This window comes from Rattus norvegicus, chromosome 19 (genome assembly GCF_021556685.1).
Source record: "Rattus norvegicus strain SHRSP/BbbUtx chromosome 19, alternate assembly SHRSP_T2T, whole genome shotgun sequence".
Lineage (NCBI taxonomy): Eukaryota > Metazoa > Chordata > Mammalia > Rodentia > Muridae > Rattus > Rattus norvegicus.
The window spans coordinates 26,477,957-26,621,426 of record NC_141552.1 but is presented as its reverse complement, the minus strand read 5'-3'; the positions used below and the strand labels follow the sequence as shown (position 1 = coordinate 26,621,426).

The following is a 143,470-nucleotide window of genomic DNA, read 5'->3' as shown; positions in this document are numbered from 1 at the left end:
GCTGAGGGTGAAGCCTAGCCTATCACTCTCCCAGACACCGAGTGCAGATGCCTGGGTTCCTATAGAATGGCAGTTCTTACCGTTCCTAATGCTAATACAAATAAACTTTTGGAAATTTTCAAAAAAAAAAAAAAGGCATCCTCAGTGGATCTCAGTTCTCCCACTACTCTATAGAGATCAAGAGATGTAAGCAGCCAGGTGTTCCCTATGCCGGACATCACGTGCTTACATGTACCACGGAGATGGCTTCTCCAGGATTATTATCAGCTGAACAGGGTACAGCTTGGTTTCAGGACCCTCACCCCTGTGGCTTCAGAACTCAGATGATAAATTCACCATCCACAAAACTTGAGTGATTGGAGACACTCAGATGTCCTACCCTGATACTCTAAGGCAACAACTTTGGATTTAAAACACATTTCCAGGGAGGATATGTTCAACAGACTTATCAGTGTCCCTATGTGAAATACCAAATGCCCCAGAAGTGCGAATAGGTTACAGGCTGAATCTTGGTCTACACGTTCCAAATAGTTTTGGTATTGTAGAAAAATTTTTGTAACATACAACCTCTAATATATAAAGCAAACGATGACCCTGCCAGTTAGAAGAAATCGGAGAAGGTCTAAGAACATAAGGTTATTGCCTGGAGCACAATCTCTCCCTGTTACTACTGTCAGATACCCACTGTATTTAAAGAAGCAATGATAGTGAAATACATTGCTGCCCTGTCTAAACTCAGAAAAGGTGGACCGTCCATGACTACTGATGGTGTATTTATATCAATGTAACAGAGCAAATGAACTGAAAAGTAAAGACCAGAAGTTCACAGTATAATAGCATTGGCCTTACCATATTCTCCCAGTGGAGATGGGGAAACTAAAGTTCTGAAATCCTTGACTTTAAGGAATTGTGATATTCATGGAAATCAATTCCTTTTCAGATGCTCCAGTTGCTGTGGCCCATTGCTAGAAAGGTCAGCTTAAGCCTGCAGCCACCCTGGCAGGAAGCTCAAAATACACTGCCCAGAACTTACTCCACATTCCCCAGAAGTGCTGTGTTTGTCCATCATTACTTTGAGACGAAAGGCCAGACTCCTTCACTCTAGTCTCTCCAGAATCGACGTTCCCCCTCCCAAAACGCTTGCGAAGACGGGAAAACATGTCTTAGCTTGTAACTGCCAGACTCAGACTGAGAGAAACTAGGGCACTGGTCGTCACTACAACACTGGTGACATCACAGAGGATGCCAGAACTCTCTAGGAGACAATAGAATGTCCAAGAAGGGACAGCTGATGTCACGGGGAGCAGACTTTGCCTCCTGCTAATGTTCTCCCTGTACTGAGCATAAGCAGAGGTGCCCTTTCCAGGAGACTTTCCTGGGGAGAGCCACTGAGCACCTCCTGCTTCCAAAGCCAAATTTTCCTCAAGGCTTGATTATAAAAACCTTAGTAATTCCTATGCATCTAAATGAATGTTTCCTTCCATATCTTGCCCCAAAATGTCTCATCCTAACTCAAATTGTCCTCATTCACCAATGTTAGCCATTAAACCTTCCTGAGATTTCACACCAGATTGAATATGCAGTCAAAAGTTCTCCTGTCTCATTCTGTACAGGTGCTTTAAATCACATCAAGAAATAGTCTGCATGGTAGGTTATAACATGGGTGTGTATTAGGGGAACACTCATGAAGTCATGTGCTTAGCAATCGACAATTGCCAGAAAATTCCTTAGGAGAAAGAGTTGAAGTCTTTAAGGTGCTAGGAAAAGTGTGGAGACCAGTTGGCAGAGGAAAATGCAATATTGGAGACACCAGTGAAGGGAACCTCATGCTGCTTGTGGGGTTCTGCTCTCTGCACCAATGTCGCTAAAGGAGCACTGATCACAGGCCTGAGTAAGATGTACCATGAGCTTCTATCAGAAAAATAAAATAAACAAGAGATATAGAGGGTGCACAGAAATGTCTAAAATGAGGCTATAAACATCATTAAGTGGATAGAGCAAGGTCCCAGCACCTGTACACTGGGAAATGGCCACCACACCAAACACAAAAGTAGTAACACATTTATCATAGTAAAACACATTTATAATAGTAAAAAATGAATACTTTATAGAATGCACCCACTAACACTGATTGATCACATCCGTAGTTCAAATTTTGGGGGCAAATTCATGGCCTTAACTACCTTTGTCTCAACTTATATAGCAAAAAATAAGAAAGAACGAGAAAAGACAAAGTCAAAACTAAAAGCTCAAGCTTCTCATATGAGGATTGCAGGAAGTGTTATATGGGAGTCAGTTCTGATTAGGCCATTTTAGATAGAACAGTGCATAGTGACCCTTAATGTGATGGGCCCTATATAAAGCTTTTTGCAATATTGGAATTTTAACAAACCTCATCCAGTATGTACGGAAGAGGCAAAGATGTGATCACCATGTCCTTACTCTGTATCAGGTTATTTTTCTGCATCCTTGATTGTCAGGCATAGAACAGCAACAATCTGAAATAGCTGGTAGACATGGAAAAACATGGCTAAAACTATAGTTGTGGGTTACACACCTCAACTGTGAAAGGCTAATGCTGTGTGCAGAGTCCTTGGAGGCCACTCTTTTAAGCCTAATTATTTCAAACTGAAAGGAGGTTTATCTGAGCTCAAGGTGATCCTGGCCAGCCAGGTAGAGGGCAACATGTGATACTTGAGACCCTGTTTTAAACCAGCACAGAAATCCACACTTCATTCAAAGCATCATCTACGAATTCTCGATTATTTACCATTCTCTCCCTACCAGTCGTTCTGTTTGGAATGGTAGAAAACAACTGGAACTGATCTTTCTATTTTAAGGACCTTGATCTCTCTTTTTTTAGGTGCACATTAAGAGTGCATACAAATGGACATCACCATCTGAACATCTTAGTATTATCTACTCTGTATATATAGCATAATACTGTGCCTATGACAGTCTTAAGCTTCCTTGAGTGTAGTTGCCCCATCAAGAAGTGTGAAGTTCTGAGTTCAAACCCCAGTGATGCTTTAAAGGGACTAGAAGAAAGCCATCAGAGATACTCCACTTCTTTGTCCTTAGATTAAATCAAGTTGACACAATGTGAACCTGGTGGGCTATTTAACCATGCATCTTTCTCCCAACCCCACTTCCACGAGTTCAGTCCATGGCAGAATTCATCCCCCACCATCCTAAATATTTCTTTATATATTTCTACAAGAGCCAGGTTTCTTTTTTTTTAATAGAATTAGTTGTAGGCAATCAACTGCTGCCCTATGTGAGAAATGATTAGTATCTATTGCAACTTACCACAGTGTATTTGTGTATACAAGTACATTATTGGAAATCCAGCATTACTGAGGGATTGGAAACCAGTGCTGTGGCCTTGCCTTTCTGTGCCTCTTCCTGGCTCACAGGCAGCTGGGGGCAGACCTTGAGTTCCTCTTCAGGGACAGAGTGATGTTGAATGGGCACTGAGCAGGCAGAGAAACACAGCTGAGGCAGCTCCTTTCAGTTATTAAACACATCATCTCCTTCCGATCTTAAGGGCTATTGCTGAGGTCTTGCCCCCATACCTACCTTAATAGCAGTGAATTTGTTACACAGCAGCCAGCTCTTTCCTATTGCTCTGTAATACGCCTCCACATCATGGATGCCAAGAAAAACACTAACAAAGAACAAAAAACTCTGACGTTGAACTGTGTGGTGCTGGTCACATACCCTGTTATGTTCTGTATGTTATGAGGTTTGTTAATCTTAACAAGTTCCCCAAGTGTATTCTTCACATAGGACCCAATAGATTCAAGGAAAATAGGAACAATTATGTGTAAAATGGCCTGAGTCAGGGCCCACAGACCGAAGCATTTCCAACACTTGTGCACCAGCCCATGTGGATTTTGCAATGAGCGGGGCCTAGCAATGTCCAGTACACAGTTGTGAGCTGTTGCTCTGGTTGAACTGTATTGGTGTGTGCATTAATAAACTACACCTATTTAAATGAATTCAGTGTCCTGTGGTTTGAATCCAGACCCCTTGACACCAGGTCTTCCCTTCTGCAGCACTCGGGAAAAAGGCTAAGTTTAGGAAAGGTGACCTCTTGTCATAAGTTATGTGACAAGAGGGATGGTGAATGATCCCTTGTGATAAGAATCAAGGTTTCCTCTGTGGTATTTAGGTCTATACTGGCCCTGTGCAACAGCTTCAAGAACCCATTTCTGATTTTCCTTGGGATTCCCGTGATGATGCACTCAGACAGGATTGGAAACAACCAAAACGGTGGTCAGACTTGATTTATAAAATGTAGGTAACATTGCAAACTTATGTTGTAGGATATTTGATCATATTGTCATCCCCAATATTGTGTTATTTACTTAGAAAAATACCTTCTGGCTGTGTAGTTCAGTACTAGCACCAATATTTAACCCTAGAGCTATTTTTGTTTGTTTGTTTGTTTTTTGTTTTTGTTTTTGGATGAACAAGTACTTTCCTATTTTGTGGCCCAGCCCTATCTCTTACTTCTTTGCACAGTCATAGAGAGACCTCAAACATATACTCAGACAAAGCCAGGGGAGTGTATAAAAGGGCCTAAGGCAATACCACATAATGACATTGAAAGTGGGCTCTCTTCTTCATGCACGCCTCCAGCTCTCCTGACATCTACATGAATTATAACTCCTAATGCAGTGTAAATGATGTCTGCGCTATTGCTGAAGGAATCATGAGAATAACAACTGTAAACATTCCACCATGGATAGAATTTGTGGAAAGAGGCAACTGGCAGCCAATGAGAGGGCTCTTCAGTTAAAGGGGCTTGCTGTCAAGTCTGATGAGCTTGACTCAATCCCCAGGACCCACGTGGTAAAAAGGAGAGAACCAAGGGACAAGCTGTCCTCTGGCTTCCACTCATGTGCTTACATGTATGTGAGTATATATGTATATGTCTGTATGTACGTGTGGATATGAATGTGTGTATGCATGTATGTGTATACGTGTATATGTATATTTGTGTATATGTCTGTCTATATGTGTGTATAGGTGTATTTGTATGTGTGTATATGTATTGTATGTGTGTGTATGTGTGTATGTATATGTGTATGTGTGTATGCATGTATGTGTGTATGTGTGTACGTGTGTGTATGTATGTGTGTATGCATGTAGGTGTGTATATATCTGTGCATGAGCATGAATGTGTATAGTCATGTATATGCATGTGTTTTCAGGTACGTGTATTCGTGTTTATGTACGAATGTATGTGTGTATATGTATGTATGGACACACAAACACACACAATGTTAAAACATAAAAAGCTCCTTGGAGTATTCACCGTGCCTGGATAAGTGGTGACCATGTGGGGGAAACACATGTCCATGTAAGCACACCTGTTCACGTGCACTGAGCAATGCCCAGCCTGGTCTTGAGCTCACTACCTGCCCAACGATGAGTTTCTGCCCACCTGGTCTTCTCAGAGCCAGGCGACGATTGTTCCTGCCATTCCAGTTCTGTTCCAGTTTCTCATGCCACAAACCTTCTAGCTTGAATCGCACCTACTGACGCAGGAACCTAACAGCCTCCAACCCAGTGAAGTAAGTAAACTTCTTCCTGACATCCTCAGGCTTGGTGTCCCCCATGAGTCACAGGGAGGAAGGATGGCATGCACCAAGGAGAAGGGCCATGGGCAAGGAAGACAGGATCATAAGTCAGTCATCCCTGACACCAGCAAAGTGTGTGCTTCAGAGCTGGCTCTGCTCACTCTTGTCCCAGTGGCAGGACTTAAGAGTGGTGCATACCTGTCACCCAGCGCTCAGAGACGTCTGAGGCATGAGAACCAGGAGTTCATGGCCATCGTAACTAATGGTGAGATCTAAGCCAGCCTGGGCTGCATGAGACTCAGTCTCAAAGCAGGCAAGGAGGAACTTGCTATATTTGAGCAAGGAAGCTGCCATCCTCCTGGGTTCTAAACATTCACTGCAATACAGAAAGATGCTAGGGCTAGTGTGGCAGAAAGTAGGAGACAGAGAAGCCAGGTTAACCCTCACTAATCTTCTCATGCTGTGTGAGCTATGAGTAGATGGTGCCCTATACACTGTGGACAGGATGGTCTCTCAGACAGTTCAGAAAGCCATGGAGGACTCCAGCAATTCTCCACTTGGGTGTCACTTGAGTCTTATATGTGTGTGTTTACAAGCCAAAACATAAAATCCATAGGTGACTGTGTGAATTCAACATGGCCCAGCCATGTGCTGGAATATTATTCAGCCTTACATAGGATTCAGATTCTGACCCTTGAACAGGAATGAGAATGGTAGCCATTCTCCTAAGTCAGACCTCCAGGCAGTGCAAAGACAAACTAACACTGTATGACACCACTGAGGGCTGCAGTGTCACCAGTTATATAAAGACAGAAAGCAGGAAGGTTTACAGAGCCCCAGGGGTGACATGGAGGGGGGAGGTTGGAGGGTAGGTGTGTAAGTGGGACTGAGCCTCAGAGGAATCAGACAGGGCTGCAGAATATGCATGTGGTTGCCTCCCATACCTGTGGGTGCTGCCTCCTCAGAAAGGCAAATACAGCAAAAGAAAGGACCAGAGGGGACAGGCTCTGACCTCCTGTAGACACACACAAATGACGTGACAGAATGTGCACACTGCTGCCTTGCTGCAGGAGCAGTTGAGCTTCCAGAAGGGTTGAAAGAGGCTGGAAGGGCTGAGCATGGCACTGAGTTCAAGGACATAGCTTTAGGTCCTGGGGAACCTACGGTGCCCAGGCCCCATCCTGCTGATACTGAGGGACACAGCTGACATTCAGGGTGATGGCTGGGCTGGGCTGGGGAATAGGTGTCCACTCTCACCTGCTCCAGCTTGAAGATGTGCTGGGTGAAGTAGGACTGCAACTACTTGTTGGATTCATTGATGCAAATCTGCTGGAAGCTATTCTGTTCAAAGTCCTCAAATCTGAAAATGGCCAAGACACCAATGGGCAAGCACTGGGAGACAAGGTTTTGATATAGCCGGGGCCTCCTGGGAAGACTAGCCGTCCTGAGAGGAGTTGCAGAAGAGGGGATGTCTTTTCCTGACCTGTTTGGTACCCAGTGTTTTTTACCAAGGGTTCCTTTATTACTTCTTGATGGAACCAGGCCTGCACATATCCAGGAAGCATTGGGGTGGAACCTAGGCTTGGTGCCCACATGCTGGCATCGCTGAGGGTGAAGCCTAGCCTATCACACTTCCAGCAATGAGTGCAGATGCCTGGGTTCCTATATAATGGCGGTTCTTACCGTTCCTAAAATTGTGACTCTTTATTTCAGTTCCTCATGTCGTTGTCATCCCAACATAAACTTATTGGAGAGCTACTTCATAAGTGTCACTTTGTTACTGTGAGTAACTGTAATGTAAATGTCTGGTGTGCAGGAGCGCTGATGTAGAACCCACAGATTGTGAGCAGCTGCTGTAGAGGATGAGAGTCCCCTGCCAGCCCTGGTGTTTGCAGAGATCCCGTGGGTTCCTAGTCTCCATGGCTTTCCCAAGGACAGGGTTTATTCTTGGCCGTCTCAGGGCCTGGGACCTCACAGAAACAGCCTCTCCCATGTCCTTCCTGTTGAGAGTGTGGTTGGTCCTCAGCACAGTCCAGTCAAACAAGGCGCGGTATAGACACTTGGCCAGGGGTCTCCTGCAGTTATGGCCTCTGGACAGAGGGGTTTCTTACCTGGGGTGGGGCAACCGTGCCAGGTACAGGCAGTGATGCTCAGAGTCAAGACCTAGTTTTGTCTTATTTTCATAGACAAAGTTGCCCAGGCTGGCCTCAAACTTGCCGTGTAGCCAAGGATAATTAAACAACTGATCCTACTGCCTCTACCCCCCATGGCCTGGCATTGCAGATGAGTGTCACCAGAGCTGGCTTGTCACAGCTGCTATACGGCTCTAAGTCAGGGGCCTCATGTGCAGGAGTTTTATGACTGTGCCATCCCAACCCCGCAACCAGGGTTTTCACCTTTCTCCTGCTGAAGTCTGCTTAATCCTACCCTGGCCCCAGGACACAGCAGCTGTGGGAGACTCAAAGTCTGGGGCTTCAGCACAGCATGGGTACACAACATGGCATGCAGCCTACACGGCTGTGAAAAAGCCAAGGAAGTGCTTCTCAGCTCACCCCCTGTAGGAGTGTCTAGCGCATCCTTCTCTCCATGGACGCAGACATCTGCTTCCAACTGCCCGACATGTCCCTCTGGTTTTGACTTTCCTGGATGCCATGTCAATGCCACCACACAGAGTGCTGCCTCTACTGGGGACACTCACACAACCTCTCTGGGGGACATCTGAGCCAAGCAGGGATTGGGTGCACTGCAGAGAGGTCAAGTCATGTCGTGAAGTACCTTGTCCCACAAAGGCTCACTGTTCAGGGAGTTGACTGGAAAAGTAAGCTTATGCCCCTGGGCAGGGTCCCCATAGGGAGTGTCCTACACCCTGCCATCAGGTCTATTCCTGGTGCCATGCAAATTCAATTTGCAAGACCCAATGCTCTGGAAATGTCAAGAGCTAACGGAAATGTACCAGGAAGTGCACACCACAGCAAAGGGAGAGGATGGCACAGAGACCTATGCTATGGGTTAAAGGGCCCGGAAAGGCCACCTTGAGCACAGGGGTCAGTCACCTCTTTCACAAACAAGGCAAAGGTCAATGCTCTCAGCTCTGGGAGCCTAAAGGGCTCTGTGGCTCCTAAGCCCTGCAGCTGCAGCCAGAAGCAGCACTGAACAGGATGTAAATGCTGAGTATGGCGATGTCAATAAAACTTTATTTACAAAACCAAATTGGTGGTAGTGGTGGTGGTGGTGGTGGTGGTGGTGGTGGTGGTGATGGTGGTGGTGGTGTCGGCGGACTGGTTCATTTCAAAGCATGCTGGAGTGGCATGGCCACTGAGCATCGGGAAACACAGAAAGGAATGTGACCGGACGCAGGGCTCCCAACACCCTAGATGTCGACCTATGGCACTGGAACAGGGTCCCTGAAGGTAAGTCTGGACAGTCAGATAAGGTAAGTACAATTTATTACAAGGAAATGGGACAAGATAAATCTTCTCTTCATCTCGCTATGCTTAAGCATCTTTAAGAGTGCAGGGAATTCATGTCTATCAGTCTGGTTTAGAAAAGTGTTTAGAGACAGCAAGAGTACACTCCATGGTTCCCTTACGAGGGTTCCAGGGATTCTGATATCTGGGTCAAAGTGAAAGTTAAGGAGAAAAAGGCTGTCAGGCAGGGCAAAAAGATTCCAATTTCTGGTCTCTTTGGGCTGTAATTTTTACTGTGTTCAAGGCCATGAATGCAGACAGGGTAATAACGAATACAGAACAAGAAGCTAGAGCTTCATTAAGACAAAACGAAAGTAAAAGTTTTGCCCTCTGCACCACTGCCTGAAGCAGGTTTTTCTAAGTCTTTTCCCGAGGATGGCATGTTGACCATTAGATTCAGAAGATGATAATGACGAATTCACCTGCTTTTTCTTTTCCTATAATTAGGCCAGCATCGATTCAAGGTGTGGCCCAACCGACTTATTATAAAGGATGATACTGGTTGGTTGAAAAAGGTAGTAGCTTTCTATGAACCATATATTAAGTTTTTATGTATATTAAAATTAACATTGGAAAGAACAATGGTAGGAGAGGTAGCTGGAGGACAACTGCTGCAAATGCTTGCTTTTGAAAATGCTAATTAAGGGTACAGGAGAGCATTATTACCTATAAAGGAGGCTGGGGATATTAATGCTTATATGAAGGCATGCAAGGGTATCTTTTCTGAAAATGGAAAGATGCATATTTGGCACGTATTGATCCAGATAGAGTTATTAAATTATATGTTTAAATACTCTTGAATATCCTACAGGCACTTTCGCTCAGGATGAGTTGCCTTTAGAATGGGTTTATATTAAATAAAACTTTAACCAAACATTAACAATTAATGAGGAACAAATTTCTTTAATTATTCAGCAAGGCATACAAAGACCTGTTACTCTGTGGGGATATGATTGTGCTGCTATTGTTTTCCCATTAAGCAAAGATAAAGGGGAATATTTAATGCAGATGTCTGAGGTTTTTCAATTAGCCATGATTTCTTACACTGGAAATGTTGAATTTCATCCTCTCCATAGTAAATTGTGGGATTGCTTTAAAAAACAAAAAAAATTTGATAAATACACTAATTTCTGTTGATCCATTACCATCAGCCCTTACTGTGTTTACAGATGGCTCTAAGACCAAGATGGCTTATTGGACCAAAGATTAATTTTGGGGACAAGAATCTTCTTTTGGGTCAGTACAACAAAATGAATTATTAGCGGTAATTAATGTATTCCAGGATTTTACTCATGATGTAAAAATATTATAGCTGAGTCCGCTTATGTTGTAGGAGTAGTACAGAATATTGCGACTGCTGTTGTTTCTACATCTAAGCCTATATTAAATGTTATTCTCACATATTAAAGGACTATTGTTATTATGAAACTCTAGAATATTCATTACACATACTAGATCACATTCAAAATTTCCAGAATCTTTAACACTTGGCAATCATATGGTAGATCAATTAGTGGCATTTGCTACCCCAGAAGAACACAGTCATAATCATGCCAATACAGGATATTTACATATTAAATATAAGATTCCCTATTCTCAAGCCAAACAAATTATTGCTAATTGCCTATATGTCAGTCTTCACGTATAAAATGTATTCCATCTCAAATTAATCCCAGAAGGATGCAACTTAATACATCGTGTCAGATCGATATAACCCATATTTCTGAGTTTGGTCGCCTTTCACATATAGATGTAAGCATAGATAATTTTTCAAAATTTGTGTGGGCTACACCATTGCCAGGAGTACGCACTGCTCATGTTATACAGCATCTATTGGAAACTTTTGCTGTTATGGGACTGCCTTCTAAAATTAAAATTGATAATGGACGACATATATTTCTTATCAATATAAACAATTTTGTCAACGATATCATATTGTACATATTACTGGTACAGAACACAATACACAAGGACAAGCTTTTGTTGAAAGAATTCACCATATCCTGAAATGACAAATTATAAAATTAAAAAGGGGGAAAAGAGATGGCCTTATGCAACCTGAATGGAGTTTGCAGACCAGTCCCAGGGCTATATTGGCACAAGCATTATACGTTATTAATTTTCTTAATTTACCACAAGGTGAAGTTATATCAAGAGCCAATAGACACTTTGTTGAACTTCCCCCAAGAAGGCATGGAAAAGACAGTATGGATAAAAATTGCCCGGGATGCTGAATGGCAGGAAAGGACATCATTGTATATAGGGGAGAGGGTTTTGTCTCATTACAGGATGGGAGACTATTCTGGTTGCCCGGGAGATGGATCCAAGCACAGAATAATAAGAACTGCTCCCTACCCTCAAAGGAATCCAGTTAAACCAGCTACATTTTCTCCTGATGGATGTTCTCAGGAGATGAGGAGGTGTCCTCCATTACTGAGGCCCTGGCTTCTCTTAGTGTCCACAAACAACAATGGATAAGGATCCGTGCAGTGACAACCCTATTACCTATGTGGGGTCAGGTGAAGCGATTAAGCACTGAAAGGAATAATTTTGTCTCCTTCAGGAAAGTCCTTTACAGCTGAGCACTTATTCTTAGCAATGTGTGTTTTACTCATGGTTTCTTCTGCTGCGGACAATGCCAGTTATCGGGCTTATATTGCTTATCATGATGAAATCCTACTACTTTTCTGTTAGTAAATATATGGATAATGACACAGAATGATTGGAAGTTAATTCAAGCCTATTTAGAGGGTAATGAAAGTGCTTCAAAAGTAATTAATGCCTTGAAATATGATGTTCGAATGTCTTTTGGTAAACAGCTAGAAGATATGGAATAGCGAAATTATTGGCTGATCAATTGACAGGATTAGATCCCAAGGCTTGGCTTCAAAGGATTTTCCATAGCATGGGAGGAGCTAGTTTTGCCATAATCTTATGTACATTATGTATTATGTTGCTTTATTTTTACATGACTAAACCCCTACAAGGACCTTTAGCTATGTTATGTAAAGTGTTACTTTAAAACAAAAGAAAAAAGAAGGAATTGTTAAGACATAGAGATGCAGCTCCCAGGCAGGGTCAAGAAAGGCCTGGTGACAGATTCAAGTAGGGGCTGGAATGCCGCCCTGGAGAAGAAAATGTTTTTCTCACTTGGCCTTAAATTATGTTCTGCTGTGTCCCGTTTTGTGGAAGTGGTTCTAACGCTCTCTTGGTAATGGTGAGTATATTTTGATTATAATAAGAGAGGTTATTTGTTATATGAATATTTTTAGAAGAAGCTTTCGTTTATTCGTCTTTCTTTGTTTAATCTTCCCTCATTGTTCCTGGTATCCTGGGAATAATGATCTTATGGTATCTTGACACAATGAAAATTGTAGTAATGCATATTCTTAGCTTAATAAGGATTAATAAAGCTTACAACTGCGTGCAGTTTCTTATGCCTTTGCTCTGCACCCCCTGTGTCCTGGGGGTATGCGACCATACCCAGGGCCCCAACTCACTACACATTGACAATGGGTCACCGCACAAAACACAGAAGCATCTACCTTAGTCAAAAATGGACATTTTATTGAATGCACACACTAACACTGATTGATCACATCCATAGCTAAGATACTAGGGGCAGATCCGTGGCCCAAAATACATTCTTCTAAACCTATGAAGCGAAAGAAAGAAAGAAAGAAAGAAAGAAAGAAAGAAAGAAAGAAAGAAAGAAAGAAAGAAAGGAAGGAAGGAAGGAAGGAAGGAAGGAAGAAGAAAAAACACAAAAAACTTAAGCTTCTCATAGGAACTTCGCAGGAAGTGTTGTCTGGCGGTCAGTTCTGATTAGGCCATTTTAGATGAAACAGTGCATAGTGACCCTTAATGTGATGGGCCCTATATAAAGCTTTTTGCAATATTGGAATTTTAACAAACCTCATCCAGAACATACAGCAGAGGCAAGGATGTGATCACCATGTCCTTGCTCTCTATCAGGTTATTTTTATGTGTCCTTGATTGTCAGGCATAGAACAGCAACAATCTGAAATAGCTGGTAGACATGGAACAAAGTGGCTAAAACTATAGTTGTGGGTTACACACCTCAACTGTCAAAGGCTAATGTTGTCCTCAGAGACCTCGGAGGCCCCTCTTGTAAGATTATCTATTGGAAAGTGGAAGCAGGTTTATCTGAGTTCAAAGTGAACAGGGCCAGCCAGGGAGAGGGCAACATGGGATACTTGAGACCCTGTCTAAAACCAGCACAAAAACCAACCCTTCATTCAAAGCATCATCTATTAATTCTTTATTATTTACCACTTTCTCCCTACCAGCCTTTCAGTCTGGAATGGTAGAAAAGGACTGGGAATGTTCCTTCTATTCTAAGGACCTTGATCTCTCTTTCCTTAGGTCCACATTAAGAACACATGCAAATGGATATCACCATCTGAACAACTTAGTATCATCTACTCAGTATATCTAGCCTAATACTGTGCTGTGACAATCTCAAGCTTCCCTGAGTTTCGCTGAACTAGCAAGAAGTATGAAGTACTGAGGCCACACCCCAGTGATCCTTTCAAGGGGTTAGAAGAAAACCATGAGAGATGCTCCACTTCTTTGTCCTTAGATTAAATCACATTGACACAATGTGGGTGGACTATTTAACCAGACATGTTTCTCCCAACCCCACCTTTCTGAGTTCAGACCATGGCAGAATTCATGCCCCACCACCCTAGATATTGAGTTTTGTGATATGTAATTATTATTTAAACCTATGTATTAAATTTTGTCATTTTGTTAATTTTTGTGGTTTTCCCAGTCTTCTTCGATTAACTTTCCTAGTTTTATTAATTTATCCCCTGTGTTCTCTGGTATTTTGTCCTTCCCTTCAAACTAAAGTATTCCTTTTAGGATCCTCTACAGAGCTGTCTTACTGGTTACTCATATTTTGTTAAATTTATTTTTAGTATGCATTCGTCAGCACAGTAGCTGGGCAGCTGCCTGCCCTCCATGGTATCAGATCTACTTTCCAAACAATAACGCTCAACTCTTACAGGCTGTGTAGCATCTTGACTGTTTTTGTTCCACTTGGACAGCCCTCAGGACCAGGCTCTCCTCTCCCTTAACCATGGCTGCTGTCCTCTTCCTCTCTTCTCTCCATCACACATGTTCTTCCTTTATTCTCTGGCAGCTTCTTCTTCCTTCTTCCCTCCTCATGATCCTCTCTAGCAAAGCCCTCAAAGCTCCCCTCCCCCATCTCTCTGCTGTGCAGCTGTTGGCTGTTGGCTTCTTTATAATCACAGTTAACTGGGAACAGGGTCAGTTATTTGGGGTTAACCAGTCCTGAGTTCCACAAATTAGCATTAAAATACAAGCAGAATTAGGCCAATCCACTACAGGGATTTTTGTTTGTTTGTTTGGTTGGTTTGGTTTAATTTTCATTTACCTTTTTACTTGTTATTTTATTTTTGGCTATTTTTTATTAATCGGTTATTTTATTTATTTACATTTCAACTGTTGTCCTGCTTTCCAGACTCCCCTCATCAAACCTTACATCCCGTTTCTGCTCAGCTTTGCCTATGTGACAGTGCTCCTGTACCCACACATATCCATCCCCACCTCACATCTCTAGGATCTGCCTTTGGTGGGGCTCCAGGCCTCACCTTGAACCATAGAGCATCCTTGCATACAGTTTGGCTGGCAGTTTGGCCCCTGGGAGCTTGGGGATTAGGGAAAGAAGATCTGTTCAGATATTAAAGCCAATGTTTGCTGCATTCTCTTCTTTTTCTGGTTATAGGTGAAATTATGTTTGTGTGCTTCTCTTTTTTTAAATTATTGAGAGAAGATTAATTTCTTGGTTTTTCTTGGGTATAGTTTAGTTCATTGTCTTGGAGTTTTCCTCCTATTAGCCTCTGTTGTGCTTTCTTACAGAAAAGAATTCTTTAAATTTGGTTTTGTCATGAAATATCCTGGTTCCTCCTTTTATGGTGATTGATGATTATGCTGGATATAGGAGCCTGTGTCTGTATTACATCTGCCCAAGATTTTCTGACTTTTAGAATCTCTGTTGAGAAGTCTGGTGTAATTCAGATACGTCTCAATTTATTTGTTACTAGATATTTATACCTTACCCCTTTTAATGTTCTTTCTTGATCTGTGCATTTAGCGTTTTAATTATTATGTGAATGGAGGAATTTTTCTGGTACAAGTAGTTTGATGTTCTGTAGGCTTGTTGTACCTTTATTGCCTTTTCTTTCTTTACCTTATGAAAGTTTGCTGCTATGATTTGTTGAAGGTGTTTACTGGATCTATGAACTAGAAATCTTAATTCTCTTCTCTATCTATTATCCTTAGGTTTCAACATTTAATTGTGTCCTGAAATTCATGGATGTTTTGGATTCAGTAAACCATACATGTTTATCTGAGATGGGTGTTTTGTGCTTTGTGGGATGACCTCCTTGACCCCAGGCTGCATGAAGAATCTCAGCTGACAATGGGGACATAAATCATGAGTTTGTGTAGCAAGACCCAGGCCTCTTCCAGGTTCTTAGATATTAACTGAGAACCTCAAATACAGTAGTAATGTGATAGTGTGGTGTGAATCTAGTTACTCTTCTCTATTTTGATATAGATGACTCTTTTTGTGTCATGGTCAGCTTATAATGACTAGAAGACCTAAGCTTGAGAATAACCAAAGACTACATTGCTTCTCTAGCAGCTGAGCTTTTAAAAGCCCTGGTGTGACAGCAACTTTTGGTGGACATTCTGGATTATTCCTTCTGTACTTTAACTCTCTGTGTCACTTCCACCATGAGTAAGTTAGTTCAATTCCATAAATTGAAAATCCATCACCTGGAAGAAATACTCTTTTTTTTAAAGATTTATTTATTTATTTATCATATACAAGTACACCGTGACTGTCTTCAGACACACCAGAAGAGGGCATCAGATCTCATTACAGATGGTTGTGAGCCACCATGTGGTTGCTGGGATTTGAACTTAGGACCTCTGGAAGAGCTGTCAGTGCTCTTAACCACTAAGCCATCTCTTTAGCCCAAGAAATACTTTCTGAATATGATCTGAGATTGGCCATGGAAAAAGGGTAGCTTGAACTGTCCCACCTAGGTTCTGGGCCTGCACAGGCCTGCTCTCCAAAAGAAACCTGTGTTCACAGCTGTTGGCTGGCTAAGAAAGATTTCACGAGACGTGATACACAGCCCTCGGACTTCTGCTCCAGTCATCTGCACAATTTTTCCCGGACGATATCCTCATACCTCCAGCAGGCGGGTGATGAAGCTGTCCACTCTCAGCTCCCCTTCAGCCATCTTGTGGGCACCAGACTCTCCTCCCTGCAGCCGGAACAAAGGCTTCTCCATGGTGGCTGCAGCAGCAGTGGTGGTTTGGCATTCTCACCTAGGAGGCCCTATGCCTTTCTACCCCAGTTCCAACTCACCTCAGGCCCGGGCCTTCCCCCCATCCACTTCCCACGGAGCAGGGAGAGCAGCACCCACTAGAAATAAAAGGGAAGCCCTTGGTCCTGCCAAGAGTGAATCCCAGTGAAGGGGCTTGTTGGGGGGGGAGGGTGGTAATGGTGGGAGGATGAGGAGGGGAACACCCATATAGAAGGGGAGGGGGAGGTGTTAGGGGGATGTTTGCCTGGAAACCCAGAAAGGTAATAACAATTGAAATGTAAATAAGATATACCCAATTTAATAAAGATGGAGAAAAAAATAGAAAGAAAAGGCACACATTTAAAACAGAAGAATATGGACCCTAATTTTAAACCACAGCTCTGTCAATTTACTATACCTTAAGGAAGCTCAGAAAAGCAGGACAAACAATTAATATTTTCTCGGTTTAAGTAAATAATAATGTCCGTTTCTTGCTATTGTGGAGGGAATTAAATAGATAATATGTAATCATGGAAGTTTTGAAGTACCATCCATTTTTCTGTTCATTAAATCAATCTTACTCATTTCATTGATGAAATATGTATGTTTTCCGTTTCACAGTTATATGTATAATAAAACCAGTATAAAAACCTTCAGAATATTCAGTTATTATAGATATTTGTCATTTCTTACAGAGGGCAACTATGATTGACTACACCCAATTCTATAAAAAACAAAACTCAGGAAACCTGGCCCTTGGCAGCAATGAATCAAGAAATATCTCGGATGGTGGGGCATGAATTCTGCCAAGCAATGACCTCAGATAGGTGGGGTTGTGAGGAAGATGTGTGGTGGAATAGCACACTAGATTCACGTTGTATCATCTTGATTTAATCGAAGGACAAAGAAGTGCAGTATCTCTGATGGCTTTCTTCTAACCCCTTGAAAGGTTCACTGGGGATTGACCATAGAACTTCATTCTTCTTGCTGGGGCAGCAACACTCAGGGAAGCTTGAGATTGCCATAGGCACAGTATTAGGCTAGAAATGCTGAGTAGGTAATATTAAGTTATTTAGATGGTGATACCCATTTCATTTGTTCTTAACGTGGACCTAAGGAAAGACAGATCGAGGTCCTTAGAATACAAAGATCATTTCCAGTTCTTTTCTACCTTTCCTGAATGAAAGACTGGTTGGCAGAGAATGGTAAAAATTCAAGAATTGGTAGATGATGCTTTGAATGGAGGGTGGGTTTCAGTGCTGGTTTTAGACAGGTTCTCAATTACCCCATCTTGTTCTCTACGTTGCTCGTCAGGTTCACTTTGAGCTCAAATAAAGCTGCTTCCACTCTCCAACAGGTAGTCTTACAAAGGGGCCTCCAAGGACTGTGAGGACAGCATTAGCCAATGAGAGCTGAGGTGTGTAACCCACAACTATAGCTTTATCTGAAAGACCCTCAGACAGAGGAGACTCTCGCTCCAGTCCTGAGGACAATCACCACCCCATGAACACACAGGACTCAGTCTTGATGTAAAAACAAGAGGTTTACTTTGGGATACCAATGCACTGGGGCTCGACACGGTCCTCACGCAGGAGGGATGTGAGGAGCCTCAAACAACAGAAATATACAGCTTAAAATGTCAGTTAAGATTACACAGTTTCCTTAGCTCAGCTATTTCGTGCCAAGGATAACTAGGCAGATGTTTCTCGTCCTGGAATTCCTGGGATAAGGCCGTAACCACATCAATGCAGCTATTTCAGTATGAAGGACGTCTGACTTGATATATGTTTTCTTATCCTGGGGTTTCCAGGACAAGGACCAAGGATATCTGTCTTGGCAGGTGTTTCTCTTCTGGAGTTCCCAGGACAAGGCTATAGCTATGTCAGCCTATAGCACAGCTGCATTCAGTACCAAGGACATCTCACTTCTATAGTGGTCAGTCAGCTTCCCAGAGATGTTTCCTGTCTTCTAATTGCCCTGCAGTAAATATGTTCTGTACCCTCTGTTCTTATGGTCCGGCAGCTTCCTAGAGAGTGGGTGGGAATGTGCTTTCTTTACTTTCTGGTCTATTGTCTAATGTGTAGGGGCTAAGCGAGGGCCAGCTTAAAAGATTCTCATTCGTAAGATATGGCTGTACTGATATCAAACGGGGATCTTTCATATCCACTTTCTTCCAAGTCTACCAGCCATCTCAGATTGTTGCTGTAATATGCCTGACAATCAAGGACATAGAAAAATAACTTGATACACAGCAAGGACATTGTGATCATATCCTGTGTTGTTATGTATGTTCTAGATGAGGTTGGTTAAAATGACAATATTGCACAAAGCTTTATATAGGACCCATCAAATTAAGGTTCACTATGCACTGTCATAGCTAAAATGGCCTGGTCAGAAGTGACCACTGGATCACTCTTCTGTAACTTCACATGAAAGGCTTGTGCTTTTTGTGTTTTTTTATTTTTCTGTTTTTTCTAATTTATTTATTTATTTATTTATTTATTTATTTATTTATTTATTGTTTTATATGTTGTCAGGAATATAGTTCAAGTCATGGATCTGCCCCCAAAATCTGAGCTTTGCTACCAATACTGTAAACAGTATTAGTGTATGCATTCAATAAAATAACTTGTTTTTTTTTTTAGTAGGATAGATGCGTTTGTGTTTTGTGGGGTGATCCATGAAACAGGAGTGAAGATGCTTGTTTCTTACTCTGTCCACTGAGTTATGTCTCTAGGCTTGTCCAACTCCTTTGGCTGTACCACCCCCCACACACACACATTGCTGACTATTTTATTTTTCAGATGAAATCAGACGTTATAGCTTAGAGAGGCCTGTAAGCAATCCTGCTTTTGTAACTTAGGTGCAGAGAGGAGAGCCCCACACTCAGCCTGAGGGTGCATTCACTGGTGGATCCAATATTTCAGTTTCCTCTGCTAACAGATCACCACATTGTTGCCAGGACCATAATGAATGCAATTCTTTCTCCTAAGGAATCCGGTGGCAACTGTTAAATGTTAAGCACAAAGCTTCAGGTTGTACCTATAATACACACCCACATCGCAACCTACCCTACAGGCTATTTCTGGGTGTGATTTCATGCACCTGCACATGATGAGACAGGAGACCTCTTTGGCTACTTATAGTAACTGGTGTGATTTCTCAGTAATCTTTAATGGGTAATATTGCTGACTGAGGAGAATTTGAGGTAGGATGAAACATTTCTGTGCAGGGATTGGGGAGGAAGCACTCATTTAGATATATAGCAATGACTTAGGTTTTTCCAATCAAGCCTAGAGCCAAATTTGGCTTTGGAAGCATGTGGTGCTCAGTGGCTATGCCACAGGGAAGTCTCCTGAAAAGGGCACATCAGCTTTTGCTCAGTACAGGGAGAACATTAGCAGGGAGGCAAAGTCTGTTCTCCGTGACATCAGCAGTCCCTTCGTGGACATTCTATTGTCTCCTAGAGAGACCTTGGAATCCCTGTGATGTCACCAGTATCGTTGTGACAACCAATTCCCTACTTTTTCTCTTAGTGTCCAAAGGATATATCCACAGACATGTTTGCCCGTCTTCTCAGGCGCTTTGGGAGAGTTGATGTTGATAGAGAAGAGTCTAGAGTGAAGCAAACGAAACCTAAAGGTAATGATGGACACAGGACATGGGGAATGTGGAGTAAGTTCTGGGCAGTGTATGTTGAGCTTCCTCTCAGGGGTGAGTGTGGGGGCCTTCAGCTGGCCTTTATAGCAATGGGCCACAACCACTGGAACATCTCCACAGATATTGAATTCCATGATTATCACAATTCCTGAAAGTCAAGGTTTTCACATTATTAGTTTCTCCATAACCACATGGAGGATATGGCAATGCCTATGCTATTATTGGGTGAACTTCTAGTCTTTACTTTTACAGTGCATTCGGTATGTTAAATTGATATAATAACACCATAAGTAGTCATGGAGGGTATAACTTTTCTGAATTAAACAGGGCATCAATGTACTTCACTTTCATTGCTTCTTTAAATTCAGTGACTATCTGACAGTAGTAAGAGGGAGAGAACTGTGCTCCTGGCATGACCTTATATTCTTAGAACTCCTGTGACTACCTCTGGCTGACGGGGCCAATCTTACCTTCATATATTAGAGGTTCTGTGTGGCAGATATTTTTCTACAGTAGCCAAACTATATGGAGCAGGTAGAGAAAGAGCCTGTAACCTATTGGCACTTCTGGGGCATTTGTCATTTCAGTAGGGGGAATTAATAAATCTGTTGACCATGTCCTCCCCCTACATGACTTTTTAATGCAAAGTTATTGGACTAGAGTAACAGTGTAGGATATCTGAGTATCCCTGATCAATCAATTCATTGTGGATGCTGAATTGATGATCTGACTTCTGAAACCAGAGGGGTGAGGGTCCTGAAACCAGGTTGTAGCCTGCGTACCTGATAATAATCCTGGAGAAGGCATCTCTCTGGTACTTGTAAGCCTGTGTGGGCGGGCATAGGGAACACCTGGCTGCTTACATCTCTTGGTCTCTATATAGTAGTGGGGGAACTGTGATCCACTTAGGATGCCTCTTACACATAGACCAAACTCCTTGCAGTGACACTGGCTTCCAAGCATGTTCTCCTGTTTGGACCTCACTCTGGTCTGTGTATGCTCTATGCATTCACCCCATGCGGGTTCACTTGTGTTCTTCTACCTACAGCGGCCTGCAGACAGACGTCATCCCCTGAAAATGTCCTAAACAAGGTGCAGGCCAACGAGGAAGAGGAGAGACTGAATAGAGAACTGGAGCTAACTACCAAGGAGAGAAATGAGCTGACAGATCGCCTCCTTTATGTGACAGGTGGATCCATGAGCAAGAGGTATGCATTGCTCCAAACAAACGACCTTGTTCTAAACCTCATCTCCCATAGATAGGAGATTCAGAACCTGACCCTTACTGAGGAGTGAGATTGAAAATGGACTCTCTGATTCTGCCTGTTGAAAATCTGAACTTGCAATCTGAGTGAAGATTTCAGGGATAAAGTCACTGGAGCATGAGTTCCCAGTGTACAATTGGAAAGCCCTTGACAGGTGGTAGTTTTGCAAGGTTCTGGGTGCTGTGAGTTTGTGGAGAGTGTTTGTGCTTGCTAGGAAGGTGACTGAACGCTATCATCTCCTGGCAGCAGCCTTAGGTGACAGGTCCCACAGTGTTCATATCAATGCTTAAGTAGAAGGCCTGAGGCTCTGGCCTGCTCCTTCTTGTCTCTGTGCGTTACACTCTGAGACAGTAATGGTGCATGCATTTCTACTGATTCTCATTGTGCTCTTTCCATATTTGTCTCTCTTTCTCATTCTCTGAGTCTGTTTACTTTTCTTTTCTTTTTCTTTTTTTTTTTTTTTTGGTTCTTTTTTTCGGAGCTGGAGACCTTACTTTTCTTTTCTTGTGGGTGTGCCCCAGCTTGTGTGTCTGTGTGTGCACAGCTCTGCATGCATGTGCACAACCTTTATATGTTTCTCTATCCCTCCACCTTTGGAATTTAGGGGTCTGTTTTTTTTTTTTGGTTCTTTTTTTCGGAGCTGGGGACCGAACCCAGGGCCTTGCGCTTCCTAGGTAAGCGCTCTACCACTGAGCTAAATCCCCAGCCCCAGGGGTCTGTTTTTTGACCTCAGGATTTACCTTTATAATAGTTTCATGGAGGTGTAAGTGCTTTATTTTGGAAGCCCCACTTTCAACAGCACAGTTCTTTGCCTGTGTAGTCACATTTGTCTATACATTTGTATGCCTTGGGCAGATTATAAGTTTGTGGCAATATCTGGTCTCATCTCCAGAATTATGTGTACTGTCTGCCTCTAGAATATTAGTTATTCGGCTTGTAGCATTCCACTTGTCAAAACAGGAAAAATGAAATCAGAGGTTTCTGGATGTGTGTGTGTGTGTGTGTGTGTGTGTGTGTGTGTGTGTGTGTGTGTGTGGTTGGGTAAGCTCTGTGGCCTAGGCTCTTGACAGCATAACAGGTTTGAATGCAGATCCAGCCCTCCTGATTGAAAAAAGTGAGCCAGGGAACCCTTTATCTGGGTGCTTAGTTTCTGTTGTCCTGGGCACACAATTCCAAGTTTCTGAAGCTGAAGAAGATCCAAATATGTAGAATTCAGAAAGTGTCCTTCCAGGGCTGGGGTAGTACAGGACACAGCCTGAGTTCATATAATCCTAAACCTTGATGTTCATTGGGTTCTATCTTCCTGGGGCCAGCCCCTACTTCAGGCCAAATCCATTTTATGAAAACTTGAAGATAAAGGAGAAAGAGGTCATGTCATTACTGCACAACTTAGACACAAAGAACATTGAACATCGTGAGAAATTTCAGGAGCTCAAGAAGGAGATTAACTTCTATCGGTAAGTACTGGTCAAAAGGGCCCATCACTTGTGGAATATCCATTGCTGCCTCTCTTTGTTCTGGACTGGAGAGCCTGCAGCTCTGGGTCCATGTCTTCTGCTGTTTAAATATCACTGTGCCGTGGGTCTTTTGGACTCAGTTTCAGTTCCATAAGAGACTGTGACTTCTCAGCACAGTGTCTATGCATCTTTAGAAGGCTCTGGATAGAACTATACTGATTCAGGCATCAGAGTGTTATTAGGCCGACCTGGGCCTCTGGGGTCATACCAGGTTTAACAAAGCTCAATGTGTGGACCACATGGTTAGCATGACCTCCCTTGGTTCTACTGTCCTCTTGTGGTTGTTTACTGCCTACTAATTGATGTTGCCCCGATGCATTGGGCTTTCATGGATAGTTGTAGATTCCTTGTTCTTTTGGAGAGACATGGACTGTTAGGTGCTTGGGTCACAGAAACAATTTATTCTTCCCTGGATTGGCCGTTTGCTGTTTGTGGAGCAGCCTTACATGTATGGAGATGTATTCTATGAAGTCTTTATGGGTATCTGGGTCCTGGTGGAGTTTGTGGGATTTGGCAGTTGGAATGGGAGGAAGAGGTTTCAGGATCTTACTATGCAGAGTGTGTTTCCAGCAACCTGCACAGCCGGCTCCTGATGGACCAGGCATGTATGAAGAAGAAGTTGGTCACATTGAAGCAGGAGTGCAAGGAGTTACAGCGATATTTGTTTGAGTTGAACCCGAATGATGAAGACGAACAGGAGAAGACCAGCAACCTCCAGACCCAGCAAAATGTGGTAGGAACAAGCAGCTGAGTCAGATTAACAAAGTCTGATACCACTTGCCTATTGGATACATCTTTGCTTCCCCTATCACCTTTCTAATCTCCCCACACCCAGTCAGTCACCCACCTCATGTGATAGAGTTATTCATTGCTCTGTCTATGCACAAGTATTCTGGGATGTTAACCACTCTTCAGAAACTGAATTATGGGCAATTATACTTCTCTGCCCTTTTTGAAACTGCAGTCCAGAAATGGTGACAGAGGAATAACATATCACATGACTGCATCTCCCTGTCATAGATTGGATGCTATGAAGAGTTTTGAACGAGTTCTTGGTCGTGTGACAAAGGTCATACAGGGGTCATGTGATGGTTGGAAGCACCTTGTAGGGATAAGAACCAAGTGCAAATGGCAAATGAGTCCTGGTCATTGGCTTTGATCTGGGTATCATGTGGCCTTCTCCTTTCTTCCTGCACCCCAATTAGGTCTCTCCCCATTTCCCCATTCTTGGTTTGCACTGGTAGAGTCTGAGGAGCAGCTTGTTCTCCCACAGGACTGTGAGGGTTGCTGGTGATGTTCCCAGCCTGCAGAGATATCAGCAATGATTTCAGTGAAAAGATCAGTGCTGTCTGTCCAATGCATCTGAAGGGACAGAAGGCAGCAACTTGACAGCTGGTATGCGTGTCCCCACCAAATCAGTGTCTTAATAGCTGCCTTCTCCTCCCAGGTCTCAGAAACTGCAGGAGACATGGAATAGGACGGATCCCAGGAAGACAGCTCCCTGAATAGTGAGTTTCTCTGTCAGGAGTCCCCTGCTGACGACAATCCTCAACAGTCAAAGACTTTTTGTGGGTGAATATTCTTCTTCTCAGTTAATTTCCTCAATGTTTAGACCCTAAATTTATGTATCCGTATGTCAGCCTGTCTCATTGAGGTCTTTCTCCTCTCTCATACCGACAACACCATTTGAGAGACATCTGAGGGGACTGCCTTGACATCTCGTGTCCTAGAGGAGAAACAGGACTACAACTGTGTTTCTAAATGTTCATTAAGAAAATGCTGTTAAGAAATGTTTTTGGTTATGATATTCATTGAAGTTTTCTTTTTGTTATTTCATAGTTATATATTCTTACTGTTTTTCATTTTTTATACCATTTTAGTTGTTCATTTTATGCCTGTTTTTTGTAAATTGTATTCCTTATGAATAAAAATTGATTTGTAACTCTTGACTCTTAAGACCATCTTATTCAAGGGTCCTTTCCCCTTCTGTAGACTTAGAACTGACAGCTGGATATGGATCTTTGCATGGTCCAGGGAGCATGGGTAAATAGGGAATTCAAAGCCACCAAGGGGTACACAGGGTGATAGTGTCTTTTGTGTGGATAATGCGACTTTTTTATGGACACACACTTTATGATGTAATCACTGCCATACTGTATCCATGCTGTCATGTGTTCTGATCATCCTAGTCTATATTAGTCTACAACACACATTCCTTATTGACTGTGTGCACCAGATATTGAGTAACACACACTCATGCCTGTAGAGCTGCAGAAAAAATGACAACTTTCACAAAGGAATATAGAATAATCCTAATCGAGAACCATGTGCCTCAGTTTTTCTTACAATACAGCATTAGTATTAAACCACAAAGATAATGACCATCAATGTCATTTTGGGAAATAGGTTTTTATAGGTGCTGTTTCACTTGATCATTCATATGCTGTGTTTTTTATTGTTGCTGATTATATTTATTTTTATCATTTAACTGAATGGATCTTTTTTTTTCAAATGTATGTCTGGGCCACTCCTGAGTGCATTTCCCTCATGATCCAGAAGAGGGAATAGCACTCCCCATTGTAGATGATTGTTCGGGACCATGTGGTTCTTCTGAGAGAGCAGCAGATGCTCTAACCTGTGAGTCATCACCACAGGTCCTGTAGGTAGCTTTTGTCCTTCCAGGGCATGTGCTGTACTAGGTGGACACGATCACCTTCAATTAAGGAGAGAGATCTCAGGAGATGTGTATGTATAGGTGGTTGAGCGGTGCCTGCTCAATGTGGTAGCATGCTAGGCATCCACACCGGGCTCTGGTGCCTCCACTGCTCATTGTGCATTCAGGATCATCCTCCAGCATCACTCAGTTTCAATTCCAAACAGATCTTTCACTTACTATCAATGATTATATACATTAAGCACATCTGATAAAATACAGAAGAGACTAGACTCCTTCTACAGGCCAATTTGGCATCATGAATTCTTTTGATAGAAAGCAAGATAATTATCTTAATCTATGCAGGTCAGGGAGGACCTCAAGAGCATCCATAGTGAATGCAGACTGCAGCTGTGACCACATGTTTCTTTTGCAGAGCACGTCTGTGCCAGCCCAGAGCTTAGGTGGGACAGTTCATGTTTCACCTTTTACATGGAAATCTGTGATTGTATTGAGAAAGTATATGTTCCACGTGACTCATTTCCAATTTATGAAATTAAACTGACTTACTGTGAGTGGAGGTGACTCAGAGAGATAAAGTGAAGAAGAATAATCCAGTATGTCTGCACACAGATGGTGTCTCATTAGGGCTTTTCAATGCTCAGCAGCTGGAGAAGCAAGGGAGAGGCATTGGTGACTCTCAAGCTTAGGTCCTCTAGTCATTATAAGCTGAGCATGACACAAAAAGGGTCATAGGTATCACACTAGAATCTAGTAACTAGATTTAACCAACCTATCACATTAATGCTGTGTTTGGTGGTATTTTTTGCCCTCAGTACCTGGAAGAGGCTTGGGGTTTTCTAATCCTACTCATAATTTATTAATCTTCCCAACACTATGGGCTTTGTTCTGTAAATGCTAACAGCGCCATCCAATACCTAGGATATTTTCTACTGACATGTGTGACATGAGACAAAACAGTCCCTGTCATCCCTCACCTGAATAAACTTCCTTAGAGGACAGTGTAGTTGGAGGGTCCTTCTTTCCTCTCCAAGATCGAGAAACATTTCCAGTCTTCAGACAAGTGTGTCAGCCATTGTCCACTGACTGTCCTGAGATGTCCACATTGTCAGCTGAGTGAGGGCAGGGCAGGGCAGGGTAGGGCAGAGCAGGGCATTGTGGCAGGGCAGGGTAGGGCAGGGCATTGGGGCAGGGCAGGGCAGGGCAGGGCAGGGGATTGGGGCAGGACAGGGCTGGGCAGGGGATTGGGGCAGAGTCCATGAGATGTCAGTAGGCAACAGGCCAGCTGGGGCTAGTGTGGGTACAGGGCTTCTAGTGTGGGTGTGAGAGGAGGAAATTAGGAATGGTCAGATTCTGATGCAGCATATAGGCGGGAAGGAGCTTAGACCATCTCAGTGCCATATAGGGACATTGTAGACACTGATGGGCACTGTGGGGATGGTAGGGTCCCATATAGTGCTCTCTGCAGGTGTCAGGAGAGCATACAGTGGCTCTATCAGACTTATGACAATCAGGCAGGCACTGGGTGCAAGTGAGAATCATGGGAAAAGCCCTGTGTGCAGCCTGGTTTTGGGACATTCCCAGGTGCCCCATGGACTGCAAATTAAAGGCAAAGGACACAGGGAAGCCAGCAATTCCCATGCACAGGACATAAATACCTGTAGATCTTTCTAGAATTTCCATAGACTATCTGTCACTAGTTTTCATTATAGAAGGCACCAACATTCTGCCCTCTACTTCAACTTGGTGAGACAGCTATTCTAACTCCAGCAGGAAGGCCTCAGGGAAGACAGTAAGAACTCGCAGGTGACCCCTTTTACTATTGAAACAGGGTCTTCCTATGGAGCCTAGATTGGCCATAGGGTCCTAATGCTCCTGACTCACAGTGACTAGAATTCCAATCCACCCTCAAGAGCAGTTGATTCATCGCTAGATCAGACTAAGGACATGTGAGGCCCCAGGGTGCTGGGATTACCAGGGTCCTAGTAAGTTTCTCCAGCCTAAATTACAACCCGAGTCAGTGCTGCTATTTGGGACACCGCCTGATGCCCAGTGTCATCACACCTTGGAACTCTTTGTCAAACATAAGCTGTTATGGGAATGAAGTAGCCACACAATAAACACTGGTCTGGACACTCCTAGGTCAAGAATCCCATGTTGGAAATGCCTTGGACCGCAAAATTTTAAATTCTAGATCCTTCTGGCTTTTAGAAGATTTATAAATACAAAAAAAGAAAGATGGGCATAGTAATTTAAGCCTGTGAGCCCAGTCATGGGAAACTGAGTCAGGGTGATGGAAGACTGTAAGTTCCAGGGCAACCTGTGTTTCAAGAAAAAAAAAGGCATGGTGAAGATTCCACTCAAGTGGAAACCAAAAGGGTTTCACATGGGCCCTGCCATCCCCTGGTCAGCACTCCCATCGTCACAGCCACAGGGAGACACTGGGGAACATTTCCCACTGTCTCTCTTTGGGATGCAGTCCATCCCATGATTCTATGTGAGGAATCCCCCAAAGGTTGCATCATGTGAGGAACCTAGAAATTTCCAGGATTGGGAGAATTTAGGAGTTTATAATTAGGGATGATCTATAGCTGTGGCAAAGCCTTTTCCCAGCACATGGCAGCCCTAGGTTTGGCCCCAACAGTTGAAAAAGAATCTCCCCAAAATAATTCAAACAAAATGTCATGTAGCCTGCACCCTGACCAGTCTCCTCAAAAGTGCACAGGGACCTGGCTCCACATTTAGGACCCAGCATGACCTCTGTGACCTGTGAGAAGGGATCTAATATGGGAATTAGTACAGTATGACTTATCCTTCTGGATACCTAGGTGACAATCACCACCTGACCCCTGAACACCCATCTACCTGGAGGGGCTTAGCACTCATGTCACCAAGAAAGCCCAGATCCTAGGGCCAGCATGGGCAGGTGCTGAAGAAAGTTTGTCTCATGAACATCAGTTGCTGCTCCTGACCTGACTCTATCCTCAGGAGACAATGTCACACCAGAAAGTGTGGGTGTCAACGGCTCTTCCCAGGCCAAGGCTGGGATACTGCTTAAGTTCCACAATGCACAGCAGTGCTCACTCTAGAGCTAAATATTCTACAGCTAAAAGGGGTGGGTGCTCTGCTGGCCACGCCCCTCCCCAGCAGTGTTTAGTGCACTCAGAGTGGTGCTTCAGATGTGAGGGACTTCTTGAGGCTACTCCCGTGGAGAACGGCAGATTCATCAGAACGGGGTACAGGGTGAGTTCAGAGCACAGCTGGGAGGAATTTAGGGGTGCCAAGCCATGACTAAGACCAGATCCTGGGCTGACAGGCAATTGAGCTGGAGAACTGGCATCCAAAGTGTGACTGCCTGAATTCCTCTTAGACCAAAAGCCCTGGATCTGAGCTACTTTGGTGCGTGCTCCTAAGTGGGGTCCCAGACACAGCTCAGAATTGGGGCTGTGCATGGACTTTGGTGCTGGCAGCAGGTGGCTTAGCCATAAAGTGCCGAGCTTTCCCATCTGTGCCCACTCAAACTCCTCTGTTTCATTTTAGGTGTGTTTGGTATAGTTTTGAGACAGGGTATCTTGTAGCAGCCCAACTCGCTTTGAGCAACACTGTAACATAAAAATAACCTGGAATTCAAGATCCTCCAACCCCTCTGTCCCAAGTCCTGGAATTAAGACCTCCAGCTGTGACCATTTTACTGCAGCATAGGATCCATCTGTATTAGAGTGAGCTTTGGAAATACTGGAGCTCCGACTGTTCCTTAGAATTCAGGTTTCCTTAATTCTTAGCAGGAGTTTTGTGATGATGCTGATGAGAGAGTCAGGAGTTACACTGGGAGAGGTAACAGTCCTGGCAGCCCTGAGTGCTCAGTGAAAGTCAAGACAGAAGCCTGCTGATTAGCACCTGAGTGAAAGTGGGAGGATTCAGAGTTCAAGAACAGACTCAGCTACATACCTAAGACCATATTGCAACATTTTTGTTTCATTTTTGGCTTGTTTTCTTTGAGACAAGGTGTTAATTTATAGCCCTGGCTGTCCTGGACCACACATTGCCTCTGCCTCCCAATCCATGGAATTAAAGGCATGTGCCAACATGCACTGCCACTAGATAATTTTTAATTAAACATGGTGGCACAATCCAGTAATCCCAGTGCTTAAGAGGCCGAGGCAGGCAGATATCTGGTTTCCTGACAAGTCTGATCTACAGAGAGCATGTCAGAATAGCCAGGGCCAAACAGAGAAACCCTGTCTCAAAAAATAAACAACAAAATGTATTTTTTTAAAGAAAAGAAGAACGATTTATCAGAGAATTAGAGGCAGAGATTCAAAAGGTATTGGGCACTTCAGAGTGTAGCTTCTGAGATGAAACTGGACACCATGGGGTTAGGGAGGGAATTCTCATCTTGGACTGGTAGACAGAGGGTGGCTTCAGGGATGGAAGGCTCAGTCAGTCATTAGTCAGGATTCTCAATCAAGAGGATGTTGTAAGATCCAAAATGTGTGAACAGTGTTGTGCATGAGACCAGAAGGGCCCGCCTTCCAATACAAAACAGCTAATGAAGGGTAATCATAAGCATATGTCTGGAGGTCCACAAGAGGTTAATGTCCACCTTAGTGTGGATTATTCAGAACACAGGTGGAGAGAAATAGAAGAGCTGATGGTGGCTGAGGCAGGAGAGGAGTTCAGGTGTGAATTTGAGCCAGTAAAGGAGCTTGTAGGTCGGGCAGAGCAATGAGAGGTCTAACAGCATAGCTGTTGAGATCCTTCAGATTAATTTGTCTTAAGAGCCTCATGCCATAGCCAAGGACAGGAGTAGATCTGACTATTGGGTGGCTGGGCTCACATAGCCCAACAGGTTTGGCCTTGCATCTGTGAGATTCCAAGTCTCTACCTTTACACACAGCCATGGAGAAGGTGTAGCAGTGAAGGTGCAGATGGCTTTGCAATGCTTGGCTTATGGTGTTGAGTACTTCATGCTCCACAGAGCTAGGGAATGTCCTAGAAGCCAGGGAGGCTGAGCCATGAGGAAGACAGGTCTCCAAGAGAGAGAAATGATAACCAAAGTCACTAAGAACTTCCTGAATCACAGTGTCTGTTAACCATATATTTTATTTACTTATTTTATGTGCCTGAATGTTTCACCTAATAAATGCTTGTGCACCATGTGGTATGTGTGGTGCCTGTGAAGTCCAGACTGATTCCCAAGAATTGCAATTACAGGTTAATAGGAGCCACCATGTGGCCACTGGGAACTGAACCTTGGTCTTCTGCTCTTAGCCACTAAACCAACCATCTCTTCAGCACCACCCCCCAATTGTATAGTCATTAAGATTTAACCATTTGGCCTTCAGTATTTGAATTAATACAGATGTGACAAGAGTTATAGTTAACATGGTGGTTCAGGTATAGACAGGCAGGCATCTCATTGTATACAAAATATGAATCCTTCCTTCCTTCCTTTCTTTCTTTCACTTCTTTCTTCCTTCCTTCCTTTCTTTCTTTCACTTCTTTCTTTGTTTTACTCTTGGAGACAGTGTTGTTTTTTGTGTAGCTGACCTGGAACTAGCTCTGTGTAGGAAGCTGGCCTATAATTCACAGAGCTCTGTCTGCCTCTGCCTCCCAAGTGTTAGGATCAAAGGCGTACACCACCACCACCACACATCCTTCTGTTTTAAAGGAAAAATGTAGCCCTACATGGCAGCACGAGTTTAGTCCCAGTATAGACATTTTCCTAGGCCTCAGGCGCTCTAGAGTCCATGAAGGGCTTGCCGCATTCCCCTTTAGCCCTGGCTAACTATGAGAGCTGCACACCCATGGGTGTTTGCTTCACAAGAGTCTGGAGGATGAGGGTCACAGGCTGATGTAACTGTGTAGAGCAAAGGATGCCTGGTGAAGGTCAAGTGGGTATCACAGCTCAGCAGGTAAAGGCTCTGCCACCAAGCCTCATGGCCTCAGTTTGATCATCTGGTGAAAGCAGAGAACTGAGTCCACATTGTGTCCTCTGCTCTCCATGTGCACATCATGGCACAGGAACACCACAGACTACATAAAATGTAAAATGCTAAAATGCTGAGAGAAGAGGCCTATGGTAGGCGCCTCCTACACCTGAGACTTCCAACGACGAAAAGCAGGGGGTAGAGAGTGAGGATGCAGAGTGCACACAGGTCAGGACAAGGCCATGTTCCTGAAGCCTCCATATGTGGTTAGCAGGCTCTGGGGCACCATGAGGGAAATCAGGAGCTTCTGCACTTTGTAGAACTACAGGGTTCCATGTTACCTCACATGCCCACGTTTTGCCCCCTGCTGCAGGGAGAAGCCAACACCAGAAGCCTCCAGCTCCCAGCCCTGCTTTTGCCATGTAGCTTTATCCAGAAGAGCTTGGAAGTCCCTGGACCTGGAGTCTCAGGTGGTTGTGAGCCACCTGACCCTGGTGCTGGAGACTGAACTCAAGTCTTCTGCAAGAGCAGCAAAGACCCGTGCGCTGCCTGGCCCAGCCTGGGCTGTGAAATGGGATTTATTTTCATCTGAACAAGCCCAACAACAGTTTAGGTCCCTAGAAGCCACATAAACCTGGATACAGTAGTGTCTGTCATCCAGCCCTTACCACAGGGAGATAGGAGCCTAAAGTGGACAGTCTCTAGGATTAGGGGGAAGGGCTAGCCTAGCATACATAGCCATGGATGAGAGGTAGAAGGTGAGGACCTGTGCTCAGGTTGTCCCTGACCTTTACACAAGCACATGAGTACCTGTACTCACAGAAACGCCATACAGACATACGTGAGTAAAGAAATAAAACAAACAACATTGAAAATACAATATACTGGGGGCTGGAGGGATGGCTCAGTGGTTAAGACCACTGACGGCTATCCCAGAGGATCTGAGTTCAATTCCCAAAAACCATGCTGTGTCTCAAAATCATTTCTAATCTCATCTACTACCTTCTACTGTCTGAAAACAGGGACAGTGTACTCATATGGATTAAATAAATAGTTTTTTTAAAACCTTTTCTAAAAAAAAAAAAAAAAAACCCTCTTCTGTGACACAGGATCATTGTGTGATTCCAGATGTCGCTAAGTCAGTAAAGTCCTATTGCTACGTGGTCACCAGTTGGGTCAGCCTTGGTAGTAGAGTGGCACAGTTGAAAAGATGCTGGTCACAGTGACCAGGCAGCCTAGAAAGCTAACCATGTGCAGAGAAGGCTGTGCTGTGTCCTAGTCCTCTACCCCACACTGCCACCTCATCCCTACGAATAGAGCAAAAAGAACAGATGAGGAATGTTCCAGGATTCTTTCCTCTTTGATTGCCTTACTAACCTAGCCCTGTGCTACATGTAACCTTGTCACATCCTCTGTCCCATCCCTAAGCCCTCATACCTGTCAGATAAGACAGGGATCTTGCTTTGGGGGGAAGCTCTGGTCTCTCTCTGTCCTAAGAGGCTCTGAGCCATCGCTGAAAGAGTCCTCTGAGGATTGAGGGAAGTCCATAGCCAGTGCTCTGACTTCCAGGAAGGTTCGAGGAAGGTGGTCCTCTTCCTGTGGTGCCTCTAGTAGGAGCAGCCCACACTTAGGCCCAGCTCCCACTATCAGGAAAGACAGGTGGCTCTGGTCTTTGCACAGCTCCAGCGGAATGAACAGTGCATCTCTCCTCTCTCTCTTGCAGGAAGTCTCAGCCTCTGGTGCAGGTGATGTTCCCAAGGCAAAGGAAAGGAAAGTACAAAGTGAGGGTTCCCAGGATCCTTTTTAAAAATGTCTGCATTGTCTTCATTAATGTTTCTGTTTAATTTTTTATTCCATGTGTATTGATCTCATTGTAGGGTTGTGCATGCCAAAGCATGAGTGTTGAAGGTAGAGGAAAAAGCAATGGGAGTCACTTTATCCTACCGTGCGGGGTCCCAGGCTCTGAACCAGGTCGTTGAGCTCGGCTACAAAGAGCTTTCAAACTGAATTTCCTGCTGGCTCTGATTTCAGGGAGAGCGTCTCATAGAGCCCAGACTGGCCAGTAAACTACTGATCCTCCTGCCTCAAGTATTGCCATCTAGTTCATGAAAGGTTGAGTTATTGACATGAGGAACTGGGGATGGGCAGAGGTGCATGACTGAGGCTATCTCTGCTCAGTGGCATGCCTTTGGGGACTGATAGTTTTCATCACTGAGGTGTCATTTGACTGCACAGGTCCTCTGGAGAGATGGAGTCTCTTTTGCCAGGGCATCAGGCTCTCAAGAGAGGCCTTGAAGGTGGAGGTCTGGAGGCCAGGCCTGCATTCCTCTTCAGAAGCTGCATTGCCCACTCTGGACAGTGCTATAGCACAGGGTCACATATCCAGTTCCACCCTGAGAGCTGGTGATAAAGAATGTCCATCCTGGGACTAAACTCGTGCTGCCATGTAGGGCTACATTCTTCCTTTAAAACAGAAGGATAAGCAGTGGTGGTGGCACATACCTTTGATCCTAACACTTTGGTGGCAGAGGCAGACAGATCTCTGTGAATTCTAGGCCAGCTTCCTCTACAGAGCCAGTTCCAGATCAGCTACACAAAAGAAACCCTGTCTCCAAGATTAAAACAGAGAAAGAGAAAGAAAGAAAGGAAGAAAGAAAGGAAGGAAGGAAGGAAGGAAGGAAGGGAGGGAGGGAGAGAGAGAGAGAGAGAGAGAGAGAGAGAGAGAGAGAGAGAGAGAGAGAGAGAGAAAGAAAAGAAAGAGAGAAAGAGAGAAAGAAAGATGTCACTGACACTGGGCGGCTGAAGGCTCTTGCTGCCTTCAGTTTGTTGTCCTATTAACCTGGTAGCTTCATTTCTTGAGAAGCTTGGGCGCATGAGGTGTAGAGGAACAAGGTCCAGCTGAGAGGAGGGATCTAGAGTGTTCCGTGGTTGGCAAACAGGCTCTGAGATCTGGCCTGTGCACTCAGGCCAGTGTGCCTGTTTGTCTTAGCTCCAGGCTCAAGAGGCTTGAATTGACCCAGGATCAGAATACCACAAGTGGCCTGTGTTTTCCGAGCTTTCTCATGGTTGCAAGCTCTGGGTAGCCTCACGTGTACTTTTCCATCATTCCCTGAGCTCTAGGTGACTCGGATGAATCATGGAGAGATCTCTAAACCTATGCCAGCACAGCAGTGGCATCATGGCAGTATCCTGTAGGGTTCCAGGACTGGATCTTTTTTTTTCCTTTCTCTGCTGATATAAGGAATAAGACATCGTATAAAACAGTGCCAATCCTTCCTAGAGCTGAAGCCCAGAACACACAAGACTCCCCCAGGGATGGGCCCATCTTAGAAGGTGTGGGATATTTTGTGGCTTAGGTTGTTTCACGGTGAGTGAGAAGTGTCTAAGACACACACATGTAGCTGCTTGGGAGCTGGAGAGGCCATAGGACCCCCTAGATCTGATTCTGCAGATGACTGTGAACATCCATGTGCTGGGATCTGAACTCTGGTCCTCAATCACTGAGCCATCCCACTGGCCCCTGGCTGTCCCTTCCTAGAATGTTTCTGTATTTCCTCCTACTTGATGCCTTGATGCTGGCTCCTAGCCCAATGGCCTATATACAAGATGAATTCTATAAATGTCTTATAAACACTAAGTATCCTGTGAAGGGTACTAGTGCCCTGTTCATAGCAGGAATGCTGAGGAATCCAGTCTGCAACAAAGAGAAGGCCGGGTGCTTTTCCTGTCATTCAGCATGAAGGGCCAGTCATGTTTTCATTGTAGCGTCCTGGTTATGCTCTGGGTCTTCCTGGTGCAGCAGTCCTGTTCTGTGACAAATGATGTGTCTCCTGCAGGAGGAAGAGTGGTCGAGTCACAGTACCTGCAATATGACAAGAAAACGAAAAAGGTGATGAAGTCCTTGACTCCAAGAGCCACTGGGAGTGGGTGAGGTGGAGGGCAAGTAGGGAGACAGTGGAATCCTGGAGGACACTGTTGGGGCCTTTACCAGGTGCCACTGTTACATCCCGGCTTGGACACAGGGATGAGTCTGGGTATCTAGCATCAGCATATATCAGTCTCCATGGTCTACGGCCCCTGCACCTCCTCACTGCTCCTCTGGCTTTGAAGACCTCAATTTTGCCAAGCCTTTTCTTCAGGACCATCCCCTGGATCATCCAGGTGGCTCCTAAGAGACAGGCACTGACAGCAGACATTTGGTATGGATCACAGGCGAAATTGTCATGGGGCTTTGTGCCATCCTACCCAGAATGCTGTGAAAGGCCCCACTTTGGTGGTGTTCACTTCTGGAATGCCCTGTGTGATAGTTTCAGCTGTGAATAACAAGGCTAGCAGTTTCTACTGCTGCCCACACAGGCCTCCAGCTCCCTGAAAGCTTCAGTGCTCACCTAGAAGGAAGCACATTCAGGACAGGGAGTGCCCTGAGGAGCTCAGTCAGCTTCCTGGTCATCCCTGCAGGGACACCTCACCCCTGCAGGGTGTGGTCATCCCTGCAGTGACACCTCACCCCTGCAGTGTGTGGTCATCCCTGCAGTGACACCTCACCCCTGCAGTGTGTGGTCATCCCCGCAATGACACCTCACCCCTGCAGTGTGTGGTCATCCCTGCAGTGATACCTCACCCCTGCAGTGTGTGGTCATCCCTGCAGTGATACCTCACCCCTGCAGTGTGTGGTCATCCGTGCAGTGACACCTCACCCCTGCAGTGTGTGGTCATCCCCACAGTATTGCCTCACCCCTGCAGTGTGTGGTCATCCCTGCAGTGACACCTCACCCCTGCAGTGTGTGGTCACCCTGCAGTGACACCTCACCCCTGCAGTGTGTGGTCACCCCTGCAGTGATACCTCACCCCTGCAATGTGTGGTCATCCACCCCTGCAGTGTGTGGTCATCCCTGCAGTGACGCCTCACCCCTGCAGTGTGTGGTCACCCCTGCAGTGATACCTCACCCCTGCAATGTGTGGTCATCCACCCCTGCAGTGTGTTGTCATCCCTGCAGTGATGCCTCACCCCTGCAGTGTGTGGTCATCCGTGCAGTGATGCCTCACCCCTGCAGTGTGTGGTCATCCCCACAGTATTGCCTCACCCCTGCAGTGTGTGGTCATCCCTGCAGTGACACCTCACCCTGCAGTGTGTGGTCATCCCTGCAGTGACACCTCACCCCTGCAGTGTGTGGTCATCCCCGCAGTGACACCTCACCCCTGCAGTGTGTGGTCACCCCTGCAGTGATACCTCACCCCTGCAATGTGTGGTCATCCACCCCTGCAGTGTGTGGTCATCCCTGCAGTGACGCCTCACCCCTGCAGTGTGTGGTCACCCCTGCAGTGATACCTCACCCCTGCAATGTGTGGTCATCCACCCCTGCAGTGTGTTGTCATCCCTGCAGTGATGCCTCACCCCTGCAATGTGTGGTCATCCCTGCAGTGACACCTCACCCCTGCAGTGTGTGGTCATCCCCGCAGTGACACCTCACCCCTGCAGTGTGTGGTCACCCCTGCAGTGATACCTCACCCCTGCAATGTGTGGTCATCCACCCCTGCAGTGTGTGGTCATCCCTGCAGTGACGCCTCACCCCTGCAGTGTGTTGTCATCCCTGCAGTGATGCCTCACCCCTGCAGTGTGTGGTCATCCCTGTAGTGACACCTCACCCCTGCAGTGTGTGGTCATCCCTGCAGTGATGCCTCACCCCTGCAATGTGTGGTCATCCACCCCTGCAGTGTGTAGTCATCCCTGCAGTGACACCTCACCCCTGTAGTGTGTGGTCATCCCTGCAGTGACACCTCACCCCTGCAGTGCAGGCGTTCGTTCCTGTGGCCTTCAGGTTCCAGATTATCTGTTAAACTCAGTTTATAATCAGAATGTTTTATTTTCAGCCTCTGCCTGGACTGTACCCCAAGAAGAGTAGCGGGGTCCAAGGGTTTCTGGGGCATCACTTGGTGACCAAGCCTTAATGAAGGGATTCCCACATCACCCTGCAGGCAGATTCCCATAGTCATCCCTAGTCCATTTAAGCTGCTGCTGAAGATGCCACAGCGACCCCGTGTGTTCAGAGGTGATGTTTTCGTTCAGGAACCTGATGCTGAGTCTTCTCCTAACCCAGCAGGCGGTCCCTGCATCAGGCTGGTTTTTTGAGTTTCTGAGTTGTCCTGATAACACCTGCTGTGTTCTCCTGGGGCAGAATGGATCTCAGAAGGTCTGGGCCAGTCTCACTGGTTGAGAATTCTTGCAAAGCCTCATCTCCAATTCCTGAGTGAAGGTGTAGGGTAGGAGAACGCCTAGATTTGAAATTCAGTGTTTTCAGATTTCAGGATTGGATGAGGGGTACTCAGCATGTGCATGTGTCCATGTCTCTGTATGCATGCACATGCAGGCCAGGGATGGACACCAGCAACCTTCCTCAGTCACCCTATGCCTCTCACACAAACAAGCTCTCACACAGAAGCTGTGGCTCACAGATGAGGCTGGTCAGGCTTAGAGTCCCAGAGATTCTTCTGCTGTGCTTCAAAACTTTGAATGTGTGTGCGTGTGTGTGTGTGTGTGTGTGTGTGTGTGTGTGTGTGTGTGTGTGTGTGTGTGTGAGGGAGAGAGAGAGAGAGAGAGAGAGAGAGAGAGAGAGAGAGAGAGAGAGAGATTCTACCAGCTTGTACAACCACGCATGCACATATGGATGCCAGAGGGAAATATCCGGTGTCTTCCTTTTCGAACAGGGTCCTAATCAACTATCAGGTCTCTATATCTTAATATGTAGCAGGGGTCCCAGCGTGAGCATAGCCAGGGCATACACATGCTTGCTGTCAGGCAGGCAAGAGGCAGAGATCTTGTTCTATTCTTCATGGTTAATGCTCTCAGTGCCCTTGAGGGCCTGGCTGACACCTGCCTGGAGACTGCTGGATCTGATGCTGGCCTAGACAGCCAGGGCTATTGATGATGGATGCCCAAAGTGGCCCTCATTCTTGGCAAACTTCTCTCTTCTAGTCTGAATGTGCTTGGGTGTTTAATGCAAGGACTGGGTTTTAGTTTTCCTCTTCCATCCTGCTGCCTCCTTGTTTTCTCCAGCGGGTCACCTGCCCTAGTGAGGAAAGAGAAGTGTGTGAACCACAGCACCACCCTCCCATGCTTCTGCTTGCTGGTCTGTGGTATCTGTTGATGGAGACCCGTTCCTGTGGCGGTCCCGTTGCTGTTTGTGAGTTTTGAGGATTTACGTCAGTGTAGTAATGTGCACAGTCATCCTGGGAAACCCCACAGGAAGTTGGTCCCCAGGTTTCAGCACACAGAAGCACAGGCCAGAAGAGATGCCCAGGTGTTGAAGGAGGTCCAGTAGATGTGCTGTTAGTTTCCTGTGTCTGATGCATGATTGTCCCTTGCTTAATAAAATGTATACACAAAACTCTTTAAGTGTCCCACTGACCTCTGAGAAAGAACATCAATGGGAAGATGGCTTTGAACTCTTAACTCCCTGTTCCTGTCCTCATAACAGGTTTCTGTAGCAGCCAAAGGAGAGAAGCCACCTGAGGGAAGGAAGTCCAAGACAGTGCCTAGGAGCAGAAGTAGGGTCTGGCTGTAGAGGGGACAAGTGGCTGGGTATAGGGACTCTAGGATCAGAAAAGAGGCTGTCTGGCATCTCCCAGAGCAGTGAACACAGCCACGCATAGTCATGCTCAAAGGCCAGTCTGATCCACACAGTCCCTCACTTCCCAGGTGATTATAGATTGTGTCAGGTAGCAGTTGAAAACTGGCCATCAGGGCATGATTCAAGTGTTTATTAAGGTATCATGGCATCAAGGGTTTATGAGGGAATAGCCATATGTACACAGAACGACTTGCAGATCCAGAGAGCAGGGAGGGAATAGCCAGGAACTCCTGCTTGCTGCTGCCTTAGGGGTTCTACAGAAATCCCAGTGGCACTTGGGAAGTGGAGGCAATATCAATTAGGGATTGTGGCCACATGGGGAGATTGAGACCAGCCATGTGCTGTGGCATCAGAACACTGACCAGCGATGACAAAATGGAACATAAAACACTGGTTGCTCAGCTTTGATACTGCTGACTGCTGACGTGGCCAGGGGCCATCCGGTTCACCAAAGGCTCAGCCAACAGTTGTCTCTCCACTCAACAAAAGTCAAAGAGTGGCCCAGCTCCACAACCAAATGTGTGCCCACATTGCAATGGCTCCGGTACTGTTTCACCTCAGCTGCGGAGATCTCAGGATCCATGAGTGTCCAGCACGCACACACCCTAAAGAGACAGTCTTAGGGGTCTTAGGCAGCACTGAGGGTGGTGAGCCTCTGCCTCACGGCTCAATGGCCCTGACCTTGGCATTGTTTGGGCACAAGAGAGCAAAGTGCTGGGGACAGACAACCTGCAGTCTACCATGCTGGAAGGGCATGACTAACACTGATCGATCACATTCATGTGACTACTGAAGCTTTTCCTGCTCTCTGTAGTGGTGACCTTACAGAAACCATGCACACACGGTTTAGACTGTATTAAAGTAGCCACCATTTCAGGGTTCCCTGCAAGGTGCCATAGGACAGTAGTAGCATGAGTCTGCATGTATCTCGACAGTTTTCACTAGGGACCAAACACACATACACACACACACACACACACACACATACACACACACACACACACACACACACACACACACACACTTACTGACATGGTGCACATTCTTTGCACACAGAAGAAAGTGAGTAGTAGTGAAAATACACCAATCATGGAATTGATGGAGGGAGCTGTGGGGAAGCTGGGGCTTAGAGTTACTTAAAGGCCCTATGCAGGCTCTCCTTTTGTTGGAGGAGAAACTTCAACTGCAATGTGGTTCTTTATTTTCTTTCTCTAAAGCACAGAAGGCTAGGGTGGATCACAGGGCTTTGAGCATGTTCGGCAAGTACAGTCACACTGAATTAAATACTAGCGCTGGAACCCTATTAATCTTCTACAGAATTATAGAGCAGCCTGGATGAAGACTCTCAGCTGAAAATGTGGACATCTCAAGACAGGCACTGGACAATGGCTGTCAGACTTGACTGAAGACTGGAAATGTTTTGCTATCTCACAGGAAAAGAAGGCCCCTCCCACTACACTGTACTCTAAGGACATTTTATTCAGGATAGGATGACATGAACTATTGTCTCATGTCACAGATGTCAGCACAAAGTATCCAAGGTATTGTATGCCAATGGTAGGTAGCATTAACAGAACAAAGCACACAGTGTCATGAAGACATAAATTATGAGTTTGTGTAGCAAGACCCAGGCCTCTGCCAGATTCTTAGATAGCAACTGAGAACCTCAAATACGGTAGTGATGTGATAGTGTGGGGGTGAATCTAGTTACAACTAGTTTCTATTGTGACACAGATGACTCTTTTTGTGTCATGTTCAGCTTATAATGAATGACTAGACCTAAGCATGAGAGTAACCAAATACTACATTGCTTCTCTAGCTGCTGAGCTTTTAAAAGCCCTGGGGTGACAGCAAGCTTTTGTGGACATACTGGATTGGTTCTTCTGTACTTTAACTCTCTGAGTCACCTCCACTCTCAGCAAGTTAGATCAATTCCACAAATTGGAAATCAGTCACCTGGAAAAAATACATTCTCAATACGATCCCAGATTGGCCATGGAAAAAGGGTAGCTTGAACTGTCCCACCTAGGTTGGGCTTGCACAGGCTTGCTCTCCAAAAGAAACCTGTGTTCACAGCTGCAGGCTACATTCACTATGGATGCTCTTGAGGTTCCTTCCTAAACTGCTTAGATTACAATAATTTTCTTGCTAACAATCAAAAAACTGATTATGCCAACCTGGCCTACAAGAAGCTAGTTTCTATTCTGTATTTTATCAGATGTGCAGAATACATATGGTCATCATTGATAACAGGTGAAAGATCTGCTCTAATATGGACACTAAGTGATGCTGGAGGACGATCCTGACCCACAATGAGCAGTGGGAACACCAGAGCCCTGTAGGGATGCCTGGCAACCTAACACGTTGAGCACGCACGGCTCAGTAAGTTCCCTGTGAACACACATCTCCTGAGATCTCTCTATTTAATCATAGGTGATCCTGTCCACCTAATACAGCACCTCATGTGGAATAACAAAAGCCACCTGCAGGAGCTGTGGTGATGACTCACAGGGTAGAGCATCTGCTGCTCTCTCAGAAGAACCACATGGACCCTAACAATTGGGTAAAGTGTGTCAGTGATTACATCATAAAGTGTGTGTCCGAGGAACAGCCACATTATCCTCACAAAAGACACTGTCACACTGACTACCCCTTGGTGACTTTGAATTCACTTATTAGCCCAGGATCCATGGAACATGCAGAGATCCATCTGTAGCTGTCAGTTCTAAGTCCACAGGAGGGGACAGAACCCTTGAGTAAGAATGATGGTCTTAAGAGTCAAGAGATAGAATTCAATTTTTATTCATAACAAATACATTTTTACAACAAAACAGGATTAAAATGAATAAAAATATTTAAAAATATTTGAAAGTAAAAATAGTAACAAGAACATATAAATATGAAACAACAAAAAGAAAACTTCAATTAAAATCATAACAAAAATATTTCTAAAAGCATATTCTTAACGAACATTTAGAAGCACAGACGTATTGCTGTTTCTCCTCTAGCACACATAATGAAAGGCAGTCCCCCAAGTTGTCTCTCAAGTGCTGTTTTCTGAGAAGAAAGTAAGACTTCAATCAGTCAGGCTGGCTTAGTGGTATATAAATTTAGGGTCTCTAAGTAATGACAAATTAACTCAGAGGATGAATACTCATCCAAAAAATGTTGTTACCATTCAGGATGTTGGTCATCAGGGACTCCTGAGAAAGCAACTTATTCTTCAGGAAGCTCTCTTACTGGGGTGTGTCCAATTCCAGCTCTCTTGCACTTTCTGAGACCTGGGAGAGGAAGGCAGTTTTTCAGACACTGATTTGGTGGGGAAATGCAATCCAGCTGTCAGAATGCTGCCTTCTACCGCCTCAGTTCTATTGGACAGTCGACATGGACATTTTAAGTGATATCATTGTTGCTAACTCTGTGGGCAGGGCAAAATCTCCAGAAAGCCTCACAGTAATGTGGGCTGCCAATATGGGACCCAGACTTATACCAGTGCAAACCAAGAACAGGGCAATGGCAAGAGAACTCATCAGGTTGCAGGAAGAAAGGAGATGTCCATATGTCACCAAGGTTAAAGCCAATGACAAGTACTAATTTGACATTTGCACTTGGTTCTTATCCCAAAGGTGCTTCCTACACAAGAGATCACATGACCACAGAGTGTCATTTGTCAAAGAACCAAGAAACTGTTCAAAACTCTACATAGGATCCAATGTATCACATGGATATGCAATAATAAGATATGTTATTCATCTGTCACCATTTCTAGACTGCAGCTTCAAAAAGAGCAGCAAAATATGCTTGCACAATAATTCAGTTTCTGAAAAGTGGTTAACTTCCCAGAATACTTGTGCATAGGCAGAGCAATGAACAATTCCATTACATGAGGTGGTTGGCTGGTTGTGAGTGTAAATTAGAAAGGTGGTAAGAGAAGCAAAGATGTATCAATGTGGCAAATTTTATCAGATATTGTTAAGCTAACACGTCCCTACCTGATAATGCTGGTTCTGGCCGTTGATGGTCTTTATCTTTCTTGTTGAAGTCAACCAAATATTTCTGGTTCAGTGCACAATCAAGATGTACCTCCTTGCTCTCCTGCTTCAGTGGGACCAACTTCTTCCTACATGTGTTCTCCATCAGGAGCTGGCTGAGCAGGTTTCTGGAAATACAGTCTGCATAGTAAGATCATGCTGGCCCTTTCTCCCTTTCCTACTCCCAAGTCCCACTAACTCTACCAGGTCCCACATACCCATGAAGACTTAATAAAATGCATCTTGATACATATAAGGCTGCTGCACAAACCATAAAGAGTTAATTCTGGGAAGAATAAATTGTTTGCTTGGCCTGACACCAATTAGTGTCCACACCTCTGAGAAAGAACATGGATCTACAACTATCCATGAAAGCCCAATGCATGGGGGCAACATCAATTAGTACTGGGCCAACACCCTCAAAAGAGGTCAGTAGAACCAAGAGAAGGTCATGCTAACCATGTGGTCCACGCACTGAGTTTTGTAAAACCTGGTGTGACACCATAGGTCCAGGTCAGCCTAATAAACTTCTGCTGACTTCAATCAATACTGTTCTCTCTAGAGCCTTTTGAAGATGCCTAGACAATCCTGGGATGAGTAACAGTCTTTTATGGAACTGAAAACTGAGTCCTAATGACCCTGGAACACTGATGGGTAAATAGCACAAGAGATAGAACCAGAGCTGAAGACCGTCCTATCCAGAACAAAGAAAGTCAGAAATGGCCATTCCACAAGTGATAGCCTTTCTGACCAGGACTTACCTAGAGAAGGTAATCTCCTTCTTCAGCTTATGGTTGTTCTCATGGACCTCAGTGTTCTCCATCTCTAAGTTGTGCAGAATTGACATGACCGCCTCCTCCATTCTCTCCAGGTCTTCATAATATGGATTTGGCCTGAAGTGTGGCCTGGCCCGAAATGATAGAATACAATGAACATCGGCATTTAGGAATATATGAACTCAGGGTGGGTCCTATATTACCCCAGGCTGCTGCCTGGATCTTCCAGCACTCAGTCCCCTGCCTAGCAAGTACAGAGACTCACCATAAACTCACTGCAATTACAATCTTGCAAAGCCACCAGCTGTCAAGGGCTTTGCAAATGCACACTGGGCACTCACTATCCCTGACTTTATCCCTGAATTCTTCATTCAGACCACAAGTTCTGCTTTTAAATAAATGGAAGCAGATGAGTCCATTTTCAATCTCACTCCTCAGGAAGGGTCAGGTTCTGAATCTCCACTATACGGGAGGTGAGGTTTAGCACAGGGTGGTTAGAAAGGCACAGCTTTCTAGAACCCAAAACCTTAATAGGATAAGAAGGTGACCTTGCAGACCCAGGAATAAAACAAGAGCATTTGGTGCAATTCATACCTGTTCTTCATGGATCTGTCTGTCAGAAACCTCAGGCGATCTCTCAGGTCATTTCTCTCCTCGGTAATGAGCTGCAGCTCTTTAATCAGCCTCTCCTTTTCCTTCTTGGCCTGATTCTCGCTTAGTTCAGTGCCAGGGGATGATGTTTCTCGCCCAGCGTCTGTAGGTAGAAGAACACAAGTGAACCTGCATGGGGAGAATGCATAGAGTGTTCATAGACCTCAGTGAGGCCTAAACAGGAGAAAAAGCCAGGAACCCAGTGTCACTGCTAGGCGATTGGTCTATGCTTAAGAGACCTCCTCAGGGGATCTCAGTTCTCCCACTACTCCATAGAGACCAAGAGACATAAGCAGCCAGGTGTTCCCTATGCCGGACATCACGTGCTTACATGTACCACGGAGATGGCTTCTCCAGGATTATTATCAGCTGAACAGGGTACAGCTTGGTTTCAGGACCCTCACTCCTGTGGCTTCAGAACTCAGATGATAAATTCACCATCCACAAAACTTGAGTGATTGGAGACACTCAGATGTCCTACCCTGATACTCTAAGCCAACAACTTTGGATTTAAAACGCATTTCCAGGGAGGATATGTTCAACAGACTTATCAGTGTCCCTATGTGAAATACCAAATGCCCCAGAATTGCGAATAGGTTACAGGCTGAATCTTGGTCTACACGTTCAAAATAGTTTTGGTATTGTAGAAAAATTTTTGTAACATACAACCTCTAATATATAAGGCAAACGATGACCCTGACAGTTAGAAGAAATCAGAGAAGGTCTAAGAACATAAGGTTATTGCCTGGAGCACAATCTCTCCCTGTTACTACTGTCAGATACCCACTGTATTTAAAGAAGCAATGATAGTGAAATACATTGCTGCTGCCCTGTCTAAACTCAGAAAAGGTGGACCCTCCATGACTACTGATGGTGTTATTATATCAATGTAACAGAACAAATGAACTGAAAAGTAAAGACCAGAAGTTCACAGTATAATAGCATTGTCCTTACCATATCCTCCCAGTGGGGATGGGGAAACTAAAGTTCTGAAATCCTTGACTTTAAGGAATTGTGATATTCATGGAAATTCAATTCCTTTTCAGATGCTCCAGTTGTTGTGGCCCATTGCTAGAAAGGTCAGCTTAAGCCTGCAGCCACCCTGGCAGGATGCTCAAAATATACTGCCCAGAACTTACTCCACATTCCCCAGAAGTGCTGTCTTTGTCCATCATTACTTTGAGAAGAAAAGCCAGACTCCTTCACTCTAGTCTCTCCAGAATCGACGTTCCCCCTCCCAAAACGCTTGCGAAGACGGGAAAACATGTCTTAGCTTGTAACCGCCAGACTCAGACTGAGAGAAACTAGGGCACTGGTTGTCACTACAACACTGGTGACATCACAGAGGATGCCAGAACTCTCTAGGAGACAATAGAATGTCCAAGAAGGGACAGCTGATGTCATGGGGAGCAGACTTTGCCTCCCTGCTAATGTTCTCCCTGTACTGAGCATAAGCAGAGGTGCCCTTTCCAGGAGACTTTCCTGGGGCAGAGCCACTGAGCATCTCCTGCTTCCAAAGCCAAATTTTCCTCAAGGCTTGATTACAAAAAACCTTAGTAATTCCTATGCATCTAAATGAATGTTTCCTGTCAAATCTTGCCCAAAAAAATGTCTCACTAACTCAAATTGTCCACATTCACCAATGTTAGCCATTAAAACTTCCTGAGATTTCATACCAGCTTGAATATGCAGTCAAAAGTTCTCCTGTCTCATTCTGTACAGGTGCTTTATATCACATCAAGAAATAGTCTGCATGGTAGGTTATAACATGGGTGTGTATTAGGGGAACACTCATGAAGTCATGTGCTTAGCAATTGACAATTGCCAATAAATTCCTTAGGAGAAAGAGTTGAAGTCTTTATGGTGCTAGGAAAAGTGTGGAGCCCAGTTGCCAGAGGAAAATGCAATATTGGAGACTCCAGTGAAGGGAACCTCATGCTGCTTGTGGGGTTCTGCTATTTGCACCAATGTCGCCAAAGGAGCACTGCTCACAGGCCTGAGTAAGATATACCATGAGCTTTTATCGGAAAAATAAAATACACAAGAGATATAGGGGGTGCACAGAAACATCTAATATGAGGCTATAAACATCATTAAGTGGATAGAGCAAGGTCCCAGCACCTGTACACTGGGAAATGGCCACCCCACCAAACACAAAAGCATCTATCATAGTAAAAAATGAATACTTTATAGAATGCACCCACTAACACTGATTGATCACATCCGTAGTTCAAATTTTGGGGGCAAATTCATGGCCTTAACTATCTTTGTCTCAACTTATATAGTAAAAAATAAGAAAGAACGAGAAAAGAAAAAGTCAAAACTAAAAGCTCAAGCTTCTCATATGAGGATTGCAGGAAGTGTTATATGGGAGTCAGTTCTGATTAGGCCATTTTAGATAGAACAGTGCATAGTGACCCTTAATGTGATGGGCCCTATATAAAGCTTTTTGCAATATTGGAATTTTAACAAACCTCATCCAGAACGTACGGAAGAGGCACCATGAGATCACCATGTGATCACCATTCCTTACTCTGTATCAGGTTATTTTTCTGCATCCTTGATTGTCAGGCATATAACAGCAACAATCTGAAATAGCTGGTAGACATGGAAAAACATGGCTAAAACTATAGTTGTGGGTTACACACCTTAACTGTGAAAGGCTAATGCTGTCTGCACTGTCCTTGGAGGCCACTCTTATAAGCCTATTTATTGCAAAGTGAAAGGAGGTTTATCTGAGCTCAAAGTGATCCTGGCCAGCCAGGTAGAGGGCAACATGTGATACTTGAGACCCTGTTTTAAACCAGCACAGAAATCCACACTTCATTCAAAGCATCATCTACGAATTCTCGATTATTTACCATTCTCTCCCTACCAGTCGTTCTGTTTGGAATGGTAGAAAACAACTGGAACTGATCTTTCTATTTTAAGGACCTTGATCTCTCTTTTTTTAGGTCCACATTAAGAGTGCATACAAATGGACATCACCATCTGAACATCTTAGTATTATCTACTCTGTATATATAGCATAATACTGTGCCTATGACAGTCTCAAGCTTCCTTGAGTGTAGTTGCCCCATCAAGAAGTGTGAAGTTCTGAGTTCAAACCCCAGTGATGCTTTAAAGGGACTGGAAGGAAGCCATCAGAGATACTCCACTTCTTTGTCCTTAGATTAAATCAAGTTGACACAATGTGAACCTGGTGGGCTATTTAACCCTGCATCTTTTTCCCAACCCCTCTTTTCTGAGTTCAGTCCATGGCAGAATTCATCCCCCACCATCCTAGATATTTCTTTGTATATTTCTACAAGAGCCAGGTTTCTTTTTTTTAATAGAATTAGTTGTAGTCAATCAACTGCTGCCCTATGTGAGAAATGATTAGTATCTATTGCAACTTACCACACTGTATTTGTGTATACAAGTACCTTATTGGAAATCCAGCATTACTGAGGGATTGGAAACCATTGCTGTGGCCTTGCCTTTCTGTGCCTAGTCCTGGCTCACAGGCAGCAGGGGGCAGACCTTGAGTTCCTCTTCAGGGACAGAGTGATGGTGAATGGGCACTGAGCAGGCAGAGAAACACAGCTGAGGCAGCTCCTTTCAGTTATCAAACACATCATCTCCTTCCCATCTTAAGGGCTACTGCTGAGGTCTTGCCCCAATACCTACCTTAATAGCAGTGAATTTGTTACAGCAGCCAGCTCTTTCCTATTGTTCTGTAATACGCCTCCACATCATGGATGCCAAGAAAAACACTAACAAAGAACAAAAAACTCTGATGTTGAACTGTGTGGTGCTGGTCACATACCCTGTTATGTTCTGTATGTTATGAGGTTTGTTAATCTTAACAAGTTCCCCAAGTGTATTCTTCACATAGGACCCAATAGATTCAAGGAAAATTGGAACAATTATGTGTAAAATGGCCTGAGTCAGGGCCCATAGACCGAAGCATTTCCAACACTTGTGCATGAGCCCATGTGGATTTTGCAATGAGCTGGGCCTAGCAATGTCCAGTACACAGTTGTGAGCTGTTGCTCTGGTTGAACTGTATTGGTGTGTGCATTCAATGAACTACACCTATTTAAATGAATTCAGTGTCCTGTGGTTTGAATCCAGACCCCTTGACACCAGATCTTCCCTTCTGCAGCACTCGGGAAAAGGCTAAGTTTAGGAAAGGTGACGTCTTGTCATAAGTTATGTGACAAGAGGGATGGTGAATGATCCCTTGTGATAAGAATCAAGGTTTCCTCTGTGGTATTTAGGTCTATACTGGCCCTGTGCAACAGCTTCAAGAACCCATTTCTGATTTTCCTTGGCATTCCCGTGATGATGCACTCAGACATGATTGGAAACAACCAAAACGGTGGTCAGACTTGATTTATAAAATGTAGGTAACATTGCAAACTCATGTTGTAGGATATTTGATCATATTGTCATCCCCAATATTGTGTTATTTACTTAGAAAAATACCTTCTGGCTGTGTAGTTCAGTACTAGCACCAATATTTAACCCTAGAGCTATTTTTGTTTGTTTGTTTGTTTGTTTTTTTGTTTTTGTTTTTGGATGAACAAGTACTTTCCTATTTTGTGGCCCAGCCCTAGCCCTTACTTCTTTGCACAGTCATAGAGAGACCTCAAACATATACTCAGACAAGGCCACGGGAGTGTATAAAAGGGCCTAAGGCAATACCACATAATGACATTGAAAGTGGGCTCTCTTCTTGATCCACGCCTCCAGCTCTCCTGACATCTACATGAATTATAACTCCTAATGCAGTGTAAATGATGTCTGCGCTATTGCTGAAGGAATCATGAGAATAACAACTGTAAACATTCCACCATGGATAGAATTTGTGGAAAGAGGTGACTGGCAGCCAACAAGAGGGCTCTACAGTTAAAGGGGCTTGCTGTCAAGTCTGATGAGCTTGACTCAATCCCCAGGACCCACGTGGTAAAAGGGAGAGAACCAAGGGCCAAGCTGTCCTCTGGCTTTCACTCATGTGCTTACATGTATGTGAGAATGTATGTATATGTCTGTATGTACGTGTGGATATGAATGTGTGTATGCATGTATGTGTATACGTGTATATGTATATGTGTGTATATGTCTGTCTATATGTGTGTATAGGTGTATTTGTATGTGTGTATATGTATTGTATGTGTGTATATGTGTGTATGTATATGTGTATGTGTGTATGTATGTATGTGTGTATGTGTGTATATGTGTGTATGTATATGTGTATGTGTGTATGCATGTATGTGTGTATGTGTGTGTATGTGTGTGTATGTGTGTATGCATGTAGGTGTGTATATATGTGTGTGTGAGCATGAATGTGTATAGTCATGTATATGCATGTGTTTTCATGTACGTGTATTCGTGTATATGTACGAATGTATGTGTGTATATGTATGTATGGACACACAAACACACACAATGTTAAAACATAAAAAGCTCCTTGGAGTATTCACCGTGCCTGGATAAGTGGTGACCATGTGGGGGAAACACATGTCCATGTAAGCACACCTGTTCACATGCGCTGAGCAATGCCCAGCCTGGACTTGAGCTCACTACCTGCCCAACGATGAGTTTCTGCCCACCTGGTCTTCTCAGAGCCAGGTGACAATTGTTCCTGCCATTCCAGTTCTGTTCCAGTTTCTCATGCCACAAACCTTCTAGCTTGAATCTCACCTACTGACGCAGGAACCTAACAGCCTCCAACCCAGTGAAGTAAGTAAACTTCTTCCTGACATCCTCAGGCTTGGTGTCCCCATGAGTCACAGGGAGGAAGGATGGCATGCACCAAGGAGAAGGGCCATGGCCAAGGAAGACAGGATCATAAGTCAGTCATCACTGACACCAGCACAGTGTGTGCTTCAGAGCTGGCTCTGCTCACTCTTGTCCCAGTGGCAGGACTTAAGAGTGGTGCATACCTGTCACCCAGCACTCAGAGACATCTGAGGCATGAGAACCAGGAGTTCATGGCCATCTTAACTAATGGTGAGATCAAACCCAGCCTGGGCTGCATGAGACTCAGTCTCAAAGCAGGCAAGGAGGAACTTGGTATATTTGAGCAAGGAAGCTGGAATCCTCCTGGGTTCTAAACATTCACTGCAATACAGAAAGATGCTAGGGCTAGTGTGGCAGAAAGTAGGAGACAGTGAAGCCAGGTTAACCCTCCCTAATCTCCTCATGCTGTGTGAGCAATGAGTAGATGGTGCCCTATACACTGTGGACAGGATGGTCTCTCAGACGGTTCAGAAAGCCATGGAGGACTCCAGCAATTCTCCACTTGGGTGTCACTTGAGTCTTATATGTGTGTGTTTACAAGCCAAAATATAAGATCCATAGGTGACTGTGTAAATTCAACATGGCACAGCCATGTGCTGGAATATTATTCAGCCTTACATAGGATTCAGATTCTGACCCTTGAACAGGAATGAGAATGGTAGCCATTCTCCTAAGTCAGACCTCCAGGCAGTGCAAAGACAAACTAACACTGTATGACACCACTGAGGGCTGCAGTGTCACCAGTTATATAAAGACAGAAAGCAGGAAGGTCTACAGAGCTCCAGGGGTGACATGGAGTGGGGAGGTTGGAGAGTAGGTGTGTAAGTGGGACTGAGCCTCAGAGGAGTCAGACATGGCTGCAGAATATGCATGTGGCTGCCTCCCATACCTGTGAGTCCTGCCTCCTCAGAAAGGCAAATACAGCAAAAGAAAGGAACAGAGGGGACAGGCTCTGACCACCTGTAGACACACACAAATGACGTGACAGAATGTGCACACTGATGCCTTGCTGCAGGAGCAGTTGAGCATCCAGAAGGGTTGAAAGAGGCTGGAAGGGCTGAGCATGGCACTTAGTTCAAGGACATAGCTTTAGGTCCTGGGGAACCTATGGTGCCCAGGCCCCATCCTGCTGATACTGAGGGACATCGCTGACATTCAGGGTGATGGCCGGGCTGTGCTGGGGAATAGGTGTCCACTCTCACCTGCCTCAGCTTGAAGATGCGCTGGGTGAAGTAGGACTGCAACTACTTGTTGGATTCATTGATGCAAATCTGCTGGAAGCTATTCTGTTCAAAGTCCTCAAATCTGAATATGGCCAAGACACCAATGGGCAAGCACTGGGAGACAAGGTTTGGTTATAGCCGGGGCCTCCTGGAAAGACTAGCCCTCCTGAGAGGAGTTGCAGCAGAGGGGGTGTGTTTTCCTGACCTGTTTGGTACCCAGTGTTTTTTACCAAGGGTTCCTTTATTACTTCTTGATGGAACCAGGCCTGCACATATCCAGTAAGCATTGGGGTGGAAACTAGGCTTGGTGCCCACATGCTGGCATCACTGAGGGTGAAGTCTAGCCTATCACAATTCCAGACACCGAGTGCAGATGCCTGGGTTCCTATAGAATAGCGGTTCTTACCCTTCCTAATCCTGTGTCTCTTTATTTCAGTTCCTCATGTTGTCATCCCAACATAAACTTATTGGAGAGCTACTTCATGAGTGTAACTTTGTTACTGTGAGGAATTGTAATGTAAATGTCTGGTGTGCAGGAGCTCTGATACAGAACCCACAGATTGAGAGCAGCTGCTGTAGAGGATCAGAGTCCCATGCCAGCCCTGGTGTTTGCAGAGATCCCCCGGGTTCCTAGTCTCCATGGCTTTCCCAAGGACAGGGTTTATTCTTGGCCGTCTCAGGGCCCGGGACCTCACAGAAACAGCCTCTCCCATGTCCTTCCTGTTGAGGAGAGCGTGGTTGGTCCTCAGCACAGACCAGTCAAACAGGGCGCTGTATAGACACTTGGCCAGGGGTCTCCTGCAGTTATGGCCTCTGGACAGAGGAGTTTCTTACCTGGGGTGGGGCAACCATGCCAGGTATAGGCAGTGATGCTCAGAGTCAAGACCTAGTTTTGTCTTATTTTCATAGACAAAGTTGCCCAGGCTGGCCTCGAACTTGCCATGTAGCCAAGGATAATTAAACAACTGATCCTACTGCCTCTACCCCCCATGGGCTGAGATTGCAGGTGAGTGTCACCAGAGCTGGCTTGTCACAGCTGCTATACGGCTCTAAGTCAGGGGCCTCATGTGCAGGAGTGTTATGACTGTGCAATCCCCACCCCGCAACCAGGGTTTTCACCTTTCTCCTGCTGAAGTCTGCTTAATCCTACCCTGGCCCCAGGACAAAGCAGCTGTGGGAGAATCAAAGCCTGGGGCTTCAGCACAGCATGGGTACACAGCATGGCATGCAGCCTACATGGCTGTGAAAAAGCCAAGGAAGTGCTTCTCAGCATACCCCCTGTCCATCCTTCTCCCCATGGACATCTGCTTCCAAGTCATGTCCCTCTGGTTTTGACTTTCCTGGATGCCATGGCAATGCTACCACACAGAATGCTGCCTCTACTGGGGACACTCGCTTACACAACCTCTCTGGGGGACATCTGAGCCAAACAGGGATTGGGTGCACTGCAGAGAGTCATGACTGTAAGTCATGTCAAGAAGTACTTTGTTCCACAAAGGCTCACTGTCTAGGGAGTTGACTGGAAAAGTAAGCTTATTCCCTTGGGCAGGGTCCCTATAGGGAGCGTCCCACACCCTGCTATCAGGTCTATTCCTGGTGCCATTCAAATACAATTTGCAAGCCGCAATGCTCTGGAAATGTCAAGAGCTAACAGAAATGTACCAAGAAGTGCATACCACAGCAAAGGGAGAGGATGGCACAGAGACCCATGCTATGCGTTAAGTGGCATGGGAAGGCCACCTCGAGCACAGGGGTCAGTCACCTCTTTCACAAACAAGGCAAATGGTCAATGCTCTCAGCTCTGTGGCTCCTAAGCCCTGCAGCTGCAGCCAGAAGCAGCACTGAACAGGATGTAAATGCTGAGTATGGCAATGTCAATAACACTTTATTTACAAAACCAAATTGGTGGTGGGGGTGGTGGTGGTGGTGGTGGCGGACTGGTTCATTTCAAAGCATGCTGGAGTCGCATGGCCACTGAGCATCGGGAAACACAGAAAGGAATGCGACCGGACACAGGGCTCCCAACACACTAGACGTTGACCTTTGGCACCGGAACGGGGTCCCTGAAGGTAAGTCAGGACAGTCAGATAAGGTAAGTACATTTTATTACAAGGAAATGGGACAAGATAAATCTTCTCTTCATCTTGCTATGCTTAAGCATCTTTTAAAGGTGCAGGGAATTCATGTCTCTCAGTCTGGTTTAGGAAAGTGTTTAGAGACAGCAAGAGAGTACACTCCTTGGTTCCCTGTCGAGGGTTCCAGGGATTCTGATATCTGGGTCAAAGTGAAAGCTAAGGTGGAAAAGGCTGTCAGGCAGGGCAAAAAGATTCCAATTTCTGGTCTCTTTGAGCTGTGATTTTTACTGTGTTCAAGGCCATGAATGCAGACAGGGCAATAAGGAATACAGAACAAGAAGCTACAGCTTCAGTAAGACAAAAGTGAAAGTAAAAGTTTTGAGCTCTGCACCACTGCCTGAAGCAGTTTTTTCTAAGTCATTTCTGGAGGATGACATATTAACCATTAGATTCAGACGACGATGATGACGAATTCACCTGCTTTTTCTTTTCCTATAATTAGGCCAGCATCGATTCAAGGTGTGGCCCAACCGACTTATTATAAAGGATGATAGTGGTTGGTTGAAAAAGGTAGTAGCTTTCTATGAACCATATATTAAGTTTTTATGTATATTAAAATTAACATTGGAAAGAACAGTGGTAGGAGAGGAAGCTGGAGGACAACTGCTGCAAATGCTTGCTTTTGAAAATGCTAATGAAGAATACAGGAGAGCATTATTACCTATAAAGGAGGCTGGGGATATTAATGCTTATATGAAGGCATGGTAGGATATCTTTTCTGAAAATGGAAAGATGGATAGTTGGCACGTATTGATCCAGATAGAGTTATTAAATTATATGTTTAAATAATCTTGAATATCCTACAGGCACTTTCACTCAGGATGAGTTGCCTTTAGAATGGATATATATTAAATATAACTTTAACCAAACATTAACAACATATGAGGGACAAATTTCTTTAATTATTCAGCAAGGCATACAAAGACCTGTTACACTGTGAGGATATGATTGTGCTGCTATTATTTTCCAATTAAGCAAAGATAAAGTGGAATATTTAATGCAGACATCTGAGGTTTTTCAATTATCTATGATTTCTTACACTGGAAATACTGGATTTTATTTTCCCCATAGTAAATTGTGGGATTGCTTTAGAAAACAAAAAGAAATTTGATAAATACACTAATTTCCGTTAATCCATTACCATCTGCCATTACTGTGTTTACAGATGGCTCCAAGACCAAAGATCTAAGACAGATGGCTTATTGGACCAAAGATAAATTTTGGGGACAAGAATCTTCTTTTGGGTCAGTACAGCAAAATGAAGTATTAGCAGTAATTAATGTATTGCCGGATTTTACTCATGATGTAAAAATATTATAGCCGAGTCAGCTTATGTTGTAGGAGTAGTACAGAATATTGCAACTGCTGTTGTTTCTACATCTAAGCTTATATTAACTGTTATTCTCACATATTAAAGGACTATTACTATTATGAAACTCTAGAACATTCATTGCACATATTAGATCACATTCAAAAATGCCAGGATCTTTAACACTTGGCAATCCTATGGTAGATCAATTAGTGGAATTTGCTACCCCAGAAGAAAACAGTTACAATCATGCCAATGTTGGATATTTCCATATTAAATGTAAGATTCCCTATTCTGAAGCCAAACAAATTATTGCTAATTGTCCTATGTGTCAGTCTTCACGTATAAAATGTATTCCATCTCAAATTAATCCCAGAAGGATGCAACTTAATACATCGTGTCAGATCGATATAACCCATATTTCTGAGTTTGGTCGCCTTTCACATATAGATGTAAGCATAGATAATTTTTCAAAATTTGTGTGGGCTACACCATTGCCAGGAGTACGCACTGCTCATGTTATACAGCATCTATTGGAAACTTCTGCTGTTATGGGACTGCCCTCTAAAATTAAAACTGATAATGGACCAAAATATATATATTTCTTATCAACTTAAACAACTTTGTCAACGATATCATATTGTACATATTACTGGTATAGAATACAATCCCCAAGGTAAAATTTTGTTGAAAGAGTTCACCATACCCTGAAATGACAAATTATAAAATTGAAAAGGAAGAAAAGAGATGACCTTACACAGCCTGAATGGAGTTTGCAGACCAGTCACAGAGATATATTGGCACAAGCATTATATGTTATTAATTTTCTTTATTTACCACAAGGTGAAGTTATATCAAGAGCAGATAGACACTTTGTTAACTTTCCCCAAAAGGCATGGAACAGACAGTATGGATAAAAATTGACAGAGATGCTGAATGGCAGGAAGGGACATCATTGTATATAGGGGAGAGGGTTTTGTCTCATTACAGGATGGGAGACAATTCTGGTTACCCGGGAGATGGATCCAAGCACAGAATAATAAGAACTGCTCCCTACCCTCAAAGGAATCCAGTTAAACCAGCTACATTTTCTCCTGATGGATGTTCTCAGGAGATGAGGAGGTGTCCTCCATTACTGAGGCCCTGGTTTCTCTTAGTGTCCACAAACAACAATGGATAAGGATCCGTGCAGTGACAACCCTATTACCTATGTGGGGTCAGGTGAAGCGATTAAGCACTGAAAGGAAAAAATGTTGTCTCCTTCAGGAAAGCCCTTTACTGCTGAGCACTTATTCTTAGCAATGTGTGCTTTACTCACGGTTTCTTCTGCTGCGTCCAATGTGAGTTATCAGGCTTATATTCCTTATCCGCCTTTATTTCAACCTGCTACTTGGGGGGAAACAGATGAGATTTTATACATCACCCCAAGCATTTTATCATCTCTTTGGAGTAATTTAACTTTTTGAATAGACGTGATGGAGCTTTGTATAATTTTCCTTATGCTGGATTAATGATGCCTTTGTGTTTAGGACAGAGATCATGCCCACAAATGGGTTATCAAAATTTACTATTCCCAGGAATAAATGTTACAGGCTCCAGGATTGTCAGCTTGGTCTATAACCAAAATTGGAATAGCATTACGTTTGTTAGCGAGCCAGTATATCCTATTTGTGATCAATTTACTTATATAGGCTTAAAATATCACACATGCATTTGGAAAAATGCCCTGGCATGTTTTGTAAATTATTCAAGATAAATAGATAAATTGGGGTGTTTATGGACAATTTATTAATACATGTTCAAAATGGAATGTTACCACTTGTGATTTGTCAAATGTTACCAGGATGAACGGAGAGAAGAATGAACTTCTTAATGGATCCTTGCTGAGGGAATGAGGACATGGTGGCATTGCTGATAATCGACTGGCCTCTGTGGAAGATCCTACTGCGTTCCAAGCTCATTTGTGGAAGACTGCCGCTGCATTAAAAGATGTTGTGATTGCTAATGGAAGCTTTTCTGGGCCTGCTCAATCTGCCTCTCAGTATAATTTTATGATATTTAAGAAAGAAAAGCTTACTACTTGTATTCCTATGCCATATTTGTTTTTAATAGGTAGATTTAATTTTAATAATGGATTTCCTTATATTAACTGTCATTTGTATTCATGTATTAATTTATCTGTTCAGTTTACTATGAATCAAGATTCTATTAATATATGCAGCAAAAATATATGTATGGATGCCTGTTAATTTGGGACGTCATTGGTCTCAAGATCCTCTTAATCATGTGATTATTGTTTTTTTTTAATATCTGCTGAAGAGAAGTAAAGGAATTATTGGAGTCATTGTAGCTACTATTTTAAGCCTTATTTCTGTTGCTACTTCGTCAGCCATTTCCAGCATAGCATTAAAAACATCTATGGAGACAAAGCATTTTGTTGAAGACTGGCATAAAGATTCACATGAGTTATGGATAAAGCAAACTAAAATTGATACTAGACTTCAACATCAAGTAGATGTTTCAAAACAAACAGTAGAATGGTTGGGTCGAAAGATGTTACCTGGTGAAAAATATGAGGGTTTAAGATATGATTGAAATCCTACTACTTTTGTGTTAATGAATATATGGATAATGATACAGAACATGATTGGAAGTTAATTCAAGCCTATTTAGAAGGTAATGAAAGTGCTACAAAAGTAATTAATGCCTTGAAATATGATGTTCGAATATCTTTTGGTAAATAGCTAGAAGATACTACCCCTATGGAAATAGCGAAATTCTTGGGTGATCAATTGACAGGATTAGATCCCAAGGCTTGGCTTCAAAGGATTTTCCATAGCTTGGGAGGAGCTAGTTTTGCCATAATCTTATGTACATTATGTATTATGTTGCTTTATTTTTACATGATTAAACACCTCCAAGGACATGTAGCTATGTCATGGAAAGTATTACTTTTAAAAAAAAAGAAAAAAGAAGGAATTGTTAAGACATAGAGATGCAGCTCCCAGGCAGGGTCAAGAAAGGCCTGGTGACAGATTCACGTAGGGGCTGGAATTCCACCCTGGAGAACAAAATGTTTTTCTCACTTGGCCTTAAGCTATCTTCTGCTGTGTCCTGTTTCTGTGGAAGTGGTTCTAACGCTCTCTCAGTAATGGTGAGTATATTTTGATTATAATAAGAGAGGTGATTTGTTATATGAATATTTTGAGAAGAAGCCTTTATTTTTTTCGTATTTCTTTGTTTAGTCTTCCCTCAGTTGTTCCTTGTATCCTGGGAATAATGATCTTATGGAATCTTGACAAAATGAAAATTGTACTTATTCATATTCCTAGCTTTATAAGGATTAATAAAGCTTGCAACTGTGTGCAGTTGCTTCTGCCTTTGCTCTGCACCCCCTGTGTCCTGGGGGTATGCGACCGTACCCAGGGCCCCAGCTCACTAGACATTGACAATGGGTCACCCCACAAAACACAGAAGCATCTACCTTAGTCAAAAATGGATATTTTATTGAATGCATACACTAATACTGATCGATCACATCCATAACTAAGATATTAGGGGCATATCAATGGCCCAAAATACATCCCTCTAAACTTATAAAGCAAAGGAAGAAAGAATGAAAGAAAGAAAGAAAGAGATAAAGAGAGAAAAAAGAAAGGGAAAAAACACAAAAAAACTTAAGCTTCTCATATGACGTTCGCAGGAAGTATTGTCTGGTGTTCAGTTCTGATTAGACATTTTAGATAGGACAGTGCATAGTGACCCTTAATGGGATTGCCCCTATATAAAGCTTTTTGCAATATTGGAATTTTAACAAACCTCATCCAGAACATACAGAAGAGGCAAGGATGTCATCACCATGTCCTTGCTCTCTATCAGTTTATTTATCTGTGTCCCTGATTGTCAGGCATAGAACAGCAACAATCTGAAATAGCTGGTAGACATGGGAAAACGTGGCTAAAACTATAGTTGTGGGTTACACACCTCAACTGTCAAAGGCTAATGCTGTCCTCACAGTCCTTGGAGGTCACTCTTGTAAGTCTATCTAGTGGAAAGTGGAAGCAGGTTTATCTGAGCTCAAAGTGAACCTGGTCAGCCAGGGAGAGGGCAACATGTGATACTTGAGACCCTGTCTAAAACCAGCACAGAAACCCACACTTCATTCAAAGCATCATCTACGAATTCTTTATTATTTACCATTCTCTTCCTACCAGTCTTTCAGTCTGGAATGGTAGAAAAGAACTGAAAATGATCTTTCTATTCTGAGGACCTTGATCTCTCTTTCCTTAGGTCCACATTAAAAATGCACACAAACAGGTATCACCATCTGAATATCTTAGTATCATCTACTCAGTATATCTAGCCTAATACTGTGCTATGACAATCTCAAGCTTCCTTGAGTTTCGCTGACCTAGCAAGAAGTGTGATGTACTGAGCCCAATCCCAGGGATCCTTTCAAGGGGTTAGAATAAAGCCATCAGAGATGCTCCACTTCTTTGTCCTTAAATTAAATCAAGCTGACACAATGTGAACCTGGTGGATTATTTAGCCATGCATCTTTCTCCCAACCCCAAGTTTCTGAGTTCATTCCATGGCAGAATTCATGCCCCATCATCCTAGATATTGTTTAGTGGTATGTAATTATTATTATAAAGCTATGTATTAAATTTTGTCATTATGTAAATTTTTGTGGTTTTCACAGTCTTCTTTGATTAACTGTCCTAGTTTTGTAAATTTATCCCCTGTGTTCTCTGGTATTTTATCCTTCCCTCAAACTAAAGTATTCCTTTTAGGATCCTCTACAGAGCTGTCTTACTGGTTATACATATTTTGTTAAATTTATTTTTAGTGTGGATTAGTCAGCACAGTAGCTGGGCAGCTGCCTGCCCTCCATGGTATCAGATCTACTTTCCAAACAATAATGCTCAACTCTTACTGACTGTGTTGTATCTTGGCTGCTCTTTGTTCCACTTGGACAGCCCTCAGGACCAGGCACTCCTCTCCCTTAACCATGGCTGCTGTCCTCTTCCTCTCTTCTCTCCATCACACATGTTCTTCCTTTATTCTCTGGCTGCTTCTTCTTCCTTCTTCCCTCCTCATGATCCTCTCTAGCAAAGCCCTCAAAGCTCAGCTTCCCCATCTCTCTGCTGTGCAGCTGTTGACTGTTGGCTTCTTTATAATCACAATTATCTGGGAACAGGGTCAGTTTTATTGGGGTTAGCCAGTCTTGAGTTCTCCAAATTAGAATTAAAATAGAAGCAGAATTAGGCCAATACACTACAGGGAATTCTTTTGTTTTGTTTTGTTTTAATTTTTCTTTTACCTTTTTACTATTTATTTTATTTTTGGCTATTTTATTAATTTGCTATTTTATTTACTTATATTTCAACTGTGGCCCCCTTTCAAGTATCCCCTCATCAAGCCTTACTTCCCATTTCTGTTCGGCTTTGCCTATATGACAGTGCTCCCCCAACCACACATATCCATTTCCACCTCACACCTCTAGGATCCCAATTTGGTGGGCAACAGGTTTCACAAGAGCCAAGGGCCTACCAGCACATTAAAGCGAGGTAAGTCAATCAATCCTCTTCTACACAGGGACCTAGAACCATAGACCCATTCTTGTATATACTTTGCTGGCAAAAGTGGTCCCTAGGAGCTGGGGAATTGGTGACAGACGGACTAGTTAAATATTAAAGACCAATGATTGCTGCTTTCGTTTCTTTTTCTGATTGTGGGTGAAATTATGTTTGTGTGCTTGTCTTTTTTTCTTTTTGAAATTATTGCGAAGTGAATAATTTCTTACTTTTTGGGGGTATAGTTTAGCTCATTATCTTTGAGTTTTCCTCCTATTATCATCTATTATGCTGTCTTAGAGAAAAATATTGTTTAAATTTGGATTTCTCATGAAATATCTTGGTTTCTCCATCATGATGATTGAGAATTATGCTGGGTATAGGATCCTGGGTCTGCATTACATCTGTCTAGGATTTCCTGGCTTTTGGAGTCTCTATTGACAAGTCTGGTGTAGAGACCCTGAAGGGACAGACCAGATAAACAGTTCTCTGCACCCAAATCCCGTGGGAGGGAGAGATAAACCAACAGAGAAGCAGACACGCCTGGGAAACCAGAAGAGACTGCACTCTGCACACATCTCTGACGCCAGAGGAAAACACCAAACGCCATCTGGAACCCTGGTGCACAGAGGCTCCTGGAAAAGACGGCGCAGATCTTCCTGGTTGCTGCTGCCGCAGAGAGCTCGTAGGGAGCACCACATGAGCGAACTTGAGCCTCGGGATCACAGGTAAGACCAACTTTTCTGCTGCAACTGACCTGCCTGGTGAACTCAAGACACAGGCCCACAGGAACAGCTGAAGACCTGTAGATAGGAAAAACTACACACCCGAAAGCAGAACACTCTGTCCCCATAACTGGCTGAAAGAAAACAGGAAAACAGGTCTACAGCACTCCTGACACACAGGCTTATAGGACAGTCTAGCCACTGTCAGAAATAGCAGAACAAAGTAACACTAGAGATAATCTGATGGCGAGAGGCAAGCGCAGGAACCCAAGCAACAGAAACCAAGACTACATGGCATCATCGGAGCCCAATTCTCCCACCAAAGCAAACACGGAATATCCAAACACACCAGAAAAGCAAGATCTAGTTTCAAAATCATATTTGATCATGATGCTGGAGGACTTCAAGAAAGACGTGAAGAACTCCCTTAGAGAATAAGTAGAAGCCTACAGAGAGGAATCGCAAAAATCTCTGAAAGAATTCCAGGAAATCATAAATAAACAAGTAGAAACCCATAGAGAGGAGTCACAAAAATCCCTGAAAGAATTCCAGGAAAACACAATCAAACAGTTGAAGGAATTAAAAATGGAAATAGAAGCGATCAAGAAAGAACACATGGAAACAACCCTGGATATAGAAAACCAAAAAAAGAGACAAGGAGCTGTAGATACGAGCTTCACCAACAGAATACAAGAGATGGAAGAGAGAATCTCAGGAGCAGAAGATTCCATAGAAATCATCGACTCAACTGTCAAAGATAATGTAAAGTGGAAAAAGCTACTGGTCCAAAACATACAGGAAATCCAGGACTCAATGAGAAGATCAAACCTAAGGATAATAGGTATAGAAGAGAGTGAAGACTCCCAGCTCAAAGGACCAGTAAATATCTTCAACAAAATCATAGAAGAAAACTTCCCTAACCTAAAAAACGAGATACCCATAGGCATTCAAGAAGCCTACAGAACTCCAAATAGATTGGACCAGAAAAGAAACACCTCCCGTCACGTAATAGTCAAAACACCAAACGCACAAAATAAAGAATATTAAAAGCAGTAAGGGAAAAAGGTCAAGTAACATATAAAAACAGACCTATCAGAATTACACCAGACTTTTCGCCAGAAACTATGAAAGCCAGAAGATCCTGGACAGATGTCATACAGACCCTAAGAGAACACAAATGCCAGCCCAGGTTACTATATCCTGCAAAACTCCCAATTAACATAGATGGAGAAACCAAGATATTCCATGACAAAACCAAATTTACGCAATATCTTTCTACAAATCCAGCACTACAAAGGATAATAAATGGTAAAGCCCAACATAAGGAGGCAAGCTATACCCTAGAAGAAGCAAGAAACTAATCGTCTTGGCAACAAAACAAAGAGAAGAAAAGCACACAAACATAACCGCACATCCAAATATGAATATAACAGGAAGCATAATCACTATTCCTGAATATCTCTCAACATCAATGGCCTCAACTCCCCAATAAGGAGACATAGATTAACAAACTGGATACGCAACGAGGACCCTTCATTCTTCTGCCTACAGGAAACACACCTCAGAGACAAAGACAGACACTACCTCAGAGTGAAAGGCTGGAAAACAACTTTCCAAGCAAATAGTCAGAAGAAGCAAGCTGGAGTAGCCATTCTAATATCAAATAAAATCAATTTTCAACTAAAATTCATCAAAAAAGATAAGGAAGGACACTTCATATTCATCAAAGGAAAAATCCACCAAGATGAACTCTCAATCCTAAATATCTATGCCCCAAATACAAGGGCACCTACATACGTAAAAGAAACCTTACTAAAGCTCAAAACACACATTGCACCTCACACAATAATAGTGGGAGATCTCAACACCCCACTCTCATCAATGGACAGATCATGGAAACAGAAATTAAACAGTGATGTCGACAGACTAAGAGAAGTCATGAGCCAAATGGACTTAACGGATATTTATAGAACATTCTATCCTAAAGCAAGGATATACCTTCTTCTCAGCTCCTCATGGTACTTTCTCCAAAATTGACAATATAATTGGTCAAAAAACGGGCCTCAACAGGTACAGAAAGATAGAAATAATCCCATGCGTGCTATCGGACCACCACGGCCTAAAACTGGTCTTCAATAAAAATAAGGGAAGAATGCCCACATATACGTGGAAATTGAACAATGCTCTACTCAATGATAACCTGGTCAAGGAAGAAATAAAGAAAGAAATTAAAAACTTTTTAGAATTTAATGAAAATGAAGATACAACATACCCAAACTTATGGGACACAATGAAAGCTGTGCTAAGAGGAAAACTCATAGCGCTGAGTGCCTGCAGAAAGAAACAGGAAAGAGCATATGTCAGCAGCTTGACAGCACACCGAAAAGCTCTAGAACAAAAAGAAGCAAATATACCCAGGAGGAGTAGAAGGCAGGAAATAATCAAACTCAGAGCTGAAATCAACCAAGTAGAAACAAAAAGGACCATAGAAAGAATCAACAGAACCAAAAGTTGGTTCTTTGAGAAAATCAACAAGATAGATAAACCCTTAGCCAGACTAACGAGAGGACACAGAGAGTGCGTCCAAATTAACAAAATCAGAAATGAAAAGGGAGACATAACTACAGATTCAGAGGAAATTCAAAAAATCATCAGATCTTACTATAAAAACCTATATTCAACAAAATTTGAAAATCTTCAGGAAATGGACAATTTCCTAGACAGATACCAGGTATCGAAGTTAAATCAGGAACAGATAAGCCAGTTAAACAACCCCATAACTCCTAAGGAAATAGAAGCAGTCATTAAAGGTCTCCCAACCAAAAAGAGCCCAGGTCCAGACAGGTTTAGTGCAGAATTCTATCAAACCTTCATAGAAGAACTCATACCAATATTATCCAAACTATTCCACAAAATTGAAACAGATGGAGCCCTACCGAATTCTTTCTACGAAGCCACAATTACTCTTATACCTAAACCACACAAAGACCCAACAAAGAAAGAGAACTTCAGACCAATTTCCCTTATGAATATCGACGCAAAAATACTCAATAAAATTCTGGCAAACCGAATCCAAGAGCACATCAAAACAATCATCCACCATGATCAAGTAGGCTTCATCCCAGGCATGCAGGGATGGTTTAATATACGGAAAACCATCAACGTGATCCATTATATAAACAAACTGAAAGAACAAAACCACATGATCATTTCATTAGATGCTGAGAAAGCATTTGACAAAATTCAACACCCCTTCATGATAAAAGTCCTGGAAAGAATAGGAATTCAAGGCCCATACCTAAACATAGTAAAAGCCATATACAGCAAACCAGTTGCTAACATTAAACTAAATGGAGAGAAACTTGAAGCAATCCCACTAAAATCAGGGACTAGACAAGGCTGCCCACTCTCTCCCTACTTATTCAATATAGTTCTTGAAGTTCTAGCCAGAGCAATCAGGCAACAAAAGGAGGTCAAGGGGATACAGATCGGAAAAGAAGAAGTCAAAATATCACTATTTGCAGATGATATGATAGTATATTTATGTGATCCCAAAAGTTCCACCAGAGAACTACTAAAGCTGATAAACAACTTCAGCAAAGTGGCTGGGTATAAAATTAACTCAAATAAATCAGTAGCCTTCCTCTACACAAAAGAGAAACAAGCCGAGAAAGAAATTAGGGAAACGACACCCTTCATAATAGACCCAAATAATATAAAGTACCTCGGTGTGACTTTAACCAAGCAAGTAAAAGATTTGTACAATAAGAACTTTAAGACTCTGAAGAAAGAAATTGAAGAAATCCTCAGAAGATGGAAAGATCTCCCATGCTCATGGATTGGCAGGATTAATATAGTAAAAATGGCCATTTTACCAAAAGCGATCTACAGATTCAATGCAATCCCCATCAAAAATACCAATCCAATTCTTCAAAGAGTTAGACAGAACAATTTGCAAATTCATCTGGAATAACAAAAAACCCAGGATAGCTAAAACTATCCTCAACAATAAAAGGACTTCAGGGGGAATCACTATCCCTGAACTCAAGCAGTATTACAGAGCAATAGTGATAAAAGCTGCATGGTATTGGTACAGAGACAGACAGATAGACCAATGGAATAGAATTGAAGACCCAGAAATGAACCCACACACCTATGGGCACTTGATTTTTGACAAAGGAGCCAAAACCATCAAATGGAAAAAAGATAGCTTTTTTAGCAAATGGTGGTGGTTCAACTGGAGGTCAACATGTAGAAGAATGCAGATCGATCCATGCTTATCACCCTGAACAAAGCTTAAGTCCAAGTGGATCAAGGACCTCCACATCAAACCAAATACACTCAAACTAATAGAAAAAAAACTAGGGAAGCATCTGGAACACATGGGCACTGGAAAAAATTTCCTGAACAAAACACCAATGGCTTATGCTCTAAGATCAATAATCGACAAATGGGATCTCATAAAACTGCAAAGCTTCTGTAAGGCAAAGGACACTGTGGTTAGGAGAAAACGGCAACCAACAGATTGGGAAAAGATCTTTACCAATCCCACACAGATAGAGGCCTTCTATCCAAAATATACAAAGAACTCAAGAAGTTAGACCGCAGGGAAACAAATAACCCTATTAAAAAATGGGGTTCAGAGCTAAACAAACAATTCACAGTTGAGGAATGCTGAATGGCTGAGAAACACCTAAAGAAATGTTCAACATCTTTAGTCATAAGGGAAATGCAAATCAAAACAACCCTGAGATTTCACCTCACACCAGTGAGTATGGCTAAGATCAAAAACTCAGGTGACAGCAGATGCTGGCAAGGATTCGGAGAAAGAGGAACACTCCTCCATTGTTGGTGGGATTGCAGACTGGTAAAACCATTCTGGAAAACAGTCTGGAGGTTCCTCAGAAAATTGGCCATTGAAATACCTGAGGATCCAGATATACCTGTCTTGGGAATATACCCAAAAGATGCCCCAACATATAAAAAAGACACGTGCTCCACTATGTTCATAGCAGCCTTATTTATAATAGCCAGAAGCTGGAAAGAACCCAGATGCTCTTCAACAGAGGAATGGATACAGAAAATGTGGTACATCTACACAATGGAATATTACTCAGCTATCAAAAACAATGACTGTATTAAATTCATAGGCAAATTGTTGGAACTGGAAAATATCATCCTGAGTGAGGTAACCCAATCACAGAAAAACACACATGGTATGCACTCATTGATAAGTGGCTATTAGCCCAAATGCTTGAATTATCCTAGATCCCTAGAACAAATGAAACTCAAGACGGATGATCAAAATGTGAATGCTTCACTCCTTCTTTAAAAGGGGAACAAGAATACCCTTGGCAGGGAATAGAGAGGCAAAGATTAAAACAGAGACAGAAGGAACACCCATTCAGAGCCTGCCCCACATGTGGCCCATACATATACAGCCATCCAAGTAGACAAGATGGATGAAGCAAAGAAGTGCATGCTGACAGGAGCCGGATGTATATCTCTCCTGAGAGACACAGCCAGAATACAGCAAATACAGAGGCGTATGCCAGTAGCAAACCACTGAACTGAGAATAGGACCCCCGTTGAAGGAATCAGAGAAAGAACTGGAAGAGCGTGAAGGGGCTCGAGACCCCATATGAACAACAATGCCAAGCAACCAGAGCTTCCAGGGACTAAGCGACTACCTAAAGACTATACATGGACTGACCCTGGACTCTGACCTCATAGGTAGCAATGAATATCCTAGTAAGAGCACCAGTGGAAGTGGAAGCCCTGGGTCCTGCTAAGACTGAACCCCCAGTGAACTAGATTGTTGGGGGGAGGGCGGCAAGGGGGGAGGATGGGGAGGGGAGCACCCATAAAGAAGGGGAGGGGGGATGGGGATGTTTGCCCGGAAACACTCGAAATATATATAAGAAATACTCAAGTTAATAAAAAAAAAAAAAAAAGAGAAGTCTGGTGTAATTCAGATAGGTCTGAATTAATTTGTTACTGGATATTTATACCTTACCCCTTTTAATATTCTTTCTTTGATCTGTGCATTTAGGGTTTTAATTGTTATGTGAATGGAGGTATATTTTCTGGTCTGCTCCCATCTGTCAGCTTCTATGGCAGTGGTTCTCAACACTCCTAGTGCTGCACACCTGTAATACAGCGCTTCATGCTGTGATGACTCCCACCATAAAATTATTTCAGTACTACTTCATAACTAATATTGCTACTCTTATAAGTCATAATATGCAAGGTATCTGATATACATTCCTTGTGAGTGGTCGTGGCCCATAGTTTGAGAAACATTGCATTATATACATTTTTTTTTAAAGTGAGGCTTCATCTAAGAAGATCCTGACACAGGTGTAAGAGCAGAGATACCCTGACATAGTGACAAGTTAGGAGGCCCAAGGCCGCTTGCCTTAATGGCAACAGAGATTCCTGGGTAAAGGCACAATCTGAAATCACTGTCCCCAGGACATTTCTTACCTCAGTTTCCCCCCATTACACGGTGTGTCTGCTTGGCCATGTCTGTCCAGGAAGCCAGTCCCTGTAGTCTCTAATACAGACAGAATGCTAAAGGCAAGAATGTTTTCCCTCTTTGGCTCCAAGTCACTTCTATAGAAGTAAGTTCAAATCACCCGTGGGTAAATGTGTCTCTCTCACATAATGTGTGAGACTTGAAATGTCATCCATTTGAGTTGACAAAAACCACTCTCACTTCAGATTTACAGCTGACCAACAGTTAGTTTCAGGAGAATGAAAAAGCTGGCCAGGCCTGCAGAGTCAGATCTCCTCCCTGCCTGGGACAATCCCACCCACTGCAGACTTCAGCTTCACCTAGCAGCTGTTATCAGAAAATCTGACTTTAAGGTTCTGAAGTCCACACATGCAAACACCCTAAAGTTGTTAGATGGTCGATATGGGGTTTTTCTCCAATTTAAAATCATTCAGGCCTCTTTTCTCCCCTGGGATGCACTCTGTTCTCTCAGGTCTGTTCTTCTCAGAAGTCAACTCTCAGAAGGGGCACTTTGCTCTAACTCCTCCATGGGACCCACCCAGCATTGTGACTGGAGGATCCTATGGAGTTGTAGCTCTGAGCTGGGAGGGGGAGCTCTCACCCTGACAAGGAGAAGCCTGTTTTCACAGCTGATCTGGATCTGAGGAAAAGGTGATTTTAAAGAAGCCTGTGAAAGTGTCTCCTGCAGGAGAGCCCACCCTGCAGGGAAAGTCACACAAGACAGGGAAAAGTAGCTTCCCAACTTTCCCAGGGCTCTCAAACCAGGGAGGGTACCTGATTTCAGAGAGTTTGAGAAAGGCCTCCATCTCCCTGAAAGACTTCCCTCAATCATAAGTCCCACCACTACCCCTGGCTCAGCAAAGCCCTCCAACTGCCAGTTCCTTCCAAAGGAAACTCAGTGTGGAGAATTGAGGATAACACTTCTAGGAAAAGGGAGACACAAGCCTCTGGGGGTCCTGGCCTGGGGTCTGTCCCTTAGGCTCTCCTCACTTCCCCTAGGTGCCTAGGGCAGAGGCAGGGTCAGGGGTAGGGGGAGGGGCAAGTTCATGGTCAGGGGCAGGGTCAGGGGCAAGCAGTGACCTCCAGACAAAAGTTAGGCTTTGGGTGCATGGAACAGGCAGCAGCAGAGCTCGCCATGCGCTCCTCCTCTCTGGAGTGGGAAAGCATGGAGACCTGAGAGGTTGGGAAGAGTTGGGGAACTCACAGCTGCTTTTCCTCTGACTGCAACTGCAGTGCAGGGCCAAAGAAGCCAGAGAGTCTCAGGGGATCCCCCCATTTCCTGATGTCATTGTCCTTGTGGATGTCCAGGATGAAGGCTGTGCTTGGCTGGGCCAGAAGCCCCGCAGACAGGTAGAAGATGCACAACTGGCCTGTGACCTCCCTGGGCACCCACTGGGACCCAGCTCAAGTGGCCACAGACACTCACCATGCACCCTGCCCCAGCCCTAAGCCTGTGCACACCAAGGCCATAGCACCTCTGCTAGTCCCTCCCACCATGAGTACTCCACCTTGGCCCCCTGGTTGGCTTACACTCTCTGTAGGTAGCTCCTTGTGTGGTTTAGACACCAGGTTGATTATGACATCAGAGAAGGAGTTTGACAATGTTCCTTCTCTTTCAATATAGTGGAATAATTGAAGCACTATTGTTATTAGGTCTTCATTAAAAGTCTGATAGGATTCTGCATTAAAGACATATGGCCTGAGATTTCGCTTTTTAATTTTTGGAGGGGCAAGCTATACTGACTGTATCTATTATCTTCTGAGAATTATCCATGTACCTTCCCAGATCTGTGTTTATGTTGGTAATTGTTATCTGTCTAGAAAATACCAATATCAAATAGATTTTCAGTTTTCTTGAGTAAAGGCCTCTGAGATAAGACCTAATGATTGTTGAATTTGTTCATTGTCTATTGTTAGATCCCTCTTTCCATTTCTAATTGAGTCAACTTAAGTATTGTCTATGGTATGCAGTTTGTTTGTGGAGGAGTTGCCTATGTGGTGGATCTTCTCAACAAAAATACAAAAAAAGAAACAAACAACAAACAAACAAACAAAAAAAACCAAAAAGACTCAAACCACAGACCTTGCTTCCCTTCACTCTTTGTATTTTTCACTTTGTTTGTAACTGACTAATTTGATTTGAGTCCTGAATTAATTTCCTGCCATCAAATCCTACCTGACATTCTATGGGATCAGGTTTGGCCTCATCTTGGTAAGAGCAACATATAACTACTGAAGCTTTTTCTGCTCTCTATAGTTGTGATGACGTCAAAACCTTACTGAAAACAATGCACAGCACGTTTTAGGCTGTATTAAAGCAGCCCACCATTTCAGTGTTCCCTGCAAGGTGCCATGGGACAGTATTAGCATATGTCTGCATGTAACTTGACAGTTTTCATTAGGGACTACACACACACACACACACACACACAAACACACACACACACACACACTTTTCTGACATGGTGCACATTCTTTGCACACAAAGAAGAAAGTGAGCAGTAATGAAAACACACCAATAATGGAATTGATGGAGGGAGCTGTGGGGAAGCTGGGGCTTAGAGTTACTTAAAGGCCCTATGCAGGCTCTCCTTTTGTTGGAGGAGAAACTTCAAGTGCAATGTGGTTCTTTATTTTCTTTCTCTAAAGCACAGAGGTCTAGGGTGGAACACAGGGCTTTGAGCATGTTCGGCAAGTACAGTCCCAATGAATTAAATCCTAGGGCTGGAACCTATTAATCTTCTACAGAATTACAGAGCAGCCTGGATGAAGACTCTCAGCTGAAAAGGTGGACATCTCAAGACAGGCACTGGACAATGGCTGACAGACTTGACTGAAGACTGGAAATGTTTTGCTATCTCATAGGAAAAGAAGGCCCCTCCTACCACACTGTACTCTAAGGACAGTTTATTCAGGTTAGGATGACATGAACTATTGTCTCATGTCACAGATGTCAGCACAAAGTATCCAAGGTATTGTGTGCCAATGGTAGCATCAACAGAACAAAGCACACAGTGTCATGAACACATAAATTATGAGTTTGTGTAGCAAGACACAGGCCTCTTCCAGGGTCTTAGATAGTAACTGAGAACCTCAAATACGGTGGTGATGTGATAGTGTGGGGGTAAATCTAGTTACAACTAGTTTCTATTGTGACACAGATGACTCTTTTTGTGTCATGTTCAGCTTATAATGAATGACTAGACCTAAGCATGAGAATAACCAAATACTACATTGCTTCTCTAGCTGCTGAGCTTTGAAAAGTCCTGGGGTGACAGCAAGCTTTTGTGGACATTCTGGATTATTCCTTCTGTACTTTAACTCTCTGAGTCACCTCCACTCTCCGTAAGTTAGTTCAATTCCATAAATTGGAAATCAGTCACCTGGAAAAAATACATTCTCAATACGATCCCAGATTGGCCATGGAAAAAGGGTAGCTTGAACTGTCCCACCTAGGTTGGGCCTGCACAGGCCTGCTCTCCTAAAGAAACCTGTGTTCACAGCTGCAGGCTACATTCACTATGGATGCTTTGAGGTTCCTCCCTAAACTGCTGAGATTAAAATAATTTTCTTGCTAACAATAAAAAAACTCATTATGCCAATCTGGACTAAAGGAATCTAGTTTCTATTCTGTATTTTATCAGATGTGCATAATACATATGGTCATCATAGATAACAGGTGAAAGATCTGCTCTAATATGGACACTAAGTGATGCTGGAGGATGATCCTGACCCTCAATGAGCAGTGGGGACACCGGAGCTCTGCAGGGATGCCTGACAACCTAACACATTGAGCACGCACGGCTCAGTAAGTTCCCTGTGAACACATCTCCTGAGATCTTTCTATTTGATTGGAGGTGATCCTGTCCACCTAATACAGCACCTCATGTGGAATAACAAAAGCCACCTGCAGGAGCTGTGGTGATGACTCACAGGGTAGAGCATCTGCTGCTCTCTCAGAAGAACCACATGGACCCTAATAATTGGGTAAAGTGTGTCAGTGATTACATCATAAAGTGTGTGTCAGAGACACAGCCACATTCTCCACACAAAAGACACTGTCACACTGACTACCCCTTGGTGACTTTGAATTCACTTATTAGCCCAGGATCCATGGAACATGCAGAGATCCATCTCCACCTGTCAGTTCTAAGTCCACAGGAGGGACCGAACCCTTGAGTAAGAATGATGGTTTTAAGAGTCAAGAGATAGAATTCAATATTTATTCATAAGGAATACATTTTATAACAAAACAGGATTAAAATGAATAAAAATATTTAAAAATATTCGAAAGTGAAAAATAGTAACAAGAACATATAAATATGAAACAACAAAAAAATTTCAATTAAAATCATAACAAAAATATTTCTAAACATCATATTCTTCACGAACATTTAGAAGCACAGATGTATTGCTGTTTCTCTTCTAGCACACATAATGAAAGGCGGTCCCCCCAGTTGTCTCTTAAGTGGTGATTTCTGAAGAAGAAAGTGAGTAAGACCTCAATCAGTCAGGCTGGCTTACTGTTATATAAATTTAGGGTCTCTAAGAAATGACAAATTAACTCTGAGGAAGAATTTTCATCCAAAAAATGTTGTTACCATTCAGGATGTTTGTCATCAGAGACTCCTGAGAAAGCAACTTATTCTTCAGGAAGCTCTCTTACTGGGGTGTGTCCAATTCCAGCTCTCTTGCACTTTCTGAGACCTGGGAGAGGAAGGCAGTTTTTCAGACACTGATTTTGTGGGGAAATGCAAGCCAGCTGTCAGAATGCTGCCTTCTACCACCTCAGTTCTATTGGAAAGTCGACATGGACCTTTTAACTGATATCATTGTTGCTAACTGCAGGAAGAGAAAAATCTCCAGCAAGCCTCACAGTAATGTAGGCTGACAATCTGGGACCCAGACTTATAACAGTGCAAACCAAGAACAGGGCAATGGGAAGAGACCTCATTGGGTTGCAGGAAGAAAGGAGATGTCCATATGTCACCAAGGTTAAAGCCAATGACAAGAACTAATTTGACATTTGCACTTGGTTCTTATCCCAGAAAGGTGCTTCCTACACAAGAAGTCACATGACCAGAGAGTGTCACTTGTCAAAGAACCAAGAACTTGTTCAAAACTCTGCATAGGATCCAATCTATCACATGGATATGCAATAATGAGGTGTGTTATTAATCTGTCACCATTTCTAGAGTGCAGCTTCAAAAAGAGCAGCAAAATATGCTTGCACAATAATTCAGTTTCTGAAAAGTGTTTACCTTCCCAGAATACTTGTACTTAGGCAGAGCAATGAACAATTCCATTACATGAGGTGGTTGGCTGGTTGTGAGTGTAAATAGAAAGGTGATAGGAGAAAGCAAAGATGAATCAAATTGGGAAATGATATAAGATATTGTTAAGCTAACATATCTGCTCGTCCCTACCAGATGCTGGGTCTGGACGTTGCTGGTCTTTATCTTTCTTGTTGAAGTCAACCAAATATTTCTGTTTCAGTGCACAATCAAGATGTACCTCCTTGCTCTCCTGTTTCAGTGGGACCAACTTCTTCCTGCATGTGTTCTCCATCAGGAGCTGGCTGAGCAGGTTTCTGGAAATACAGTCTGCATAGTAAGATCATGGTGCCCCTTTCTCCCATTCCCACTCCCGAGTGCCACTAACTCTACCAGGACCCAGATACCCATGAAGACTTAATAAAATACATCTCAATACATATAATGCTCCTGCACAAACCACAAAGAGTTAATTCGGGGAAGAATAAATTGTTTGTTTGGCTCAAGCACCAATTATTGTTCACATCTCTCAAAAAGAACACAGATCTACATCTATCCATGAAAGCCCAATGCATGGGGGCAACATCAATTATCAGTGGGCCAATACCCTCAAAGGAGGTCAGTAGAACCAAGAGAAGGTCATGCTAACCATGTGGTCCACGCACTGAGTGTTGTAAAACCTGGTATGACCCCAGAGGTCCAGGTCAGCCTAATAACCTGCTGACTTCAATCAGTACTGTTCTATCTAGAGCCTTCTGAAGATGCCTAGACAATCCTGGGATGAGGAACAGTCTTTTATGGAATTGAAAACTGAGTCCTAATGACCCTGGCACACTGATGTGTGAACAGCGCAAGAGATAGAACCAGAGCTGAAGACCATCCAATTCAGAACAATGAAAGTCAGAAATGGCCATTCCACAGGTGATAGCTTTTCTGACCAGGACTTACCTAGAGAAGGTCATCTCCTTCTTCAGCTTATGGCTGTTCTCATGGATCTCAGTGTTCTCCATCTCTAAGTTGTGCAGAATTGACATGACCGCCTCCTCCATTCTCTCCAGGTCTTCATAATATGGATTTGGCCTGAAGTGTGGCCTGGCCCCAAATGATAGAATACAATGAACATCAGAATTTAGGAATATATGAACTCAGGGTGGGTTCTGTACTACCACAGTCCTGGAAGGACACCTTCTGAATTCTACATATTGGGATCTTCTTCAGCTTCAGAAACGTGTTTTTCTGAGTCCAGGACACCAGAATCTCAGCATCCAGATGGAGGGCTCCCTGGCTCCCTTTGTTCAGTCAAGAAGAAATCTGCAGTCAAGCCAGTTAAGCTATCAAGAGCCTCCGCCACACCTCTCCATGCTCCCCCACCCCAACACACCCAGAAATCTGTGATTTCTTTTATCCTGTTTTGATAAAAGACCATATATCAACACAAAATTATAATCTGCACAATGAATACAAATATACAAGCAAACGTGCTCACATAGGCAAAGAACTGTGCTGTTGACAGTGGGGCTCCAAGAACAAAGCATTCACATCACCATGAAAGTGTTACAGGTAAATACTCAGCCCAAGACATAGACCACTAGATTCCAAGTGTGGAGGGAAATATAAACATATAAAAGTTGTCCATATGCATTTGGACGTTTGCACACACAGACTCACAAACTGAGACACACCCACAATATAGAGAATTGTAAAGAGTCAGAGAAAGAGAAAGACAAATATGGAAACAGAGAGTACTGTGAGAACCAGGAGAAATACATGCACCATTGCTGTCTCAGAGTATAAGACACACAGACAATGACAAACAGGCCTGAGCCTGAGACCTTCTAGTCAAGCATTGAGATGAACTGTTTGGGACCAGGCCCCTCAGGCTGCTGCCTGAATCTTCCAGCACTCAGTCCCCTGCCTAGCAAGTACAGAGACTCACCATAAACTCACTGCAATTACAATCTTGCAAAGCCACCAGCTGTCAAGGGCTTTGCAAATGCACACTAGACACTCACTCTCCCTGACTTTATCCCTGAATTCTTCATTCAGACCACAAGTTCTGCTTTTCAATAAATGGAAGCAGATGAGTCCATTTTCCATCTCGCTCCTCAGGAAGGGGGTGGTTCTGAATCTCCTCTATATGGGAGGTGAGGTTTAGCACAGGGTGGTTAGGGAGGCACAGCTTTCTAGAACCCAAAACCTAAATGGATAAGATGAAGGTAACCTTGCAGACCCAGGAATGAAACAAGAACATTTGGCTCGGTTCATACCTATTTTTCATGGATCTCTCTGTCAGAAACCTCAGGCGATCTCTCAGGTCATTTCTCTCCTCGGTAATGAGCTGCAGCTCTTTAATCAGTCTCTCCTTTTCCTTCTTGGCCTGCTTCTCGCTTAGGGCAGTTCCAGGGGATGATGTTTCTCTCCCAGCATCTGTAGGTAGAAGAACACAAGTGAACCTGCATGGGGAGAATGCATAGAGTGTACATAGACCACAGTGAGGCCTACACAGAACAAGCCTGGAACCCAGTGTCATTGCTAGGCAATTGGTATATGCTTATGAGGCCTCCTCAGTGGATCTCAGTTCCCCACTACTCTATAGAGACCAAGAGATGTAAGCAGCCAGGTGTTCCCTATGCCGGATATCACATGCTTACATGGACCACGGAGATGGCTTCTCCCGGATTATTATCAGCTGAACGGGGTCCAGATTGGTTTCAGGACCCTCATGCCTGTGGTTTCAGAACTCAGATGATAAATTCACCATCCACAAAACTTGAGTGATTGGAGACACTCAGATGTCCTACCCTGATACTCTATGCCAACAACTTTGGATGTAAAATGCATTTCTGGGGAGGATATGGTGAACAGACTTATCAATTCTCCTATTTGAAACACCAAATGCCCCAGAAGTGCCAATAGGATACAGGCTGAATCTTGGTCTACACGTTCCAAATAGTTTTGGTATTTTAGAAAAATGTTTGTAACACACAACCTCTAATATATAAAGCTAACGATGACCCTGCAATTAGAAGAAATCAGAGAAGGTCTAAGAACATAAGGTTATTGCCTGGAGCACAATTCTCCCCCTGTTCCTACTGTCAGATATCCACTGTATTTAAAGAAGCAATGATAGTGAAATACATTGCTGTCCTGTCTAAACTCAGAAAAGGTGGACCCTCCATGACTCCTGATGGTGTTATTATATCAGTGTAACATAACCAATGAACTCTAAAAGTAAAGGCCAGAAATTCACAGTATACTAGCATTGGCCTTACCATATCCTCCCTGTGGGGATGGGGAAACTAAAGTTCTGAAATCCTTGACTTTAAGGAATTGTGATATTCATGAAAATTCAATTCCTTTTCAGATGCTCCAGTTGTTATGGCCCATTGCTAGAAAGGTCAGCTTAAGCCTGCAGCCCCCCTGACAGGAAGCTCAAAATATACTGCCCAGAACTTACTACACATTCCCCAGAAGTGCTGTCTTTGTCCATCATTACTTTGAGACGAAAGGCTAGACCCCTTCACTCTAGTCTCTCCACAATCGATGTTCCCCCTCCCAAAATGCCCCCTAAGACAGGAAAACATGTCTTAGCTTGTGACTGCCAGACTCAGACTGAGAGAAACTAGGGCACTGGTCGTCACTACAATACAGGTGACATCACAGAGGATGCCAAGAACTCTCTAGGAGATAATAGAATGTCCAAGAAGGGACAGCAGATGTCATGGGGAGCAGACTTTGCCTCCCTGCTAATAACCTCCCTGTACTGAGCATAAGCAGAGGTGCCCTTTCCAGAAGACTTTCCTGGGGCAGAGCCACTGGGAATCTCCTGCTTCCAAAGCCAAATTTTCCTCAAGGCTTGATTATAAAAACCTTAGTAATTCCTATGCATCTAAATGAATGTTTCCTTCCATATCTTGCCCCAAAATGTCTCATCCTAACTCAAATTGTCCTCATTCACCAATGTTAGCCATTAAAACTTCCTGAGATTTCATACCAGCTTGAATATGCACTCAAAAGTTCTCCTGTCTCATTATGTACAGGTGCTTTAAATCACATCAAGAAATAGTCTGCATGGTAGGTTACAACATGGGCGTGTGTATTAGGGGAACACTCATGAAGTCATGTGCTTAGCAATTGACAATTGCCAGAACATTCCTTAGTTGAAAGAGTTGAAGTCTTTATGGTGCTAGGAAAAGTGTGGAGACCAGTTGGCAGAGGAAAGTGCAATATTGGAGCCACCAATGAAGGGAACCTCATGCTGCTTGTGGGGTTCTCCTCTCTGCACCAATGTCGCCAAAGGAGCACTGCTGACAGGCCTGAGTAAGACAGACCATGAGTTCATATCAGAAAAATGAAATAGTCAAGAGGTATAGGGGGTACACATAAACATCTAAAATGAGGCTATAAACATCATTAAGTGGATAGAGCAAGGTCCCAGCACCTGCACACTGGGAAATGGCCACCCCACCAAACACAAAAGCATCTATCACAGTAAAAAATGAATACCTTATAAAATGCACACACTAACATTGATTGATCACATCCATAGTTCAAATTTGGGGGCAAATTCATGGCCCTATCTTTCTCTCAACTTATAAAGAAAAAAATAAGAAAGAAAGAGAAAAGAAAAAGTCAAAACAAAAAGCACAAGCTTCTCATATGAGGACTGCAGGAAGTGTTATATGGGAGTCAGTTCTGATTAGGCCATTTTAGATAGAACAGTGCACAGTGACCCTTAATGTGATGGGCCCTATATAAATTGGAATTTTAACAAACTTCATCCAGAACATTCAGAATAGGCAAGGATGTGATCACCATGTCCTTGCTCTCTATCAGGTTATTTTTCTCTGTCCTTGATTGACAGGCATATAACAGCAACAACCTGAAATAGCTGGTAGACATGTGAAAACTACGAAATCTATAGTTGTGGGTTGCACACCTCAACTGTCAAAGGCTAATGCTGTCCTCACAGTCCTTGGAGGCCACTCTTGCAAGCCTATGTATTGGAAAGTGGAAGCAGGTTTATCTGAGCTCATAGTGAACCTGGCCAGCCAGGGGGAGGGCAACATGTAATACTTGAGAGCCTGTCTAAAACCAGCACAGAAACCCATCTTCATTCAAAGCATCATCTACGAATTCTCGATTATCTACCATTCTCTCCCTACCAGTTGTTCAGTTTGGAATGGTAGAAAAAACTGGAACTGATCTTTCTATTCTAAAGATCTTGATCTCTATTTCCTTAGGTCCACTTAAGAGTGCATAGAAATGGATATCGCCATCTGAACATCTTAGTATCATCTAATCTGTGTTTGTAGCATAATACTGTGCCTATGACAATCTAAAGCTTCCTTGAGTGTTGTTGCCCCATCAAGAAGTGTGATATACTGAGGCCAATCCTCAGGGATCCTTTCAAGGGGTTAGAAGAAAGTCATCAGACATACTCCACTTCTTTGTCCTTAGATTAAATCAAGTTGACACAATGTGAACCTGGTGGGCTATTTAACCATGCATCTTTCTCCCAATCCCACTTTTCTGAGGTCAGTCCATGGCAGAATTCATTCCCCACCATCTTAGATATTTCTTTGTGTATTTCCATAAGAGTCAGGTTTCTTTTTTTCTTAAATAGAATTAGTTGTAGTCAATCAACTGCTGCCCTATGTAAGAATGATTAGGATCTATTATAACTTACCACACTGTATTTGTGTATCCAAGTACGTTAGTGGAAATCCAGCATTACTGAGGAAATGGAAACCAGTGCTGTGGCCTTGCCTTTCTGTGCCTAGTCCTGGCTCACAGGCAGCGGGCAGCAGACCTTGAGTTCCTCTTCAGGGACAGAGTAATGTTGAATGGGCACTGAGCAGGCAGAGAAACACAGCTGAGGCAGCTCCTTTCAGTTATCAAACACATCATCTCCTTCCCGTCTTAAGGGCTACTGCTGAGGTCTTGCCCCCATACCTACCTTAATAGCAGCAAATTTGTTACACAGCAGCCAGCTCTTTCCTATTGTTCTGTAATACGCCTCCACATCATGGATGCCAAGAAACAAACTAACAAAAAACAAAAAACCTGACACTGAAGTGTGTGGTGCTGGTCACATACACTGTTTTGTTCTCTATGTTATGAGGTTTGTTATTATTAACAAGTTCCCCAACTATAAACTTCACATAGGACCCATCAGATTCAAGGCAAATAGGAAAAATTATGTGTAAAATGTCCTGAGTCAGGGCCATAGACAGCAGCATCCAGCACTTGTGCTTTAGCCCACGTGGATCTTGCAATGAGCTGGGCCTAGCAATGTCCAGTACACAGTTGTGAGGTGTTGCTCTGGTTGAACGGTATTGGTGGGTGCATTCAATAAACTACACCTATTTAAATGAATTCAGTGTTGGTGTGGTTTGAGTCCAGACCCCTTGCTACCAAATCTTCCCTTCAGCAGCACTTAGGAAAAGAGGCTAAGGTTAGGAAAGGTGACATCTTGTCATAAATTATGTGAGAAGAGGGAGGGGAAATGATCCCTTGTGTTAAGAATCAGGGTGTCCTCTGTAGTATTTAGGTCTATACTGGCCCTGTGCATCAGCTTCAAGAACCCATTTCTGATTTTCCTTGGTATTCCCGTGATGATGCACTCAGACATCAAACCAACCAAACACAGAAACACAAAAACAACCAAAATGGTGGTCAGAGTACTTGATTTATAAAATGTAGGGAACACTGCAAACCCATGTTTCAGGATATTTGATCAGATTGTCATCCCCAAGATTGTGTTATTTACTTAACAAAAAACCTTCTGGCAGTGTAGTTCAGCACCAGGACAAATATTTAACCCCAGAACTATTTTTGGTTATGTGTTTGTTTTTTGTTTTGGTTTTTGGATGAACAAATACTTTCTTATTTTTTTGGCTCAGCTCTAGCTCCCACTTCTTTGCACAGTAGTAGAGAGACCTCGAACATATACTCAGCCAAAGCCAGGGGAGTGTATAAAAGAGCCTAAGGCAATACCACATAATGACATTGAAAGTGGGTGGCCAAAAGGTGTTATAAAATTAACCTCACTTCAGCGAGTGATGACATACCAACCTGGTGGCCTAAGATATATACCCCCAAGATTCAGGAAAATTAATCAGAATCCCTTAGAGATTAGATCTTAATAGAAACAAGGAAGCAGTCCTTTCCTGAAGTATACATTCATCATATGTAAAGAAGATATTAAATCCATACACAACTCAGAATAGAATTATCCCCAAGACTGGAACGATCTGGCAACATTAATATTAGAAGCTTCTCCTGTGTTACAGTGGTAAGCACAGAAGAAAGAGGAAGATACGGCTGAACACGAAAGCATCAGGCCAGAAGCACTGTTCCCCAGGAGGAGCTGCAGGTGATGGTAAATAAACTGTTGTAAGTTAAATACAGTATTACATACCCTGTTGTAAGTAACTGGAGCCGAGGCTATCCCCAAAGGTTTGCCTGTCTGTGAAATCTGATACCCTAACTCAGGTGTCTTCCCTGGCCTCAGTGGGAGAAGGTGCACCAGCCCTACAAAAACTTGATGTGTCTTGGTGGATGCACACTCTGAGGGATATTCCTCTACTCTCTCAGAGGAGATGGTGTGAGGACATTGGGGAGGAACTGTGGGAGAGAAGTAACAAGAGAAAGGACAGCAATTGGGATGCAAAGTGAATTTAAGCCTGAATTAAGGTGAAGAGACACCTTAACTAAGGTAACTAATAAAAGAATCAGGGTGTGCCCATGTCTCCAGGTAGATATGTAGCAGAGGACCAGCTTATCTGGGATCACTGGGACGGGAGAACCTTGTTTCTGAGGAAGCTTCATGAACCATGATATTGGAACTTAGGCCTCTGAAGTGGGAGTGAATTGGCGGGTGGAGGAGCAATCTCATAGGGAGAGGGTGTGGGGGACAGAAGAGAGACTCATGTAGAGGAACATGGAGTGGGAGATAAATTGGAAATGTAGATAAAATAATAAAAGAAAACTAAAAAACATCAGACTATGAGTATCATTCTAATTCAAGCAGCAAATAATAATAAAAAAAAAAATAAATGCGAGAGTCACCAGGTCCTGTTCGTGTCATCCTGAATCTTAAAATCTTTTTTCCTCCAAATTCCGTGCCACATGAGGTGCACTGACCTGTCAGCTGTCTGCTTGGATGACAACTGCAGCAGCTTCCCTATGCACTTGCTTTGTAGGAGCTCGAAATCTATTGAGCTCCCTTTTCCAAGTTGGAACTTTAATTGGTAAGAGTCTTGCCTTGAGGACACCTTCCACATCTCTACAGTACAGAGGCAGGAGGCTTATCGTTAATAACATTCATCTCCTTAACTATGTCACCCTCCTCTTCAGCACATGACTTTGCTGTGACATTAAACTTCTTAGTGATCTTTTCCACTCTAAGCTGCACATGGTTTTCATGTGTTTGCCCTGTGTGTTGTTCCTTCTCCTGCAGTCTTGAGGAACGGTGACCAAAAGTAACCAAACCACAGGCTCAAAGCCATGTTAATACTGTATTGTGTACTATTTTCACAGAGCTATCTGAGGTGTAAATGGGACATGGAGAATTCGAACATAGTTTGAATCTTAGGCCTTTCACTGGGCAGTCCCTCATCTTCTCTAAAAATTAACCCCATTCTTCTACCATTGAGACCCACCTGCTGGTTAGCTCTTTACCCCTCTGCTGTAGTCTGTTCCATATCTCTTCCTGCCCATGTCTATTCTGAATCTCCTGCTTCAGCTTGCCTCTCCCTATGTCCCTCTCTATGCCCGGAAGTTCTGCCCACATACTTCCTGACGCAGCTCTTGGCCATCAGATCTTTATTACATCCAATCGGCAGTGAGACAACACCTGATACATCTCTTAGCTTGTGTTGAGCTGGTGAGAAGGACAAACATCCACAAAATAGCAAACCTGATGATGAGACATAGAAATGACAAGAGAAATCCTGCCAGCACTTAGCTCACTGCCAGTACAGAACTAACAATTGAAAGTTGACACACCTTAGTACAAAGGGAGGTCACCTCAGCATTTCCCCTTTTACTCCAAGAAATACCTTTAATTTAACATTAATAAGCTAGATAAAATAAGAAAACTTATGAGATGCATCAGGTAAGAATTACTGTCACAATATTCTGTCCATTCGTATTTTGCAAAATTGGAGAAGGTACTTCGTTATCTAAATTATATTAGTCTGAAATTTTGTACCTAAATCATTTTCTATCACTTTTTAAGCTTTGTATCCCTTATCTATCATAACTTGCATTTATTAACCATAATAAGTCTTCTGAGACCAAATGTACTTTCATTAATTCCAAACAATTTAAGCGTTTATGTCTTTCATCCTTAAAATTTGACACATTTTTTGCGTACAAATTTTCTTTTTCTTTTTCTTTATTCAGCTTCCACACGAAGATTATTTTTGCTCTGATTTAGAGCAGGATGCAAGGGTGGAGTGCAGACCTGAGGGGAGGGCAGATGAATGGAGTTGAGCTGCAGGATGTGAGGTTCACAGAGAATAAATAAGAAGTTAAAAAAAAATAAGAAATAAGCACAGTGGGGATGAAGCTGTGAATGCTTGGCATGGGGAGTTTTGGCAGTGGACTGGGCATTTTAGGGGTGGGGTGGGATTGGCGTGGGTTCTGGAGTAGTAAGGATGGTGTCTGTTCTTGTCTTTTGGGGAAACTCCTCGGTCTTCTCCCATCCCTCCTCCACCTCTACCCCCACCTCCAACCGCCATAACTGCCTCCTACCACAGCAGCGGCTTCTGGGCATCGGCCTCTTTCTGCTCAAGCTCTTCTATGTGCTCGGGGGTGGTACAAGCTTTTAAAAGTCCCAGGCAGTGGGCAGACCACGCACACTCTCCTGGCATCCCCATCCTCTCTCAGGACTTATGGTGCCAGAGCGTTTATCGCAGGAGTTTTTATACTGCTGTGGACTGTCCATAGAGCCCTGCTTTCTGAGCCTCCCATGTCCACCCTGTTCCTGTCCAGGTTCCTGGCTGTCACATTTCTGCACGATGGTGAACAAGTTTGCTTTTCTGATTCTCATAACAAGAAAAGGTTAAGACTAACTATCTAATCTTCAACCCCATCCAAGATCTGAGGAGGAGAAATGTTGCCTGAATAAAAGGAAATTCAGAGCAAACAGCTTCCAAATCTAAAGAAATGACAGAAATTGTTGGCTACCCTGGGAGTCAGTCAGCAAATATTCCTGTGTCACTGTGGCATCCACCTTCAACTCACTGGGCCAGGAGCTCTGACAACAATCCTTTGAAGCAGGTCACTTGAAGGACTATCCCTATTTTTTTTTCCATAAACTGGGACACAGACTTCCCCATGATCAACTTCTGCACAGTCTGGACAGCTTTCTGGCAGCAGTAGAGGTAAGTGGGTAGTATTTCACCCAATGGTTCTTTAGAGCCCATCATCTTTTTCAGAATAGATTGGGGACACTACCAGGAGTTGAGGTCTCTCCCACTGTGAAAAGCCTTTAACTATTAGGACATCTGAAATGGCAGATTCTTCAGATCTCTAAAGGATTTGAGAACCACCTTTGTATATAATGTCTATCTCAGTGGACAAATGTGGCTTTTTTTCCCAAGGGATTTACTTCCTACTTAACTTTAAAAACATACACAGGAAGTTAAATAAAGCTTATTTCTGTACCTAACTAAAGCAGTACCTAACATGACTGGAAGACTGATTATTTATAGTTGGAAAGTACTAGCTTGAATTCCTTAATTATCCACGGCAGTGTGCAGTAGTAATTTTATAAAATTAGAATTTTACACCACATTGTGAATAAGTTGCATATACTTATATCTTAAAAATGAATTGAATCATTTATGCAAGTACAATTTTAAATTCTATCATCATTCAAAAATCCATGCCATCCTAAAATATTTGAGACTTGGTATTGCTTTCTAGTATAAATAGAGATACAGTGATCTATGATTTTGTCATTTTAGTCCCTTCTCCTGATTTCCCACAACATTAGACAGAGAATTGAGGAGAGAAAGAGAAAGGAAGAAAGACATTCCTGATTCGAATCTGCTTTACTGTTTCCTCCCTGACCATGGCCAGTAAGAACTTGCAACCAACCCCCTAACTGACAATAATCATCTACAGCCCACGGCAGACAAATAACCACCCACCCACCCTTCCTCTTGAGAATGAGGGGGTCATGTTCCTTTAAGTTGCTTCCCAATGTGTGTGGGGTGACAACATGTTTTGGGGACCTTACAACAATTGGGACATTTTCCAAATCCTGGGAGATCTTGCAGTTTCCTATGCGTCCAGACCCTGAATGTGGCAGGATTAACTGAAGTCCTGGCTACATTAACAATGAAAAATACAAACACACATTCCTACCATATGAGGAAGGTCACCGGATATCTACCCCTTGAAGTTTGCTCAAAACAATTAGTCAATTAGCTTTTTATTTATCTTCAGGTCACTTCTTAGTAAACAGGCAGAAAAGAGACAGATAGTTTGCCAAAATTATATCAATTGCTTCTAAGCCAGTCACCAATAGAGTTCCTGCAGTCCTTTGAAGTTTCATCAGAGAGGCTCTATTTTGCACAGACTCACAATACTTATGTCTCCCATGTGGCAAACTAAAAGAACTGTTAAGATCTCCTTAAATAATTCAACAGTTTTCCCAATCCAAAGTCTCCCACCCTCCTCCAAAAAATCAAGAGATTCCTCACAAACATCTCCACTCACTTCGGTACCAGTTTATATATCAGTCACATTTCTGTTACTGCAGAAAAATACTATGACCAAGAACAACTCAAGGAATACAGTTCTTCACATTGTGGTAACCAACCCCAACTACCAAATTATTTCATTGCTAAGTCATAAATGTAAGGTTGCTACTGTTTTGAGTTGTAATGTAAATAGCATGTATAAAGTATGTCTCATATGTGATTGTTCCCTGAAGGGCTTGCAACCCACAGGTTGAAAACTGCACTTGTGTGTGGTGGTGGGAGGGGGGGTTGTGAGTTTTTTGTTTTGTTTGTTTGTTTTCCTTCTTCTCAAAACCCAAATGCTGATAAGAACATAGGCCAATATCAGGCTCTTCAATTTTATTCCATTAGGCACTGTGTCTGCTCTCATGATATTAACATGCTGGTTTTTCTTTTTTACTATTCCCCAAAATGAAGGTGAAATCATTAAAGGTGATGCCTCCCGCAGTGCTTTACTGTCTTATTAGTTAGCAGTGTCTGACTGCCCTGCTCAGTTGTGCTTTCATGTGAGTTCTGAGATTTTTTTTTTCATTCCCATGAAGATCTGTAATGGGATTATAATGGGATGGATTTAAACCTGTAGATGACTCTGGTAGGATTCGATATAATAATATAGATCATACTGATACATGAAAATGAGAGGTCTCTTCATTTTCTGGTTTCTTCAGTTTTTTTTTATTTTTCCTAATGATTTCATTTTAACAAGTCTTTACTTCCTTAGATATTACAAGATTTTTATTCTGAATGGGTTTGTTTTCTTGGCTTCTTTCGTCATATTTATTGTTGGTATACAGGAGTTCTATTGATTTTACTGTGATTTTAGTGAATGTGTCCATGAGCCATAGGAGTTTGCTAGTGGTTTCGTAGTGGTCTTTATATATGGATCATATCGCCTGCAAATGAGAATGCTCTGACTGCTTTCTTTCATATTAACATGCCTTTCCATCTCTCTATTGTCATATTGTTTGGATAAGACTTCACATTCTAGTTGAATTAGATGAAAAGAATGAACAACTGTGACTTATTCCTGATTTTAGTGGAAATCCATTATGATTTCCTCCAGTTAGGATGCTGTTGGCCTTGCATATCGCCTTCATAATGTTAAGGTATGTCTTCTCCATATCCCAGATTCTCCAGGACTTTTGCATTAATCACTGTGGGATTTTGCCAAAGAGATTGTCTGCCTCTACTGCAGTGATCATGTGTTTCCTGTTCTTGGTTTTCTGTGGTGAATTGTTTATTCATTTGTATTTGTTGAAACATTCTTGCACCTCTGCAGTCAAGCCAGCTTGATCACGGTACCTGACACTTTTGGTAAATGTCTGAATTTTATTTTCCAGGATATTATTGAGAAATTTTTCACTTAACTGTTCCTTCCAATCTTAGTTTCTTTTCTATGCTGTGAAGAGACACCATGAGCAAGGGAACTTGTAGAAGAAAGAGTTTATTTCAGCTTACAGTTTCAAGGATCATGAGTCTATGAATATTATGCTGGGGTACACGGCAGCAGGTAGGACACCATGTTTCTAGAGAACTGGCTGAGAGCTTACATCTTATGTGCAAGTCGGAGACAGAGAAAGTGTTAACTATAGATGGTGTTGAATTTGGAAACCTCAAAGCCCAATCCCATACACTCCTCCAACAAATCCGTATCTTATAATTCTTCCCGAATATTTCCACTAACCAGCAACAAACATTCATATATGTGAGTTTATGGGGGCCATTATCATTCAAATCACCATATTCCACTCCCAATTCCCTATAGGTTCTTAAACATATCATAATAAAAATACATTAGCTCAGCTTCCAAAACCCCTGTAGTCTTTCGGTCTCTACACAGTTTATCCACAGTGCTTTTCGACCCTCCAGGAAGTCCCTTAATTATTCCTCTATGAAATCAAAAGGCAAATTGCATACATCCAATGTGTAATGCCAAAAACATGTTATCATTGCAAAGGGAAGTTGGGAATGTGGTGAGCCAGTTCAAGGCATTAACCCAACAGGGCACAGTCCACATTCTCTACTTCTGATGCATGACAAAGGGATTAGATGGGTCCACTGCTCTGGCTTTGCTGACTGCAACATAATTCCTAAAACTATGTTGTATCGCGTAGATCTGTGGTGGTTGTGTTTTCATTGTCACTCATTTCTAGGAATTTTAATTTTTCCTTATGTGTTCTCCCTTGGCCCTTTCAGTAGTGTGTTGTTTGTGTTGCTGACCTTCCACGAGAGTGTGTCCTGACTGCACTTTCTATTGTGTGATACCAGTTTGATTCCTTTGTGCTTAGATAGAATGCATGACACTACTTCAGCTTTCTTATCTTTCCTGAGGGCTGTTCTGTGTCCTAATCCGTGGTCAATTTTGGAGACAGATCCACAGGCTGATAGAAAATATATGTATAGTTCAGTGTAGTTTGTTAGGTCCATTTGACTGATGATGTCACTGAATTCTGCTCCTCCTCTTTTGTTTATTTGCATGTGATCTGCCAAGTGGTCAGAATAGACTATTAAAAACAATCACAACCACTATTATAGCTAATGGGTAATTTCAGATCTATCTGATAATTATATATTTAAATTTGTGACTGCTGTGTTTAATATGCATATATTTAGATTGTAGTATCTTTTGGTAATTGCAAAGTATGAAATGAATGTCCTTACATCTTCTGGACAGGATTGGTTTGAAATCTATTCTGTCAGCTGGATAGAGAAACTGCATAGAATTGCTATAGGGACCTGTGTCTTAGGTCTGTTTCCCTAGTATATCCTCTACATCTCTCATGATGGTGATCCTGTTTCTGGCTAAATAATGTCTGTTCACTGGGGAATTGAGTTTAGTGACATGCAAATATTATTTAAACCTATGTATTTAATTTTGTTAATTTTTGTGGGTTTTATTGGCTTCTTTTGATTGACTGTTCTAGTTTTGTTAAATTATTTCCTGTTTCCTCTGGTATTTTATCCTTCTCTTCAAACTAAAGTATTCCTTTTAGGATCCTCTATAGAGCTCCTTACTGGTTATACATATTTTGTAAATTTATTCATCATATGCCTTAATCAGCACAGTAGTTGGGCAGCTGCCTGCCCTCCATGGTATCAGATCTACTTTCCAAACAATAACGCTCAACTCTTACTGACTGTGTAGCATCTTGACTGCTCTTTGTTCCCCTTGGACAGCCCTCAGGACCAGGCTCTCCTCTCCCTTAACCATGGCTGCTGTCCTCTTCCTCTCTCCTCTCCATCACACACGTTCTTCCTTTATTCTCTGGCAGCTTCTTCCTCCTTCTTCCCTCCTCATGATCCTCTCTAGCAAAGCCCTCAAAGCTCACCTCCCCCATCTCTCTGCTGTGCAGCTGTTGGCTGGTGGCTTCTTTATAAACACAGTTAACTGGGGGCAGGGTCAGGTTTTTTTTGGATTAACCAGTCTTGAGTTCTCCAAATTAGCAGTAAAATACAAGCAGAAGTAGGCCAATCCACCACAAGGATTTCTTTTGCTTTGTTTTGTTTTAATTTTTCTTTTACCTATTACTTTATTTTATTTTTGGCTATTTTTTAATCATTTGTTTTTTTATTTATGTATATTTCAAATGTTGTCCCACTTTCCACACTCCCCTCATCATATCTTACATCCCATTTCTGCTCAGCTTTGCCTATGTGACAGTGCTCCCCCACCCACACATATCCATTCCCACCTCACACCTCTAGGACCTCCTTTTGGTGGGCAACAGGCCTCAGGGTAGTCAATGGCCTCCCACCCCATGATGCCACTTAAGTCAGTCCTCTTCTACACAGTTACCTAGAACCATAGACCCATCCTTGCATATACTTTGGCTGGCAGTTTGGTCCCTAGGAGCTGTGGGACTGGTGACAGAGGATCTGGTTAGATATTAAAGACAAATGGTTGCTGCTTTCTCCTCTTTTTCTGGTTATAGGTGAAATCATGTTTGTTTGCTTCCCTTTTTTGAAATTATTGAGTTGATTAATTTCTTGGTTTTTCTTGTGTATAGTTTAGCTCATTTTCTTGGGGTTTTCCTCATATTATCCTCTGTTGTGCTCTCTTAAAGAAAAATATTGTTTAAATTTGGTTTTGTTGTGAAATATCTTGGTTTCTCTATTTATGGTGATTGAGAATTATGCTGGGTATAGGAGTCTGGGTCTGCATTACATCTGCCCAAATTTTTCTGGCTTTTGGAGTCTCTGTTGAGAAGTCTGGTGTAATTCAGATAGGTCTGAATTTATTTATTACTGGTTATTTATACCCTACCCCTTTTAAAGTTCTTTCTTTGATCTGTGTATTTAGTTTTTTAATTATTATGTGAATGGCAGAGTTTTTTCTGGTACAGTTCATTTAGCCTTCTGTAGGCCGCTTGTACAGTTATGGCATTTTCTTCCTTACCTTATGGAAGTTTTCTGCTATAATTTATTGAAGATGTTTACTGGACCTATGAACTGGAAATCTTAATTCTGTTCTATATCTATTATCCTTAGATTTGGACTTTTAATTGTGTCCTGAAATTCATGGATGTTTTGGATTCAATAAACCATACATGTTTATCTGAGATGGGTGTTTTGTGCTTTGTTGGTGACCTCCTTGATGCCAATTCTTCCATTTAGTAGAACGTTGGATAATGAGACATGGTCAGGAATGGTGACTTCTTGACATAAACTATATGAAAATAGGTAGGTTAATTTATGTGTGTTAAGTATCAGTAGTCTCCTGGGTGGTTTTGGTTCCCAGTTGGCCATGTGCAACAGTTTCAAAAGCCCAGGATTGATGTTCCTTGGGTTTCCTATGATGATGCACTCAGATATGACAGATATCAACAGAATCCTTGTCAAAGAACTTAATTTATATAATAGACCAAAAATTACTAATTATGTTACAAAATATTTGATCACACTGTGATCTCCAAGAATGTATTATTTACTGATAAACTATTGTGTGGTATAGCATCGCCATGGCACAGGCATTTAACACGAGGGTTGGTTGTTTGATGTAAACATGGACTTTACTTTGGTAAGGCTAACCTACCACACACCTTTATTGCAAAGTTAAAACTGCACTTAGGTTCAGAGATGGTCAAGGAAGGACTTGAAAGGAAATGAAGATAACTAAACCAATGGAAAGTCTTTGAGTTGAAGGATTTTTAGAAAGTGTGCAGAGGGAAGAAGAATGCTCTTCTGGGAGGTCAGTGAATTAGGAAGGACAGTTGGGAGTTGACTTCTGTATCTGGCTCCTGAAACTTCATTGGTAAAAATTAATGTCTGGAATTTTGTGTTGTAAAACAACACATTGGCTCTGCAGCTTTTGGCAAGGGCCATGGACAGAGAGATCACACCAGCTGGGGACAATCTGAAAAGAAGTCAGGTTTTCTTAAGTCACCTGAGAAGTCCTCAAGGAGAGAGGAATGAATGGGTAGCACCATAATAGAAGGCCTTAGGATCTCGGATAGTGCTACTCTAGATGCCTTGAAAATAGAAGCAGAAAATGTAAAACTAAATGACTTCACAGGAATTAGCTCAATTCTCACTATGATTATTTCATATTGGCATTTTATACTTGATTCATTTTTTAAAAAATTAAAAAAAGAGCCTTCTGTTTTAATGTGAGGCTGTCTTAGAATCACAAAATGCTTACAACACCTACATCTAACAGTATCGGGCTCGAGATTCTACTTTTAAATGCATCACCATCGACAACTTCCATTTAACCAGCAGGGTCCATGCCAGGCAGACACTGAGCAGGTTGTATGTTCTGTTAATCTCCACAACAACCCAATTCAGCAGAAACACGTCCATTTTACAGGTGAAGAAACCACAGCTCAAAGCAAATGACTGTCAGAGTCCCCTCAGTCTCACTGACTGTCACTCAGACCCACATCCTTCTCTGTAAAGGGAAGCCATGGGCCTGATGTGGCTGTGCAAGCTGACTCTGCTGAGATGATCAATGCTATTCTTGACCCTGGGAGAATTTAAGACAAGGTGAGCCACAGACTCCTGGGATAGATTCTGCCTCTGGGTCCTAAGGTAGGACACAGTATCCCTTGTCATGGGTCTCTACTCAGCTGAGGAGTCTGCTCCCATGTGTCAGCTTCTATGGCAGTGGTTCTCAACAGTCCTACTGCTGCAACCCTTTAATACAGCTCTTCATACTGTGATGATCCCCTCCATAAAATCATTCCATTGCTACTTCATAACTAATATTGCTACTCTTATATGTCATAGCATGCTAAGTATCTGATATGCAAGGTATCTGACATACACTAGAAGGGGTCACGACACACAGGTTGAGCAACATTACTCAATAAACTTTTTCTTTTTCTTTTATAAAGAGAGGCCTTCATCTCAGAAGGACCTGGACCAGATGCCCTGTAGTAGTGACAAGTTTTAGCAGGCCCAAGGCTGCTTGCCTTAATGACACAGACATTCCTGGCTAAAGGCACAATCTGAAATCACTGTCCCCAGGATATTTCTTACCTCACCCCCCCCCATTACAATATCTGTCTCCTTGGACATATCTGTCCAGGAAGCCAGTCCCTGTAGTCTCTGATACAGACAGAATGCTAAAGGCAAGAATGCTTTCCCTCTGTTGGCCTACCGTCACTTCTACAGAAGTAAGTTCAAATCCCCGAGTGTAAATGTGTGTCTTTAACATACTGTGTGAAACTTGAAATCTCATCTGTTTGCATTGGCAAAAACCTACTCTCACTTCAGATTAACAGCTGACCAACAATTATTTTCAGGAGACTACAGAGGCTGGCCAGGCCTGCAGAGTCGGATCCCCTCCCTTCCTGGGATGATCCCACCCAGGTTGGACTTCAGCTTCACTTATCAGCTGATATCAGAAAAATGTTATCTTAAGATTCTGCAGTCCACGGTCTGGACAAAAGTTGTTAAATGACTAGTATGGGAGTTTTCTCCAGCTTAAAATCATTCTGGTCTCTTCTCTCCCCTGGACTGCCCTCTGTTCTCTCAGGTCTGTTGGTCCTGGAAAGACCTGGGTTCAACTCAAGGCCTGGGTTGTGGAGGAGGACTTTTTGTTGTGGAAATGAGCATGGATCAAGGATGTAGCCCTACTCTGACTGGGCAATTAAGCTGCAGAAAATCTTCTCCAATCACAGAACTAGGTCATGTGGGAGCCTACATGTTTAAAAGGGAGAGCTGGTTGCTTTCTCCTGGAAGAAGCACTTGGGGGTTGACTGTCACTTCTGAACCTTCTGTTCTAAGTCACTTCTCAGAAGGGGCACTTTGCTCTGACTTCTCCATGGGACTCACACAGCACTGGGGCTGGAGGATCCTCTGGTGTTGCAGCTCTGAGCTGGGAGAAGGAGCTAGCACACTGACATGAAGAAGCCTGTTTTCACAGCTGATCTAGATCTGAGGAACAGGTGCTTTTAAAGAAGCATGTGAAAGTATCTCCTGCAGGGGAGCTCACAATGCAGGGAAAGTCACACAGAACAGGGAAAAGTGGCTTCCCAACTTCCACTGGGCAAGAACCAGGGAGGGTATTGGATGGATGATCAGAGAGTTTGAGAAAGGCCTGCATCTCCCTGAATGTCCTCCCTCAATCATAAGTCCCCCTACTGCCCCAGGGGCACACCTGAGGCTCAGCAAAGACTGCCACCTGCTGGGGTCCCTCAAACTAAGCAGTGAGGGTAGAACTGTGCAAAACACATCTGGGGATGGGGAGACATAAGTGTCAGCTGGGCCTGTCCTCACTGCCTTTAGACTCTAATGGCAGGGCCGGTGCAGGGAATGGCTACTCCAGATCTCAAATGTCTTGGGCTGAAGAAGTAGGAGATGTCAGGGTCAGGGGCCGGGGCCGGGGCCAGGGCTGGGGACAGGTCAGGGTCAGGGTCAGGGTCAGGGTCAGGCAGAGTCAGGCAGAAAAAATTCAAGTCCCTGCCAGCAGACTGATAGGCTATGGGCATGAAGAAGTGCTGTGGTAGAGAGTGCCCTTGTTCTCTCTGGTTCGGCAAGTAACCAAGGTGGGATGGGAAAAGTTGGGGAACTCACAGACCCTTGTCCTCCAGCCTCAACTGCCAGTGCTTGGCTAGCAAGAAGCCAAAGAGACTCCAGGGATCCCCTGATTTCCGGATATCATTTTCCTCACGGTGTCCAGGTTGAAGGCTGTGCTCAGCAATGCCACAAGGCCACTGGACAAGTAGAGCAAGCACAACTGGACTAAGAGCACCCTGGGCTCACACTGGGACCCAGGTCAAATGGCCACAGAGGGGCACCAGGCAGCCTGGCTCCAGCCCCTAGCCCATGGGCACCCAGGCCACAGCAGTTCTGCTAGTCCCTCCTGCCATGAGCGACACCACCTGGCAGGTTGCACTCTCTGTCAGGAGCTTTCCCACAAACACAGCTAGCAGCCACTTAATGACCCTCTTTATTCTTGTTAACCATAATGGCTAGTTATGAAGTCTCACTGGGAAAGTGTATTGATAAGATGAAAGCCTTAGAAGAAAACTAGAAAGACTTATAAAAATAAGTAAGATGCTGGAGGATGATCCTGACCCACAATGAGCAGTGGGGACACCAGAGCCCTGTAGGGATGCCTGACAACCTAACACATTGAGCACGCACAGCTCAGTAAGTTCCCTGTGAATACACATCTCCTGAGATCTCTCTATTTAATTGTATGTGATCCTGTCCACCTAACACAGCACCTCATGTGGAATAACAAAAGCCACCTGCAGGAGCTGTGGTGACGACTCACAGGTTAGAGCATCGGCTGTTCTCTCAGAGGAACCACGTGGTCCCTAACAATAATATACAACGGGGAATGGGATTCCTTCCTTTGAACTATGAGGGAAATTCACCCAGGACAGGCCACAGACAGACTGTAGAAAAAAAGACCCATTGACATAAATGATAAAACTAAGTCTAATCTACATCAATAAAAACACAGCATACTTCTGGTCAAGGACAAGAGCATCTGTCAAAACCTGTTTCCCAGCATGACATTGAAGGTCATAATCTCTGTGGTAAATATCGATGCTGTATTGCAAGAAAAGCTGAAGCACATGGTTCTCCATTAGGATGACTTCTGTATTCCATTGTGAATGTTGTCAATTTTCTGCGGCAATTTTTCTGTATATTACTCAATATGTGGTGCATAGGGTCAATAATTGCTGGGGACAACATAGATGACAGGGACTCCCAGCAGCAGGCCAGGATGGAGACATCTCAGTAGCCCACAGCAGCTCTTTGTAAAGACTGGTTGTTCCCATTTCTCCTACCCTTAGCCCTGGACAATGGCTGTATAGATTTCATTTCTGTGTGGCTGCCTTTCAGATGACCTTGGTGTGCACAATTATTCTATTATATCTGACTTTCCTACTTCCTTCTCCTTCTGCTCTGGTGAATTCTGTGAAACTAGATGTTGCTTGATGTTATGATTCTTAAACAATTGGAAATTGAGACATAGGAGCACAGCACAGCACAGCCCCGATGGCCCAGGTGCATGCTATGTGTTCTTGTTTTGGAAACAATGTAATAACTGCACAATAGATTCCAGATTAATGCTTGACTTGCAAAGAAACTTTAAAGTAATTATTAAAAAATGAATTAGAGTCAGCATTGGGACCCTAAGAAAGGAAAAAGTTATTGCATTAGGAATTAAGTTTTATATAACATTTGATAGTGGTTCCTGGATAAGAAAGTATAGAATATATAAAATTATATACTAGTCAGAATACGGGGACTCATACAAGAGTCTTTGTGTGCAAGGAAGAGAAAGCTAGCGGAACCACTGAGTTAAGGGTTAACTTGATACTTTCTGGTCACCGCCTGGCATCTTTGCTTATGTCATTTATCATTAGAGCTTCCCAGGAAAATGCAAGTAGCTGACCTCAGAGCTTTGAGCTCTGAAGTATAATAAGTTAAAAGTTAAAGTTTAAATAATAATAAGTTTACAATTATTATTATTTTGGCCACAGGCCTGGGAATAGGGGAAGCTTGAAACTTTGGGCAACAATTGTAATTCTTAGTTCTTTGTGGGATGTGGTTATTCTTTTGAATTTGATTTGGCAATGATTATACAATGTCTTTTTTCTACCTACTTTTGGATTATTAATAAAAGACTGAAGCAAGAGAAAGGCTGGAGAGGATGAGAAGAGAGAATGTGAGGAGTGTATGAAGATTGTGTGTGTGAGTGAAAGGAGAGTGCATGTGGTGTGTGTGAAATATGTGTGAGGTGTGTATGAAGAGTGTGTGTGAGAATGAAAGGGTAATAAAACAAAGGTGTACATGAGTGTGGGAGTTCGAGAAAAGAAAACCACAATAGAAAAAGCAGAGTGCACAAGAGAATGCAGTCTGTGCAGCCCCAAGCTGAGAGAGAGAGAGAAAGAGAGAGAGAGAGAGAGAGAGAGAGAGAGAGAGAGTTCAAGCCTTGAAATTGCCTGTCAGTTTGTACCCAAAAAGTAGTCTGTATATTTATTAAGCACCTTCCAGATATTCCTGCCTTCAGTTGAGAACCCGGATCCTGTGTCCAGGCTAGACCCCGGCAGTAAGTTGCACCCAACTCGTGGGACTCAGAATTGGAAGAATTGTGTAAGCCCCAAACCCCTTTCCTGATGTTTTCGATCTGGAAAGGACCATATGTGAGAGCCACGGTCCCCTCGGCCAAAGAGGAGTGCTGAGAAAGAATAGGTATGAAGTGATAGTGTGATAGTTTTATAGTTTTATTATGGGCAAACTGAATCCAGTGAGAGATCTATGTATGAAAAGATTCTTCATAAGGTATTGCTTAAAAAGAGAATTCACTTTGAAAAACAGTAGCTCTCTGATTGTCTTCTCTTCATTTGTTCTGTGAGCTTTTGGTTACCTGATAAAGGGACCTTGGATGAGGCAGCATGGGAAAGCATAGGAAAGGATATAAAAACCTGGATTCTGGAACATAAGGATGAGGAAGACGAAGGACAGGTTCCAGAGAAAGCGCTTATGTTCTGGTTTGTGGTGAAACAGGCACTTTCCCAGGCTGAGATAACAGACCTGCCCAGCTCATCAGCAGGGTCTGTTTGTAGTACAAACAGTGCTGTGAAGGAAGGAGTGCCTCTACTGTCCAAACAAACCGATAAGAAACAAACTGCTAAGTCATCAAAACCACCGCCTTCACAGTGTATTGTAGATTTACTAGAGACTTCCTCAGACCCTGAGGAGGACGAGGAGGGAGAGCCTTTAGATCCTGGAGATGAATCTGAGAGAGGATGAGGCAGCTAAATATCGTAATCCTGACTGGGCCCTCTTACGCCTAAGAAAAGGAGTAAGAAAAGAAGCCCCCCTCAGTCCCGTATTCTGCAAGCAGTGTAGAAGGCCAGGGAACAAGGAGAACATATGATGCTATTTCTAACAGTAAGCATGGAGATCCAGAAATGGGAACTTATCTCCTTTAAACTTGTTAAGGAATGAAAAGAAAATACTTCTAAATATGGCCCTACTTCACCTTATGTCCTCTCCCTTGTGGAAAATCTGGTAGGCATTTATTTGGCTCACTCCTGCAGACTGATTTATCCTGGCCAGGTCCTGTCTCACAGAGGGACAATTTCTCTTACTTAAAGCTAATTATGAGGATGAGGTTAGACTTCTTTTAGGTGGAAAAGTATCTCTGGGGTAATTGACTTAACTGGGGATAAGACAGTCTGGGCCACTGATCAAAGTGTCTAGGTGGATCTGTGGTCCCTTTGTCAAGAAAAGATCCAGGCAGCTACTCAGCTTGTACAAGGACAACTGGATAACGGTCATATTTAACCCTCCACCAGGCCTTGGAATACACCTATCTTTGTGATTAAGAAAAAATCTGGCAAATGGAGATTGTTACAAGATGTAAGGAAGGGGAATGCAGCCATGAAGGCTAAGGGGCTCTGCAACCAGGACTGCCCTCTCCCACAGAGATTCCCGAAGGATGCTCTGCGTGTGTTATAGATTGCAAGATGTTTCTTTACTATCCCTTTGCATCCAGATGACAGGAAGCCTTTGCCTTTAGTTTACCCTCAACAAATTTACAAAGGCCTTACCAGAGGTTTCAATGGAAAGTGCTCCCACAGGGAATGAAAAATAGTCCCACTTTGTGTCAAACATTTGTGGATATGGCTTTGTCTTCCACTCGTCAACAGTTTCCTGAGTTGTTGATTTTTCATTCTATGGATGATATCTTGATTGCTCATTCTTCCCTGACTTTGCTGAATCAAGCTTTGGATAACCTTATACAAAGTGTGCGTAAGTATGGGCTAATAGTGGCTCCTGAAAAATTTCAAAAGGATCCCCCATACAATTATTTGGGGAGAATTCTTTATTCTGATCCTATTTCACATGCAGTCTTAAGATTTAGGATGGATAAGTTGAAAACCTTAAATGATTTCCAAAAACTGCTAGGAGAAATCAACTGGATTAGACCTTACGTAAAAATTTCCATTGGCCAATTAAAGCCACTTTTTGATATTTTAAAGCGAGATCATTGTCCCAAATCTCTCTGAGTGTTAACTCAAGAGGGACAAAAGGCTCTGCAGGTGTTTGAGGAGGCCATCCAGGCACAACTCACTGTAAGAATTGATTTATATGAGGCCTGTGAATGTGTTATCCTGCATACTTCCCTAACACCCACCGGGGTTATCTGGGAAGAACAAGGACCTTTAGAATGGATCCATTTGCCTGCTCCCTCCCCACGTTTTGATTCCTTATTATGATTTAGTAGCTCAGCTCATTATGGAGGGTAGAGAAGGATTAGGGGATATTGGGTAAAGATTTTGAATTGATTAGAATACCCTGCACCAACACTCAGGTTGAGTGGTTGCTAAATTTTTCTGGTTCCTTTGCATTAGCTTTTGTCTCCTTTAAGGGGCAAGTGTTCTATCATCTTCCAAAAAATCCTCTGTTACATTTTCTGAATTGACAACAAGTTATATTTCCTTCTGCCTTCTCTATGGAGCCTTTAGATCAAGGAAAAATATTCTTTACCAATGGTTCTTCAAATGGAAAAGCCATTCGTTATTGTTTCTGAAACTGACACCAGGACCTCCTTTACCTCAGCTCAAAAGACAGAGTTATATGCAGTTATTGACGTTTTTTCTCATTATTCCTCGATTCATTTTAACCTCTATCCTGACTCTCAAAATGTGTATAGACTCTTCCCTGTTATTGAGATAGCTGTGATCAACACAGACAAAACAACAATTAAAACCTTATTACAAAAATTATAACAATTGGTGCGTCAACGCTTGATTCCTTATTTTGTGGGACATACTCGGGCTCACAATAGTCTTCCTGGACCTTTAGTCACAGGAAACTCATATGCAAATTTATTGACTCAGGGTTCGCTTTTAGATGATGTTAGTAGAGCAATCGCCTCCCATGGTATTCACCACCAAAATGCTCAGGCACTGAGATATCAATTTTCTTTGACTAGAGAGGCAGCTCGTCAGATTGTAAAACATTGTTCTGCTTGTCCTACAACACTTCCAGCTTCTCTGCCTGGAGTTAACCCTCAAGGACTCAAACCTGGAATCCTACGGCAGATGGATGTAATTCATGTTTCATGTTTTGGAAATTTTTCCTTTGTTCAAGTGACTGTTGATACCTTTCTGGAGTTATTTTGGCCACAGCCAGGACGGGAGAAGCATTCAAGAATGTACAGCAGCATTTGTTTGCTTCTTTTGCATTTCTTGCCATCCTGCTGCATCTGAAAACTGATAATGGTCCTGCTTATCAATCTAAAGCCTTTGCAAACTTTTGTATTAAATTTGTTATTAGACACACTACAGGCATTCCATATGATCCTCAAGGGCGGGCAATTATTGAGAGATCTAACCAAATATTAAAGACACAAATGGCTAAGGTACAGGGAGGAGAATTAAAATATGTCTCCCCCACTCACTTATTATCATGCTCTTTTTGTAAGTAATTATTTGAATAACCAGATGTACATCTCTCCTGAGAGACACAGCCAGAATACAGCAAATACACAGGCGAATGCCAGCAGCAAACCACTGACCTGAGAATGGGACCCCGTTTGAAAGAATCAGAGAAAGGACTGAAAGAGCTGGAGGGGCTTGAGACCCCATATGAACAACAGTGTCAACCAACCAGAGCTTCCAGGGACTAAGCCACTACCCAAAGACTATACATGGACTGACCGTGGGCTCCAACCTCATAGGTAGCAATGAATAGCCTAGTAAGAGCACCAGTGGAAGGGAAGCCCTTGGTCCTGTCAAGGTTGGAGCGCCAGTGAACTGGATTCCTCAGGGGAGGGCGGTAATGGGGGGAGGGTGGGGAGGGGAACACCCATATAGAAGGGTAGGGGCAGGGGTTAGGGGAATGTTGGCCTGGAAATGAGAATGGGAATAACCTTTGAAATGTAAATGAGAAATACCCAGTTTAATTTAGATGGAAGAAAAAGAAGAAAAGGGAAAAAAAGATTCTCAAGGTAGATCTGCAACAGCGCCATTGCGATCCTAGGGAACATCACCATCCCTTAGATTTGCAGAAAGCTGTTTCATCTACGTGGAAGGGATCAGATGTTCTTCTCTCCTCCGCAAGGGGGCATGCATGTGTCTTTCCACAGGATGCCGAGTCACCAGTCTGGATTCCGGACCGCCTCATCACATCATACAATCCCAGGGCAGAAAAGCAGAAAGTCTCCCCTCAACAACCGACAGCGAAAGATGAGAGCGGAGCGTGCCTCATTCCTGATGACGCCAGACAGCTCTGAGCAGCTCCTCAATTCTGCTTTCACCAGGCTTCAGCTGCATGGTCGCTCATCTACCATGCTGTTGCCAACTTGGGATCAGCTTCAAGAATTGGTCTCTGCTGCAAGAGATAGCGTGCTTCCTCTCCGCCTCCCAGTTACTCCCTCCAATCTTCTCCTGCTATGCTTTCACTTCTCTTCACCCAGGTAATTATTTTTCTCTATGCTGCTGCCCAAGACTCCTACTGGGCTTATTTACCTGATCCTCCCTTGTTTCATGTGGCCCCTTGGGAATTTGGCCTTGTCAAGGTGAGGAGAAAGTAGTTCTTATTTCAAAGAACGAACTTTGACTTGCTACAACTATTCTGGAATCGCTGACTCCCTTCCCACATGCTTTACTGTTAAAAATGACATTAAAGGGTGTTTCTCTTTAGAGGAGAGAGAGTTAATTTCAGAGTCTCCATCTCCTCGAAAATATGCTTGTAGTGACGATTCCACCAGTCAGCGAGATTCAGTTTCTAAAATTATTTTTACCTTTTAAAGGAGGCTTTCATTATTCTCCTCCATCTTCTTCAGGTCCTTTGCCTTCCCTTTTGTTTGCTTGTCAGAATGGCGAGGAGCTGATCTCTGTTTGGGAGAATATTGCTATTAATGGCTACCCTAAATGGTGGTCTTGCGGTTTTCTCTCCAAAGCTGCGTACTTTACTCCCTCTAGCCCTACTAGCTGATCTGCTAGTAGCCCAGAACATGATTATCTATGCAATTGAAACAGTATAGGTTTACCAAAGGAGATGCTTCCTTACCGACCTCCCCTGCTAATGCCTGGTTTGCCCCTGGATGGGCTTCCCCTACCTTTCCCCCAATTTTTAATTCCCACTTGCTTCCTGTTCAGCCTGATCTATAGCGTCTTTTGGCTGCTCCTCATAAAGTAACCCTTATTAGACCTCGTTCTGAGGTTAAGAGAGTTTCTGCTTCCGTTTTAGCCTGTGTGGCTGCTCCTTTCTCCTTTCTTTCCTCTGAAGAGCATGGCGGTTTTTCCCTTGTCAGGATGGTCATGGTGTTTATCATGTTACTTGCATAAATTGTCAATTATCTAATTGTCTTACTGTTACAAGGAAAAATGTTTTTGTCATAGTACGACAACCTCCTTATGTACTTTTGCCTGTCTATGTTAATGGGACATGGTTTTTTGATCCTGGCATAGAGGCCATTCATCATGCCTCCTCTGTACTTCGTAGAGGTAGGCGTTTTGTGGTTGCCTTAATTCTGGGTCTTACTGCTCTGATTGGTGTAATGTCTCCTTTTGCCTTATCTACTACTTCTTTGGTTAGAGAGGTCCACACTGCTCATCTAAGTTATCTAAGAATGTTAGTATTGCTTTATTGATTCAAGGAAAGATACATGGAGTGTTTGAAGACAGGGCGAATGCTCTAGAAGAGGCAGTTCTTTATATGGGACAAGAAATTCAAAATATTAAGGTTAGATTATTAGTACAGTCATTCTTTGTTTAGAAGGAGTGTGTTACTCCCCTGCCTTATAATGAGCCAGTCCCGCATGCCCATAGCTTATACACTGTCTGCTGGAGTGCGGAACACCTTGCCCTGCCCTGCCCTGCCCTGCCCTCCCCTGCCCTGCCCTGCCCCGCCCCGCCCCGCCCCGCCCCGCCCCGCCCCGCCCCGCCCCGCCCCGCCCCGCCCTGCCCAAGGAGCAAGGGTTAGCCCTGCTCCTGCCAGTCCAGTGAGCCCATAGCTTATACACTGTCTGCTGGAGTGCGGCTTTGCTCTGCCCTGCCTTGCCGTGGTTTGCATTGCCCTGTGGGCTCTCACTTCTTTGGCCAAAGACTTTTGAGATCTGGGCTCACCAAGCCCTGCACTAGGCAACACCTAGAAGCCAGAGCCAAATGAACAGATGCCAGGCTTGGTCCAGGGGACTGGTGTCTCCCCCTCCCCTGAAGTGTTTTCCCCAGTTCACCACTCCAGGTTTACTTTGCAGGGACCCCAGTAGGTGGCAGGCTTGGCTGATCCTCACCTGTGAGCCTGGGATAGTGGTGGGATGTAGGGTTGCTGGAAGACTTTCAGGGAGATGCAGGCCTTACATAAACTCCACAACCATCCTGTGCCCTCGCTGGTTCGCTCGCCCCGTGGAAGTTGGGAAGCCACTTTTCCCTGTCCTGTGTGACTTTCCCTGCATAGTGAGCTCTCCTGCAGGAGATACTTTCACATGCTTCTTTAAAAGCACCTGTTCCTCAGATCTAGATCAGCTGTGAAAACAGGCTTCTTCAAGTCAGGGTGAGAGCTACCCCTCCCAGCTCAGAGCTGCAACACCATAGGATCCTCCAGCCCCAGTGCTGGATGGGTCCCACGGAGGAGTTAGAGCAAAGTGCCCCTTCTGCGAAGTGACTCAGAACAGAAGGCTCAGAAGTGACAGTCAACCCCCAAGTGCTTCTTCCAGGAGAAAGCAACCAGCTGTCCCTTTGAAACAGTGGTGGCTCCCACATGACCCAGTTCTGTGATTGGGAAAGATTTTCTGGAGCTTAATTGTCCAGAGTGGGGCTACATCCTTGATCCATGCTCATTTCCACAACAAAAGGTCTTCCTCCACAACCCAGGCCTTGAGGTGAACCCAGGTCTTTCCAGGACCAACAGACCTGAGAGAACAGAGGGCAGTCCAGGGGAGAGAAGAGACCAGAATGATTTTAAACTGGAGAAAACTCCCATACTAGCCATTTAATAACTTTTGTCCAGATCATGGACTGCAGAATCTTAAGATAACACTTTTCTGATAACAGCTGATAAGTGAAGCTGAAGTCTAACCTGGGTGGGATCATCCCAGGCAGGGAGGGGATCTGACTCTGTAGGTCTGGCGAGCTTCTGTGTTCTCGTGAAAATAATTGTTGGTCAGATGTAAATCTGAAGTGAGAGTTGGTTTTTGTCAACTCAAACGGATGACATTTCAAGTCTCACACACTATGTGAGACACATATTTACACTCCAGGATTTGAACTTACTACTGTAGAAGTGACTGTGCCAACAGAGGGAAAGCATTCTTGCCCTTAGCATTCTGTCTGTATCAGACACTACAGGGACTGGCTGCCTGGACAGACACGTCCAAGGAGATAGACATTGTAATGGAGGAAAACTGAGGTAAGAAATATCCTGGGGAGAGTGATTTGTGGTGGTGCCTTTAGCCAGGAATATCTGTTGTCATTAAGGCAAGCAGCCTTGAGCCTGCTAAAACTTGTCACTACCACAGGGCATCTCTGCTCTTATAACTGCTCCAGGTCCTTCTGAGACGAAGGCCTCTCTTTAAAAAAGAAAAAGAAAAAGTTTATTGAGTAATGTTGCTCAACCTGTGTGTTGTGACCCCTTCTAGGAGAGTGTATGTCAGATACATTGCATATCAGATACTTAGCATGCTATGACGTAAAAGAGTAGCAATATTAGTTATGAAGTAGCAATGAAATAATTTTGTGATGGGGGTCACCACAGCATGAAGAGCTGTATTAAAGGGTTACATCATTAGGAGGGATTTGAACCACTGCCATAGAAGCTGACAGATGGGAACAGACTCCTCAGATGAGTAGAGACCCATGCAAGTGATACTGTGTCCCACCCTAGAACCCAGAGATAGAATCTACCCCAGGAGTCTGTGGGTCACCTTGTCTTAAATTCTCCCAGGGTCAAGAATAGCATTGATCATCTCAGCAGAGTCAGCTTGCACAGCCCACATCAGGCCCATGGCTTCCCTTTACAGAGAAGGATGTGGGTCTGAGTGACAGCCAGTGAGACTGAGGGGACCCTGATACTCATTTGCTTTGAGCTGTGGTTTCTTCACCTGTAAAATGGACGTGTTTCTGCTGAATTGGGTTGTTGTGGAGATTAACAGAACATACAACCTGCTCAGTGTCTGCCTGGCATGGACCCTGCTGGTTAAATGGAAGCTGTCGATGGTGATGCATTTAAAAGTAGAATCTCTAGCCCGATAGTGTTAGATGCCAGGCGCCATACAGGTGTAAGCATTTTGTGATTCTAAGACAGCCTCACATTAAAACAGAAGACTCTTTTTTAATTTTTTTAAAAAAAGAATCCAGTATAAATTACAACATGAAATGATCACAGTGAGGATTGAGCTACTTCCTGTGACGTCATTTAGTTTTTCATTCTCTGCTTCTATTTTCAAGGCATCTAGAGTAGCTCAGTACGCGATCCTAAGGCCTTCTATTATGGTGCTGCCCATTCATTCCTCTCTCCGTGAGGACTTCTCAGGTGACTTAAGAAAACCTGATTTCCTTTCAGATTGTCCCCAGCTGCTGTGATCTCTCTGTCCATGGCCCTTGCCAAAAGCTGCAGAGCCAATGTGTTGTTTTACAACACAAAATTCCAGACATTACTTTTTACCAATGAAGTTTCAGGAGCCAGATACAGAAGTCAACTCCCAACTGTCCTTCCTAATTCACTGACCTCCCAGAAGAGCATTCTTCCTCCCTCTGCACACTTTCTAAAAATGCTTCAACTCAAAGATTTTCCATTGGTTTAGTCATCTTCATTTCCTTTCAAGTTGTGCCTTGATCTGCTCTGAACCTAAATGCAGTTTTAGCTTTGCAATAAAGGTGTGTGGTAGGTTAGCCTTACCAAAGTAAAGTCCATGTTTACATCAAACAAACAACCCTTGTGTTAAATGCCTGTGCCATGGCGATGCTATACCACACAATAGTTTATCAGTAAATAATACATTCTTGGAGATCACATTGTGATCAAATATTTTGTAACATAATTAGTAATTTTCGGTCTATTATATGAATTAAGTTCTTTGACGAGGATTCTGTTGATATTTGTCATATCTGAGTGCATCATCATAGGAAACCCAAGGAACATCAAACCTGGGCTTTTGAAACGGTTGCACATGGCCAACTGGGAACCAAAACCACCCAGGAGACTACTGATACTTAACACACATAAATTAACCTACCTATTTTCATATAGTTTATGTCAAGAAGTCACCATTCCTGACCATGTCTCATTATCCAACGTTCTACTAAATGTAAGAGTTGGCATCAAGGAGGTCACCAACAAAGCACAAAACACCCATCTCAGATAAACATGTATGGTTTATTGAATCCAAAACATCCATGAATTTCAGGACACAATTAAAAGTCCAAATCTAAGGATAATAGATATAGAACAGAATTAAGATTTCCAGTTCATAGGTCCAGTAAACATCTTCAACAAATCATAGCAGAAAACTTCCATAAGGTAAGGAAGAAAATGCCATAACTGTACAAGAGACCTACAGAAGGCTAAATGAATTGTACCAGAAAAAACTCTGCCATTCACATAATAATTAAAACACTAAATACGCAGATCAAAGAAAGAACTTTAAAAGGGGTAAGGTATAAATAACCAGTAATAAATAATTCAGACCTATCTGAAATACACCAGACTTCTCAACAGAGACTCCAAAAGCCAGAAAAATTTGGGCAGATGGAATGCGGACCCAGGCTCCTATACCCAGCATAATTCTCAATCACCATAAATGGAGAAACCAAGATATTTCACAACAAAACCAAATTTAAACAATATTTTTCTTTAAGAGAGCACAACAGAGGAAAATACGAGGAAAACCCCAAGAAAATGAGCTAAACTATACACAAGAAAAACCAAGAAATTAATCAAGTCAATAATTTCAAAAAAGGGAAGCAAACAAACATAATTTCACCTATAACCAGAAAAAGAGGAGAAAGCAGCAACCATTTGTCTTTAATATCTAACCAGATCCTCTGTCACCAGTCCCGCAGCTCCTAGGGACCAAACTGCCAGCCAAAGTATATGCAAGGATGGCTCTATGGTTCTAGGTAACTGTGTAGAAGAGGACTGACTTAAGTGGCATCATGTGGTGGGAGGCCATTAACTACCCTAAGGCCTGTTGCCCACCGAAAGGAGGTCCTAGAGGTGTGAGGTGGGAATGGATATGTGTGGGTGGGGGAGCACTGTCACATAGGCAAAGCTGAGCAGAAATGGGATGTAAGATATGATGAGGGGAGTGTGGAAAGTGGGACAACGTTTGAAATATACATAAATGAAATAACAAATGATTAAAAAATAGCCGAAAATAAAATAAAGTAAAGGGTAAAAGAAAAATTAAAACAAAACAAAGCAAAAGAAATTGATGTGGTGGATTGGCCTAATTCTGCTTGTATTTTAATGCTAATTTGTAGAACTCAAGACCGGTTAACCCCAAATAACTGACCCTGCTCCCAGTTAACTGTGATTATACAGAAGCCAACAGCCAACAGCTGCACCCCAGAGAGATGGGGGAGGTGAGCTTTGAGGGCTTTGCTAGAGAGGATCATGAGGAGGGAAGAAGGAGGAAGAAGCTGCCAGAGAATAAAGGAAGAACATGTGTGATGGAGAGGAGAGAGGAAGAGGACAGCAGCCATGGTTAAGGGAGAGGAGAGCCTGGTCCTGAGGGCTGTACAAGTGGAACAAAGAGAAGCCAAGATGCTACACAGTCAGTAAGAGCAGCTCTCAGGCGAGCAGAGATCAGCAGAGACCCCAGACCAACAAGCTACGCAAGCATAACTCCATCCAAACTCCCTCTCAATATCCCGTGTCCTCCATGGGCCTGGCCTCAGCCTGTGTTGTGCGTCAGCACATGTGTCTGTCTCAGCTGACATCACTCTGCCCATCAGCCCGAGGCCAAGGAAACAGCGAGAAACCACAGCAGCCCACCAGAAGGGTTTTTGCTGTGGTTCTATGAAGTCCCAACAAATGCAGCTCAACTACAGAATGCAAGGCAGACCAATGCATGTGTGTCCTTAGTGCAGAACCCTTCATCACGTGTCTTTTCACATGCGTGCTTTAGCAGAACATCCTTTTACCTGCGTCTGCCTCAGTGAAACATTCCTTCACACATCTGCCTTAGCCTATCACCTGTGTCCACTTCAGGGAACCACTCCTTAAGGTGCAAATTTCTCAAGATTAGCAAACGGCATACAGAACATTCAGAACAAAACAAGGTGTGTGGTCAGCATGTCCTTGAGCCAACTCCCTTCTCCTCCTCAGTGACGGCAGGCGTGTTACAGCAACAATATGAAATGGCTGGCAGACATGGAACAAAATGGCAAAGGTATTCTGGGGGATGTCAGACCGTACCAGCCAGCAGCTCAACTGAATTTTTATGTTTTGATGTTACAAGTGAATATACTTGACCTTCAAACGCTGAGAGAGGCCATTGTAATATGAACTATATAAACTAGGCCAAGACCGCCTCTAGGGCAAAGGCCCTCAGCCTGGGGGTCGTGACCCACACAGGGTCTCCTATCTGATAGTTTACACTACAATAAAGATTCATTACAGTAGCAAATTTACAGTTGTGAAGTAGCGACAAAATAATTTTGTAGTTGGGGTCACCACAGCATGAGGAACTGTTCTAAAGGGTTGAGGCCATAGGAAGGTTGAGAAACACTGCTCTAGGAATTTATGTTTTCTTTCTCTTTCATATTTTTCAGACAGAATCTCAAACTGTAGCTGAGATTGGCTTGGCTTGGAACACGTGTGTAGTTCATGCTGGCATCAGAGTTATGGCAATTCTCCTGCTTCAGCCTCCTACTCAGGAGCCTACCAGGGTGAGATCACAACCACGGGTAATGGGATTGCTGTTCTTGGTTGTCAACTTGAGTGTACCTGGAATTAACTAATGCCAAATGGCTTGACGCCCTGTGAGGGGGATCTCTCTCTCTCTCTCTTTCTCTCTCTCTCTCTCTCTCTCTCTCTCTCTCTCTCTCTCTCTCTCCTTCCTTCTTTCTATTTTCCTCTCTTCAACCCCCTCCTCTTGGTCCTCCTCCTCTTCTTTGTTTTTTTTGAGACAGGGTTTCCCTGTGTAGCTCTGGCTGTCCTGGAATTCATTTTGTAGACCAGGCTGGCCTTGAACTCAGAGATCCACCTGCCTCTACCTCCTGGATGCTGAGGCTAAAGGCATAAGCACCATTGGATTTTTTTTCTTAATTAAATTTTCTGAAGCAAGAAGACCTACTTGTAATCCAAATCTTGGAGATCAGAAGATAAATCTTTAATTCAGATCTTTTGAGATGGAAAGGCCCACCTCTAATCTGGACCACACCTTCTTTTTTCTTTTTATTTTTTTCATCTTTATTAACTTGAGTATTTCTTATTTACATTTCGATTGTTAATCCCCTTCCCGATTTCCAGGCCAACATCCCTCAACCCTTTCCCCTCCCCTTCTATTTGTGTGTTCCCCTCCCCATCCTTCCCCCATTAGCGCCCTCCCCCCAACAATCATGTTCACTGGGGGTTCAGTCTTGGCAGGACCAAGGGTTTCCCCTTCTGCTGGTGATCTTACTAGGCTATGCATTGCTACGTATGCAGTTGGAGTCCAGGGCCAGTCCACGTATAGTCTTTGGGTAGTGGCTTAGTCCCTGGAAGCTCTGGTTGGTTGGAATTGTTGTTCATATGGGGTCTTAACCCCCTTCAAGCTCTTCCAGTCCTTTCTCTGATTACTTCAACGGGGGCCCCGTTCTCAGTTCAGTGGTTTAATGATGGCATTCAGCTACGTATTTGCCGTATTCTGGCTGTGTCTCTCAGGAGAGATCTACATCCAGTTCCTGTCGGCTTGCACTTCTTTGCTTCATCCATCCTATCTAATATCTGTATAGGTATGGACCACATGTGGGGCAGGCTCTGAATGGGTGTTCCTTCTGCCTCTGTTCTAAACTTTGCCTCCCTATTCCCTGCCAAGGGTATTCTTATTCCCCTTTTAAAGAAGGAGTGAAGCATCTGCATTTTGGTCATCCTTCTTGAGTTTCATGTGTTCTGTGCATCTAGGGTAATTCGAGCATTTGGGCTAATATCCACTTATCAATGAGTGCATACCATGTGTGTGTTTCTGTGATTGGGTTAGCTCACTCAGGATGATATTTTCCAGTTCCATCCATTTGCCTATGAATTTCATAACGTCATTGGTTTTGATAGCTGAGTAATATTCCATTGTGTAGATGTACCACATTTTCTGTATCCATTCCTCTTTTGAAGGGCATCTGGGTTCTTTCCAGCTTCTGGCTATTATAAATAACGGTGCTATGAACATAGTGGAGCATGTGTCTTTGTTATATGTGGGGCATCTTTTGGGTATATGCCCAAGAGAGGTATAGCTGGAACCTCAGGTAGTTCAATGTCCAATTTTCTGAGGAATCTCCAGACTGATTTCTAGAATGGTTGTACCAGTCTGCAATCCCACCAACAATGGAGGAGTTTTCCTCTTTCTCTACATCCTTGCCAGCATTTGCTGTCACCTTAGTTTTTGATCTTAGCCATTCTGACTGGTGTGAGGTGAAATCTCAGGGTTGTTTTGATTTGCATTTCCCTTGTGACTAAAGATGTTGAGCATTTCTTTCGGTGTTTCTCAGCCATTCGGCATTCCTCAGCTGTGAATTCTTTGTTTAGCTCTTAGCCCCATTTTTTAAATAGTGTTATTTGTCTCCCTGAGGTCTAACTTCTTGAGTTCTTTGTATATTTTGGATATAAGCCCTCTATCTGTTGTAGGATTGGTAAAGATCTTTACCCAATCCGTTGGTTTTTGTTTGGACCACACCTTCTGCTGGCTCATATCAAGGACATGGAAAAAGGAAGTTTGCTTTATTAATTTTCCTTCTTCTTCAGGATTCCTGCATGTACTGAAGACCAGCTGAAATATCCAGCCTTATGGACAAAACCGTTGAGGTCCTGGAGTTGCCCCATAAACCACACAAACTCTGACCTCACTTAGACAGGGATGGTTTATTGAATGCCCACCCTAAGACTGATCATCAGAGACGTAGCTGAGAATTTGTCACGCTAGGACCCTGGATATTTTTCTATGTCAGTTTATAAAGACTAAAATGTGAGCTCATAGGCAGGTGCTGGAAGGGCTGTCTGGTTGTCAGCCCTGACTCAAGCCATTTTAGACAACAAAGGTTCATACTGACTTTTTATCTGTTTAAAGATTTATTTATTTATATATAAGTATACTGTAGCTGTCTGCAGACACAGAAGAAGAGGGCATCAGGTCTCATTACAGATGGTTGTGAGCCACCACGTGGTTGCTGGGATTTGAACTCAGGACCTCCGGAAGAGCAGTCAGTGCTCTTAACCATGGAGCCATCTCTGCAGCCCTCATATTGACCTTTAATTTTATTGGTCCTACATGAAGCTTATAATTATGAAATTTAAGATTAAGAAACCTCACAACATAAAGAACTTCCTTCCAGTGGTTCGGGAATGGGTGGGTGGGGGAGCACCCTCGAGGAGGCTGGGGAAGGGGGTGGAATGCAGGGTTATTGTAGGGGAAACTGGAAAGGGGTTAACATTTGAAATATAAATAAACAAAATAACCAATAAAAAAAACATACACAAGTTACGTGATCATTCCTGACCCTGCTCTGAGTTAAATTATTTTCAGACAACCATGACAGGCAGACATATTACAGCAAGAATATGAACTATCTGGCAGGCATGGAACAAAATGGCTACAGCTATGCTAGGGGGATTGGCTTCAACAGGTGCAACTACTGCGTTTTAGACCTTCCATTACTTGTTGAATTAGCTGTACCACAGTCTATAAACCATTCTAATAAATTTTCTTTCTCTATATACAGTCATTCTAGGAGGGATGATTGGTTATGCATTGTTAAATGCAATGCTGATCAGGAAACCCCATCACTTCCACAGCAATATGCAAGTGTAAGTAAGTTACTGAACAATTGAACAGAAATTAAAATTTACTGCATTTATTGGGTGTGTCAGAAGGCATAGGGAACACCTGGCTGCTTACATCTCTGGGTCTCTATAGAGTAGAGGGAGAACTGAGACCCACTGAGGAGGTCTCTTAAGCGAAGACCAAACTCCTTGCAGTGACACTGGATTCCAGGCTTGTTGTCCTGTTTAGGCCTCACTGTGGTCTATGTACACTCTATACATTCTCCGGATGCAGGTTCAGATGGACTGAACTCAGAAAGCTGGGGTTGGCAGAAAGATGTCTGGTTCAATAGCCCACCAGGTTCACATTGTATCAGCTTGATTTAATCTAAGGACAAAGAAGTGGAGTTTCTCTCATGGCTTTCTTCTAACCCCTTGAAAGGATCACTGGGGTTTGACCTCAGTACTTCATACTTCTTGCTGGGTCAGCAACACTCAGGGAAGCTTGAGATTGCCATAGGCACAGTATTAGGCTAGATATACTGAGTAGATGATACTAAGATGTTCAGATGGTCATACCCATTTGCATGAGTTCTTAATGTACACCTAAGGAAAGAGAGATCAAGGTCTTCAGAATAGGAAGATCATTTCCAGTTCTTTTCTACAATTCCAGTCTGAAAGACTGGTAGGGAGAGAATGGTAGATAATCAAGAATTCATAGATGATGCTTTGAAGGAAGTGTGGGCTTCTGTGCTGGTTTAGACAGGGTCTCAAGTATCCCATGTTGCCCTCTTCCTACCTGGCCAGGTTCACTTTGAGCTCAGATAAACCTGCTTCTACTTTCCAGTAGACAGTCTTACAAGAGTGGCCTCCAGGGACTGTGAGAACAGCATTAGCCTTTGACAGTTGAGGTGTGTAACCCACAACTATAGTTTTAGCCACTTTGTTCCATGTCTACCAGCTATTTCAGATTGTTGCTGTCTATGGCTGACAATCACGGACACAGAAAAATAACCTGATAGAGAGCAAGGACATGGTGATCACATCCTTTCCTGTTCTGTATGTTCTGGATGAGGCTTGTTAAAATTCCAATATTGCAGAAAGCTGTATATAGGACCCATCACATTAAGCATCACTGTGCACTGTTCTATCTAAAATGGCCTAATCAGAACTGACCACCAGATCACACTTCCTTCAATCCTCATATGAGAAGCTTGAGCTTTTTGTTTTGACTTTTTTCTTTCTTTCTTATTTTTTGCTGTATAAGTTGAGAGGAAGATATTTGGGGCCATGGATCTGCCCCCAAAATCTGGGGTATGGATCTGATCAATCAGTGTTAGTGTGTGCACTCAATAAAGTATCCATTTTTTACTGTGACAGATGCTTTTGTGTTTGTGGGGAAGCCCATGACCCAGAGCACAAGTGCTGGGTCCTTGCTCTATCCCCGTAGTGATGTGTATAGCCTCGTCCTACACCTTTATCTGCACCCCCTATATCTCTTGACTATTTTATTTTTCTGATAGAAGCTCAGCTTCTGATAGAAGGCCTGTCAGCAGTGCTCCTTTGGCAACATTGGCACAGAGATGAGAACCCCACAAGCAGCATGAGGTTCCCTTCATTGGTGGCTCCAATATTGCACTTTTGTCTGCCAACTGGTCTCCACACTGTTCCTAGCACCATAAAGACTTCAACTCTTTCAACTAAGGAATTTTCTGGCAATTGTCAATTGCTAAGCACATGACTTCATGAGTGTTCCCCTAACACACACCCATGTTGTAACCTACCATGCAGACTATTTCTTGATGTGATATAAAGCACCTGTACAGAATGAGACAGGAGAACTTTTGACTGCATATTCAAGCTGGTATGAAATCTCAGGAATTTTTAATGGCTAACATTGGTGAATGAGGACAATGTGAGTTAGGATGAGACATTTTGGGGCAAGATATGGAAGGAAACATTCATTTAGATGCATAGGGATTACTAAGGTTTTTTATACTCAAGCCTTGAGGAAAATTTGGCTTTGGAAGCAGGAGATGCTCAGTGGCTCTGCCCCAGGAAAGGCTCCTGGAAAGGGCCCCTCTGCTTATGCTCAGTACAGGGAGAACATTAGCAGGAGGCAAAGTCTGCTCCCCATGACATCAGCTGTCCCTTCTATGACATTCTATTGTCTCCTAGAGAGTTCTGGCATCCTCTGTGATGTCACCAGTGTTGTAGTGACAACCAGTGCCCTAGTTTCTCTCAGTCAGAGTCTGGCGGTTACAAGCTAAGACATGTTTTCCCGTCTTCGCAAGCGTTTTGGGAGGGGGAATGTCGATTCTGGAGAGACTAAAGTGAAGGAGTCTAGCCTTTCGTCTCAAAGTAATGATGGACAAAGACAGCACTTCTGGGGAATGTTGAGTAAGTTCTGGGCAGTGTATTTTGAGCTTCCTGCCAGGGGGGCTGCAGGCTTAAGCTGACCTTTCTAGCAATGGGCCACAACAACTGGAGCATCTGAAAAGGAATTGAATTTCCATGAATATCACAATTCCTGAAAGTCAGGATTTCAGACCTTTAGTTTCCCCATCTCCACTGGGAGGCTATGGTAAGGCCAATGCTATTATACTGTGAACTTCTGGTCTTTACTTTTACAGTGCATTTGTTATGTTACATTGTATAATAACACCATCAGTAGTCATGGAGGGTCCACCTTTTCTGAGTTTAGACAGGGCAGCAATGTATTTCACTATCATTGCTTCTTTAAATACAGTGGATATCTGACAGTAGGAACAGGGGGAGAATTGTGCTCCAGGCAATAACCTTATGTTCTTAGACCTCCTCTGATTTCTTCTAACTGGAAGGGTCATCGTTAGCTTTATATATTAGAGGTTGTGTGTTACAAACATGTTTCTAAAATACCAAAACTGTTTGGAACATGTGGACCAAGATTCAGCCTGTAACCTACTGGAACTTCTCGGGCATTTGGTATTTCAAATAGGGGAACTGATAAGTCTGTTGACCATGTCCTCCATGGAAATGTGTTTTTATCCAAAGTTGTTGGCCTAGACTATCAGGGTAGGACATCTGAGTGTCTCCAATCACTCAAGTCTTGTGGGTGGTGAATTTATCATCTGAGTTCTGAAACCACAGGGGTGAGGAAACCAAGCTGTACCCTGTTCAGCTGATGATAATCCTGGAGTAGCCATCTCCGTGGTACATGTGAGCACGTGATGTCCGGCATAGGGAACACCTGGCTGCTTACATCTCTTGGTCTCTATAGAGTAGTGGGAGAACTGAGATCCACTGAGGAGGCCTCTTAAGCATAGACCAATCGCCTAGCAGTGACACTGGGTTCCAGGCTTGTTCTCCTGTTTAGGCCTCACTGTGGTCTATGTACACTCTATGCATTCTCCCCATGCAGGTTCACTTGTGTTCTTCTACCTACAGACGCTGGGAGAGAAACATCATCCCCTGGCACTGAACTAAGCGAGAATCAGGCCAAGACGGAAAAGGAGAGGCTGATTGAAGAGCTGCAGCTCATTACCGAGGAGAGAAATGACCTGAGAGATCGCCTGAGGTTTCTGACAAAGAGATCCATGAAGAACAGGTATGAATCGCTCCAAATTCTCTTGTTTCATTCCTGGGTCTGCAAGGTCACCTTCATCTTATCCTATTAAGGTTTTGGGTTCTAGAAAGCTGTGCCTCCCTAACCACCCTGTGCTAAACCTCACCTCCCATATAGAGGAGATTCAGAACCTTGACCCTTCCTGAGGAGCAAGATGGAAAATGGACTCATCTGCTTCCATTTATTGAAAAGCAGATCTTGTGGTCTGAATGAAGAATTCGGGGATAAAGTCAGGGAGAGTGAGTGTCTAGTGTGCATTTGCAAAGCCCTTGACAGATGGTGGCTTTGCAAGATTGTAATTGCAGTGAGTTTACGGTGAGTCTCTGTACTTGCTAGGCAGGGGACTGAGTGCTGGAAGATCCACGCAGCAGCCTGAGGGGCCTGGTCCCAAACTGTTCATCTCAATGCTTGACTAGAAGGTCTCAGGCTCAGGCCTGTTTGTTATTGTCTGTGTGTCTTGCCCTCTGAGACAGCAATGGTGGATGCATTTCTCCTGGTTTTCACAGTACTCTCTGTTTCCATATTTCTCTTTCTCTTTCTCTGACTCTGTTTTTACATTTCTCTTTTTTTGTGGGTATTTTTCCGTCTGTGAGTCTGTATGTGCATACATCCAAATGCATATGGACAACTTTTATATGTTTATATTTCCCTCCACACTTGGAATCTAGGGGTCTATGTCTTGGCCTGAGTATTTACCTGTAACACTTTCATGGTGATGTGAATGCTTTGTTCTGGGAGCCCCACTGTCAACAGCACAGTTCTTTGCCTATGTGGCCACGTTTGCCTGTTTATTTGTATTCCTTGTGCAGATTATAATTTTGTGTTGATATATGGTCTGTTATCAAAACAGGAGAAAAGTAATCACAGGTTTCTGTGTGTGTTGGGGTGGGGGAGCATGGAGAGGTGTGGCCTAGGCTCTTGATAGCTCAACTGGCTTGACTGCAGATTTCCTCTTGATTGAACAAAGGGAGCCAGGGAAGCCTCCATCTGGATGCCGAGATTCTGGTGTCCTGGACGCAGAAAACACGTTTCTGAAGCTGAAGAATATCCAATATGTAGAATTCAGAAGGTGTCCTTCCAGGACTGGGGTAGTACAGGACCCACCCTGAGTTCATATATTCCTAAATGCCGATGTTCATTGTATTCTATTATTTGGGGCCAGGCCACACTTCAGGCCAAATCCATATTATGAAGACCTGGAGAGAATGGAGGAGGCGGTCATGTCAATTCTGCACAACTTAGAGATGGAGAACACTGAAATCCATGAGAACAACCATAAGCTGAAGAAGGAGATTACCTTCTCTAGGTAAGTCCTGGTCAGAAAGGCTATCACCTGTGGAATGGCCATTTCTGACTTTCTTTGTTCTGGATTGGACGGTCTTCAGCTCTGGTTCTATCTCTTGTGCTGTTTACACATCAGTGTGCCAGGGTCATTAGGACTCAGTTTTCAGTTCCATAAAAGACTGTTACTCATCCCAGGATTGTCTAGGCATCTTCAGAAGGCTCTAGATAGAACAGCACTGATTGAAGTCAGCAGAAGGTTATTAGGCTGACCTGGACCTATGGTGTCATACCAGGTTTTACAAAACTCAGTGTGTAGACCACATGGTTAGCATGACCTTCTCTTGGTTCTACTGACCTCCTTTGAGGGTGTTGGCCCACTACTAATTGATGTTGCCCCCATGCATTGGGCTTTCATGGATAGTTGTAGATCCATGTTCTTTTTGAGAGATGTGGACACTAATTGGTGCTCGGGCCAAGCAAACAATTTATTCTTCCCGGAATTTATTCTTTGTGGTTTGTGCAGCAGCCTTATATGTATCGAAATGAATTCTATTAAGTCTTCATGGGTATCTGGGACCTGGTAGACTTAGTGGGACTTACGAGTAGGAATGGGAGAAAGGGGCAGCATGATCTTACTATGCAGACTGTATTTCCAGAAACCTGCTCAGCCAGCTCCTGATGGAGAACACATGTAGGAAGAAGTTGGTCCCACTGAAGCAGGAGAGCAAGGAGGTACATCTTGATTGTGCACTGAACCAGAAATATTTGGTTGACTTCAACAAGAAAGATAAAGACCAGCAACGTCCAGACCCAGCATCATCTGGTAGGGATGAGCAGCTGTGTTAGCTTAAAAATATCTGATAAAGTTTGCCAATTTGATACATCTTTGCTCTCTCCTACCACCTTTCTAATTTACACTCACAACCAGCCAACCTCCTCATGTAGTGGAATTGTTCATTGCTCTGCCTATGCACAAGTATTCTGGGAAGCCAACCACTTTTCAGAAACTGAATTATTTTGCAAGTATATTTGTCTGCTCTTTTTGAAGCTGCAGTATAGAAATGGTGACAGATTAATAACATACCTCATTATTGCATATCCACGTGATAGATTGGATGCTCTGTAGAGTTTTGAACAAGTTCTTGGTTCTTTGACAAATGACACTCTGTGGTCATGTGACTTCTTATGTAGGAAGCACCTTTGCGGGATAAGAACAAAGTGCAAATGTCAAATTAGAACTTGTCATTGGTTTTAACCTTGGTGACATATGGACATCTCCTTTCTTCCTGCAACCCAATGAGGTTCCTTCCATTGCCCTGTCCTTGGTTTGCACTGGTATAAGTCTGGGTCCCATATTGGCAGCTCACATTACTTTGAGGCTCTCTGGAGATTTTGCCCTTCCCAAAGTGTTAGCAACCATGATATCAGTTAAAAGGTCCATGTTGACTGTCCAATAGAACTGAGGTGGTAGAAGGCAGCCTTCCGACATCTGCCTTGCATTTCACCACCAAATCAGTGTCTGAAAAACTGCCTTCCTCTCCCAGGTCTCAGAAAGTGCAAGAGAGCTGGAATTGGACACACCCCAGTAAGAGAGCTTCCTGAAGAATAAGTTGCTTTCTCAGGAGTCCCTGATGACAAACATCCTGAATGGTAACAAATTTTTTGGATGAGTATTCTTCCTCAGAGTTAATTTGTCATTGCTTAGAGACCCTAAATTTATATATCACTAAGCCAGCCTGACTGATTGAGGTCTTACTTTCTTCTCAGAAAACAGCACCTGAGAGACAACTTGGGGGACAGCCTTTCATTATGTGTGCAAGAGGAGAAACAGCAATACATCTGTGCTTCTAAATGTTCCTTAAGAATGTGCTGTTTAGAAATATTTTTGTTATGATTTTAATTGAAATTTTCTTTTTGTTGTTTCATATTTATATGTTCTTGTTACTGTTTTTATCTTTTCACATACTTTTAAATATTTTAATTTATTTGTTTTAATCTTGTTTTGTTGTAAAAATGAATTCCTTATGAATAAATATTGAATTCTATCTCTTGACTCTTAAGACCATCATTCTTATTAAAGGGTTCTGTCCCCTCCTGTGGACTTAGAACTGACAGCTGGAGATGGATCTCTGCATGTTCCATGGATACTGGGCTAATAAGTGAATTCAAAGTCACCAAGGGGTACCCAGTGTGACAGTGTCTTTTGTGTGGATAATGTGGCTGTTTCTCAGACACACACTCTATGATGTAATCACTGACATGCTTTACTCAATTGTTAGGGTCCATGTGGTTCTTCTGAGAGAGCAGCAGATGCTCTATCCTGTGAGTCATCGCCACAGCTCCTGCAGGTGGCTTTTGTTATTCCACATCATGTACTGTATTAGGTGGACAGGATCACCTCCAATCAAATAGACAGATCTCAGGAGATGTGTGTTCACAGGGAACTTACTGAGCTGTGCGTGCTCAATGTGTTAGCTTGCCAGGCATTCCTACAGGGCTCTGGTGTTCCCACTGCTCATTGTGGGCAGGATCATCCTCCAGCACCACTTAGTGTCCATATTAGAGCAGATCTTTCACCTGTTATCAATGATGACCATATGTATTATGCACATCTGATAAAATACAGAATAGAAATTAGCTTCCTGTTGGCCAGATTGGCATAATGAGTGTTTTGATTGTTAGCATGAAAATTATTTTAATCCAAGCAGTTTAGGGAGGAACCTCAAGAGCATACATAGTGAATGCTGCCTATAGCTGTGAACACAGGTTTCTTTTTGAGAGCAGGCCTGTGCAGGCCCAGAACCTAGGTTGGGCAGTTCAAGCTACCCTTTTTCCATGGCCAATCTGGGATCGTATTGAGAATGTATTTTTTCCAGGTGACAGATTTCCAATTTATGGAATTGAATTAACTTACTGAGAGTGCAGGTGACTCAGAGAGTTAAAGTACAGAAGGAATAATCCAGAATGTTCACAAAAGCTTGCTGTCTCCCCAGGGCTTTTTAAAGCTCAGCAGCTAGGGAAGCAATGTAGTATTTGGTTATTCTCATGCTTAGGTCTAGTCATTCATTATAAGCTGCCCATGACACAAAAAGAGTCATCTGTGTCACAATAGAAACAAGTTGTAACTAGATTCACCCCCACACTATCACATCACTACTGTGTTTGAGGTTCTCAGTTACTAAGAACCTGGATGAGGCCTGGGTCTTTCTACACAAACTCATAATTTATGTCTTCATGACACTGTGTGCTTTGTTCTGTTGATGCTACCATTGGCATACAATACCTTGGATACTTTGTACTGACATCTGTGACCTGAGACAATAGTTCATGTCATCCTAACCTGGATAAACTGTCCTTAGAGTACAGTGTTGTAGGAGGGGCCTTCTTTTCCTGTGAGATAGCAAAACATTTCCAGTCTTCAGTCAAGTCTGTCAGCCATTGTCAGTGCCTGTCTTGAGATGTCCACCTTTTCAGCTATGAGTCTTCATCCAGGCTGCTCTGTAATTTTGTAGAAGATTAATAGGTTCCAGCCCTAGGATTTAATTCATTGTGACTGTACTTGCCAAACATGCTCAAAGCCCTATGTTTCACCCTAGCCCTCTGTGCTTTAGAGAAAGAAAATAAAGAACCACATTGCAGTTGAAGTTTCTCCTCCAACAAAAGGAGAGCCTGCATAGGGCCTTTAAGTACCTCTAAGCCCCAGCTTCCCCACAGCTCCCTCCATCAATTCCATGATTGGTGTGTTTTCATTACTGCTCACTTTCTTCCTTGTGTGCAAAGAATGTGCACCATGTCAGTAAAGTGTGTGTGTGTGTAGTCCCTAGTGAAAACTGTCGAGGTGCATGCAGACTCATGCTACTGCTGTCTCATGGCACCTTGCAGGGAGCACTGAAATCGTGGGCTACTTTAATACAACCTAAACCGGGTGTGCATGGTTTTCAGTAAGATTTTGACGTCATCACCGCTACAGAGAGCAGAAAAAGCTTCAGTAGTTACATGGATGTGATCAATCAGTGTTAGTGTGTGCATTCAATAAAATATCCATTTTTGACTAAGGTAGATGCTTCTGTGTTTTGTGGGGTGACCCACTGTCAATGTCTAGTGAATTGGGGGCCCTGGGTATGGTTGCATACCCCCAGGACACAGGGGGTGCAGAGCAAAGGCAGAAGCAACTGCACACAGTTGCAAGCTTTATTAATCCCTATGTAGCTGGGAATATGAATAACTACAATTTTCATTTTGTCAAGATACCATAAGATCATTATTCCCAGGATACCAGGAACAACTGAGGGAAGACTAAACAAAGAAATACGAATAAACAAAGGCTTCTTCTCAAAATATTCATATAACAAATCACCTATCTTATTATAATCAAAATATACTCACCATTACCGAGAGAGCGTTAGAACCACTTCCACAGAAACAGGACACAGAAGAAGATAGCTTAAGGCCAAGTGAGGAAAACATTTTCTTCTCCAGGGTGGAATTCCAGCCCCTGTCACCAGGCCTTTCTTGACCCTGCCTGGGAGCTGCATCTCTATGTCTTAACAATTCCTCCTTTTTTCTTTTCTTTTAAAAGAAACACTTTCCATAACATAGCAAAAGTCTTTGTAAGGGTTTAATCATGTAAAAATAAAGCAACATAATACATAATGTACATAAGATTATGGCAAAACTAGCTCCTCCCAAGCTATGGAAAATCCTTTGAAGCCAAGCCTTGGGATCTAATCCTGTCAATTGATCATCCAATAATTTAGCTATTTACATAGGGGTAGTATCTTCTAGCTGTTTACCAAAAGACATTCGAGCATCGTATTTCAAGGCATTAATTACTTTTGTAGCACTTTCATTACCTTCCAAATGGGCTTGAATTAACTTCCAATCATGTTCTGTATCATTATCCATATATTTATTAACACAAAAGTAGTAGGATTTCAATCATATCTTAAATCCTCATATTTTTCAATAAATAACTTCTTTCGACCCAACCATTCTACTGTTTGTTTTGAAACATCTACTTGATGTTGAAGTCTAGTATCAGTTTTAGTTTGCTCTATCCATAACTCATGTGAATCTTTATGCCAGTCTTCAACAAAATGCTTTGTCTCAATAGATGTTTTTAATGCTATGCTGGAAATGGCTGCCAAAGTAGCAACAGAAATAAGACTTAAAATAGTAGGTACAAACTCCAATAATTCTTTTACTGTTCCTCAGCAGATTATTAAAAAAATCAATAATCATATAATTAAGAGGATCTTGAGACCAATGATGTCTCAAATTAACAGGCATCCATACATATATTTTTTGCTGAATATCATAATAGAATATTGATTTATATTAAACTAAATAGATGAATTAATACATGAATACTAATGACAATTAGTACAAGCAAATCCATTAGCAAAATTAAATCTACCTATTAAAAAGAAATATGGCATAGGAATACAAGTAGTAACCTTTTCTTTCTTAAATGTTGTAAAATTATACTGAGAGGCAGATTGAGCAGTCCCAGAAAAGCTTCCATTAGCAAGCACAGCTTCTTTTAATGCAGTGACAGTCTTCCACAAATGAGCTTGAAACACAGTAGGATCTTCCACAGAGGCCAGTCGGTTATCAGCAATGCCTCCATCTCCACACTCCATCAGCAAGCATCCATTAAGGCATTCATTCTCCTCTCAGTTCATCCTGGTAACATTTGACAAATAACAAGTGGTAACATTCCATTCTGAACATGTATTAATAATTGGCCATAAGGACCCCAATTTATTCATTTATCTTGAATAATTTTTCGAAACATGCCAGGGCAGTATTTCCAATTGCATGGGAGATATTTTAAGCCTACATAAGTAAACCAAGCACAAATAGGATATACTGGCTCGCTAACAAATGTAATGTTATTCCAATTTTGGTTATAGACCAAGCTGTCAATCCTGAAGACTGTAACAATTTTTCCTGGTAATCGCCAATTTTAATAACCCATTTGTAGGCCTGGTCTCTTTCCTAAACACAAAGGCATCTTTAATCCAGCACAAGGAAAATTATACAAAGCTCCATCACGTCTATTCAAAAGGTCAAATTATTCCAAAGAGATGATAAAATGCTTGGGGTGGTGTGTAAAACCACATCTGTTTGCCCGCCAAGTAGCAGGTTCAAATAAAGGTGGACAAGGAATATAAGCCTGATAACTCGCATTGGCCACAACAGAAGAAACCGTGAGTAAAGCACACACTGCTAACAATACGTGCTCAGCAGTAAAGGACTTTCCTGTAGGAGACAACATAGTTTTCCTTTCAGTGCTTAATCGCCTCACCTAGGTAATGGGGTTGTCACTGCATCGATCCTTCTCCGTTGTCGTTTGGCGACACTAAGAGAAGCCAGGGCCTCAGTAATGGAGGACACCTCCTTCATCTCCTGAGAACATCCATCAGGAGAGAATGTAGCTGGTTTAACTGGATTCTTCTGAGGGTAGGGAGCGGTTCTTATCATTCTGTGCTTGGATCCGTCTCCTGGGTAACCAGAATTGTCCCCCATCCTGTAAGGAGACAAAATCCTCTCCCCTACATACAGTAAAGTCCCTTCCTGTCATTCAGCATCTCGGCAATTTTTATCCATATTGTCTGTTCCATGCCTTCAGGGAGAAGTCCAATAAAGTGTCTATCTGCTCTGCATATAACTTCACCTTGTGGTAAATTAAGAAGAGTAATAAAAAATAATGCTTATGCCAATATTACTCTGGGACTGGTATGCCAACTCCATTCAGGCTGTGTAAGGTCATCTCTTTTCCTCCTTTTTAATTTTATAATTTGTCATTTCAGGGTATGGTGAACTCTTTCAACAAAAGCTTGTCCTTGTGGATGGCATTCTATACCAGTAATATGTACAATATGATATCATTGACAAAATGGTTTTTTTTTTTTTGCTCTGATTGGTATTTTATTTCTCCTTTACAAGTTCCACATAATAGACAAAGGCTTTTTGATAACATTGTTATCTTTGCTGGAAATGATCATATAATCATTTTAAAAAGCACAAATGTGCACATACAGGACTGAGGTTTCTGCAGCCTGTAAACACCTCTGTGGGTTTAACGAGGGAAAATGCAATATACTGAAAATTCAACTGTAACTCTTAGAAAAACACCGGTTTCCTTACTAATCACGAGTGTCCTGTACAGGGACCTATCATCCCAGATGGCAATGAGTTCAAGCCTAGGGCAGCCAGGAGCAGCTCCCCATACCGGGTCAGAAGACCCTCCCCACCCAGCACTTCTTCCAAGTGCTCCTTAACCTCATCACAGGTGACAGCAGTCACCCCAAGAGAGGACAGAGCAGCAGACACAGTGGTGGTGGTTCCCAAGTGTTGTATGCGGCATTTCACATCCAGCGTCTCAGGAACGTGTCCATGCAAGCATGCGTACCATTCTTTAGACTGCTCCCCTCATTTCTTGAGTGAGGGGACCAGGCCTTCCTAATTCACTTTTGGTGCCTGGAATAACAAAATATTTCACCAGAAGGGGTGCAAGCAGTGCTATCTGATAAGAATACGAAGAAGAAAAAAGCAGATATCTTAAAGAAAACGTGTGTTCTACTCACACTAAAATGTCAGACCAATGCATAATATACTGCAAAGCTGTAACACAATACGGCCAAACACAATGTTCAAATATTGAACTGTTCAAGCATGTGAAGATCATCTTCTGAAAGACAAACTGGGTTCTTATTTTGTAGCTACCTTTGTGTAACTTCAACTGCTGTCCCTCAACAAGGTCTGACACTGTCTTGGTACTTGTTTGGAAGTTGGATGAGACAATGTAAGCTCAACAGTCAACTCCCGGGATCTCCCAGCGCTCATTTTCAGCATTCATCCGAGGACTGGGCATCATCTTCATCCCTCACTTCTCGGTATCTCCCTGAAGACTCCCCTTCTGGATTGTAGCTCTGCATTGTAATATTCAGTCTCTCAGCTAGTTTCTGTGCTGCGAGCTTTGCCCGCATCTTCTCATAATTCTGCTTCTGCTCTTTCTGCAAAGCCAGTGACTCTTCTATGGAGAGCAGCTGTGCAGGCAGGGGGTGGAGCAGAAGAAGGTGAGCTGCTGTGACATCATCAAGATGCTGCCTAGCCCTGCATAGCTGCTCTTCTGAGGAAGCAGGAGACTGAACCCTCTGACAATGACTTGGTGAGTCACTCTGTTGTGTGGGTAACACATTGGTCTTAAACTTATGAGGAGGGGGCACTGGGTTTCTAGCTCGCATTTCTATCACTGTCATGTAATGAGGCTTCTTAGGAGTCTCACTCTGCAGTTCTGGAAAGTTCTCAGTGCTGGTGTTTTCTTCTGAGGGTTCAGTCTGGTCTGCAGTTGTGATCTTTTGCAATTTAGTGATAAACAGACTGTCGACGCTGCTGGAAACCTCTTCCACTTGACTTGAATGCTGGGGGAGTTGTTCATTAACTTAAGATGGGGGAGCCTGGGCTGTGATGCGGACAGACGGGCTGGTACTCACTGTGCAGCCAGTCTCCAAAGTCTCTTCATTGCCTTTGTGAGTGAGCTGTGTAGGTCCCTGAGTTTCTGAGGTTGTTTTAGATGATTCAATGTCTACTGACGAACATTCAGGAACTAATGATGAAGTATCAAGCATCAGGTCAGAATTCTGGGCCTTGTCTATGTCGGTATCAACTCTTGTGGTTGCTTTATGCCTTAGCTTACAGTCAACACTAACAGGATGAAGTAGTTCAGTTCTCCCTCTGACCTCTTCACTTTCTGAAATGGCAGCTTTCAGTTTGGCAGTGGTGTCTGAGATCTTTTTACCTTTGTCGGGCAATTTGCAAATGAATTTTTCTTTGCGCAAAAGTCTCTCCTGGCGCCTCAACCTCTCCCGCAGCTCCGCCAAACTCTGCCGCCCCACGTCCTCAGGAACTGGGGGCTCAAGCCTCAGGGCAGGGAGCACATTGTGCATGGGCTGAGGCTGGCCCCGCAGGCAGGGTTCCCCAGCAGGGCCCATGGTGGTCGCAGGCTTCGTGGGGGCCGCAACTCTGGAGCACGTGCAGGAGTCGCCATTTTCCTGGAAGAGCCGACAAAATTGTTTAAATTGATAAGAAATATATGTTGGTCCATAATCAGTTTTAATTTTAGAAGGCGGTCCCATAACAGCAGAAGTTTCCAATAGATGCTGTATAACATGAGCAGTGCGTACTCCTGGCAATGGTGTAGCCCATACAAATTTTGAAAAATTATCTATGCTTACATGTATATATGAAAGGCGACCAAACTCAGAAATATGGGTTCCATCCATCTGCCACGATGTATTAGGTTGCATTCTTCTGGGATTAATTTCAGATGGAATACATTTTATAAGTGAAGGCTCACAAATACCACAATTAGCAATAATTTGTTTGGCTTGAGAATAGGGAAGCTTATATTTAATATGTAAATATCCTGCATTGGCATGATTATGACTGTTTTCTTCTGGGGTAGCAAATGCCACTAATTGATCTACCATATGATTGCCATGTGTTAAAGATGCTGGCAATCTTGAATGTGATCTAATATGTGTAATGAATATTCTAGAGTTTCAGAATAACAATAGTCCTTTAATATGTGAGAATAACATTTAATATCGGCTTAGATGTAGAAACAACAGCAGTCGCAATATTCTGTACTACTACAACATAAGCTGACTCGGCTTTAATATTTTTACATCATGAGTAAAATCCTGCAATACATTAATTACTTCTAATACTTCATTTTGTTGAACTGACCCAAAAGAAGATTCTTGTCCCCAAAATTTATCTTTGGTCCAATAAGCCATCTGTCTTAGATGTTTGGTCTTAGAGCCATCTGTAAACACAGTAAGGGCAGATGGTAATGGATCAACAGAAATTAGTGTATTTATCACATTTTTTTTTGTTTTCTTAAGCAATCCCAGAATTTACTATGGGGAAAATGAAATTCAGTATTTCTAGTGTAAGAAATCATGGGTAATTGAAAAACTTCAGACGTCTGCATTAAATATTCCACTTTATTTTTGCTTAATGAGAAAACAAAAGCAGCACAATCATATCCCCACAGTGTAACAGGTCTTTGTATGCCTTGCTGAATAATTAAAGAAATTTGTTCCTCATATGTTGTTAATGTTTTGTTAAAGATAAATTTAATATGTATCCATTCTAAAGGCAACTCATCTTGAGCTAAAGTGCCTATAGGATATTCAAGAGTATTTCAATGTATAAGTTAATAACTCTATCTGGATCAATATGTGCCAAATATGCATCTTTCCATTTTCAGAAAAGATATCCTCTTCCATGCCTTCATATAAGCATTAATATCCCCAGTTTCCTTTCTAGGTAATAATGCTCTCCTGTACTCTTCATTAGCATTTTCAAAAGCAAGCATTTTCAGCAGTTGTCCTCTAGCTTCCTCTCCTACCACTGTTCTTTCCATTGTTAATTTTAGTATACATAAAAACTTAATATATGGTTCATAGAAAGTTACTGCCTTTTTCAACCAACTACTATCTTCCTTTATAATAAGTTGGTTGGGCCACACCTTGAACCGATGATAGACATTGTCCCAGGATAGACATTCTTTATCAGCAGGTCTCAGGGTAGGACTGGATATGTGACCCTGTGCTATAGCACTGTCCAGAGTGGTAAATGCAGCTTCTGAAGAGGAATGCAGGCCTGGCCTCTAGACCTCCATCTTCCAGGCCTGTCTGCAGAGCCTGATGCCCTGGCAAAAGAGACTCCTTCTCTCCAGAGGAGCACTGCAGTCAAATGACATCTCAGTGATGAAAACTACCAGTCCCCAAAGGCATGCCACTGAGCGGAGATAGCCTCAGTCATGCACCTCTGCCCATCCCCAGTTCCTCGTGTCAGTAACTCAACCCTTTCATGAACTAGATGGCAATACTTGAGGCAGGATGATCAGTAGTTTACTGGCCAATCTGGGCTCTATGAGATGCTCTCCCTGAAATCAGAGCCAGCAGGAAATTCAGTATGAAAGCTCTTTGTAGCCAAGCTCAACAACCCGGTTCAGAGCCTGGGACCCCACACGGTAGGATAAAGTGACTCCCATGGCCTTTTCCTCTACCTTCAACACTCATGCTTTGGAATGCACACCCTACAATGAGATCAATACACATGGAATAAAAATTAAACAGAAAAATTAATGAAGACAATGCAGACAATGTTTTAAAAGATCCTGGGAGTCCTCACTCTGCACTTCCCTTTCCTTTGTCTTGGGAACATCACCTGCACCAGAGGCTGAGACTTCCTGCAAGAGAGAGAGGAGAGATGCACTGTTCATTCCACTGGAGCTGTGCAAAGACCAGAGCCACCTGTCTTTTCCTGATAGTGGGAGCTGGGCCCAAGTGTGGGCTACTCCTACTAGAGGCACCACAAGAAGAGGACCACCTTCCTCAAACCTTCCAGCAGGGCTGGGAGCTGGAGGCTTCTGGTATTGGCTTCTCCCTGCAGCAGGGGGCAAAACGTGGGCATATGAGGTAACATGGAACCCTGTAATTCTACAAAGTGCAGAAGATCCTGATGTCCCTCATGGTGCCCCAGAGCCTGCTCACCACACATGGAGGCTTCAGTAACATGGCCTTGTCCTGACCTGTGTGCACTCTGCATCCTCACTCTCTACCCCCTGCTTTTCGGCGTTGGAAGTCTCAGGTGTAGGAGGTGCCTACCATAGGCCTCTTCTCTCAGCATTTCAGCATTTTACATTTTATGTAGTTTGTGGTGTTCCTGTGCCATGATATGCACATGGAGAGCAGAGGACACAATGTGGACTCAGTTCTCTACTTTCACCAGATGATCAAACTGAGGCCATGAGGCTGGGTGGCAGAGCCTTTCCCTGCTGAGCTGTGATACCCACTTGACCTTCACCAAGCATCCTTTGCTGTACACAGTTACATCAGCCTGTGACCCTCATCCTCCAGACTCTTATGAAGCAAACCCCATAGGTGTGGAGCTCTCATGTTAGCCAGGCCTAAAGGGGAAGGCAGCAAGCCCTTCAGGAACTCTAGAAAAATGTCTATACTGGGACTAAACTGGTGCTGCCATGTAGGGCTACATTTTTCCTTTAAAACAGGAGGATTTGTGGTGGTGGTGGTGTACACCTTTGATCCTAACACTTGGGAGGCAGAGGCAGACAGATCTCTGTGAATTCTAGGCCAGCTCCCTCTATAGAGCTAGTTCCAGGTCAGCTACACAAAAGAAACCCTGTTTCCATGAGTAAAACAAAGAAAGAGAAAGAAAGAAAGAAAGAAAGAAAGAAAGAAAGAAAGAAAGGATTTATATTTTGTATACAATGAGATGCCTGCATGTCTATACCTGAACCATCATGTTAACTATAACTCTTGTCACATCTGCATTAATTCAAATACTGAGGGCTAAATGCTTAAATATTAATGACAATACAATTGGGGGTGGTGCTGAAGAGATGGATGGTTTAGTGGCTAAGAGCAGAAGACCAGGGTTCAGTTCCCAGTGCCCACATGGTGGCTCGTATTAGCCTGTAATTGCAGTTCAGTGGAATCGTTCTGGACTTCATGGGCACCAGACATACCACATGGTGCACAAGCATTTATTAGGTGAAACACTCAGGCCCATAAAAATAAGTAAATAAAATATATGGTTAACAGACACTGTGATTCAGGAAGTTCTTAGTGACTTTGGTTATCATTTCTCTCTCACGGAGAAATGTCTTCCTCATGGCTCGGCCTCCCTGGCTTCTAGGACATTCCCTAGCTCTGTGGAGCATGAAGTACTCAACACCATAAGCCAAGCATTGCAAAGCCATCTGCACCTTCACTGCTACACCTTCACCATGGCTGTGTCTAAAGGGAGAGACTTGGAATCCCACAGATGCAAGGCCAAACCTGTTGGGCTATGTGAGCCCACCCACCCAATAGTCAGATCTACTCCTGTCCTTGGCTATGGCATGAGGCTCTTAAGACAAATTAATCTGAAGGATCTCAACAGCTATGCTGTTAGACCTCTCATTGCTCTGCCCGACCTACAAGCTCCTTTCCTGGCTGAAATTCACACCCGAACTCCTCTCCTGCCTCAGCCACCATCAGCTCTTCTACTCCTCTCCACCTGTGCTCTGAATAATCCACACTAAGGTGGACGTTAACCTCTTGTGGACCTCCAGACGTATGCTTGTGATTACTCTTCATTGGCTGTTTTGTATGGGTAGGCGGGTTCTTCTAGTCTCATGCAGAACACTGCTCACACATTTTGGATCTTACAACACCCTCTTGATTGAGAATCCTGACTAATGACTGACTGACCTTCCATGCCTGAAGTCACCCTCTGTCTCCCAGTCCAAGATGAGAATCCCCACCCTAACCCCATGGTGTCCAGTTTCATCTCAGAAGCTAGACTCTGCACTACCCAATATCATTTGGATCTCGGCCACTAATTCTCTGTTAAATCGTTCCTCTCTTCTTTAAAACAAATTCATTTTGTTGTTTATTTTTTGAGACAGGGTTTCTCTGTTTGGCCCTGGCTATTCTGACATGCTCTCTGTAGATCAGACTTGTCAGGAAACCAGATATCGGCCTGCCTCTGCCTCTTAAGCACTGGGATTACTGGATTGTGCCAGCATGTTTAATTAAAAATTAATTAGTGGCAGTGCATGTTGGCACATGCCTTTAATTCCATCCGTTGGGAGGTAGAGGCATTGTGAGTTCCAGGACAGCCAGGGCTATAAATTAACACCTTGTCTCAAAGAAAACAAGCCAAAAATGAAACAAAAATGTTGCAATATGGTCTTAGGTATGTAACTGAGTCTGTTCTTGAACTGTGAATCCTCCCACTTTCACTCAGGTGCTAATCAGCAGGCTTCTGTCTTGACTTTCACTGTGCACTCAGGGCTGCCAGGACTGTTACCTCTCCCAGTCTAACTCCTGACTCTCTGATCAGCATCATCACAAAACTCCTGCTAAGAATTAAGGAAACCTGAATTCTAAGGAACAGTCGGAGCTCCAGTATTTCCAAAGCTCACTCTAATACAGATGGATCCTATGCTGCAGTAAAATGGTCACAGCTGGAGGTCTTAATTCCAGGACTTGGGACAGAGGGGTTGGAGGATCTTGAATTCAAGGTTATTTTTATGTTACAGTGTTGCTCAAAGCGAGTTGGGCTGCTACAAGATACCCTGTCTCAAAACTATACCAAACACACCTAAAATGAAACAGAGGAGTTTGAGTGGGCACAGATGGGAAAGCTCGGCACTTTATGGCTAAGCCACCTGCTGCCAGCACCAAAGTCCATGCACAGCCCCGATTCTGAGCTGCCTCTGGGACCCCACTTAGGAGCATGCACCAAAGTAGCTCAGATCCAGGGCTTTTGGTCTAAGAGGAATTCAGGCAGTCACATTTGGATGCCAGTTCTCCAGCTCAACTGCCTGTCAGCCCAGGATCTGGTCTTAGTCATGGCTTGGCATCCCTAAATTCCTCCCAGCTGTGCTCTGAACTCACCCTGTGCCCGGTTCTGATGAATCTGCCATTCTCCATGGGAGTAGCCTCAAGAAGTCCCTCACATCTGAAGCACCACTCTGAGTGCACTAAATACTGCAGGGGAGGGGCGTGGCCAGCAGAGCACCCACCCCTTTCAGCTGTAGAACATTTAGCTCTAGAGTGAGCACTGCTGTGCATTGTGGATCTTAAGCAGTATTCCAGCCTTGGCCTGGGAAGAGCCGTTGACACCCACACTTTCTGGGGTGACATTGTCTCCTGAGGATAGAGTCAGGTGAGGAGCGGCAACTGATGTTCATGAGAGACAAACTTTCTTCACCACCTGCCCATGCTGGCCCTAGGATCTGGGCTTTTTGGGTGACATGAGTGTTGAGCCCCCCAGGTAGATGGGTTTTCAGGGGTCAGGTGGTTATTGTCACCAAAGGTATCCACAAGGATAAGTCATACTGTACTAATTCCCATATTAGATCCCTTCTCATGGGTCACAGAGGTCGTGCTGGGTCCTAAATGTGGACCCAGGTTCCTGGCACTTTTGAAGAGACTGGTCAGGGCGCAGGCTTCAGGACATTTTGTTTGAATTATTTTGGGGGATTTTATTTTTACTGTTGGGGGCAAACCTAGGGCTGCCATGTGCTGGGAAAAGGCTTTGCCACAGCTGTAGATCATCCCTAATTATAAACTCCTAAATTCTCCCAATCCTGGAACTTTCTAGGTCCCTCACATGATGCAACCTTTGGGGGATTCCTCACATAGAATCATGGGGCGGATTGCATCCCAAAGAGAGACAGTGGGAAATGTTCCCCAGTGTCTGCCTGTGGCTGTGGTGATGAGAGTGGATGTAGTGACCAGTGGATGGCAGGGCCCATGTGAAACCCTTTTGGTTTCCACTTGAGTGGAATCTTCACCATGCCTTTTTTTTTTTTTTCTTGAAACACAGGTTGGCCTGGAACTTACAGTCTTCCATCACTCTGACTCAGTTTCCCATGACTGGGATCACAGGCTTAAATTACTATGCCCATCTTTCTTTTTTTGTATTTATAAATCTTCTAAAAGCCAGAAGGATATAGAATTTAAAATTTTGCGGTCCAAGGCATTTCCAACAGGGGATTCTTGACCTAGGAGTGTCCAGACCAGTGTTTATTGTGTGGCTACTTCATTCCCATAACAGCTTATTTTTGACAAAGAGTTCCAAGGTGTGATGTCACTGGGCATCAGGCGGTGTCCCAAATAGCAGCACTGACTCAGGTTGTAATTTAGGCTGGAGAAACTTACTAGGACCCTGGTAATCCTAGCACCCTGGGGCCTCACATGTCCTTAGTCTGATCTAGTGATGAATCAACTGCTCTTGAGGGTGGATTGGAATTCTAGTCACTGTGAGGCAGGAGCATTAGTATCCTACAGCCACTCTGGGCTCCATAGGAAGACCCTGTTTCAATATAAAAGGGGTCACCTGCGAGTTCTTACTGTCTTCTCTGAGGCCTTCCTGCTGGAGTTAGAATAGCTGTCTCACCAAGTTGAAGTAGAGGGCAGAATGTTGGTGCCTTCTATAATGAGGACTAGTAACAGATAGTCTATGGAAATTCTAGAAAGTTCTACAGGTATTTATGTCCTGTGCATGGGAATTGCTGGCTTCCCTGTGTCCTTTGCCTTTAATTTGCAGTCCATGGGGCACCTGGGAATGTCCCCAAACCAGGCTGCACACAGGGCTTGTCCCATGATTCTCACTTGCACCCAGTGCCTGCCTGATTGTCATAAGTCTGACAGAGCCACTGTATGCTCACCTGACACCTGCAGAGAGCACTATATGGGGCCCTACCATCCCCACACTGCCCATCAGTGTCTACAATGTCCCTATATGGCACTGAGATGATCTAAGCTGCTTCCGGCCTATGTGCTGCATCAGAATCTGACCATTCCTAATTTCCTCCTCTCACACCCACACTAGAAGCCCTGTACCCACACTAGCCCCAGCTGGCCTGTTGCCTACTGACATCTCATGGACTCTGCTCCAATCCCCTGCCCTGCCCTGCCCTGCCCTGCCCTGCTGTGCCCTGCCCCAATGCCCTGCCCTGCCCCAGTGCCCTGCGCTGCCCTGCCCCAATCCCCTGCCCTGCCCTGCCCTGCCCTGCCCTGCTGTGCCCTGCCCAAAACCCCTGCCCTGCCCCAATGCCCTGCCCTGCCCTGCCACAATCCCCTGCCCTGCCCTGCCCTGCCCTGCCCTCACTCAGCTGACAATGTGGACATCTCAAGACAGTCACTGGACAATGGCTGACACACTTGTCTGAAGACTGGAAATGTTTCTCGATCTTGGAGAGGAAAGAAGGACCCTCCACCTACAATGTCCTCTAAGGAAGTTTATTCAGGTGAGGGATGACAGGGACTGTTTTGTCTCATGTCACACATGTCAGTAGAAAATATCCTAGGTATTGGATGCCGCTGTTAGCATTAACAGAACAAAGCACATAGTGTTGGGAAGATTAATAAATTATGAGTAGGATTAGAAAACCCCAAGCCTCTTCCAGGTCCTAAGAGAGCAAAAAATACCACCAAACATAGCATTAATGTGATAGGTTGGTTAAATCTAGTTACTAGATTCTAGTGTGATACCTATGACTTTTTGTGTCATGCTCAGCTTATAATGACTAGAGGACCTAAGCTTGAGAGTCACCAATGCCTCTCCCTTGCTTCTCCAGCTGCTGAGCATTGAAAAGCCCTAATGAGACAGCATCTGTTTGCAGACATACTGGATAAGTCTTCTGCACTTTATCTCTCTGAGTCACCTCCACTCTCAGTAAGTCAGTTTAATTCCATAAATTGTAAATGAGTCACGTGGAAAATATACTTTCTCAATACGATCACAGATTTCCATGTAAAAGGTGAAACATGAACTATCCCACCTAAGTTCTGGGCTTGCACAGACCTGCTCTGCAAAAGAAACATGTGGTCACAGCTGCAGTCTGCATTCACTATGGATGCTCTTGAGGACCTCCCTAAACTGCATAGATTAAGATAATTATCTTGCTTTCTATCAAAAGAATTCATTATGCCAAGTTGGCCTGTAGAAGGAGGCTAGTCTCTTCTGTATTTTATCAGATGTGCATAATCTATATGATCATCGATAGTAAGTGAAAGCTCTGTTTGGAATTGAAACTGAGTGATGCTGGAGGATGATGCTGAATGCACAATGAGCAGTGGAGGCACCAGAGCCCGGTGTGGATGCCTAGCAGGCTACCACATTGAGCAGGCACCCCTCAACCACCTGTACATACAAATCTCCTGAGATCTCTCTCCTTAATGGGAGATGATGGCGTCCATCTAGTATAGCACATGCCCTGGAAGGACAAAAGCTACCTACAGGAGCTGTGGTGATGGCTCACAGGTTAGAGCATCTGCTGCTCTCTCAGAAGAACCACATGGTCCCTAACAATCATCTACAATGGGGAATGCTATTCCCTCTTTTGGATCATGAGGGAAATGCACTCAGGAGTGGCCCAGATATACATTTGAAAAAAAAAGATCCATTGAGTTAAATGATAAAAATAAATATAATCAGCACCAATAAAAAACACAGCATATGAATGATCAAATGAAACAGCACCTATAAAAACCTATTTCCCAAAATGACGTTGATGGTCATTATCTTTGTGGTTTAATACTAATGCTGTATTGTAAGAAAAACCGAGGCACATGGTTCTCGATTAGGATTATTCTATATTCCTTTGTGAAAGTTGTCATTTTTTCTGCAGCTCTACAGGCATGAGTGTGTGTTACTCAATATCTGGGCAAACAGTCAATAAGGAATGGGTGTTGTAGACTGATATAGATTAGGATGAGCAGAACACATGACAGCATGGATACAGTATGTCAGTGATTACATCATAAAGTGTGTGTCCATAAAAAAAGTCACATTATCCACACAAAAGACACTATCACCCTGTGTACAGCTTGGTGGCTTTAAATTCCCTATTTACTCATGCTGCCTGGACCATGCAAAGATCCATATCCAGCTGTCAGTTCTAAGTCTACAGGAGGGGAAAGGACCCTTGAATAAGATGGTCTTAAGAGTCAAGAGTTACAAATCAATTTTTATTCATAAGGAATACAATTTACAAAAAACAGGCATAAAATGAACAACTAAAATGGTATAAAAAATGAAAAACAGTAACAAGAATATATAAGTATGAAATAACAAAAAGAAAACTTCAATGAAAATCATAACCAAAAATATTTCTTAACAGCATTTTCTTAATGAACATTTAGAAACACAGTTGTAGTGCTGTTTCTCCTCTAGGGAGATGTCAAGGCAGTCCCCTCAGATGTCTCTCAAATGGTGTTGTCGGTATGAGAGAGGAGAAAGACCTCAATGAGACAGGCTGGCATACGGATACATAAATTTAGGGTCTCTATACAATGAGGAAATTAACTGAGAAGAAGAATATTCTCCCCAAAAAAGTCTTTGACTGTTGAGGATTGTCGTCACAGGGAACTCCTGACAGAGAAACTCACTCTTCAGGGGGCTGTCTTCTTGGGATCTGTCCTATGCCATGTCTCCTGCAGTTCCTGAGACCTGGGAGGAGAAGGCAGCTATTAAGACACTGATTTAGTGGGGACACGCATACCAGGTGTCAAGTTGCTGCCTTCTGTCCCTTCAGCTGCATTGGACAGACAGCACTGATCTTTTCACTGAAATCATTGCTGATATCTCTGCAGCCTGGGGAAAGTCACCAACAACCCTCACAGTACTGTGGGAGAACAAGCTGCTCCTCAAACTTCTACCAGTGAAAACCAAGAACAGGGAAAGGAGAAGAGATCTAACTGGGTTGCAGGAAGAAAGTAGAAGGCCACATGATACTGAGATCAAAGCCAAAGACCAGGACTCATTTGCCATTTGCACTTGGTTCTTATCCCTACAAGGTGCTTCCAACCATCACATGACCCCTGTATGACCTTTGTCACACGACCAAGAACTCGTTCAAAACTCTTCATAGCATCCAATCTATGACAGGGAGATGCAGTCATGTGATATGTTATTCCTCTGTCACCATTTCTGGACTGCAGTTTCAAAAAGGGCAGAGAAGTGTACTTGCCCATAATTCAGTTTCTGAAAAGTCGTTAACATCCCAGAATACTTGTGCATAGACAGAGCAATGAATAACTCTATCACATGAGGTGGGTGACTGATTGGGTGTGCGGAGATTAGAAAGATGATAGGGGAAGCAAAGATGTATCCAATAGGCAAATGGTATCAGACATTGTTAATCTGACATAGCTGCTTGTTCCTACCAAATTTTGCTGGGTCTGGAGGTTGCTGGTCTTCTCCTGTTCGTCTTCAGCATTCGGGTTCAACTCAAACAAATATCGCTCTAACTCCTTGCTCTCCTGCTTCAATGTGACCAACTTCTTCTTCATACATGCCTGGTCCATCAGGAGCCGGCTGTGCAGGTTGCTGGAAACACACTCTGCATAGTAAGATCCTGAAGCCTCTTCCTCCCATTCCAACTGCCAAATCCCACAAACTCCACCAGGACCCAGATACCCATAAAGACTTCATAGAATACATCTCCATACATGTAAGGCTGCTCCACAAACAGCAAACGGCCAATCCAGGGAAGAATAAATTGTTTCTGTGACCCAAGCACCTAACAGTCCATGTCTCTCCAAAAGAACAAGGAATCTACAACTATCCATGAAAGCCCAATGCATCTGGGCAACATCAATTAGTAGGCAGTAAACAACCACAAGAGGACAGTAGAACCAAGGGAGGTCATGCTAACCATGTGGTCCCCACATTGAGCTTTGTTAAACCTGGTATGACCCCAGAGGCCCAGGTCGGCCTAATAACACTCTGATGCCTGAATCAGTATAGTTCTATCCAGAGCCTTCTAAAGATGCATAGACACTGTGCTGAGAAGTCACAGTCTCTTATGGAACTGAAACTGAGTCCAAAAGACCCACGGCACAGTGATATTTAAACAGCAGAAGACATGGACCCAGAGCTGCATGCTCTCCAGTCCAGAACAAAGAGAGGCAGCAATGGATATTCCATAAGTGATGGGCCCTTTTGACCAGTACTTACCGATAGAAGTTAATCTCCTTCTTGAGCTCCTGAAATTTCTCACGATGTTCAATGTTCTTTGTGTCTAAGTTGTGCAGTAATGACATGACCTCTTTCTCCTTTATCTTCAAGTTTTCATAAAATGGATTTGGCCTGAAGTAGGGGCTGGCCCCAGGAAGATAGAACCCAATGAACATCAAGGTTTAGGATTATATGAACTCAGGCTATGTCTTGTATTACCCCAGCCCTGGAAGGACACTTTCTGAATTCTACATATTTGGATCTTCTTCAGCTTCAGAAACTTGGAATTGTGTGCCCAGGACAACAGAAGCTAAGCACCCAGATAAAGGGTTCCCTGGCTCACTTTTTTCAATCAGGAGGGCTGGATCTGCATTCAAACCTGTTATGCTGTCAAGAGCCTAGGCCACAGAGCTTACCCAACCACACACACACACACACACACACACACACACACACACACACACACACACACACACACATCCAGAAACCTCTGATTTCATTTTTCCTGTTTTGACAAGTGGAATGCTACAAGCCGAATAACTAATATTCTAGAGGCAGACAGTACACATAATTCTGGAGATGAGACCAGATATTGCCACAAACTTATAATCTGCCCAAGGCATACAAATGTATAGACAAATGTGACTACACAGGCAAAGAACTGTGCTGTTAAAAGTGGGGCTTCCAAAATAAAGCACTTACACCTCCATGAAACTATTATAAAGGTAAATCCTGAGGTCAAAAAACAGACCCCTAAATTCCAAAGGTGGAGGGATAGAGAAACATATAAAGGTTGTGCACATGCATGCAGAGCTGTGCACACACAGACACACAAGCTGGGGCACACCCACAAGAAAAGAAAAGTAAGGTCTCCAGCTCTGAAAAAAAGAACCAAAAAAAAAAAAAAGAAAAAGAAAAGAAAAGTAAACAGACTCAGAGAATGAGAGAGACAAATATGGAAAGAGCACAATGAGAATCAGTAGAAATGCATGCACCATTACTGTCTCAGAGTGTAAGGCACAGAGACAAGAAGGAGCAGGCCAGAGCCTCAGGCCTTCTACTTAAGCATTGATATGAACACTGTGGGACCTGTCACCTAAGGCTGCTGCCAGGAGATGATAGCGTTCAGTCACCTTCCTAGCAAGCACAAACACTCTCCACAAACTCACAGCACCCAGAACCTTGCAAAACTACCACCTGTCAAGGGCTTTCCAATTGTACACTGGGAACTCATGCTCCAGTGACTTTATCCCTGAAATCTTCACTCAGATTGCAAGTTCAGATTTTCAACAGGCAGAATCAGAGAGTCCATTTTCAATCTCACTCCTCAGTAAGGGTCAGGTTCTGAATCTCCTCTCTATGGGAGATGAGGTTTAGAACAAGGTTGTTTGTTTGGAGCAATGCATACCTCTTGCTCATGGATCCACCTGTCACATAAAGGAGGCGATCTGTCAGCTCATTTCTCTCCTTGGTAGTTAGCTCCAGTTCTCTATTCAGCCTCTCCTCTTCCTCGTTGGCCTGCACCTTGTTTAGGACATTTTCAGGGGATGACGTCTGTCTGCAGGCCGCTGTAGGTAGAAGAACACAAGTGAACCCGCATGGGGTGAATGCATAGAGCATACACAGACCACAGTGAGGTCCAAACAGGAGAACATGCTTGGAAGCCAGTGTCACTGCAAGGAGTTTGGTCTATGTGTAAGAGGCATCCTAAGTGGATCACAGTTCCCCCACTACTATATAGAGACCAAGAGATGTAAGCAGCCAGGTGTTCCCTATGCCCGCCCACACAGGCTTACAAGTACCAGAGAGATGACTTCTCCAGGATTATTATCAGGTACGCAGGCTACAACCTGGTTTCAGGACCCTCACCCCTCTGGTTTCAGAAGTCAGATCATCAATTCAGCATCCACAATGAATTGATTGATCAGGGATACTCAGATATCCTACACTGTTACTCTAGTCCAATAACTTTGCATTAAAAAGTCATGTAGGGGGAGGACATGGTCAACAGATTTATTAATTCCCCCTACTGAAATGACAAATGCCCCAGAAGTGCCAATAGGTTACAGGCTCTTTCTGTACCTGCTCCATATAGTTTGGCTACTGTAGAAAAATATCTGCCACACAGAACCTCTAATATATGAAGGTAATATTGGCCCCGTCAGCCAGAGGTAGTCACAGGAGTTCTAAGAATATAAGGTCATGCCAGGAGCACAGTTCTCTCCCTCTTACTACTGTCAGATAGTCACTGAATTTAAAGAAGCAATGAAAGTGAAGTACACTGATGCCCTGTTTAATTCAGAAAAGTTATACCCTCCATGACTACTTATGGTGTTATTATATCAATTTAACATACCGAATGCACTGTAAAAGTAAAGACTAGAAGTTCACCCAATAATAGCATAGGCATTGCCATATCCTCCATGTGGTTATGGAGAAACTAATAATGTGAAAACCTTGACTTTCAGGAATTGTGATAATCATGGAATTCAATATCTGTGGAGATGTTCCAGTGGTTGTGGCCCATTGCTATAAAGGCCAGCTGAAGGCCCCACACTCACCCCTGAGAGGAAGCTCAACATACACTGCCCAGAACTTACTCCACATTCCCCATGTCCTGTGTCCATCATTACCTTTAGGTTTCGTTTCCTACACTCTAGACTCTTCTCTATCAACATCAACTCTCCCAAAGCGCCTACAAAGACGGGCAAACATGTCTGTGGATATATCCTTTGGACACTAAAAGAAAAAGTAGGGAATTAGTTGTCACAACCATACTGGTGACATCACAGGGATTCCAAGAAGTCTCTAGGAGACAATAGAATGTCCACGAAGGGACGGCTGATGTCACGGAGAACAGACTTTGCCTCCTTGCTAATGTTCTCCCTGTACTGAGCAAAAGCTGATGTGCCCTTTTCAGGAGACTTCCCTGTGGCATAGCCACTGAGCACCACATGCTTCCAAAGCCAAATTTGGCTCTAGGCTTGATTGGAAAAACCTAAGTCATTGCTATATATCTAAATGAGTGCTTCCTCCCCAATCCCTGCACAGAAATGTTTCATCCTACCTCAAATTCTCCTCAGTCAGCAATATTACCCATTAAAGATTACTGAGAAATCACACCAGTTACTATAAGTAGCCAAAGAGGTCTCCTGTCTCATCATGTGCAGGTGCATGAAATCACACCCAGAAATAGCCTGTAGGGTAGGTTGCGATGTGGGTGTGTATTATAGGTACAACCTGAAGCTTTGTGCTTAACATTTAACAGTTGCCACCGGATTCCTTAGGAGAAAGAATTGCATTCATTATGGTCCTGGCAACAATGTGGTGATCTGTTAGCAGAGGAAACTGAAATATTGGATCCACCAGTGAATGCACCCTCAGGCTGAGTGTGGGGCTCTCCTCTCTGCACCTAAGTTACCAAAGCAGGATTGCTTACAGGCCTCTCTAAGCTATAACGTCTGATTTCATCTGAAAAATAAAATAGTCAGCAATGTGTGTGTGTGTGTGGGGGGTACAGCCAAAGGAGTTGGACAAGCCTAGAGACATAACTCAGTGGACAGAGTAAGAAACAAGCATCTTCACTCCTGTTTCATGGATCACCCCGCAAAACACAAACGCATCTATCCTACTAAAAAAAAAACAAGTTATTTTATTGAATGCATACACTAATACTGTTTACAGTATTGGTAGCAAAGCTCAGATTTTGGGGGCAGATCCATGACTTGAACTATCTTCCTGACAACATATAAAACAATAAATAAATAAATAAATAAATAAATAAGAAAAAACAGAAAAATAAAAAAACACAAAAAGCACAAGCCTTTCATGTGAAGTTACAGAAGAATGATCCAGTGGTCACTTCTGACCAGGCCATTTTAGCTATGACAGTGCATAGTGAACCTTAATTTGATGGGTCCTATATAAAGCTTTGTGCAATATTGTCATTTTAACCAACCTCATCTAGAACATACATAACAACACAGGATATGATCACAATGTCCTTGCTGTGTATCAAGTTATTTTTCTATGTCCTTGATTGTCAGGCATATTACAGCAACAATCTGAGATGGCTGGTAGACTTGGAAGAAAGTGGATATGAAAGATCCCCGTTTGATATCAGTACAGCCATTTCTTACGAATGAGAATCTTTTAAGCTGGCCCTCGCTTAGCCCCTACACATTAGACAATAGACCAGAAAGTACAGAAAGCACATTCCCACCCACTCTCTAGGAAGCTGCCGGACCATAAGAACAGAGGGTACAGAACATATTTACTGCAGGGCAATTAGAAGACAGGAAACATCTCTGGGAAGCTGACTGACCACTATAGAAGTGAGATGTCCTTGGTACTGAATGCAGCTGTGCTATAGGCTTACATAGCTATAGCCTTGTCCTGGGAACTCCAGAAGAGAAACACCTGCCAAGACAGATATCCTTGGTCCTTGTCCTGGGAACCCCAGGATAAGAAAACATATATCAAGTCAGACGTCCTTCATACTGAAATAGCTGCATTGATGTGGTTACGGCCTTATCCCAGGAATTCCAGGACGAGAAACATCTGCCTAGTTATCCTTGGCACGAAATAGCTGAGCTAAGGAAACTGTGTAATCTTAACTGACATTTTAAGCTGTATATTTCTGTTGTTTGAGGTTCCTCACATCCCTCCTGCGTGAGGACCGTGTCGAGCCCCAGTGCATTGGTATCCCAAAGTAAACCTCTTGTTTTTACATCAAGACTGAGTCCTGTGTGTTCATGGGGTGGTGATTGTCCTCAGGACTGGAGCGAGAGTCTCCTCTGTCTGAGGGTCTTTCAGATAAAGCTATAGTTGTGGGTTACACACCTCAGCTCTCATTGGCTAATGCTGTCCTCACAGTCCTTGGAGGCCCCTTTGTAAGACTACCTGTTGGAAAGTGGAAGCAGCTTTATTTGAGCTCAAAGTGAACCTGACGAGCAACGTAGAGGACAAGATGGGGTAATTGAGACCCTGTCTAAAACCAGCACTGAAACCCACCCTCCATTCAAAGCATCATCTACCAATTCTTGAATTTTTACCATTCTCTGCCAACCAGTCTTTCATTCAGGAAAGGTAGAAAAGAACTGGAAATGATCTTTGTATTCTAAGGACCTCGATCTGTCTTTCCTTAGGTCCACGTTAAGAACAAATGAAATGGGTATCACCATCTGAATAACTTAATATTACCTACTCAGCATTTCTAGCCTAATACTGTGCCTATGGCAATCTCAAGCTTCCCTGAGTGTTGCTGCCCCAGCAAGAAGAATGAAGTTCTATGGTCAATCCCCAGTGAACCTTTCAAGGGGTTAGAAGAAAGCCATCAGAGATACTGCACTTCTTTGTCCTTCGATTAAATCAAGATGATACAACGTGAATCTAGTGTGCTATTCCACCACACATCTTCCTCACAACCCCACCTATCTGAGGTCATTCTTGGCAGAATTCATGCCCCACCATCCGAGATATTTCTTGATTCATTGCTGCCAAGGGCCAGGTTTCCTGAGTTTTGTTTTTTATAGAATTGGGTGTAGTCAATCATAGTTGCCCTCTGTAAGAAATGACAAATATCTATAATAACTGAATATTCTGAAGGTTTTTATACTGGTTTTATTATACATATAACTGTGAAACGGAAAACATACATATTTCATCAATGAAATGAGTAAGATTGATTTAATGAACAGAAAAATGGATGGTACTTCAAAACTTCCATGATTACATATTATCTATTTAATTCCCTCCACAATAGCAAGAAACGGACATTATTATTTACTTAAACCGAGAAAATATTAATTGTTTGGCCTGCTTTTCTGAGCTTCCTTAAGGTATAGTTAATTGACAGAGCTGTGGTTTAAAATTAGGGTCCATATTCTTCTGTTTTAAATGTGTGCCTTTTCTTTCTATTTTTTTCTCCATCTTTATTAAATTGGGTATATCTTATTTACATTTCAATTGTTATTACCTTTCTGGGTTTCCAGGCAAACATCCCCCTAACACCTCCCCCTCCCCTTCTATATGGGTGTTCCCCTCCTCATCCTCCCACCATTACCACCCTCCCCCCCCAACAAGCCCCTTCACTGGGGGTTCACTCTTGGCAGGACCAAGGGCTTCCCTTTTATTTCTAGTGGGTGCTGCTCTCCCTGCTCCGTGGGAAGTGGATGGGGGGAAGGCCCGGGCCTGAGGTGAGTTGGAACTGGGGTAGAAAGGCATAGGGCCTCCTAGGTGAGAATGCCAAACCACCACTGCTGCTGCAGCCACCATGGAGAAGCCTTTGTTCCTGCTGCAGGGAGGAGAGTCTGGTGCCCACAAGATGGCTGAAGGGGAGCTGAGAGTGGACAGCTTCATCACCCGCCTGCTGGAGGTATGAGGATATCGTCCGGGAAAAATTGTGCAGATGACTGGAGCAGAAGTCCGAGGGCTGTGTATCACGTCTCGTGAAATCTTTCTTAGCCAGCCAACAGCTGTGAACACAGGTTTCTTTTGGAGAGCAGGCCTGTGCAGGCCCAGAACCTAGGTGGGACAGTTCAAGCTACCCTTTTTCCATGGCCAATCTCAGATCATATTCAGAAAGTATTTCTTGGGCTAAAGAGATGGCTTAGTGGTTAAGAGCACTGACAGCTCTTCCAGAGGTCCTAAGTTCAAATCCCAGCAACCACATGGTGGCTCACAACCATCTGTAATGAGATCTGATGCCCTCTTCTGGTGTGTCTGAAGACAGTCACGGTGTACTTGTATATGATAAATAAATAAATAAATCTTTAAAAAAAAGAGTATTTCTTCCAGGTGATGGATTTTCAATTTATGGAATTGAACTAACTTACTCATGGTGGAAGTGACACAGAGAGTTAAAGTACAGAAGGAATAATCCAGAATGTCCACCAAAAGTTGCTGTCACACCAGGGCTTTTAAAAGCTCAGCTGCTAGAGAAGCAATGTAGTCTTTGGTTATTCTCAAGCTTAGGTCTTCTAGTCATTATAAGCTGACCATGACACAAAAAGAGTCATCTATATCAAAATAGAGAAGAGTAACTAGATTCACACCACACTATCACATTACTACTGTATTTGAGGTTCTCAGTTAATATCTAAGAACCTGGAAGAGGCCTGGGTCTTGCTACACAAACTCATGATTTATGTCCCCATTGTCAGCTGAGATTCTTCATGCAGCCTGGGGTCAAGGAGGTCATCCCACAAAGCACAAAACACCCATCTCAGATAAACATGTATGGTTTACTGAATCCAAAACATCCATGAATTTCAGGACACAATTAAATGTTGAAACCTAAGGATAATAGATAGAGAAGAGAATTAAGATTTCTAGTTCATAGATCCAGTAAACACCTTCAACAAATCATAGCAGCAAACTTTCATAAGGTAAAGAAAGAAAAGGCAATAAAGGTACAACAAGCCTACAGAACATCAAACTAATTGTACCAAAAATATTCCTCCATTCACATAATAATTAAAACGCTAAATGCACAGATCAAGAAAGAACATTAAACGGGGTAAGGTATAAATATCTAGTAACAAATAAATTCAGACGTATCTGAATTACACCAGACTTCTCAACAGAGATTCTAAAAGTCAGAAAATCTTGGGCAGATGTAATACAGACACAGGCTCCTATATCCAGCATAATCATCAATCACCATAAAAGGAGGAACCAGGATATTTCATGACAAAACCAAATTTAAAGAATTCTTTTCTATAAGAAAGCACAACAGAGGCTAATAGGAGGAAAACTCCAAGACAATGAACTAAACTATACCCAAGAAAA

The 143,470-nt window shown here is 43.2% G+C and overlaps 6 protein-coding genes, 2 long non-coding RNA genes and 1 pseudogene across 15 annotated transcripts in view; 4 read left to right on the top strand and 5 right to left on the bottom strand.

The window, feature by feature from the left end:
- Positions 1–1,208, bottom strand: part of LOC147999278 (uncharacterized) — a 12,006-nt gene extending 10,798 nt beyond the window's left edge. Inside the window, exon 1 of the long non-coding RNA XR_015643915.1 lies at positions 1,034–1,208. This is a non-coding gene — a long non-coding RNA (uncharacterized LOC147999278). The remainder of the gene's footprint in view (positions 1–1,033) is intronic.
- A 7,700-nt stretch (positions 1,209–8,908) lies between these two features.
- LOC134483582 (disks large homolog 5-like) lies at positions 8,909–24,812 on the top strand. Its single transcript, XM_087596458.1, has 7 exons — positions 8,909–8,998; positions 9,503–9,570; positions 10,225–10,291; positions 21,131–21,290; positions 22,661–22,804; positions 23,435–23,597; positions 24,312–24,812. Exons 3-7 carry the CDS (start codon positions 10,225–10,227, stop codon positions 24,339–24,341), a joined length of 564 nt encoding a protein of 187 aa, XP_087452584.1. The 5' UTR covers positions 8,909–8,998; positions 9,503–9,570; the 3' UTR covers positions 24,342–24,812.
- A 17,070-nt stretch (positions 24,813–41,882) lies between these two features.
- Positions 41,883–51,563, bottom strand: Dlg5l4 (discs large MAGUK scaffold protein 5 like 4). Of its 2 annotated transcripts, none has more exons than XM_087596301.1 (6): positions 51,430–51,563; positions 44,498–44,657; positions 43,889–44,032; positions 43,089–43,255; positions 42,272–42,377; positions 41,883–42,153 (listed from the first exon to the last, which is right to left on the bottom strand). In XM_087596301.1, exons 2-5 carry the CDS (start codon positions 44,506–44,508, stop codon positions 42,313–42,315), a joined length of 387 nt encoding a protein of 128 aa, XP_087452427.1. In that variant the 5' UTR covers positions 44,509–44,657; positions 51,430–51,563; the 3' UTR covers positions 41,883–42,153; positions 42,272–42,312. The 2 variants fall into 2 exon arrangements, with proteins under 2 accessions (XP_087452427.1, XP_087452426.1); XM_087596300.1 differs by lacking the exon at positions 51,430–51,563 and adding an exon at positions 45,694–45,845.
- Positions 51,564–53,508: 1,945 nt separating this feature from the next.
- Positions 53,509–58,372, top strand: LOC147999277 (uncharacterized). Of its 3 annotated transcripts, XR_015644303.1 has the most exons (5): positions 53,509–53,633; positions 54,142–54,209; positions 54,865–54,943; positions 56,275–56,348; positions 56,852–58,371. It is a non-coding gene; the product is annotated as an uncharacterized LOC147999277 (long non-coding RNA). The 3 variants fall into 3 exon arrangements; XR_015644302.1 differs by lacking the exon at positions 56,275–56,348 and having other exon boundaries at positions 56,852–58,372; XR_015644304.1 differs by lacking the exons at positions 54,142–54,209; positions 56,275–56,348.
- Positions 58,373–72,031: 13,659 nt separating this feature from the next.
- LOC134483545 (uncharacterized) lies at positions 72,032–76,744 on the bottom strand. Of its 2 annotated transcripts, XM_087596349.1 has the most exons (6): positions 76,557–76,731; positions 75,367–75,526; positions 74,048–74,191; positions 73,253–73,416; positions 72,428–72,533; positions 72,032–72,304 (listed from the first exon to the last, which is right to left on the bottom strand). In XM_087596349.1, exons 1-5 carry the CDS (start codon positions 76,681–76,683, stop codon positions 72,469–72,471), a joined length of 660 nt encoding a protein of 219 aa, XP_087452475.1. In that variant the 5' UTR covers positions 76,684–76,731; the 3' UTR covers positions 72,032–72,304; positions 72,428–72,468. The 2 variants fall into 2 exon arrangements, with proteins under 2 accessions (XP_087452475.1, XP_087452476.1); XM_087596350.1 differs by lacking the exon at positions 74,048–74,191 and having other exon boundaries at positions 76,557–76,744.
- Positions 76,745–99,435: 22,691 nt separating this feature from the next.
- LOC147999276 (disks large homolog 5-like) lies at positions 99,436–117,170 on the top strand. 3 transcript variants are annotated; one of them, XM_087596231.1, is made up of 6 exons: positions 99,436–99,751; positions 113,659–113,818; positions 114,999–115,142; positions 115,777–115,943; positions 116,665–116,770; positions 116,888–117,170. In XM_087596231.1, the coding sequence occupies exons 1-5, from the start codon at positions 99,607–99,609 to the stop codon at positions 116,727–116,729; spliced, it is 681 nt and encodes a 226-aa protein (XP_087452357.1). In that variant the 5' UTR covers positions 99,436–99,606; the 3' UTR covers positions 116,730–116,770; positions 116,888–117,170. The 3 variants fall into 3 exon arrangements, with proteins under 3 accessions (XP_087452357.1, XP_087452359.1, XP_087452358.1); XM_087596233.1 differs by lacking the exon at positions 99,436–99,751 and adding an exon at positions 109,570–110,277 and having other exon boundaries at positions 116,888–117,165; XM_087596232.1 differs by lacking the exon at positions 99,436–99,751 and adding an exon at positions 112,476–112,632 and having other exon boundaries at positions 116,888–117,165.
- Positions 117,171–122,891: 5,721 nt separating this feature from the next.
- On the bottom strand, positions 122,892–124,955 carry LOC147999275 (DNA-directed RNA polymerase II subunit GRINL1A pseudogene; annotated as a pseudogene).
- LOC134483470 (uncharacterized) overlaps positions 123,234–143,470 on the top strand; it is a 192,172-nt gene continuing 171,935 nt past the window's right edge. For both annotated transcript variants that reach the window (XR_015643898.1, XM_087596357.1), the window contains exon 1: positions 123,234–123,296. The gene's annotated coding sequence lies outside the window, so the exon portion shown is untranslated. The remainder of the gene's footprint in view (positions 123,297–143,470) is intronic.
- The window catches only part of LOC147999274 (disks large homolog 5-like), a 15,874-nt gene continuing 6,075 nt past the window's right edge, over positions 133,672–143,470 (bottom strand). The window contains exons 3-6 of the mRNA XM_087596718.1: positions 137,088–137,247; positions 135,680–135,823; positions 134,887–135,049; positions 133,672–134,170 (exon numbers count right to left, since the gene is read on the bottom strand). Coding sequence (XP_087452844.1) covers positions 134,141–134,170; positions 134,887–135,049; positions 135,680–135,823; positions 137,088–137,247 — 497 coding nt within the window. The 3' untranslated portion in view covers positions 133,672–134,140. The remainder of the gene's footprint in view (positions 134,171–134,886; positions 135,050–135,679; positions 135,824–137,087; positions 137,248–143,470) is intronic.

Excerpts from the sequence above, each read along its gene's own strand:
- LOC134483582 (XM_087596458.1), top strand. The coding sequence starts at position 10,225 with ATGGCTCTAAGACCAAGATGGCTTATTGGACCAAAGATTAATTTTGGG. Across the intron at positions 10,292-21,130 it reads GGACAAGAATCTTCTTTTGG|CGGCCTGCAGACAGACGTCA; the intron begins GTCAGTACAACA and ends TTCTACCTACAG. Across the intron at positions 21,291-22,660 it reads GGTGGATCCATGAGCAAGAG|CCCCTACTTCAGGCCAAATC; the intron begins GTATGCATTGCT and ends TCCTGGGGCCAG.
- Dlg5l4 (XM_087596300.1), bottom strand. The coding sequence starts at position 45,820 with ATGTTTTCCCGTCTTCGCAAGCGTTTTGGGAGGGGGAACGTCGATTCT. Across the intron at positions 44,658-45,693 it reads GCACTTCTGGGGAATGTGGA|ACGCTGGGCGAGAAACATCA; the intron begins GTAAGTTCTGGG and ends TTCTACCTACAG. Across the intron at positions 43,256-43,888 it reads AAGGAGATTACCTTCTCTAG|AAACCTGCTCAGCCAGCTCC; the intron begins GTAAGTCCTGGT and ends CTGTATTTCCAG.
- LOC134483545 (XM_087596349.1), bottom strand. The coding sequence starts at position 76,683 with ATGTTTTCCTGTCTTAGGGGGCATTTTGGGAGGGGGAACATCGATTGT. Across the intron at positions 73,417-74,047 it reads AAGGAGATGACCTTCTCTAG|AAACCTGCTCAGCCAGCTCC; the intron begins GTAAGTCCTGGT and ends CTGTATTTCCAG. Across the intron at positions 72,534-73,252 it reads ACGTCCAGACCCAGCATCTG|GTCTCAGAAAGTGCAAGAGA; the intron begins GTAGGGACGAGC and ends TTCCTCTCCCAG.
- LOC147999276 (XM_087596231.1), top strand. The coding sequence starts at position 99,607 with ATGGTCGCTCATCTACCATGCTGTTGCCAACTTGGGATCAGCTTCAAG. Across the intron at positions 99,752-113,658 it reads TTTCACTTCTCTTCACCCAG|ACGCTGGGAGAGAAACATCA; the intron begins GTAATTATTTTT and ends TTCTACCTACAG. Across the intron at positions 115,944-116,664 it reads TCCAGACCCAGCATCATCTG|GTCTCAGAAAGTGCAAGAGA; the intron begins GTAGGGATGAGC and ends TTCCTCTCCCAG.